General features: G+C 40.6%; 3 protein-coding genes across 4 annotated transcripts; 2 read left to right on the forward strand and 1 right to left on the reverse strand.

Moving 5' to 3' along the window:
* The first annotated feature begins 7,408 nt into the window (after nt 1-7,408).
* On the forward strand, nt 7,409-23,202 carry PDIA6 (protein disulfide isomerase family A member 6). Its single transcript, XM_051778327.1, has 13 exons — nt 7,409-7,514; nt 10,349-10,490; nt 11,629-11,686; nt 12,376-12,502; nt 13,001-13,107; nt 14,471-14,604; nt 15,013-15,127; nt 16,084-16,224; nt 17,403-17,487; nt 17,577-17,649; nt 18,679-18,837; nt 20,768-20,864; nt 21,607-23,202. The coding sequence occupies exons 1-13, from the start codon at nt 7,481-7,483 to the stop codon at nt 21,673-21,675; spliced, it is 1,341 nt and encodes a 446-aa protein (XP_051634287.1). The 5' UTR covers nt 7,409-7,480; the 3' UTR covers nt 21,676-23,202.
* ATP6V1C2 (ATPase H+ transporting V1 subunit C2) lies at nt 23,195-41,221 on the reverse strand. 2 transcript variants are annotated; one of them, XM_051778340.1, is made up of 13 exons: nt 41,107-41,221; nt 40,126-40,343; nt 38,476-38,543; nt 34,643-34,728; nt 30,370-30,464; nt 29,580-29,671; nt 27,816-27,914; nt 26,703-26,771; nt 25,736-25,828; nt 25,227-25,320; nt 24,819-24,916; nt 24,264-24,393; nt 23,195-23,500 (listed from the first exon to the last, which is right to left on the reverse strand). In XM_051778340.1, exons 2-13 carry the CDS (start codon nt 40,252-40,254, stop codon nt 23,405-23,407), a joined length of 1,149 nt encoding a protein of 382 aa, XP_051634300.1. In that variant the 5' UTR covers nt 40,255-40,343; nt 41,107-41,221; the 3' UTR covers nt 23,195-23,404. The 2 variants fall into 2 exon arrangements, with proteins under 2 accessions (XP_051634300.1, XP_051634299.1); XM_051778339.1 differs by lacking the exon at nt 41,107-41,221 and adding an exon at nt 40,448-40,967.
* A 5,536-nt stretch (nt 41,222-46,757) lies between these two features.
* On the forward strand, nt 46,758-97,706 carry NOL10 (nucleolar protein 10). The gene is made up of 21 exons (XM_051778312.1): nt 46,758-46,858; nt 47,285-47,330; nt 48,062-48,160; nt 48,963-49,040; nt 50,798-50,835; nt 53,137-53,273; nt 54,009-54,074; nt 55,715-55,775; nt 56,286-56,371; nt 56,725-56,803; nt 57,965-58,114; nt 60,423-60,489; nt 65,829-65,881; nt 82,119-82,245; nt 83,255-83,334; nt 83,511-83,609; nt 84,249-84,338; nt 86,052-86,225; nt 86,600-86,847; nt 91,934-92,036; nt 95,306-97,706. The coding sequence occupies exons 1-21, from the start codon at nt 46,793-46,795 to the stop codon at nt 95,423-95,425; spliced, it is 2,067 nt and encodes a 688-aa protein (XP_051634272.1). The 5' UTR covers nt 46,758-46,792; the 3' UTR covers nt 95,426-97,706.
* Nucleotides 97,707-144,179: the final 46,473 nt, after the last annotated feature.

Genomic DNA, 144,179 nt, shown 5'->3' on the forward strand with positions numbered 1-144,179 from the left:
GAGCATGTGGCCAATAAGACTAAGAGCAAAATGGAATGCACAGGAGAAAGTTACAAGACTCTTTACATGAGAAAAGCAATTTTTTAATCTGTTTTCCACTGTTAAATATATACATATGTTTTTCTTGATACTCATTACCTTGATAATGAGTAACCTGCACTATTGGTTCTGGGGTTTGGGTTTTGGTTTGGTTTTAGGGGGGATTGTTGTTTTGTTTTTTTTTTTTGGGGGGGGGGTTGGTTTGTTTGGTTTTGGGATTTTTTTGATTAGTTGGGGGTATTTTATTCTATTTTGCAAGTTCAACAAGTTTTGCAAATTCTCTGGAACTCAATATACCTGTGCATTCCCACACAAGTCTATTACAATTTTTTTTGTCAGAGATCCACCAGCTAAAGTGAATTAGAGATGCTGATTTCATCCCTGTATCTACATGTTTTTTGGCTAGTTGCTCAGCCTAGTGTTGGGTGCTGAGAGACAGACACATCCCAGAGCTGCAGCTGGGGTGGAACTGGAAAGGGGCTCAAAGCTGGAAACTGGAAAGCTCAAAGCTGCAGAAAGATCTATCCCATGGTGAGTGTTTAGCTGGAGGAAAGGCTTGGGTACGTTGACTAAGGTCCTGCCAAAGATTACAGTTCAGTTCAGAGCCAAGAGATAAACTCAAAGCTACAGCTGCTAGAGGCTGGAAAGTGTCTTTCCAAGTAAAATTAGGGCTGATGCCAGAAGCCACTTTGGAAGAGTGCCGTCAGCCCTGCTCCTGAAGCTTTGGGCTTTCTCTCAACCCAACACTGAGGTAAATGACTGGCATTACTAGAACTCCTATCAGAGGAATACCTAGTCCCTGACTGAGCAGGTTCTCTGGTCTATGGCTTGGCTTATTGCTAGGGTCAGGATTAGATCTGAGAGCAAGAGAAGACCACAGCAAGAGCAGGGCTGGAATACGACAGAGAAGGCTGCAAAAAGTATCTTCCCTTGGACATGGTGTAACAGGGAGAAGGTTTGGGAAACCCTGTCCAAGGAACACTCTAGAATCAGGATTAGGTTTAGGGTCAGGTTAAGAGAAAAAGTCAGCACAAAACTACAGCTGTAGGAGAACAGGAAAGTATAAAGCAAACTAAAGGCTAATGCCCTAAATCTTCTCTTAAGGAATATTTAGTCCACAGGAAGCTCTTAGCTTAGGGGTAGTGTGGTTTAATCTCACCAGAACTTTCTAAACCTCACTAAAATCTTTTGATTTAATAATCAATTTTGATTTAATAATTTTGATTAAAGAGGTTGCGTACATCAGCAGCAGTAACAAATGTGGAGGTAATGTCACAAAGGAGGCAAGATGAAACAATGTTGATTAGGTGACAATTTGTTACAACAGTGTCATCTGTAGAGTGCATTACGTTGTAGTGCTGTCAGAAGTCTCTGTTGGGTGATAAGCACACAAAGACACCCACACACACCTACAAATGTTCTGCTGAAATCTCCATCAGCTAAAAGCATCAGAGCTGCCACTGAAAGGAACATACTCTGCTCTGGTCTGTGAAGGGTATGTAATCTTACACAGAGAAATGACACAGTGGCATCTAGTGGATATCATTGCATTAGCAGAAGGTCTGCCGTTCTGCCCTCGTCTCCACCGCAGAGAAAACCCCTGTGGCATCAGGGGACAATCCCCAGGCTTGGCCATTCTCAGCAGCTCTTCCAAAAAACAGCTTTCATGAAATTGTCTTTAATTTCTTCACACTGATTCTTTCATCTGCTTCCACACATTCTGCAAAAAAACCTTCCTTGGTCACCTGGATATTTGTACTACACATATATTTGTCATCTATTTTCATTACCTCGGATATAGATCGTTCCAGTTATTTCTCACCTCGATACCCTTCTCTAAAACAATTTCAGTTTATTGTTGGGATTTTTTTTAGGAAAGCAGTTCCAATTTTTTGTCATGGTGCAAATAAAGGCAGGCTTATATATTTATTGAGCTAATGAGGGGATTTATGTTGCCCATTAGCAAATCAGTCTAAGAAATTACAGAAGAGCAAATCGCTTGGTAGTAACTGCCCTACACAAATTTTTCCAACCCCATCCCCAAAATAATCAAATGCTTAATGAAAGATAGATAAGTATTTGAAAAAATAAAACAACTATATGAAAGCAGGCCAGAGAATCACCCAGCACTGTACCTTGAAAGAAAACAGTAACAGCAAAAAGCAGATACCTTTCTCCAGCACAGTCTCAGCAGTCTTAGTCCCCACCCTTTTGTGGTTAGAGGACTTTCTAAGACAGGGTGACTTTGTCCAGTCACTTTCTTAATTAATTTAAATTTTTAACCATTTAAAAAATACTGCAGTAGCAGTTCAATAGTTTAATTACCCACAGGAAAAGTATGAATATTTTTGGTTTTGAGCCAATCACCTATTTTTTTATATTTGTTGCTTCTTAATTACTAACTCTAGTTCTTGCATTACACAATAAGCAGCTGTTCCCTGTCCACTGTCTCCACACCACTCACAAATTAACTCCTTCACTTTTACTGTAAGTTAAAACAAATCTTCACAAGATGACACAGAACAGCTTCCTACCACCTGTTAGTCTACAATGTATCAGTGTGTTGCCCTGTTAATCTACAATGTATCAGTGTGTTGCCCTGTTAATCTACAATGCATCAGTGTGTTGCCCTGTTAATCTACAATGTATCAGTGTGTTGCTAGTAAGGCAGAAAATTACAATTTTTAATCACTTATTCTTCATCTGAATCATGCCTCTCCTGGAGTTATGTGGGAGCAGAAACTAGCTCAGCTTTTCTAATCCATATGATATCTTTACTTTTGCTTTATGTTTGCTGCTAGCCAGAAATAACTGAACAAAGATTCCTCCTCTGTTGAAGCCATGGAAAGCTTGCCATGGTTTGTAGTGGTTTCAGGATTATACGCAGATGTATTTCTAGGCTCTGATGGCTCAGAAAGCCAGAGGTCTGAGCCAGTCTCCCAGGCAGACTGGCTTACAGTTCCCGAGACTGAATCTCATTGACCTTCCTTATCATTCCCATAAGTCTTTGATCTACTTCTTCATACTCAGCAACTTCTTTCAGAATAATACTGGCTGTGGATCTCACTGATGAACCTTATTCCCTGAGTTCCTGATCCTGGTTCCAACAATGTATGTTTCCATTCTATTGTGACTTTGTCTGTACTTTCTACAACGTGATGGCCAATATTCAGGCTGTGCTTTGAAAAAGATGTCTCACTTAGTTTAGACCTGTACCATTTTTTTGAGTCTGAGTTTCCCTTCACTGTCTTTTATCAGTTTTCATAGTGACCTATACATATTCCTGACTGTGCAATATTTGAGTCACATGGAAAAGTCTGTGCCTTAAGAACAAGACGAGGCAGAGCAATCACAGTGGACATGCAGCCTGCTGAGCAACCAAAAAATACAACCTCCCATTGTGCAGAAATACTCTGGTGCAGTGTACTGCCATCCTGGACTGACCAAGCTGAAAGGAGAGGAGCAGGACAGGGTTGCAGCAGCCTATTCCATCAGCCAGCACCCCCAGTGACACAGATAATGCTAGAGCTGGCTGGGTGTCCAGGTTCCCCTTTCCAGCCAGACTGGTTTCCACCAACCTGACACAAAGAAACTAGTAGAGACCTACATCTATAAAACCTATTAAATACCCTCCTTCACAGTCACACTTGGTATTTTCCCCCTCTTCTTACAGTTTCCCTTGGTGTACATACAGTGCTGTATTTTTCAACTCCCTCAATATCTGCTTTCTCTTAGTCTTTTTCCACCGCTCTTCTCAAATATCCTTTAAAATCAACACTTTCAAAAGCTCCGCTATAACACAGGCAAAGCCAGCCTGGTATTATGTGATGTGTTTATCAGGGTTTAAGACAAACTCTCCAGTTCTGGAGTAAAAAAGAACCAGTATAGCCCAGAAGAGCAAAAGAAAGAAGGTTTCTATATTCAATGACTTGTTAAAGCAAGACACCAAGAGGGGAAGCTGGGGTAGACTCATGAGCTGTATGCGAGATTTCTGCAGAAATACATATTTGTAACAAGACTTATACAGCTTCAGCCTTCCAGGGACAACTAGAAGTCACTTCATTGTTTTTAAACTTATTTACATTCCCTCTTATACAATCTGACAGGACTTTTAAGTCAGGTCTGTGGCACTGGCTCTTAGTTTTTCAATGGGCTGATGCTTTGTCTTTCTGGAGTGGAGATGTGGCCATAGAGACACTGCATACACATGCAGTGCTTGTCTAGCAGAGTTACAGTGATTAGCTGTGTCTAGAACTAAACACAGCTATTAAGCAAAACCTCTTGCATGGTAAGAGCTGACTCATTGGAAAGCCTTGCACAGAAACAGTTTGTCATGCAAAAAAAAAAGAGCTTTAACCATGTTAGTAATGCTGTGTTCACTGCACAGGGCAGATGGCAGGGATGGGCCTTCTGAGAGTTAGTTAAGACACCGCAGGTGATCTTCACAATCGAAGTTAAGTCTGGGTGCTCAGGGTCATATTTAGCTGAGTTCCAATACCTTCAGGGATGAAGATTTCAAAATCTCTGTGCTCCAGTGCTCAGTCACTCTCAAAATGAAAAATGTTTTCGCATTACCTAACCAGAATTTCCCTTGCTGCAATTTTCCTTGGTTGAAACATTTTTCCTGGTTCTTTCTCAGGACAGGCATAGTGGGAATTCAAGCTGCAGGACTGAGATTCTCCTCACCAAGAAGAACAAGCTGTGCTCATGGGAATTCACAGTGAGCTCAAAGGCCGTTATATACAGCAGCTCAACTTGTATGTCATACACTCAGATCAAGCCTATTTTTCTCAATGAAAGACAGCTATGGTTACTTTATTACAACAGGTTTTTCTCCTTGCCACAGTGGTGAAATAAAACAAGCCAGTCATTGAAAAATTAAAAGAAGCTTACTGGGCTTCCATAACATTAGGTATATCCATTACACTTGTCTTTTCTTGACAATCCCAAGGCAACTTGCAAAGTAACAGACAGTTTGGCCTGCCATACAACTCTGAACAACCTAGTCAGCCCTGAGATTCATGAACAGACTGTACTTTTATGTTTAGCACAACAGTGAGGTCCAGCTGCAGTAATGTTAATTACCTGGAGGTATTCCTAAAGGATTCCGTGGTCTGGGGTATGGTCTCCTCCCCACTAAGCATCATGTCACTTCCTGAAAATCTTACTAGTTTAGTTGAGATGGTTTTATGTAATTTTTTTTCTTTTAACACAGAATGTTCTAATATATCTGTCAGAAGATGCTAAGCATTTTATTTAGCTGCTGAAAATGCTGTTTCTGTGCTGCCAAGCCTTGTTAGATACTTCATGCTAGAAGGTTTAAGAGATTGTCAAGAAAAGACAAGTGTAATGGATATACCTAATGTATCTTTCCATTATTCCCTCTTGTATGTAGCCATGAGTCACGTGAGATTATTTGCCAGTAATATCACAGAATTTCATGCTGCTCTGTTGAGACTCCATCACTGTCTTCAGTGAGATAGTACAGCCTCATGCAAACTCATTACAACCCTTCATGCGTTTTGTCTGAAGGCAGCCCATTTATCACAGAGCCTGTATCATTTCCCTGTTTCCATTGTTATTTATCACTCTACTAATATTTGTCTTGGTTCAGGTTTTATCAACACTATCTTATGTGTATTTCCAGAACACACATAAAAATGTTGAATTGCTTCTGATGTAGAACTGTAGAAACTCACTAGGAATTTAACGAGTCACTAAAGATCTGTCTTAAAAGCTCCTTATTCTGCAATAACTGCTTTAACACATGCTTCCTGATGCTACAGAAACGTTAGATGCAGCCGTCCAACCTACTGTTCACACTCGTGAAAAAGAAAACACACTGTCCATATGCAGCTCTTTCTATTAGCCATTCTCCCTCTCCAAATTATCAATTTTCTCTGCTAATTTACACACCATTAAACTATTATTTAATGATTTCTGTTTTGAGAATTTTATCCAGAGCTAATGTCATGCTAATTGCTCAACAGTGCCCTGACCTGTCATGTTTACTTTTTTCATCGTACCAGTGGAACATAGGAGACAGTTTAGAGAAATGCTAATTGATGGTCTGCAAAGCAGCTCCTATTTGCTGTAGGAGTCAGTAAAATAAGAGACATGTTTTATCTTAAGGTTGAGGAAGTGCCACAAACCTGAACCTACCTGCTCAGGCTTCTCATTTACTGATGGAAATGCCAAGATGTCTGTATTTTGTAAGCATTCTGATTAAAATTTTTATTCCATGAGCCCCTGTTCCTCAGCCTCTGAAACGACTTGAGGATGAATATGGCTGCCTGTTCTCACTGCCGTGTTAACAATTCCATGCTCTGAAAAAGCAGGACTTGAATGGTACTGAAAAGTGCTGTTTTGAGCATGAACCAATGGGGGTGTGAATGGGGGTAAAATTTTTGACCACTACAGATCCAACTGCTGAAAAATTCTAGTTCAATGATATATGAAGTCCAGCTACTACTGCTACACTAAAAAATTCACAGCTCACCTAATCGTGTACTCCCAGCTCTGCAAAAGCCTGTCCGGATCTTTGCCCACCAAGCTGTAGTGCCCACCTTCAGTGTGCAACCATTGCGGGTGAGAGGGGTGGATGTACTACCAGCTTTTTGAGGCAGCTATTTTCAGAGCTTTTGAACCGGGATGCTGGTTTTTCATACACAATAGCCATATACATGCTGTGCTGATGGACCCAAACTTTTCAAGCCTCTGTCGGATGCAAGCAGGTTACTTAGGGTTTCAGGATGCAAGCAGGTTGCGTATATCAGGATGCACTAGCCGTTCCCTCCCCCTGTTTGCATTTCCTCAGTCTGCAGCAGACCCAGCTGAGCTAATTTTTTTTACAGGTGAGCTTGCAAGTGGAATTTTTTTTTTCAAATCTAGATGCCTGCCTTGATTTTCGCAGTGAGACCATTTAGACCACCCTTGAGGCTTATGTTTGCACTCAGAGGCAGTAGCAAAGCTCGGGTACCGAACAGGACAAATTCCTGGCCTGCCTTCTTTCTCCCCGAAGGCCTGTGCAGGCTTCGGCCCAGGCCCGGTCACCCCTCAGCGCTGAGACGTAGGGGCTGGGGCGCTCTGGCCAGGGAGAGACTCTAGGAAACTGCTACAAACACATCGAGACTTTTTTCCTCGGGGCACCAACGCTCCCCCCTCACACCTCAGGCAGTCCCCCACACTCTGCAGCTCCCAAAACCCGGCTTAGCTCCAACCCCGCCCAGCCCTGACCCCACCGCCCTCCTCCTCCGCCCCTCAGAGCCTCTCGCGGCCCCCGCGTGCCGCAGCGGCTGACGCGGACGCCCTCCATTGGCCGCGGCTCTGCGCGAGCGGCGGCGTGGCCAATGGGCGGCGGACACGGCGGGGCGCGTGGCGGAGGTGGGGCGGGCGCGCGGGCCTCGGCGGCGGCAGCAGCAGCTGAGAGTGCGGGGCAGCCATGGGGGCGCGCGGCGCGGGCCGGCTGTGGTGGGGTAAGAGCCGTGAGGGGCCGGGGAACGGCCTGAGGGGGCGGCGGGACACGCAGAAGCACGGCGGGATGTGGCTTCTTTCTCCCCAGCTTTGCGGCCTCCGTCGCGGTGGGGGGAGCGGGGCCCGGGGCCGTGCGGGTCACGGGCGGAACGGGGAGCCTCCTTGTAGCCAAGGGGGGATCGGCCTGCCCTCCCAGGCAACGAGCGGCAGGACAAGAGGACACAGTTTTAAGCTGTGCTAGGGGAGGTTTAGATTGGCAATTAGGAAGAAATTCTTCACAGAAGGGCTGATTTGATGTTGGAACGGGCTGCCCAGTGAGGTGGGGGAGTCACCCTCCCTGGAGATGCTTAAGGAAAGACTGGACGTGGCACTCAGTGCCATGGTCTAATTGACATGGTGGCCTCTGTGCCGAGGGGGTGGGGGTTGCTCGGTGCCTTATCGGAGCGCAGACTGGGAGATACTAAACATCCTAAAGGCCTAAAGATCCCAGCAACAAAAAAAATATAAATAAAGCGGTGGTTATTTCTCATCCTAATAGATAAAAAACCCGCTTTGATTTGAGTAAGCGGCGGTGTTGTGCCTGCCTGGCTACCCTGCCCTGGGGTCTGGTGCTGAAAGGGGCAGCGAGAGAGCGGTGACCGAAGGCAAACGGAGCTGCCTGTGAGGATCTGGTGTTCCCCTTCCCCTCCCCCTGCTGCCGCATCTTGTGTGCCGGCGGAATCGGTAAACGATTCCCACTCGGGCCCCTCGATGGAAACGCGGAAGGTGCCGGGAGCGCTGCCCAAGGCTGTGTCTCGCCGGGCGCACGTGTACAGGGATTTGGGAGCTCCGGCACGCCGAGCGCTGCTGGAGGAGGAGGTAGTTGAAGGAGGAAGTTCACAGAATAATCACCATCATCCCGTGACAAAAGCTTTTTGCCACGGATCTTCAGAGCTGGAACTTTGATGTTCAGTGAAGACGAGTAATAGCAGCATGGAGCTGCCTTAGTTGGTTTAATAACGCTCATGTCTGTGTGATTTGCCAGCATTAGAAAACAACATTTGAAATCAGATTATCTGTTTCTTTTTGCCTTAATAACAAGGACAGACTTGAATTTTTCTGGCTTAAGTGCTTGTAGGAAAATGATCTTTTTGTTTGCTAAAGATGAATCAAACCTTGAACTGGTGGCATAACTTTCCTTTCTATAGTGAAACATTCATGAGTCACAGTTTAAAAACAATACAGCGATAGGTGACTAGGTGCATTTCACCATGTGCTTTCTTTTGTGAGTTCTCTTTAGCAACTGTTTTCGCATAAGCTAGAACTTCTCTGTTTGAAGGGACAGTAATGGCTGAGCGATTCAGTCTTCTGAATGTACTGTGTCAGGGATTACCTAAAAGGCGATACCAAAATACACTGATTTCAATTTAATGATCTCATTCCATCTAGAGAAGGTTTTTGCTCTCGAGAGTGACTGTAATATTCAGGGAGCTTGTTTTCTTACTCTGTCCCAGCAGCAGCTGCTACTGTAGGTCACCGTACCATGCTGTGACAGCCACTGATCGCCTTGGAAGTCAGTTGATCAGTGCTGATGAAGTGCTGTTTGTGTATGGGCATACTGAAGGAACAGAGCCAAGCTACATGTAAATCTAGTGCTGGAAACCAATAATGATCACCCCAAAAGAAAAGGGTTGGGTCCTTGTACTAGAAGAAACCATAAGGAAAGGATAGTGGTGCAGTGGGTTATAGTGTGGTAATTCAGTCCTGATCTCTGCTTGAGTAACCTGGAAGATATTTTTGTCAGCTTCTCTCAGCTGCAGAATAGAGGTGATGGAACTGGCTCTTCTTGAGTGGGACTAATAAACTGTGGGTGATGCTGTACAGTCTGTGTACCATGTGCTGTAGAGTTTCTGCATCACTGAGCAGTGTCTTCCTCTCACATTCAGTCTTAAGAGATAATATGTAGCTTCCCATACAAGTTATTAACCAGTTGCAACAAAGCTATTTTTTGTCTGGTTCTAACTTGGGTGTCTGGGGTCTTACTCCCCCCAGTCTTTAGTGGACTAAGAGAAGTCTTTTGCTGAGTGGATTTTGTTGCAGAGAAGCTTATCATTCCTCATCAAATCATCTCTCAATCTCTCTGACTTGGTAGAAGGAAGGATTACAAGGTTTTATGTACAAGGTCTCAAGCAATAATAAGTTCCAAAAATGATCAGAAGTACAAAGTCATAAGAGAAAGCAATTTCCATGTATCTTTTCATGTTGTATTTTAGTATTCTCAGAGTGCTTGAGTTGTTAACCAGAGAGATTCACCTGTCATACAACAGAGAGAAGTCCATGGTAGACTAAGGTCCTCATGAGCAAGAATGAAGGAACTCATTACGCTACCAGTCCATCAAGTGCTGGTCCTAAAATCAGTGTAACTGTGCCAAGCCCAGCTATGACAGTCCTGCATTATGTGATCCTGTAAAAAAAGTGCTTGATTGCTGCTGTGCAAGAGGTGTGAACAATTGGCTTAGGAATTTTTATGTGGGAAACCCTGCGGAAGTTCTGGTGGTCTGGTACCAGTAGGAGGTAGGGTAGGAGCTCTGACGAAAGGTGCTCTGGAGAGCCATAGCAGGAGTGGCCTAACTCCAGCTAGATTTAGGCACAGAGCTTATACATGGTCCTGTGGAATCATGTTTGAAGTGAGGAGGGAAAGCATATATCTTGGCTTAACTTCCTTTTTTATGTGGTCAGACTGGAATCCCTTCCCACCCCTGCTGATTTGCAGGGCGTGGGGAGATGATTTAGCCATGGCAACAGGAGAATCATAAATGTTGAACAGGAATGCTGATTGCTTTGCTTTTTGTTGTAGGCACCGTGAGCTGCACTTTGTTCCTGGCAGTTAATGGTTTGTATTCGGCCAGTGATGATGTGATAGAGCTCACACCAACTAACTTCAACAAGGAGGTCATTCAGAGTGAGAGCCTGTGGCTAGTGGAGTTCTACGCCCCATGGTAAGAATTACAGCTGTGTACTTGCTTGCTCTTACACAGAGGAGCAGCATAGGAATTTTCTGCTGATCAACCCAAGGTTTCTTTCACTTGTTGGCAGCACAGTTGCCGGTTTGGTGGCTTTATAACTAGCAAAATAGCTGTACTTGGGATTCTTGTTTTAAATATCCTCATGAGGAAAGAAGGCAGGAATTTGTTTCAAGTTGGCAAACAGGGTCTGATAACAAAATCACTTTACTACTTCAGTTTTTCTGATGAAATTAGTATTAAAAATGACTGATTACAGTGCAATAGCTAAGTGAAAAGGCCCCTCCCTTGCATGGTTCTGAATGTAATTCTAATGTGAAAGCACAAATCTGAATTCACACTTAGAATTTACACTTTCCATTGAAAACTACTGGCTTTGTGCATCTTAATTTAGCATCTCTCTTAGTCTCCTGTCCTGCTCATGTCCAAAGCATGGAGTCTCTTCCATTTAAATTCTGGTGATATATATTCCATCTTTGTACAAATCCTCTGTGATACTGCCATCCCAAAGCTCCACATTCTGGAGAAAGTGACCTTTCATTGCAACAGCCTGACTGTGTCTGGACGGAGAGGTTTAGGGGAAGGCTTGCTGTGCCTCTTCTAGTGTTGCAGTTTATGGGCAATGAGAAGCTTTATTGAACAGTAGCATTGAAGTGTAGAACAGGAAATTGGCAGTTCCTCTCCTTGCAGACTTGTGATGATGTGATTATATGCTGTTGGTTTTCTCCCTCAGACACCTCCAGGAATTGTGCCACAAACTCTTGCTAGTTAAGAAGTTACCTCTAGAATAATTTTTTTAGGCCTTATCACAGGTCCATTTTAGCTTTCCATGAGCAGACTAGTGTGCAAATCTGTATTTTCATGCTCACGTTTGCCTCTGTTTTGGGAAAGACAGGTAGCTATTGAGATATTTGCATATACGTGTGTGTGTGCACGCACTTATGTAGTGTGGAGGTTTTTGAAGACTAAGTGATGATGTGATGTTGTGACATAGCCTCTTCTCCTCTTTATGAGTAAATCTTCATTGTCCCACAGTTTGCAGTGAGTGACTGTGGAATAGTTGTCAGATCTGAATGACAATTACTGTTTTTGTTTGTTTGTTTTTTTCTAAAAGGTGTGGTCATTGTCAAAGACTAACCCCGGAGTGGAAGAAAGCAGCAACAGCTTTAAAAGTAAGTTTAGCCTTTCAAATGTGCTTATGGCAGTGGATTTAAGAGAGTTTGGCTGTTTGCCATCTGGCTTGGGAACATGGAGGTGGGGTTTGGTCCTTAAAACCGTTATCACTCTAACCATACTTGTCCAGCCAGAGAAGTAGTCATTCAGGCACTTAAAAAGTCAGGATTTTTGTTTGGTTGGTTTGGGGTTTTTCCTTTATAAAAGAAGACATTAAACTGTGGAGGAAGCAAGTCAGATGTGTCTGTGTGAATTCCCATTACTGTTTTCCAGAACTGAAAACAGCTTTGTAAGTTGTTGGGAATGAGTATTTCTCTAATTACAAAAAACTTGGTCATGTAGTGATTTGCTGAATTCTTGTCTTTGTAAAATATATATTCCCCTTCTAAAAAAAAAACCCAAAGAGACAAATCTCCAAACAAAAAAACCCCAACTAAATAAAAACCAAAACAATTTAAAATTTAGTTAGTCAGGCTGAATTAAAAAATGGACATATATTACATGTTCTGTAATTTAATGCTTTTGGGGGGAAGTACTTCTCCTCTGGTGACTGTTCTCTTACAGTCCTATTAACTGTCCCTCCCTCTTCACGTCCTCCCCCTCTTCTGTGCCCCCAGCAGAGTGTGAAATGTGTTAAATCACTTTAGAAGTCTTCTCTTAGGTGTTGTTTCTTGTTTTGTTTCTGCAGGGTGTAGTGAAAGTGGGTGCAGTAGATGCAGATAAACATCAGTCCTTGGGTGGACAGTATGGAGTCAGAGGGTTTCCAACTATCAAGATATTTGGAGCCAACAAACATAAAGCAGAGGACTATCAGGGTAAATGTGATGCTGTAATACATGTTACATGCCTAAAAGCTTCCCTGAATACAGCAATTATGGTAGCTGTTGTGTATGGTATGTCTTGTGTGGCATTTCCTCCTTGTCTAGTGCTTATAGTAACTCAGAGACAGATGGGTGGGACTGGTTTAACCAAACTGTGTATGTCTTAGCATGGACTAACAGTCCCACCTGCAGTTTGTATTTTTTGGAGGTTGATAGACAGTTCCAAAGAATTATTCCTTTCTTCCTATTTATTTGGAGCTTGCCACAGTCACCCCTCATCAGATAAGCTGGGTTGCTAAAAAGTGTAGTGAAGTCAGTCCTGCTTCTTGTGCTGAAGTCAGATGTCCCACCACTAGGACTGTATCACTCATAGCCCAGTCCTGCTTTTCCTGAAAAATCATTAGGATGAGGGAGTACTGTTTGTAACTAAGTTAGAAGCTGACCTTAAACTGGCCTTTTGGTGGTTTAATCACTTACTTTGCTGCATTGCAGGTGGCAGGACAAGTGATGCTATTGTTGAAGCTGCTCTAAGTGCTCTTCGGTCCCTGGTGAAAGAACGTCTTAGTGGCAGAAGTGGAGGATACAGCTCTGGGAAACAGGTATTTCAGGGAATGTGTGTTTGTTTTTCAACTGGAGACTGTCCTGTACAGGAGGTCAGAGCTTGTGCCCCTAATTCCACCACAGAATAGTTGAAGTTAAAAGGGACTTTTGCAGGTTTTTTACTCCTGCCCAGTGCCGGGTCAGCTAAGCAGATTGCTCAGGGCTGTGTCCCATCAAGTTGTGAGTATCTCCTAGATCTGACACTCCATGCAGACTGCAGCCTCTGGGCAACCTGTTCCAGTGTTTGATCACCCTCACAGTAGAAATCTTTCTCTTGTATTTAAGTTAATAGAATCATAGAATGTTATTTCTTCTATTTCAACTTATGCCCTTTTGTCTCTTGCTTTTGCAGAGAAGAGTCTGTCGTTTTCTTTACTTTCCTTCACCCTCTCATCACACACCCTTAATCAGCTTTGGCTGAACTTGTTCCAGCGTGTGCATTCCTCTTCTGCTGAGGAGCCCAGAACTGGACCCAGTACTCCACCTGTTTCACACTGTGCTGAGCAAAGGGAAAGATTGCCTCCTCAGACCTACTGGCAACTCTCTGCCTAGTGCAGCTCAGAGGCTCTTGGCCACCTTTACCATAGGAGTGCAGTTCTGGCTCGTATTCATCTTGTCCACCAGGACCTTGAGGCTTCTCTTGCTGCCCTTCAGCTAGTCAGTCCCCAACATGTACTGGTGTATGGGGCTGTTATTCCCCAGGTGCATCTCCTTTTGAACTTTGAGGTCCCTGTTAGCCCCATTATCCAAGTGGTTCAGGTATCATTTGCCTAGTCCTAGTCTAAACTGGATGGATAGGTTTTTTTAATATGGTAGTGTTTTTCTGAAGTTGGCTTGCTGGATTTCCTCCCTGAAGGTAAATTGAAAAGCTTCTGGCTCCTACTGCTGTCTCTAAATCATGGTGCAAGTACACTGTGGCATCCTCAGGTTGGCCAGGTAGAAGACCTGGGTGGAATGTACCCTGTAGTGTATATTGCACTCCCACATGTTTGTTTTGCCTGGAACCCGGGACACAGTTCCAGATGGAGGTAGTGGTTGGAGAGCACTTTGTTCTTGGACAGATCAGAGCATGAAGAACTGGGAAAGTGCTCCCACATCTTCTCAGTAGTCAGTTTGACCTGATTTCTCTTTTTCTTTTTTTTTTTTCAAGAGAAGGTTCACTTGCTGTTTCTTGAAAGTGCTGTGGGAGTAGGCTGTGTGTATTGACACTTTTAAAATGGGAAAGTTGTATGACCTAACACTGCCCGTTGTTTATCTTACTCAAATAAAGACCATTTGGTACAACACGACACACAGGAGGTGGCTTATGTGGGAAACCAGCTTTGGTTACCTCTTACAGGAGGGTCTGTTTGTTTCTTACAGAGCCGGGAGAGTGGAGGTGGAGACAAGAGGGATGTGATTGAGCTGACTGATGACACCTTCGATAAGAACGTCATCAATAGTGACGATGTGTGGATGGTGGAGTTTTATGCCCCGTGGTGTGGGCACTGCAAAAAGTAAATGAGGCTTTTCTTGGACAATTCAGTTCCCATTAGTGCTTGGTTTTGTTTGATACCCTTAGTCCCCCTAAAAGAGACCTTCCATCTCTGGTACACCAGAAGTGGGGTTTTCTGTAAGGTGTTTTAATAAAAATGTGTGGGCTTTTGCTCGGGGCCCCTTGGTGCTGCTTTGGCTGCACTCTTCCTTAGCAGTAAAATTCTCAGTTATCAGTAGAAATAAGATCCAGGAGTTATACAACGCTTTTATTTCCTTAATGCAGGACCTTAGTCTCCTTTGGAATAACTCTCTTGTCATTCTCTGCAGAGACTTTATTTCCTTGAGTGGAATGCACTATGTAATGTTGAAGTGTGGTATACTTTTGCTAACTCTCAAAGAGCTTAGAGCACTTGTACTGTGTTTTTCAGCCTGGAGCCAGAATGGGCAGCTGCTGCCACCGAGGTGAAGGAACAAACAAAAGGAAAAGTAAAGCTGGCTGCAGTAGATGCAACAGTCAATCAGATGCTGGCAGGGCGATATGGGGTGAGTGTGCTCTGCAGTGGTTACAATTTTCTTTCCCTCTCTATTAAGTCAGATTTCTTTTGAATGCTTACTGAACTGTTCCTTAATCTGGTACTACTTAAAGGTTCTGTGCTAAAAATAAGTGATGCATACAATTTTTTTCCACAAATAATTAATTCCTGAATGTCAGTAACAGTAAAAATAAATGGGGAGAGAGGAAAAGAATAAATTTCGATGTTGCTGATGAAAAAGGTCATCTATTTCCGTAACATCTTGTATGCCTTTATCATCTAAAGTGAGAGGTCTCTCTTTTCAGACTGTTTGTATGCTGGCTGGGCACCTCCAGAGCCCACACATGTATCCATACACCTTGGAACCAGTTAGCAGGGATCACTCCGAAAATATTGGCTGCACAGATCAGATGTGTTGCTCGCCCAAAATAAACTGATACTCTTTAATTTTTAGTACAGTCCACAGAGCTTACAGTGTGCTGCTTAGTTTCCCTGTAAGTGCACATGGCTGACAAAGAGGAACATTGAGCAAGTTTTACTGGAAGTGTAGCAGAGGGAGTTTAACGTCCACTTGTTGCCATGTAGTCACAGTGCTGTCCCCACACAGACAAATTGGGACACTAATGTCTAATAAATATGAAGAGTAAAGATAGCCCTCATGATACTTAAACCTGTCGAGCTTGATGCATCTAAACTGAGATTAAGCCATTGCTGGTTCATCAGCCAAACACTGAAGCAGTGTTTCAATGTATGTTAACCTTGTTTTGAATTGTTGCACAGGTAGAAAGCTACAAAAGTCTTCAAGTTAAGTCAAGAACATGCTGTGAGACTTGATACATGTAAATCTTAAATCTCTTCCCTTGCTCTTAACCTAGAACACGTTGGACAAGCAGATAATTTCTACCGTATTCAGTTCCACCATCAATTCGTGTTTATTTGAGCTGATGGCTTAAATTTGTCTTGCAGATTCGTGGATTTCCCACCATTAAAATCTTCCAAAAAGGTGAAGATCCTGTTGATTATGATGGTGGGAGAACTAGATCTGATATCATTGCTCGTGCTCTGGATCTGTTTTCTGATAATGCACCACCACCTGAGCTCCTGGAGGTACCTCTACATTATTTTCTCAAATTGCCTTTCCATCATATTCTTGCCAACAATTTTAAGAGGACTATACTAACTGTAAATAAAACTGCCTAAGTGTGGTGCTTGTGCACTGTTTTGCCCCAGAAAGTAAAGGGTGACAAGTCTTAAATAACAGAAAGCTAAATGTTTATTTCTACTATGAATTTGTTGCTGACTGGAAGATGATCAGAACTGATGCAGTGAAGGCACAGACAGGATGGTGCCAGGGTGTGTGAGTCTGCTCTTCAGTGAGTGAAGAGGCTGGGCTCTGTGCCCCATCTGTTTCTCACAAAAAGAGGGCAGGGCTTTGTCATTTGTAAGCTGTCCATTGGGAGGTGCATGGTAAGCAATTTTGCTTGCCCAAGAAACCCCATCCCCTGTATGGCAACTTCTGGTTTCCACTTTCTGTTGGAATGGTGCTTAGTTGTCTCCAAAGTGAGGTGCACACAAGAAAATCCATTGGGATGCAGGAAGGAAAAAACCTAAAACATTTGTAGGATTAATAAAGATATTTTTAAATGGTGCTTAGTTCATATTTCTCATCCTTCTAAAATGTCTATTATGCTTTAAATGTTAATATACTAGTACATATTTATTTATGTGTATATGTATATAATTGATTTACAGATACTAGGGCTGCATGCTTAAAAATTTTTTTACTGGTGGGGTGCACAATCAAAGGTTGGAGACCACTGGTGCAGGTCACTGGATCAATTCCTTTTGAGGCAGATCCCACAAACCCAGTATTGCTGTTACTGTTGATTGAACAATCTCACATGCAGCAAAAGCTGCTCACTGCTGGCTCTCCTTGTGCCAGCAGGCATTGCACAGTCCTGGGGGTGCTCTTCCCAGCCCAGGGCAAGGACAGTGATTTTGAGCAACAAGTGACATCTTACTGTGCTTTCTGTAAGCCTTATTTGGTACCACTTACTCTACTGTTGCTGCAAGTCTCTACAGAAGATTTTGTGAATTGTAAATTTACTTTGTAAATTACTCTTGGGCTGCGGGACCATTGAAGTAGGGGAGACTCATCAACGTCTGTGTCAAGTTGTTTCAGTGCTTATTACCTTGTAGGATGGAGTTATTGTAAGGCTGTTGGAGGGAAATGCAGTCACAACTGAATAACCAAGTCTCATTGACTTTCTGCTGCTTTCTTCTAGATAATTAGTGAGGATGTTCTGAAGACTACCTGTGATGCTCATCAGCTGTGCATAATTTCTGTCTTGCCTCATATTCTTGACACAGGTACACATACAAGCAAGCAGACTTCTGTATGAATTTGTCACTTAGAGCATGTAGTTGTGGTTTTTAACTCGTCCAATTCTGTCTAACAGGAGCCTCAGGGAGAAATTCTTACCTGGATGTCATGTTAAAAATGGCTGAAAAATACAAAAAGAAAATGTGGGGGTAAGTGTCATTGTAGATTGGTTATCTTGGAAAAGATGTGAGCATTTCTGGAGGTAATGGGATAAAATTTGTATAATAGCAGTTTAACTACAGATCAGAGTTGTTCCTTGTTCAGGGTAGCATACTGTGGTATTTCACTAATTACCAGGGGAGGGAATGCTGTGACTTTAGAATAACCTGCTATTTTTTTTCTTTTCATCCACCTCCAATTCTGCATTTACAAGATATTGAAGCATTAATGAGATAAAGCAACTTTTACTCTTGTCCTGAATACTAAAATATTTTAGGGCAGTTTCTTTTAGTCTTTTGCTGGTGGGAGAGTCTGCCAGTATGAATGTTGAATTCTCAGAGGAAAAAAAAGGTAAATTACAGTTTATTAACAAGTTTCATGCTGTCAAAGAAGCAGGCCATCAGGCTTTGCCATCTCCTCTCAAGTGCAGGTGAGGATCTCTGGAACTTAATTGGAAAGTGAGTGCTGTTCTGTCACACAGACTGCTGGGAAAGGGGGCAGAATGGCATGAAAGCCTGGGGGAAAAGGCTGAGATTAGCTGATTCCAGAGGTTACTCAGGGGACTTGCTAAGCATTACAGGAACTGAGACCTGACCAGTGAGAAACAAATACTGAGTGTCCTTAGGTAAAAGTTCTTTATAGTGATATTTAGGCAGGACTTTGTCATGTTTGGATCTGTGACTTGAGTAATTTTAAACCTTGCTTAATACAGGCAAAAGTGTAGCAATTTGTTCACTTTAGTAACATAGTTCTTTCTCTGCAATGGCTGTTCTGATCCAGCTTTCAGTGGCTGTGAGGATGGGACGGGCCTAGAGGTGCTGCTGAGGAGGGGCTTTCTTCTGGTGCAAGGTTCAAGATCGGGACCCTGCTATTCCCTGCTGATATCAGTAACAGTTGCCAGTGTCAAAGGCAGTTCAGAGCCCCGCTTGAACTCTGCAGGGTTGCAGAATTTATGTGACTTGAAAATTATTGTAGTGCCTATCTTCATTGTTAATATTCTGTTTTGTCTTTTCCTCAAGGTGGCTGTGGACAGAAGCAGGTGCTCAGTCAGATCTTGAGAGCTCTCTGGGGATTGGAGGCTTTGGGTATCCAGCAATGGCTGCTGTTAATGCTCGCAAGATGAAATTTGCCCTTCTGAAAGGATCATTCAGTGAGCAAGGGATTAATGAGTTTCTCAGGTATGAAATCTTTAAGTGACTTGAATCTTTCTGTAACTGGGGCTGTGACTCTTTAGGCCAAAATCAGACTCTTGAGGATCAGACAAAACTTGCACAGTTAAGAGAATTATGATTAGAATTCACTGGAGTAAGGAATGATTTCAGTGAGGATTGCAATAAAGCAGTCACTACCTTTTTGTGGTGTGCAAAATTAAGTTGGCCGTTTAGACTTAAATGGTAGTTTGGGCACAACTTTTGACAGAAGTGGGCTTTGATGTTGAAAAATTCTTCTCTGTAACTCAGGAAATAACTTGGTAATCAATTCTATTTAATTCAAATGATGCATTCTGATTAGTCATAAGTAATTGGGAAGTTCCCAGTTTGGGTATCTAAATGGGTGCTGTTGAGGTTCTGTATGTTACTGTTCATATTCCTTGTTCAGACTAATCCTGTCTTCCCCCTCCTACCTCCCATTCTCCTGCCACCTGATAAACTGATTTGGGTTGCTGAAGCAATCCATCCAAAAATTCAATAGCTCAGTGCTTGGCACAAGTTCCCTGAAACTGCCTCTTGTATAGCTTGGGCAAGAACCAGTGCTGAGAAGAATGGAATGGGGAAGGGAAATGGCGAGGACAACAGAAGCTGACAGCAGCACTGATACAGAGCAGCTAAACTTAAACTTTTACTTGGGTGTGGTCAAAGTGAGGTGGGAACTCTGCTTCCAGGTAAAGCACTGGCTGCCATAACGTATGCAAGAGCCTTTGAGAGCTTACATTAGCAGTGTTATTTCCATGTCTTTGCTTGGAGAATGGCATAGGACAGACAGAATTGCAAAAGCAAATGCAACAGCCTCTCCACACCTTGCCGTAAGAAGCACATTAACTGAATGCTGTTCCTGCTGGATTAATGGAATCAATGCTATATTCTCTTACCTGTTGATCAGACAGGTAAGATCTTACCAAGTAATCAGACTTTCTTCTTAATGCCAAAAAACAAACATTCTTAGGGCATCAAGTAAAATTCAGGATTCAGATGCAAGAAGAGAAAAATACCAGACAGTTTGTACTAATTAATTCACATTAGAGAAGCATCTGCCTTTCTCAGACATGGCAAATTCTCTTAGTCTATAAAATCCATCTTCGTGAAGCCTCTCCTGGGGAGGGTGGATGGTGCTTCCAGAACACAACAGCCAATTTAACAGCTTATATTGTTGGGTAATTGGTTTGGTATTGTCTTTCCACACTTCAGCTCAGCTGTGCTGCCTAGAGAAAGTATAATCACAGTTGGTGTGGCTGGCTGTTAACTCTGTAATCTAATAGGCAGTCTCAGCAGTGTTGACTACAAGTAAGGAAACTGGCACTGTGAAGAGCACAAAAATTGTGGAATCCACCTAGGGAGGAATGCTAATTCAGTCTTATTTGCCACTGAAAGAATGCAAAGGGATTAACTCCTCAGGGTTTTAATGCTGGGCTTTTTGAGCAAGCCTAACTAGCAAGGGCAGGAAGGAGTGCCTCAGAGGCTGGTTACCTTGTATCCGTTGGAACCCATGGAGGCTTAGTCTTCACTAAAAAAGATCTGTGGTAATTTTGAGTAACAGTTGCAGGTGACTTCCACAAATGGAATTGTAGACTCTCCTTGGAGTTGCCTTAAGTGATAAACAACACATTGTTAAACATCTGTACTTATCCATGATTGTTACACCGCTGAAATATGAAATAGTATAGGTCGCAGATGTCTTTGGATCCAACTGTAAATTTTCAATGCTGCTTTAAGGGCTCTGTCATTTTCTACTTCTCAATTTGAAAAGCTTTTGCTTCCAAAAGACAGTTCAGATTTGCTTGAAGAGACGAAATCTTAAAGTTGACTTCCTTTTATCTGAAGCAGGCACTGTTCCAGGTGTAGGAAGGCTGGAGAAGTTTCTGAACTTTAACTTTTATATGTTTTTTCTCAGGGAACTCTCTGTTGGTCGTGGCTCTACAGCACCAGTGGGTGGTGGAGCTTTCCCCAAAATTCATTCAGTTGAACCTTGGGATGGCAAAGATGGTGAGGTAAGAGATACTCCATTTCTAAAAGTGCTGATGAACTGCTGGGTTCAGAAGTGACAGAATAGAGTAACTAGGAACTGTCAATGTGAAAATTCTTGTTCTTACAAGATTGTGGCAAGTTTTGTTGATGGTTTTGCATTATCTAAATCTGCCAGCAGACCAAATGCCAAATTGATTGTCTGACATTGTGGACCAGATGCTCCTGCCTAGCTGATAGGATGTGATCTGAAGGTTGAATCCCTTGAGGCAGAAGTGTATTAGCAGTGCTGAGTAAGGGAGGTGGTAGTGCATGCATTCAAGACCCCAGTGTTGTGGAGACTTTGGTTCTGTGGTATGCTGACCTTGACATCAAGGTCTTACTGTCAGAAAGTTTGTCGGGTAAACTGTGTAATAAATAACACAGTGACTCAGTGGACATTCTTAAGGTTCAGCATTGCTGTAAAAAAAAAAGTTACTGCAGTCCTTTGATCTACTTCAGACAAATAAAAGCACGGAATATGGTAGTAGTTTTGTTACAGAGCTTACTTGTATTGCCTTCATCTGGAGTATTTTTATTAGTAGAAAACAAGCCTCAGTCCAAGCTCTGATCACTTGTCCTGTGCTTAATGCACTTTTAGTTTTATGAACGAAAGAGATGACGGGAGGGAGCTTCACTCTCAGGATGAAGTAAGAATATTTCTAAGTCAGGGATCTCCTGGCATTAAGTACTTCTAAATACATGCTCAAAACCTTCCCTTTTTCACAGCTTCCAGTTGAAGATGACATTGATCTCAGTGATGTGGATCTGGATGACTGGGATAAAGATGAGCTGTGAGATCTTCAGGAAACTTTTTTTCTTGGGAGAGTTTGCGCAGCAGTTTGCAGCCTGGATCACAATCAGACGGATATTCCAGTGGCCTTTATGTGGAGAATAGCACATGACAAACTGTGCTGTTGGATGCACTGCAGCAGTGGACTGTACGCATCTCAAGAAAACATTGCAGAAATTCTATGAATTGTCATAACCAGTAAACTTGATTGTATTCTGTGTTACAAATATTTTGAGGACAACATGGATATTTCTTTGGAACATCTTGGTTTTTATTTTGTGGATAGTGTGCTGTTTGAGTGTTACTGGAGGCTGTTAGTGTAACCAATGTTAAATGTAATTTTTTTTTTCATGGAGGTGGAACCTGGTCAGCTTCTGTTTCAATTAAAGAATAAAATATTTTTTGACACACAGTGTTAGTCTTGTATAGAGTAAGAAAGGTGCACATGATACAAGCTGTCCTGTTCTGGATGACTCTTGAAAAATGAACTGTAGAATAGAGAGGCTTGTGCAGACGGGAGTCCTAAGCCACCTCCTTGCTGTGAGATCTTGACAGTTTGGCCTAAAGCCTGATTAGATGGACAATCTTAGTTTAAATGCTCTTTAGTCTTCCTTTTCTTATTGCTTCTCAGGGGCTTTCTCTTTCTTTGTGCCAGACTTCATAAAATCATTAATACAATGGAAGTGCGGTTGCTGCTGCAATGGGAGATGCTGGGAGTTGTTGGTCTTTCCCCTGGATTAGTGGTGAAGCTAATCCCCATTTTAGGGCATGAGGATTTCCAGGTGCTATTAGAAAACCACCCTGGTGCTGTCTCCAGCAAATTGGGTAATGTTTCTTCACTTCCCATCTGACATTGTTTTGATCTGAAATTGCTATTTCCTTGGAAGGGGAACTGGGAATAGGGATGTTTACTGCTGCTTTTTTAATAAAAATACTATTATTTTATTGCTCTCCATGTCTTGTATATTGGTGTCTAGTGAAGTGACCCTCATGTGATGAGCTTGTTTGTAAGTGAGGAATGAAAGAGCTGAAAGTTTCCCCTTCTTTCAAGGAAATAACCTAATATGGATATTTGTCATTTGGTGTCTGTAAGAGATTGCCCGTAGCTCATCCCTGTGAAAGGCAGTGTCAGAACCAGTAGCAACTTTGCTGATTTGGTGCAAGAGATGTGTCTGACTCTTAAGTCATCCCAGCAGATGAGATCTAATGGAACTGTTTTAACTGAATTATCTTTGCAAAAACTAAACTCACGAGTACTTGGGACTATAAGTCATACTACAATAAACTCCTCAGCATTTTTGAGGATCTGTCCTCTTAAACTTTTGGCATTTTTTTTTTTAAATTAAAAGAACTTTGGACTTTGCTCTGATGCTTTCTACTTTTTCTGTTAGGGTATTTTTTTGTTAGAAAAACAGGACTGTATATACTTAGTAGACCCATTAGCCACCATATTTTTTAAATTGTTTTATTTCAAGTCCTGTAGATACTCCATCTTTGTAATTTACCAAAAAAAAATAAATACTACCATAGTACCTCCTGCCTCTGAAATATTTTTTTGTAAAACTATGAATAAGGAATATTTATGTTGAAGTCACTGTAAAAATTATTGGAAGTGGTAGGAAGATCATCCTGCTACAGCATCTGCATTTTAATTTGACTTTCAGCAGCTAAAGATCATTTTACTATAACATTAGAGTCTTGAAAATTAATAGATGAAGCTTGAGCAATTTTTCTTTAACTGCAGTCAAGAAGACTGAGGTCAATCTTGAAATAGACATAAGGATAGTATTCTTGGTTACTCAGTTGTAAGCCAGGGATGTCCATGCCAGGCTGGAAAAGGAAATAATATGACTTTAGTGGCAGTTCAAAGCTACAGGGGATTGCTTTTGTGCTCCTCTCCTACATTCACCACTGAGAATCTGGTCTTTGCTTGTTTCAGGCTGTCTAACATAACTAGCATTGAGAATTCGGGCTTCATTGTCGTGAACTTGTAGCAATTTTGTGTGCGTCAGCTCTAGAGCGACTCATCTCTTTGTCCTCCCTTAGCGTAGTGGGAATCATGTTTGCTGGTTTTAGGCTGTTTTGAAGGCCTGCTAGTTTATTTATTACTTTAGCCTAAAATGTTTGTGCACTCAAGATCTGGGGAAGGTGAAAGCAAGTACTGCTTGCTTAAGGCCTAGGTTATTTATGAATGACAGCCTTTTACAAGGGACAGAGGTGTCACAGTCCTAGCGTTTAGCTCCAAATTCATTTTTCTTGCTGGTGTTGATCTGAAGGTTTATAAAGGACTTTAAGCCTTTTATGCAGAGGAACTGCCATAATTGAGCAGACCTATTTTGTTCTGGTAGCTGTGAACATCAGATGCTGCAACAGAAAATACAAGCAATCTCTATACATCTGCTTTATAATCTGAGCCTAACTGTTACCCTAATCCAGTCTGTAACCACCAGGGATTAGAGCTGCACCCAGGGCTTCTAGCTCCTAGCACTGCAAGATGTGAGGACATGCATGCTGGAGCCCCTGGGCAGTGGAAGTTTCATTTGGCTAAGCTGAGGCAAGCTACAGCATGTGCACTTGCAGTTCGAATACATACGTCCATTATACTTGCTGCTGCAACTTCATCCAGGTGTTTGAAGACCACGTTTAGGACATCTCTCAGGCGTTTTACAGACTTCTTATTTGGCTGCAACAGCATTGCTTGGAAATTTACTGGAAGGCCATACCTTGAAACACATCAACATACATGATCATCTGCTGCAAAGGGACACAGGTTTCTGCTCCTGCCCTTCTCCCTCCTCAGCTTCCAGGCATGTCAGCTGATGGTGTGTTGCAGAAACAAGGCTGCCTCCTGATTGGAAAGCATTTTCTTTTTGAAGCCAAAAGTCAACTAAATAGTATCTTTGTTTTCCACTTCCCTGTGAGTGCCCCCAAAGAACTGTTTTTCATCAAATTTGTGTGTCACCTTTTTTGTGAACATCTGTATTGTCTCCCTTGAGCTCCTGGAATGAAGTGTGCAAGGGACACACCTTGACCAACACAAAACAAGGTGTGTAAGGGTTCCACCCACAAAGGAACTGCACCAGGAAGAGAACTGTACGTTTTGACTTTCACAGCAATCTTTGCCTGCACTGTGTGTTTACTCACTTACCTCAGGACAGATTCAACAAAAACTCTCAAGGCTTTCACATGAATCCAAGCCACAAATGCTTCACTGAAGTTCACTTTCAGCCAGCGCAGTAATGGGCCCTATGAGAACAGACACAACAGTACTGTGATCCCCTCGCTGAGTGAAGCAGCCCTATAGCTAACACACCACTGAGGTCATCATGGGCTGCTGGGACAGTTCCCAGGCACCTGGTAGTGACTCCCAGTTTATCAGAAACTCAAATGACTTTGGGCAAATCATGTTATTTATGCCATGCCTCAGTTTTATGGGCTAAATGGAGCTCACAGGAGACTGTTGGAATCATAAAGCCATTTCTGAGTGAGAGGTACTTAGGCACGCTGGTAGCAAAGGCTGCATTTGTGTAGGCCATCAGCTTGAGGGGCTACTTACATATTGTTGTTTCTTATCAGAAGCTAATTTCATCAGCTCTTCCTTTTCACATTTCAGCTCCTTCTCATCATAATAAAATTCTCGAACCATGAACCTACAATTGAATGACATTTGCTCTCACAAGCTGTAATCCAGGCAAAATGCACACTCATTTCTTTTGCCTCTGGAGAAGCAGGTACAGAAAGTTGTAGCCATTTAACAAGCTAAAGTATGTGAAGGGTGGGAGTTGAAGTCACTCCTAGAAAGCCAGCTTCCTGCTATCAGCGTGAAACCAGGAAGGACAATTCCAGGATCTGTAGTTTGGTGCTTTAGGAACAGGATCATTGATTTTGCTGTCACAGCTCCTTCCCACCCTGCCTTGTCAGTGGCTTTAGGGCCAGCAGCATCCCAAGCAGTCAAGAAGTCGTAAAACTCAGTGATGGATTCAGCATACTGCACACAGAATAAGCTTCACCTTATCTTCATTATATCTCACTAGCCTGCCCTGACTAGCAGTCATTGTCACTTACCTGTTCTCCCTGGCTTTAGCCTTGAAGTCATCCATCACTTTTCTAAATAGGGTCACAGTGAAGAGTCCTCCCTCTGCATCCTCAGCAATCATTCTGTGGGAGGGAAATCCACTGCTGTGATTTGTCATGGCAAATCCCTCACGCCTTTTTTACCTTCCTCACCTTCCTCTTTCGCATTTTCATTTATGATACTGAACAACACCCTGCTTTTTGAAAACTGTTGTGACTGAAACAGGGAACAAAGACTTTACTAGCACCAGCTGCACTATCTCCAATGTAAAACTCAATGAGTTAAGTTCCTGAACCCACTGTAGCACACACATTCTGCCTGCCTGATTTGTCTGTGTTTCCTGGTAGTGTTCCCCCACCTTTCCATGCACTTGTGTTTTTGAGACAGGCAGTAGCAAACAGCTTGCTTCCACTTCTTCCAGTTCAGGTCATAGCACTGTCAGCTTTTGTGCCCTGGATTGAACCTCGTGGTCTGCGTGAGCTGAGCAGTGGAATATTTAAGGTGAAAGGATAAGTTAATATGGCATTTGCTAATGCAAATGATAGTATGCTGAATTATTCTATTGTACAGCAAGAAGCAATTAAAATGCAAATTTAGTGTTTGATCTTCTTGCAAAGTAGTTTCCATAAAGTTGTATGTGATTGCGTATGTTTGAATTATGCCTTGATTATTGTAGCAAATTGTCTGTTTTACACAAAAAAGCAAAGGCAATGGTTGAAAGTAGAAAGAACTAGATTACTTGAAAAAGGAACAACAAGCTAATTGTAATAAAATTATTTTTTCTTTTCTTTCATCTACACTTCCCTTCAACAGAGTAATTTCTAGTTTCAATTGAAAATATGTTAATGTGGAGCCCATGCATTAGATAAGTGATTCCTTCCAGGATCCAGCAATTTGGCTGAAATATAGCAGGGATCTCTGGAACAAACAGGGAGCTTAATTTGGAACTTCACTTACTTGGTGGAGCGAGGCACTACCATATCTGAGAGGGATTCATAGGTCTTCTGCCACTGTGTGTAGCTTGACCTTTGAGCAACACAAAACAAAGCACAGTAAATAAATAGTATATACTGGAAAGCAAATGTGTTGATATATGTAGTTAATCAAGGTAATGGCTTAGGGTAGAAGGGTTGGAGTTCTTTGTGTTGGGTTATGTCATTAAGATACACTAAGCCTCTCCTATCCTTTCCTCTCCTAGTCACCAGCTGAGATGTTTCCCTCAATGCTACACCCTCAGTTTTCACTTGGGTCTTAGCTTGAAGAAGGGTTCACAAGAAGAAGCTGATGGTGGGAAGAACATGGCTTTTGGCACATACTTCCAGGTTGCCACACAGTGTCCCATCCTCCAGGACCCCTACCATGGGTAAGTGTGGTGCATCTGCTGTGTGCAACCCCAGAGCTGATCCAATGCTAGACTGTAATCATGGTGAGTGCCAGCACTGGGAGAAAGGGATCTGGGGGATGCTAAGAGTTTGCAAAGCAAGAAGTCTGTTTCTAGGAGGAATCTGAAAGAATGTGCAGATAATAAACTCAATAAACTTATCTCAGCTTTTTGTAACCTGTGATACATACAGAAAAGTGATGGTGCCTTATGTGTGTGTTGGGACAGGGCTATATGGAAGGGGAAACTTTCGTGTAGGCTTCTGAGGAGGACACTGTATAACTTTCACGACTGATGGCAGTGGCAGTCATCCTGCATGTAGGCACTTGCAGATGCAGTGTATGGCCAGCAGAGGCTGTGAGTTGGACAGGTTATGGCTATGCTCCAGTAACAGTCTGTTTTTCTTTTAGCTCATACTATTCAGGAGGTTGATTGAGAATGCACTCATAACCATTAAAAACCCACATCCCAATTCTGTCCTGCTACAGTTTTGGAGCAGTCTTTGTCTCCTTTTGTGCCAGCACCACTCTTGGCAGAAACCATTCTTTCTTCTTTGCTAACAGCTCCACCCATGTCCCAGCCACAGGGCTGATGAGGTGCCCCAACCTGACTCAGCATCGCCTGGATCCGGTGCTTGGGCCTGAAACTCAACACCACATCAAGCATCTGTGCACACACTATTGCCTTACTTTGGCACCACGACGAGCAGCGTGATAAGATACTCAGAATCCAGAACAAAGTCTTCTTTATGCACTATGTCTGCCAGGGTCCGGGTCAGCAGATTTCCCCTACGGTGAAAAAGGCAAAGTAAAAATAACACAAGCACGAACTCAGCAGCAGCACACTGGAGGTATTGTACTGTGGGTGGAGTTGTTAATAGTGTACTCTGGGGTAGAAGAGGGCCAAGAAGGAGGTGGCTAAAGGACACAGCTACACTTCTGAAATGACTATTTCATTATTTTTACTGCAAGAAAAAGGATCAAAGAACAACTAATACTAATGACAGAATATCAGTGACTAGTTTATGCCCTTTATATGAAACTACACCATTCTGCTGCCTTTGTTTCTACAGTAGGGGTGTAGATGCTCAGGAAGTGCACATCTTCTTCCAGTCATTGCCTCTTCCTGAGGGAGACACCTGCTTTCTCAGGAAGCCTGTTGAACTGCTTGTGTGACCAGGCTTCAGGCAGAGCAAGCTATGTTAGTACAGACCTAGGCCATCAAAGCAACACTGGCATATCTGGACTGCCATGGCCAAGCACACTTAGATACCTCCTGCTGAAGGGCAGTGAGAGCAGCAGTCTCATGCATGGCTGGGTCTTCACAGCCAGGAGAGGTGTGAAGGAGACCTGCAGGAGGTCTTCACAGACTAAGCCCACTTGATCATATTAATTCCTAGGAGATGCAGATGGCCAGGGCTGACTGGGCTGGCTGGAAGGCACCAAGTGTGTATGACAAGAGAGGAATCGTCCTCCCTGTCACTGGGCAAAAGTGAAAAGGACCTAAACCAGTAGTTTCTAAATACTAATTAACTGGCCAGTAACTTACTGGGTGTTTGTTCAACCCAAGCTATCTGGCACAGGTAGACACCAGAGTTGTCAGCATATAAAGGTGAATGAAATGGTGAGAGGAAGATAGGCCTTGACCACAAGGTCTCCGTTCTTTCCCCCTCATCACCTGGCTGGAGGCCTGGCCAGCAGGATGCCAACCTGGCTGGCTGCAGGGTCAGGAGGGCAAGGACCTGTGTCCTGTGCCCAGATCCTGAGTATGAAACAGTGGCATATATGAGCATGTGTTGGGTGAGGGCTTGCACAGCATCAGCTAAGTTGCTTTGAATTTACTACTTACTGGATTTTACCATTCTCCCCAATGATATCCTAGAAAAAACCCCACGTATCAGCACTGACAGAGGTAAAGACCATAAGAAGACGAAGACAGGAGAGAGAACATTTGGGAAGCCCGAACAGTGCATTATCTGAACAAACAGAATGAAACAAAGAAAAGAAAAATATAAGTGGGATGCCGATGAGGTGAGGGAACAAGCAAGACAGAGCTGTTTCCTATGGGGGCTCTGCAAATCCTGTTCAGAACACAGGACACAGCTCTGTCTGGCAAAGGAATCCACCAGCTGACACTGCTCATCTAATTTCTGACTCCCTGAAGTCCCATCAGAACAATACAGTGCATTTAGTTTTGACTCTTTCCAAGACTGCCTGCTCACACTGCCAATAAAATTCCATTAGGAACGGCACTGTCCCTGAGCTGATTTTGAGACATGCTGATTACACCGGCTTTCCTATCACTGACTTTCACTGTGTCTGCAGCTACTCAGCATGCCCCAAAGCCAGAAAAGTGTTCCCACCAGAACACACATGGTCCTCTGCACAGCAATAGGTGTGGGCTCACACTGCCCTCAGTTCAGCCATGCAGCTTCCCCAGTGCAAAATACTTACATAGTTTTTTTCTCCAGGCTTTGCAAATTTCCTTTAATGTTGTTGTACACAGCTGATCGGGTCTTCAGGTCTGTTTCTATTTGAGTCACTTGCTAAAACAAAGTAAAAAAAGGTGACTCAACACAGTGCTGGTGGCCTTGTTCTCACCTCCATCCCACTACCACTGCACCTTAACGCAAGCACACAGCTGTCAGCCCCCCTAAAACCACTTGGATTGTGGCCAAGAGGGAACCGGTGTCAGACCTCCCCCATGGCAAAGGCCTCTGCAGAAAGTAGGATTCAGTCAGCTGTTGCTGTTAGTGTGCCAAAGCTGTACCTAAGGGGCAAGTTCATGGTTTCATTTGTTACCTACATTGAACAACACATCACACCTTTCTGAATGAGCTGACAGTGTAAATAATTCATCCAGCCTGCAGGCATTTGATTTAATGTCAGACCAACAATTTCACAAAAAACCCTCCAAGATGGAGAATAATATGACAGTATATGAAAAAAATAAAGTTTTACAATGGAGGGGATTAAAGTGCACAAAACACATCAATGTACTGTAGTAAATCTGACTAAGTGCCATATACTTACAGATTGGTTAGGTTTCAATGTACGTATCATTATAATTGCAGTAGAAATTAAAATAATATAAACTGCTTCAGTATGAAGTGTGTGCTTCTGAGCTTGTTCCTGGCCAAGCCAAAGGCAAAGCTTCCACTGATTGCAATGAGAGGAGGGATCACAACCTGCCAAAAGACATGCTTCCCCATGACGATATCTGAAAATTTGGATTGCAATTTACCTTTGCTAATGCTTCTGATATATTCTTCAGCGGCTGCTTTATGGGATATTTGGCCATGTCCCACTCAAACCGTGTCAAGTAGCTAATTAGGTCAACTGAAAATGCAAAGAGATGCATGAAAGCAGATAGTGTATCAGACAGCCAAAGTTTGGGTGGTAGTCCCCAGCTATAGCTTAGGCATAACTTCGATTATTTTTAGAGACAGGAGTGAACCAGAACCTCTGAATTCTTACAGAGATTTGATCTAAATCAAATCCACACAGATCACATGCCCAATCTAATCACCTTTCTAAACATGCCCAAACTTAGAAATTGAACCAGAAATCTTTACTGCCTTACACCTAGCAGTATAGAAAAAGTGTAAAATTATCTGTATCAGCAGGACACACAGTTGTAGAGACATTCTTCTTCACAGTAGAAACAGTTTTGTGTAATCTCAATCTTGATTTCTGCAATATGCCTGAATTTAATCCCAGCAAGAGCTATTAGAAAAATACTTCATGCCCAGGACAAGCAGTAATAGTCAGGGTGGTTTAGAGCTTCATCAAGGGTATTAAGAGCATAGCAGATGTCACTTCTCTGTTATTCAATCAAGTGCTCACTAGAAATCAAACAAATTCAGATGTGATGACAAATTTCTCACTGATTTTGTGCACAGAAGTTCCCATCTCACAAAAAGCTATAGAGTATTTATATAAATGGATAAATCCAGTCACAGCATCCAACAACAGAAATTCACAGCAAGGCTCTGTGCATGCAACCCCCAAAACAAGGCACCCTCGGACCATAGGAAGCCATGGCTTCTTCCCAGAATCAAGAGGAGACGACACATACAACATCCAGCTCCTAGAACAGGATCGTCCTGTTTGAAGATCAGGGCTCCTTGATGTTAGAAAACAGTAAGGCTTAGTACATTATGGTACCAACCAAGGAATTCTCCTCCAGCAGCTCATGAAATCAAACAGCTCTTTGCCTGAGTCCTGAGAGCCCTTTGGATGCTGAACACACCACTACACAGTGTTCTTGCACAACTTTATAGGATGAGGTAAAGTCATGCATTCTGCCACAACAAGCAGAGGGGCTGGAACTGCCCCCTAAAGGTTAAGAAGGCGAGGGGAAGGCAGCAGGCATGGTCTCAAGGTCTGGACAAAGAGGCCAGAGGCCCTGTCACCTGAAGGGCTCCTTCCAGACCAGAAGGGTAAATATGGAGAATATCTGGGAAGTTGCACTGAGGCAATAGGGAGCAAAACAAACTCAAGGTGCCAAGTAAAAGGACGTGCATGCTGAGGTCGTTAAGTACTCTTTGCTGCCTTGTCCAGGGAGTGAATTCAGTTCCACAGTGAGGTTTGAGCACAATTTCTTGTGGGCTGGACTTTGAGGGTAAGGGCAAAACTTTATGAACCAAGGTGCATGAGAAGTAATGTGAAAAATTGTGTCATTGCCATATTAGCAGGCTGAGGGTACTACCCTGTTTTGTGTGATACCAAATACCCTTGGCAGGAGAGCACTATCCTTTCCATGGGCTTCTCTCACCCCACAACAGAGTCAGTTTACCCTATTAGATTTCCGAAGCATGGAAAGTCTTATGCTAGGAGGGAACAGGCTTCTTAGCAAGGGATAAACTGCCTAGAAGTTAGAGAGCACTGGCACAGTGGTGTTCTCCCCCTTTTTTAAAACCACATCTGTGTCAATGTCCCCCACATCCAATCAGCAGGAGTCACAAGGCAAAGATCCAATGCTTCCTGCTAATGTCTAATCAGGAATGAGCAAATTCTCCTGCATACAGAGGGTGCAGAAAAGGTGCAGAACTGCAGAAGGCAGGGAGAGCTATGGCACAGCTCTTGTGTGCACAGTTCTCCAGCAGTGCTTGCTCATGTTCTCTGTGGGGAAGGCAGAGAGGTCAAAAATACTTCAGCAACAGAGTTCACACAGCATTTTCAAGCACAGGGTACACAGCACAAGGATTTCACCCTGCTGCCTCTCTTCTAAGCTTGCATGCTTAGGCCTTGCTAAATACAGTGGGGATGAAACCTGCAAAGAGCACGGCATTACCGGGCTGTGCAGAGGAACATTGTATTCACAGGCTCTTTAAAGACAGACACTGACCTATTTATAGCTGATGAGATACAAAAGTTCCCCAAAGAACTTCACATGCCCTTTCTATCCTCACATTCCTTAATTCTCAGCAGAATCCAGATGTTGGACAGTTAAACACAGCATGAGTTCTCAGTCCAGGTTTTCAAGCCCACTCCTGAGCAGTGCTCTGGCACTGGTGCAGGTTAGTTAAGCAGCCTGATCTTGGGATGGCACAAACTACTGTGAACTACACTAGCAGAGCTGAGTGTAAATTGCCAAGCAGTCTTAGAATCCTGATGCTCATGGAATGGCATCCCTCATTTATGGGACCTGTCAAGTAACTTCTAAAAGACTTCACAGAGCTGCCCACCCAGGAGAGATGATTCCTACCAGCTCACAGCTGTCCAGAAACTCCACAGCCTGAATCTCTCATAATCTAATTTACACACTCAGCTCTAAGAGGCAGTGTTAGACACTTTCCCTTCAAAACACTTAATTCTTCAAAATTGTTATGCTTCCCACTTTGCTTTGTTTTGCGTTCACTATAAAGAATGGAGTTATTCTACCACTTATTCAATTTTAAAATTCATTTGGGTTTAACATTACCATAAATGGAAGAGAATTTGGTATGAATCTTTGAAGAAAAGCTTTAATTACATTTCACATTTTTTATTTTGTCATAAACAAGAAAGCTTGCTTATGCTGTTACGATATATTAAAATTTTTTTCTTACCCAAATACACATTTCTCTCTGTAAGAGAGAAATTTCCACACGGTTGCTTTCAACTGTTGCCCACTGAAAAACTCTGTGTGTGTACGCTCACATAACTAAAAGTGCTGTATTTTTTAGTACTTTGCATTTTTCTTCATACAAATCTAACAAAAAATTTAGACACACAGCCACCACCTAACTGCTATCAGAATTATATACAACTGAGCTAAAATCAGTGTAACTTAAAGTTTGAGTTGGGATGGTCTAATAGTCTGAAACCAGACCATGAAGCAAGAAATCAGGTCTTATAATTTTGTTTCTAATTTCACAACCTCAAGGAAGTCCTTGAGTTCACAAACTCAAGGAAGTCCAAAAGGACTTTGGAGTCCTTTTGCTAATCAAAAAGGAAAGGAAGAAGACTTGGTGCAGCAAAGTTGCTGCTGCTTATGAAGACTGACACTGGAAGATAATAGGGGAATCCTCACATACTAAAGCTGACTTCATTTTTTAAGATGCAGTGAATAATCTTGGAAAGGTTAATGTCCTAATTTAATATGATTTGTTTGGATGACCAAAGCCAGACAGAGGAGAGAAATTAGTAACACACAAGTAATTGTCATATCCTTCTAATACCACACATGAAGAGCTGATATGAAAACAAAATGGTGTAAAAAGGGGAAACAAAGGATATTAATGAAACCTGTTGTTTCTCAAGTCATAGGGATATCGTGATCAAGCTACGAGGTTGTTACTTGAGAAATCATCGTAACCTGATCACTGTATCTCTACAACCAGACCAAGACCTGTGTCTAGCACTAATACACACAAATGCATGCATGTGACAACACCACAATCATCAGTCAACATACTTTTGAGACATTTCATTTTATCCTTTAGCCCTGAAACACAGTAAGTGGGATTATTGTATTTTTTAAACAGCTGCACTCATCACATGTCACTTTTATGTCATGCAAGTACATTTCTAAAAGAACTTCCTCCTCATCCTTTACCCATACAGGTCTGAAGTACAACATTGTAGACAGTCAAAGGGTGATGGAGTGTGCACTCCTAAGTTTATTCAAAAGCATCATTCTACAAGTTTGTAATTAGCATGTGTAACACATCCAATTTTGTTGTACTTTTTCAGGATAGCTGGGGAATGCAAATCAGTAACAGATCACTGACAGATGTCACACAGCCATACAGAATGAGATTTAGGTTCCCATAAGAGATCAAGCCCAGGCAGGGCACAGAAATGTGCTAGGTCATTTTAGGGGTGAAGGAGGATGTCTCTTGCTTTCCTCTTCATCCAAAGTTAGCTTCTGCTAACTTTGAGAAAAATGGGAGCAGGCTAAACATGTTCTTATAAAATGTTGCTGTGGCTGTCCTTTCTGAAGTGCGAGAGTTTCGATTCCACATATTCATATTCTAAAACAAACAAAGGGAGCATCAATGCATTAAAAATCCCACATTCACAGCACCTACCTCCATTGGCCAGAAGATTTTCTTGGACTTTATCTTTTGAGTCCTCTATAACTTCTCCTATGTACTGGGCTATTTTCTTTATTACGCTTAGGTGTAACAAGAAAACTATGTTAGTGAAATTGTAACAAAATTGTAACAAAGCAGTTATCACAATGATCTAATAAACACAGAGATGCCCAAACAAAACACCTGAAGCAAGGCAGGTTACTTTGCAATTCAAATGATGATAAAAAAATCTATGATATATTGCAGAACTAAATTTCTTATCTCTTAAATACATTGATCTCTGCAAAAACACAGGTAATGTCATTTATCCAGCACTCTAGACTGATCAAGATTCAGTCTTCTCTACACTCATTATACTCATAGCAGAAACCAGAAGGCAAGAAACCCATGTTTAAAACTCCAAAGGTGATGAAGGAACACAAGGCTACATACAGACAACATTGACTGAAAATTCGTTCCCTAGAATGCCAAAGAAACTCTAAGGGTTGCCGACAGAAGGTTCTTATAAAGTACTCAGAGGTAAATGGCAGTGTTCACTTGTTTGACAGGGAGAACTTCCTTCTTGTTCTTTTTCTTTAGGGGAATCTTTCTCTCTTATCTTTAGCATGATGGACAAGACATTCCTTTAAGGTATAGGAGAACTAGACTGAAATCCTTCTGCCCGATTCAGAGTAGTGATTTGAACAGAGCCCCTCCTGGAGAACACTATCTCCACACAGTTACTTATTCTTTGCTGATTTAAAAAAATGAATTAATTAAGTCCCTCTAGCAGTAGATCCCCCTGTCTCTAGTCAAAGTACCTGTCTCATACAGGCTAAGAGACTTTCTGGTTGTTCAAGTATCCTTCTGCACTCAGAGATATTCACAGAATTTGGCTTTCAGTTCCCTAACTGTTCCAGGTTGACTACACACTGTAAAAAAAAAAAGCAGCAGCTACAAAGCAACTGCCTGATCATGAAATTGGTGGAGACATGAAGTGGACATAATCCTTGGCACAGTGATAGGGAGCGTAATGGCAGGCTTCTTATCCCTTTCTTTCCTTCCTGAGGGGAGACTACTACAGCTGCAGATGAGCTGCAGACTGAAAGGGCACCTACAGTGTTTGGACAATGTATCTTGTGACATCCTGTGGTTTTCAAGAGCTCAGGAATAGGACTTTGGGCCAGGTACAGTCTTTCCTGATATGAGGAAAACATCAGAGAAAAGAATTTTCATTCACGTGCTGCAAGGCAGTTACATCTATCTCTATTCCCGTGAAAAAACTTACAGTCTTGGGAAAGGTTTTCTAGTCCTGTGACAGGGAGGAAAAAGATGAGATTGCTGATGCTGCCAAGAATGCAGTAGTTGGTAAGACCAATAGAAGGAGTCTATAGATCTTATGGAGAAAGCAGTCCATGGGGAAGTGTATAAACCAGAGATTTTCCAAAGTAGCTTTCATTACTGTTTCACTGAGTGAGCAGCTTTCACAGTCAACACTTAAACCTCTGCCTTTAGATGAGATGAATCCCACCTTGAGCAAATATCACGCTCAAATGATGCTTTAAAAAGGAAAGGGTTTCAGCTAAACTGCCTCACGAAGTAGTAGTAAAAACCCATAAAAAGGATAGCTCCATTTAACCTATTGTTACGTCTTGAAAGACTCTCACATTTTGCTTCTGCAAGTGCTGCAATATCATTACCTTCCAATAAAAAAAGTCAAAGTCTTTAAGTGATACTGAAAACAAAAAGGTGCTACCAGCCAGGCCTCCAAAACACTACAGGGAGCAGAAGTCCTGCAATCTGAGGCTGCTGCCAAATGCTCTGCTGATAGAGAACAGGGAGAATCCCCAGTTAACAGTGACCCAGAGGACTGTCAATATGAGAGAGCTCCATGCTACCACAGGGTGACATGGAAAAACACTCTTCCTCCCTGAGTAAATAAATAATAAAAGTATGTGGAAACAATAGCTCCTGTAAGCTCTTGCCCCTTCTCTGCTGTCCTGGCAGGAGGCAGCGCTGACAGGTTTGCACTGCCTGGCTTTACTGGCAGCTGTGTTTATCCAGCAACAGTTCAGCAGGCAGCTCTTTCAGAGGAGCAGGAACATGACTGCTCAGGTCATCTGAACAGGCTTGTAACCCTCTGGATGCCATTTACTTCAATCAAGTGTGAGTGCTTGGCATTTTAACCCCTGAATCACAATTCAGACATAAACCTTAGGCATTTATTTAATGCAAAATGCTTTTGTATGTCCTTGTGGGACTCAATCTGCTAATACATTTGATTTTTCTCTTGTGTTGATGAATCTGTGTTGATTATTATCTGTTACTATTCTAATGCTTTTTTAATTATTTTTCAATGTATCCCTCTTATTTTTAAATGTCGTTGATCCTTCTTGGTTACCTATCTTGATAGGCAAATGGGACAAACAGGAAGAGTCCTTGCCTCAGCAGATAACAGTGGAAGGGCCTCACTGTTGCTTGCCTATCTGCTACCCTGACTAGAGACACCTTCCATGAGAACAGTTAGCAGGTATTGGCACTGTCTCTTCCCAGATTTACCCCCATTCCCATTTCCTTCTCTGCAGTATGAACCAGAGGCCTGAACATGTTTACAAAGAATATGGGGCAGTATTTTCGGCAGGGTCACTATGGAGATGCTTTTCTTGATTAATTAAGTTGCTCTGTCCTGCTAAAAATCCTGAAAAAGCAATATGGTTTAGTTTTAGGTAGTCTTTCAATGCAAGATATGAATCATATTCTATGATCCTAGAAACATCAATGTTGTGTGCAGTCCAGAGTGATCAAATGTAATCATCCTAATACAGACTTCGTGTAGCACCAATAAAATTAAAAGAAAAAAAATTCTATGGAGAAATGTATTGTAGCAGACCTACTTTGACCCAAACTGCCCAGCCTAGATGCCAACAGTTTCTGTCAGGGTTTCTGTATATGTTTGCAATTGCCTGATAAAAACCTATGAAAGGATTGAGCATATTTAGATAAGCAAATCCTTTTCAGTCTGGACTGGGAGAAAAAAAGGCTAAAAGCCCCAGAGCTAACACATGACCAAAACTACATGTGTTCATAGTTGCATGCTTCCAAAGCAAAAAATAGAACAAAGTAGAAAGACCCAGCAGCTTATACTTTCATTGTCTCAAACTCTACTTTGTGCCATGAAGCATCTTACAACCTGGCATTTTCTCAGCTTGCTACAATGTATTATTCTTTGTACATCCAGGTCAGTTTGGTCCAAAAGGCAAACTTGGCAATGATCAGCAAGTCATGGTCAGATCATGCAAGTCTTTGCTTGAGTAGGTTTTATACAATGTGAGTCAATATTCTGGCTTTCAAGGAGTTTAAAAGCCTGAAAGGGAGACGTTTGGATTTTATTTAAAATAACTTAATCCTTAGAACTCCTATATCTGTTTGCAAAGGGACAGAAGGCTCTACAGAAATACTCTGTGAAAACAAGATCAGGAAGGGCTTCATCTTCTCTAAAAGCTGTTTTATTAAGTTTCTGGATGGGGGAGGAAGAATGTTCTTAAACAAACAAACAACTCACCTTTTTAAGCAGTTTCCTTTTGAGAAACAGCTTTCCTAGCACTGCCACTCAAATCACTGTGCAGAGAAAACTATCACAGACTCCATTCAGCTAAATTTTAAGGAATCATCCTCTCCTTATGATGACTTCATGACAATCAACACAAAGGTTAAACAAAGCCTACCCACTTTAGTCCAGCTGTAGTCCAGGCTGAACTGAGTCAGACTGAGGTGAACACAAGGACATACCATCTCATAAAAACAATGTCTGTTTCTCATTTGTAGATAGTAAATAAGATCTATTTTACCTTTCAGCAAAGCTATCAAGTTTTCCCAACTCATCTGACAGACCAACAAGAGCATCCAGTGTCCCCACCTGTGCAAAAGATGAGAATTAGGTGAAAGATGCACAACTCTGCCTAAGGCTTCTGTTGGCAGAGCCTTAAGGGGACTGATTTGTGCTTAACACTCGTGAATTCAATAGTTTGGCTGAACTTTATCTACTTTGTGGAAAATAGTAGCAATTCCTTTACCCAGGACCTAGGACATAAAAAGCCTTTTCCAATAAAGGAAAAAAATACGTGTAGTGTCAAGATCACACATCACTGTCTTCCTGATTTCATTTCATCCTGTATCATTCATTGAGCTGCATAGTCTTTAACCTGATAAAACAATGACTAGAAATGCACAAAAATAATGCACACATACAAACAAGTCAGATGTACTAAGAGAACCAAGAGAAGCAGCACTTAGAGACCCTGAGACAGAGGGTCTCTGTCTGAGTTTTTGCTATTACCAAAGATAAAGTCTCTCACAAAGCCACTTCCAACCAACACCTGCTTTTTGTATGACTCAGTCACCATCCTGTATTTATGGTATTGCAGTATATTGTTAAATTTTTTCTTCTAATGTTGCCCGCTCAACATTATGAAGGGTCAAGCTGAGGGAGAAGAAAAAAATTTTATATAGAACAAATAGCAGAATGTGAATGGGTGTCTTCAGATACTCCAAATGCTTTAGTTCCTTTAGCATAAGCAGACTCACACTACCACCAGTTGGGTAAGGTCCACAGATGGTATAAATAAGGTCCATAGATGGTAAAAATAATATTGATCTCAGGTGTGTATGCAAAAAGCAACATTACCAGTCTGAAACATTCATGTGACAATTCAGTAGGTTATTACTTGAGAACAGGCCATGCTCCCCTGTTACTTGGATCCTTATGTACTTGGAAGAGCTCAAGTTATAACTGTTAACAATCTTTTTGGATTAAAGGCAGATCCTGGGTGCACTAAGTGTAGCATTGTTAAGTGATGGTGATGACAAATCCCCAAGGAATCAAGTTCTACATCTGTGGTAGCTCTATTGACTTTAATGCAGCAGATCTTGATTACCTCATAGCCACTACTGAAATAGAAATAAAAGTGCAGATCTCATAAAATAATTTTTAAAATCATGGATTAATACCCTTTGAATTTATATGATATTATGAAGCTGGATAATGCAGCTGAATAAACACACACATCAATTTCCCAAGGACTAATGTGCATTGTAGCACTGCTTTCTCTGTCAGCAGTGTTACTGCTGTGGTTCTAGCTACTCCCTTTGCATTAGCAATCCATCATGTAAAGTGCTGTATGTCTTTCATGACTAGGAGCAAATTGTTCATGGAATGTAAGAGATTAGTTATTTAACTTATTCATTTTTCCTTCTGATACATGTACCCTTCCAATGTGAAGGTCAGCTTTGAGCACAATGACTTACTTCTCTCTGATCAATTTTCAGTTGACTGAACACAACTCATCCCCCAACCACAGTCTTCTTCTACTCTCTGCATGTTATTCCGAAAGATAAATCCCATGTTTATCCTAAAGGATAAATCCCACAGTTATCCCAAAAGTCTTTAGCCCTAGCTAGTGCTGCTGTATTGCCCATACACAAACCCCTTCTTCACTTACCTTTAAGTCTGGAATATGGAATTTGCTGTTGCTGGACAGGTTGGATTTAGATGTCACAGTGTTCATTCTCTCCCATGCCTGCAGATTTGTTTTATCTCCTGGAGCAGAAATTAGCCAGAACTCTGACATTATCTAGTATTTTTCCTTCACTCCTGCTCACTGCAGAAACTCAAAGCAGGTAAGTGGTTGAAAAAGCACAGCACAAAGCGTGTTCTTCCCTAAGAACAGAAAGAGTTAGAACAGATTACTGATTTTTTTTTTTTTTTCAGAAACACCAGGAGAGTGAGTCAGTCCTATGTCTCAGGCTGAAATGGAACATGACCTTCCCCAGCATGTCACGGAAAGAGTGTGACTGTTCTTTCCTTCTCAGGGTTGATCCATCCAGTTTCGGAATGAAGAAATGAAGCTTCCTCCTCCCCTTTTCCCTCCCGACCTGTTCCATTTGCCTTGCGCTGTACGTCCAGTCACCACTGGGGAGTCTGGGGACTTCACCAAACCACCCAAACGTAATAAAACATTTCTGCTTGATAACCATTCTCAAATTGTTGGATACTTGTAGGAAAAATTGAAAGCAAGACTTCTGCTGAACATAAAGGCTACAAAAGATGCCACTGGCAAGAATGGAATATTGCTTTCCCCTGTGTTTTTTCTTCCCCGGCTGGATAGGAAGGAGCTGGAGGAAGGCAGGTCCTGGAGTACAGAGACGGTACCGTCACACCACCACAGACAGAACAGTCTGTCCCGGAGGGGGGACAGGTACTGTGGCGTGAAGCGAACAGATGAGGGCAGGAGAGCGAACAGCGGGCACCGCACCGCAATCCCCCGTCCTTCTCCAGGGCTCCCCTGGGGCACCCCCGACTCACGCCCTCGCTCTCCGGTGCCCGGGACGGGGCAGGTGTGGCACTGGCCCCTGGGCACCGACCGCTGTCAGCGCGGGTGTGGGGGATGTGGGGGATACCGGGTCTCTTCCCGCTGCCTCACCTGCCCGCGCTGCTCCCTGTGCCCGCCGCTCCCGGCCCGGCGGCTCCCGGCGGCTCCCGGCGGCTCCCGGCGGCTCCCGGCGGCTCCCGGCGCGGACACGCTCGGAGGCGGCCGGGGCAGGGTCGGGGCGGAGCGGAGCGGCCGCCGGATCCGCGAGTGAGTGCGGCGAGGTGAGGGCTCCCTCCCGGGCCACGGTGGGCTGCTGTGCTTGGTGCTCTGTCACAGCTCTGACTCCGACAGCTTTGCATCTTTTTACTGTCTTTTGAAGTGGTACAAATAATGCAGAGGCCATTAGTTTTGTGTTGAACGCTGACTGCGTCTAGCACGCCTGAAGGTTTTGGAGTAACTAAAGAAACTTCTAGGAAAGTCTTGTTTATAGGACTTCCCTGGGTGCTTTATTTAACAAATAAGTGGTGCAGAAGCCCCCAAGGTAGTGATGCTTTCGCTCCTGGAGATGCTTCTTCCTTGGTACATAGCTGTGGTGTTTAGTCCTTACCAAGTCTTGAGCTTGTGTTATGTTGCCTTAAGCTTGCTTAAGACATTGGGAGTGTTTCATAGGTTGGGCGGAGGAATGTTCTTGCGAGCCATCTAATGCAGGTATGTTCTGAAGGAAGCAAGTGTTTAAGCACCTGCCTCTGAAAAGCATCTCTGCAAGTGAGAGTCTAAGCCTCACACAGGTGGTTATCCAGTTCTCGTCTTCCAGTTGAGTGGTCTAATCCCTATGCAGTCATACAGCACTTAGACAATCTCTTCTATTACTAAGGGCTTATTTTCTTCAAAAGACAGTGCATTATTTACTCATGTTTCTGTGTATCAAATGTAAATGAAGCCCCACGAGAAATTAAACAGAAAGATGCTTGTGGTTTTCCACATGACCTGCTGTAAACAGAGAGGGTTTGAGATGCTGGGGCCAGGTAAGTCTGGTCATGCAAAGAAGAGCTCTTGACACTTTCAAGAACCTTAGATGAAGACCTCTAATGAGTTTGAGTATCTTCAGCACTCGGTAGAAGCATCTGATGCAAGGCATCCTGCATCATTCCATGTAAGTTGTGCTTTAGGTAGCTAACACACAGGTCAAGGTCTTAGGCTCTAAATTTATAGACTCTTTAGATTAGCCAACGATTCATCTTCCTTTGCTTCTCTTTAACATTTTTAGTGATTTATAAAAAAGCAATACATGTGTGGAGGAGGAGAGTGTATACTCCAGAAAAAGACATTGAGATTTGTAGCTGAAATAATCAGTCTGTGGAGGCTTTTTTGGTTTATTCTTTTTCCTTTCTAGGCTAATTAAACATTCAGTGCTCATAACTGCTATGATTTTAATTCTTTTCAATCACAGACCGCTAGGGCACAACAAAGGGTTTTCCAGAAAGCCAAAAAATTCCAAAAAATGAACATATGGTGTGTGAGATGGTATTCATAGAAAGTGATTATTGTCTAATCTTCCTTTTTGTTGTTTTTTTTTCTTTAGACTATACATTTTAATAATGAAAACAGAATTAACTGATGCTCAAGCATGTACATCATATATATCTACTCCTAGACTAGTAGTCTGAAAGGTATAGTAAACCTCATCACCTGGATAAGGCAGTTCTTTCCCACCTCAAACCAGTTTTTACTGGATCCTTGCTGCAGTCTCAAGCTGTGGAAATGCTTTGCATGATTAATTTTAGAAATGTTACATTCTCATAAGCTTCTTAAATTTAGAATTGTGTAAGTTGACGCTAGTGTGAAGAGAACAGAAATGTTTCTTGATGCAGTGGTGCTAGATTTTGGGGATGCTTCTGTATGCATGGATGCTACGACTACTAAGGTAAAATCCAAGTTCAAGGGTTGTTGGATTTCTGGATTCTACAATATATGCTATTTCCTTCCTAAACATTCTTTTAGTAGCAATGCAACTTTTTTTATTTTTTCATATTTCACATTTGTTTTGTTACTATTATTAAAGTGAAAATATTACGCTACTTTATTGTTTTCATAGAAAATGATCAATTACACATGATGTTAATACCTAAGCAATGTCCTGCTGAACGTCTTCTATTATCATATTTTCTAGTTTTATTACAACTTTTTAATCTTTATTTTTTTCCCCACTACATATTTTTCAGGCTGGATGAAGCAGCAGTGGAGGTGGAAGGGAAGAAGCAGGCAGCACCGCATCCTGTGGGACAAGGAGAGTGTGCTGCAGTCTGGTGGTAACACAGCTCTGACAGCTCATGACTCCTCAGCCATTTCCCTGGCTGGCCCTGCATGTGGTGCCATGTGATCTCAGAGCTGTCTAATTCCCTCATGATCATCACGTGGTTTTCTGTTTCCTTTGATCCATCAAGGCAATTAACTTTTCTGTGACTCTGCCTCTCTCTGTATTTATGAGTACTTTTTCAGATGTCACACTAAGGAACAAAATTCTGCCTCAAAACAGTCATTAACAGTACTGAAATATCCTACTTGAAGTATCTCCCAAACAACTTTCTCAAACAGATAACCAAAATTAATTACCTAGACAATTATGACACTGATACTAGCGAGAAAGCTTGTTTTAAGCTTGCAAAACAGCAGCCATAGAGCCGTAGTTCTCTATAAAACAAATTATACAGCTATTATGAGCATTACCTATTTAGTTTTCTAATAACATGTGGGGTGTTTTTCCTCTGCTCAAAACCAATCTTTTAAATCCTACTTCCCAACCCTCCATGTTTTACTATTGTTGCAGCAATATATTTAAAATTGTAGTCTAAAACATTTCAGTGAAGAACGTCCTAAATAATTTCATAATTTTCTGTGTACTTTCAATATTAGTATATGAACTACCTATCATAATTTCTTAGCTATGTATCTATTTCTTAATTATGTTAAATAATATTGGAATATTGATTACTCGCTCTCTGTGTATGTGAAGTGCAGCAGAATCTTCTTGATGAACTTTTTTTTATATTGAACATGAAAAGTGAATGTACCTGACAGCTTGTCCTTAACATAATCATATGTATATACCTATTGCAGGGGCACTGTCTAGTTGTCATTAAAACCAGGAAAGGTAACATTCAGTTTGCTTATCACCACTGTTCAGAACACTGCACCACCATGGCCAACACCAGTACTGCACACAGCAAAATCTGACACTAAAAAAAGAAAGAAAAGGCAAGTAACATGATTTGCTCTTTGTTGAAAGCATCCCGTATCTCACATATTTGCAGTCAGTTCATCTACTTGCTCATCTATATTCATTTGAATGGAAAATCTAGAAGTATATCATTACTACATTCAACAAAAATTAATGATATACTTTTTAAATTCTGTAGTCAGTGTAACAGGCAGATTTGGCTGCTCTTAAGTTATCTGGATTGAAATTTTTAATAGCCTACATTCTAGTTCATTTTTCCCCTTTGATTTTCTAAGAAGTCTTAAATGAATGACTGGCCAGGCTTGAATTTATCAACTTTTCACTCAAACTAAATTGACTGAAAAGAATAAAAATATAATTTTAAGACATTTGAAATAAAACACTGTTCCTTGCTGTGCAGTCAGAACCTCTGGGTTCTACTGTTCTTTGTTTGCACTGTAGTCAGCTAAATGCATCTAGGGAATGGACAAGAGGGTCAGGAATCCTTGTGTAGTCTAAGCGAAAGAAAGTCACATAATTCTCCTGACTGCAAGAATCTCCAGTGTTTTATACCTCTAGGAATTCTTTGTAGGTTCAGACCTCCTGACTCTGCTTAATGCCTTTTGAGGTGCCCTGGAGCATCCTGTTGGGCCTTCAGCTGCTGTTCCAGGGTAACATTGGACTTCTGTCACACCAACCAACCCCGTGCAGATGTCTGGGATTCCTTAAGGACATTCTGAATAGTGGACAAGGTAATTCAGCTTTAAATGTCTACTAACAGCTTGTGATGCTCTAATTAGATGGTGGAACCTAGATATGATGGAGCTTACCCCATAGAAGACACTCAGTGGCTGCTGCACCTCCTCACACTTCATTAACTGCATTTACCAGGGATGAGATGCAGCTGCCCCAGCTTCTAGTGCCACCAGAGATGTCCCTGGAGGTCCTCCCTGGCCTCCAGATTATGCTGCAGAGGGCATGGTTTTTCCATAGGTCTTGTGTCAGCCCCATCTAGGTGTCCTGGACACAATACAGCATCTCAAAGGCCACTAGAGAACCTACATTTAAGCAAGTGAAGCCTTAACACTCTGAAACTGGAGCTTAAACACCTAGCACCCACATAGGCACCTATATTTAGGTGTGCTCATTTCCCAGGAATCTCAGCTATAACAGCCTCTAGCACAAACTAGAATAGAGGCCTTTCTAGTCATGATATTGGTATCATCATTGTTGCAATACATCATCCAGGGGACCATGCATAAGAATTACTTGAAACAGCTTCTGTTTGCATCTTGTATCAGAATTACGTATTGTTAAGAATTTAGTTGTGATTTTCACTGTTTCTTGAAGATGTGTGTAGATCAGATATAGATTATTTTAGTCTCTTGTAAATTGGAACAGGAACAATTGGAATTATTTGCATATCTTTTTTTTTTTTTTTTATGGTTGCTGGCAAGGTTCTGATGAGCTAAATCCTGGATTCACTGTTTTCCACGGATATCGGACACAGTTCACCACAGGCTGAGAAAATTAAGCTCCTCCACCAAGGCTGCCAAATAACTCCAGCCTTCCTGATTTCACATGGAGATCATCCAGAATGGGACCACAGCCAGCCTGACAGACACCTCAATGGCATTGATATTTGAGGTTTTTTGCAGTGGAATGTACCATAGAAACTACATATAGCTGAGACAAGTGATTTAAAGGGATTAATCAAGCAAAGTAAAGAACTAATGAAGAAGGGAACTGAGGCAGCCAGCCAAGCAACACCAAGTTACTCTATAATCAGGTGTATTGTCTTAAAGAAGTGCATAAGGCAGTCATTCAGGACTTTGGGGGCTCCAGACATAAGATAACCACCAGAGACTCCTGATGAAGCCCCTCATAGACCTTGTAAAGATGTGTATATATGCTAATAAGTGTTGGGAAATGTCATAAATATGTAACAAGAATGTGGGGAATGAAAAATGAATCATGTAATGCAGACATAAGCTGTAGTGAAGATACCTCTGGGTGCACTTTGGCAAGCTGATTCCATTCCCAGGGCACCGGGCCTGCTGTGATCATGCAGTGCATCATAATAAAGAATGCCTGCTTCCTAAAACTCACAAATTGAGTCTGAGAGGTTTCTTTTAAGAGCCGATTTTAGGCAACAGCAGCACCGTGACTCGCGTGATGGACACCTCACTGGCACCACAGCCTGTTAGATGCACACCCTGATGGCACCACGACCTGCCTGGTGGACACCTCAGTGGCACCATGACCTTCCAGATGGACACCTCAGTGGCACCATGACCCCCGCCTCGCTGACACCCCGATGGCACCACAGCCGGCCTGACGGACAGACCGGGCCCTTCCCGTGGGAAGCCGGAGCAGCGGAGCTGTTTCGCCGTGAGCTGCGGCGCCGGCAGAGCGGGCTGTGCCGCAGGTTTGCTGCGCTTCCCTCGCCTCTCCCCGGTGTGAAGGAGGGGCAGCGCCGCCGACCCCAGGCCGCCCGCCCCGCGGGTCCCGCCCGCCGGCGGAAGCGATCCCGCCTTCCGCTTCCCCTGTGCCCGGGAAGGGGCGGGAGCGGCCGCGGCCATGCAGGTCTCCAGCCTCAACGAGGTGAAGATCTACAGCCTGAGCGCCGGCAGGAGCCTCCCGGAGGTGAGGGCGGCGGGGGGGACGCGGCCGGCCCGCTCCGGGTCCCGCAGCGGGAGCTCGAACCGCGCGGTGCCGGCGCTGGGCTGAACCCCGGCCGGGCCGGCCCGCCTGCCCGGCCCATGTGCGCTCCTGTTGGGCATCCTCACCGAAACACAGCCATAGGTGTTCGTTCAGCTAAAAATGTGGTTTGAGTGCGTTATTGCTCTGAATGTAGGTCTGTTGTTCCACAGACCCTTAAGCAGCACGACTTTGTAAGTTTTCTTGGTGTGCAATCGTTAAACTTATCAGTGGAAATTTGTAAAATAATCAAGAGGAAAAGAATTAGCGCGCTAAATGTCTTATACTTCAAATGCTTGGATAAACTTTAAATGATTCTCAGGTGCCTGAGTGAATAATGAGCTTAACTCTTATGTATGTATTTGTTTGCAGTGGCTTTCAGACAGGAAGAAAAGAGCTTTACAGAAGAAAGATGTGGGTGAGTTTTGCCCTTGCGGGGTCCTCAGCTTTATACATACACAACATTCAGGTCCAGAGCAGATACTTCACTGATATGAGGAAGTTATTTCTAGCTCATATTCTAAAAACTACAAAATTAAAGCTACAAATAGTTACTTTGACTTATATAGCTTTATGGGAACAGAATATTACCAGGGGTGTTTTAAATTTCAGACATTAAAATATTTGAGTTGTGGATTGTACAGAAATGCGATGGATGGATTCCATGTATAGCTTATGATAAAGTCAGACTGCAAACTCCTCTGTGTTACTATGTTAATCTTAGAACACAGATATAATCATTTTAGCCTAAATTTGTCATAGGAAATAAAAATGACTATTTGGAAGTATAGGAAGTGTTGTATAAGAAACTTAACTGAGAGAAAAATGCATTGTTAACAGGAGATGGAATACATTATACAGCATATTAATTGTGTAAAATGTGTGATGAATATTTGCTACTACATTATATAATAATTTGTTACATAGTTACCTCACAATAGTAATTTACTTGGCACAGAGCTAGCCTGCTCCTCAGTGATAACAGACTGTTAATCTGCTTATAATGTGTTAGTTAAAATATTTAAAAGATAAAATATCTTTAAAACATATTCCTTATATTCAGTTAGCTCAACATGCTTCCTTAAGAAACCATTATAGGTTTTTGGACTGATACAATTGTACTAACTTTGCAATTTTTTTTCTTTATAGATATCCGTAGAAGAATTGAACTTATTCAAGACTTTGAAATGCCCACAGTTAGCACAAAGATTAAGGTATCAAGAGATGGACAGTATATTATGGCAGTTGGTGAGTTAACAAAGTGTCTCTCTGTAGCAGAGGCCAAAAGTCCTAGAAAATCTTGACTGCAGAATGACTTAGGGTTTCAGGTAGAATTGATAAGAGTTCATTAAATGTAACATTAAATGTAACACTGAACATAGTGTTGGAAGTTTACTCTTAAGGTGTGATAGAATGGCTGTCTTGGTAGTGGTGCTGTGGAGCAGTTCTGTTTAGAATACAGAATTCTTAGAAACATAAAATGGTTTGAGTTGGAAGGGACCTTTGAAGATTATTTAGTCCAACCCCCCTACCACTGGCATTTATAACACATATAAAAAACAAATCTGTTTATAATACAGTTAAAAACTAAGTTCCGAATTATTCTATATATGTAAATTTGCTTTAAATAACTTATGAATATCACTGTTTGAGTGTTGTTTTATAGGATGGAGGATAATGCTGCATTTTGTAACTGTCAAAGTAGAATCCAAACAGGAGTACTTTAGTAGGCATTAATAGCATAAGGAGCCTTGGTCTTTCAGACTTACTGGAAGGTATTATTAATTCTGTTATGATGTACCTGGTAATCAGAAGAACCTGCATACAAGTAGGGTGCTTGCAAGCACCGAAGACAAAAATCAAGCCATAAGCTTGTGTTCCTAAGAGGCATATTTTTCCAGTCACAGAGGCTTTGGGAAGATCAGAATACTTATGCTAGAAATACAGTAAAGCCTATATATGTAAGATACTGTATGTTTTTTAAAAAATGGTTTAATGTTACTTTTTGTTTAATGTTTCTTTTAAATTAAACATCAAATTGTTCTTTCAGGAACTTACAAGCCAAGGGTCCGTTGTTTTGATACCTATCAGTTATCCCAGAAATTTGAAAGATGCTTAGATTCTGAAGGTTAGTATAAACTATGGCTGTTAACACAAGATATCTTTCATACATAATTCAGGTTGGACTCAAGTACAGATTTCTCTCCCTGTGCTGAGGGGACAGAATGTACTTTAGAGCAACACAAGAATCTGGAGTGAAACATCCCCTAGTCTTTATCTCTCTATTTTTTTCCTTGTCATCCCACTTCAGAGTTCTTTGTCGTCTTGGAACGAGTGGTGTGGGGAATGTAAGATTTACTTTGAGCCAGTAAGTGTGGGGCTCAGAGGGTGAATGTGGCTGAAGTCTGTGTTCTGTTTAGTGAATGTGACATGGGTACAGTGCCTGGGTGGTTGCCAGATCTCCCTTCTTTCCCCTTCTGTGAAGCAGTCAGGTAGGAGAGTGCACTGTTGTTGCTCAGTTTTCTCCCTGGAGCCCAAGCTCAGTAGACAAGTTACAGGATAAAGGGAATTCCCTGAGGGGTAATTTTGTTTGCTTGGTTTGCTTTTTTTTTGTTGTTTTCTTGGAAACAAGGTACTTAGGAATAGATGGTAGCATGGCCAAGACCCTAACAACACCTTGTTTGCTATTAATTTGGAGGGAGAACAACTGTGGTGAGGGAAGCAAGGAGCTACAATGGGAAAGGGAGAATTTTAGAGTGCCTGAGTTTGGGTTGGTTTGTTTGGTTGGTTTTTGTTGGTTGGTTTGTTTTTTTTTAAGACAACCAATGACTGAAAACAAATACAGAGGTGACCAAAAGAATGAGGGGATAAGCATATTCATTACAGAAGAACTGAACTGGTCTAACTCTGATGTGCATGAAAGTGCTGTGAAAAATAAAACTGCTGAATTAGCTCAGGAAAAGGGTAGTAGAGCATGGGGGTGGCTTTTTGCCCTCTGCCTTAGGACTACAAGGAGTGATACAGGGTGAAGGAACAGTGCTACAATGCAGTAACAGGGGAGGTGGTAGGGCAGGGTTTCAGAGAGACTGGGGAGAAAAGGTATGGCAAGAGTGAGACCCACTTTGAAAGATGGAATCATTGTAATACTAAATGCTTGCTGGTAATTAGAGCTTAAATTAGACCTTAATGCTTTTTTTTGAACTGGCATCTTATTAGACTGCAGAAGTATGTTTCATTTGAAGTATAGCGTAGAGTCACTTCAGGTAACTTTAAATGAGTTATCTCATTTATATGGAACCAATTTAGCTGAAGCAGCTGCTCCCTAATGTTCTCAACACAGCTGATTTTAAACTAGGCAAAGTTCAATATGTTACAGTGTTCAGCATGAATAGTAGCTTTCACATTTGTGATTTTTTTGAGACTTAGAACTTTTTTTTGTGGAAGAGTTGACCCCTTAGAAGGACAGCATGTGCCAGTTTATGCGTATGTGTCCAGATTGATGTCACATTTTGTCACCTTTGATGGAGTACCAAAGCTCCATGGACCACACACTCACCAAAAAACATTTGATTAGACCTTCCCTGCACCAATAAAATACATGACTGAGCAATGTGTTGAGGAACATGTCAAGTATACAAGAACGATAAAAAGATTACAAGATGCTTCATATATTTTTAAAGTTTTAGAAACTACTTACTGTTTTGCAAATGAAGCTATATAATTAAAGATCTTATCACAGTGCCTGCTTTGTGCATTGACACCTGTGGGGAATACTTACATGACTAAAGATTAGCATGAGTGTAAATGTTTTCAGGATTTATGCCAATGTTTGCAAATAAATTTGCTTACTTAGTTGACTTAAAATTCTCTTGCTCTCTCCTCCAGTGGTTACATTTGAGATTTTATCAGATGATTACTCAAAGGTATGTCTAATGTTTTCAATGTATAAATGAAAAAATTGTTTAGTATGTATATTAAAATGCATTTTCATATATAGTAAAGGTAGTCAATCAACACAACTTTTGGAACAAAAGTTTTTTTTAAAGAAAGCAAATAGGATAAACATTTTTTGTAGCTTTAAAATGTTGTTTGTTTTCTTTTTCTCTTTGTATTATAATTTGCTTTACCACTTCTAAAGTCTTTTCTGTAGTATAGAAATACTTCAAATAATGATCTACTCTACAAACAAAATAAGGTAAAAAATGGAATTAGCTCTTCTTTGTAGGATAATGTTTAGTCACAATCCTGTGTGATAAGTGGTACATAGATACACCATTTTTGAGATGTGGGATAGCTATAGGTAAGTTAATAACCTGATTTGTCAGTGTTGTTGTAGACATGATTATGAGCATATGAATGAGACAGAAATTGTGGAGAGAAGTAATGTCCTTTTTTAATTTTTTTTTAAAATTTCATTTATTTTTAAATTAAGTGCTGTACCTGAAGGAATCACCTGAGTTCTTAGGACATGAGCCATTTTTCAGGCCTGGTACAGTTAAATATGAAATTTAAGCATATGTAATTTCATTAGGACAAGCCATTTTGTTTTGTTTTGTTAAGTGTTTATCTTACTACTTTTTTTCTGTGAAGAGACATTACCATTTCAGGAACAGGTTTGTTTTAATAAATACTCTGTTTAATCAGAGACAAGAACATCTAGCCTTCTAGCTTTTCAAAATGTTTCCTGTGAGATTTCCAAGGAAGTGCATGAATTTAAGTAGCAGAAGATCACGACTGGTACTGTACTGTACTTGTCTGTGGGAAAATGTTTCTGGTTGTACAGACCAAACAGTTGTTTGTGAGACTGAGACATGCTGTGTTCTCAAATATGTTTCTGACTGGTTATGAACAGAACAGCTCTTGAGTGTTTTTAACTATATTTTGGACTGAAGCCCTGCTTTCTCAACTTAATACAACCTTGTTTTCAATTTTATTTTCCTAAAACTTAACAAATCCTCAGAAAGAAAACTTAATTTCAAGTAGCTGTCATGATGTTGTGGACACGTTAGAAAGAAGGAACAATATTTGAGAACTTATACTTGAAATTCTTAGAATCATGAAATTATTGATTGGAATTGGACCTTCACATGTCATTTACTGCTTGAACAGTTCTGTCAGAATCTGCAAGCATGGTGGTTCCACAAATTTACTGCATAAATTGTTGCCATGCTGCACTACCTTGTCATAAAGAATTTTCAGTTCCTGTCCAACCTGCCCAGGAAAATCTTAAATTTTTAATGTTGTAAAGATGACGGATTTAAAGTAATTTTTGTACCTCACCCTTCCTGAGCTTCTCATCCTTATTTGTATTGCTAACAATGTAGTTCAGCAGTAGAAAAATTGAAATTTTCATTGTCTACTGTTTTTAAAAGATGCATCTACTACATATGCTAAACTTAACTAGCATTTTTCTAATCTAAGGTAAATAGGGATGAGGCTCAGAGTCAAAAGTCAGCCTGTGATTATATGTATCATTCGTGGCATGAGTTTGGGCAAGGTCAGCTCTGCCTCCATCATACAATGCCTGGGCATGGTTTGAAGTACAGCGTGAGTTAACAGGTGGGGTGGGTGATACTGTCTCTGGAGTGGGAAGGATTCCTTCATGTGGATATGTTAACTTGCTGTCAAGACTATAACAGCAGGTTCTGGCCTAGTTTATGTACTGGTACAGATCGAGCCCTCTGATAATGCCTCTCTGTGGGCTTTTTGCAGGACTGAGATGTTTTGTCTAAGTTTCAGAAAGAAACAATGTTCTTCCTCAGTTAGCAAACAACAAAAATGCAGAAAGACCACTGGTGTAATTTATTGGAACACTCTGTGCATCAGGTTGTGTAGTTCATGTACTTAGTACCTGTGAACATGCTGATGTCTGCATAGCATCGTACTGGGCAGAAATTACTAACTAGTATCTTGAAAGCAATACAGATGTTAATTTTGGTGCAGCAGAACACTGAGGTAACTGTACTGCTTCTGATTGGAGAGTCACTTTCAGGGTATCACATATACTCTTATGAATATTCATATAATGTATATTAAAAAAAACTCTTTGCCATGGCTAGTGAAAATGAGGAAGCAGTAGTTGATTCTATCATTTTAATAGAACTTGTTTAGGTTGTGATGAGCCCGTGTGAGCTTGAAAAAAAATCACTGGAGTTTGTGCTGTAAGGCAAGTTGGGGAGATTGCTGTCGTTTCTCTCTTTCAGTGATTTCTGTTTTATTTTCAGATTGTCTTCTTGCAGTGTGGCAGGTTTGTGGAGTTTCATTCACAACATGGCCATTACTACAGGACAAGAATACCAAAATTTGGTAGAGATTTCTCTTATCACTATCCATCTTGTGACCTGTACTTTGTAGGAGCGAGGTAATGAGCGGATTATTTTGTTTCACTTTTGTTAGCAATGTTCTCCAAGAATGAAATAAACATTAAAATGCTAGAAAAGTTAAAAAATGGAAGAAGTGGCAATTCCTTCCAGATTAATAATGGAGACTGTGAAGAATGGAAAATGTAGGAAAAAATTCAGTTTCTTGTGCTGTTCTAAGGCTTTCTTTTCTTTGATTCTTAAACCAGGTACATCATGTATTTGCAAATTTGTATTAAATATTGCAAGTCAGTGTACTGGTCTAAAAAGTGTTTAGCATCTAGGTAAGGAAAATGAAATAATTCTTTCTATTCTGGTTGGTGTTTTGTTGCTGTAAGGTGTGAGTTAAATCACGTAATTGAGTTTGTGAAAAGACATAGTAAAAATAAAATGAGGTCTTTAGGGTTTCAAACAAAATAAGTAGAAATTCAAGATGTAGCTTAAATCATGGGAAGTTAAAAAGTCTTGAGAAATGAGCTAATGTATCCTTTCACTGGAAAAACAGTAATTGGTAGGATATTGAAGTATAATAAATATGCTTGGTGAACATGCACATTTTTCTCTGTATTTTTAACACTGCAGTACAGATTTATCTTGTTGTAGATTGTGAATTTTGAAATTTGTGTATTTGGCAAAATTAGGCTGTGAATAAGAATCTTTACAATGCCTCGGAACTTAGAGCAGTGCTTTTCAGTATTTGTAAGAGGCAGGAGTAATTCTGGATTTTTATTTTGTAGTTCTGAAGTATACAGGCTAAATCTGGAACAAGGAAGATTTCTGAACTCCCTGCAAACTGAAGCTTCGTAAGTTATCTGTAATGCATGACATCTATCTGTCTTCTTTCCACCAGGTGGAAGCAGACTACTAGCATGCTCACCATCAGTACTATCCCTGAACACTGCCCAAACGCATCGCAGAGTTGAAAGGGAACATATGCTGAGTCTGAGTCTCATTTCATTTTATGTTCTGTAATTTTTTTGTTCCATTTTTTATGTTTAATTGAGTTTTCTTTTGTGGATATTTTAAAATTGCTTAATATGAACTTATAATAGGCAGTATATAACTTGATTTTAAGAACATTTCATTAAAACTTTGCCATTACTGCTCAATTTAGCCATCATATAGAGATCTACCCACAGGATATGTACTTTCCTAGACATGTCTTTGTCCTTCTGCTCTTGGAGTAGCCCAGAGATATTTTTTTTATATCTCTAGCATGTGTCTGATTCTTTTGAAAACTGTACCAGAGCAGGAACTGAGCTTCTTTCATGTGGGGAGATGTAGATGAGAAAACCAGACTTGACTAGATAAAGTTGCTAGTTGGTGGGCAACAGCTGGTGTTCAGTGGGTAGGATAGCTTAATGGACAAAGAAGTATTTGGCAAGGCACAATAATGAACTGAGCAACAGGAAAAAAAAGGGGGAAATTCTGGAGTGGGAGGGATAAGGATGTAGTGTAAAATTTGGATTAGAGAGATGAGGCTTGAAGTTGTGAGAAGGTTTTGAGGTGGGAGAGTTGGATGACTTACAGAATTAGAGGTGGTGAGCTTTGAATAGAAGAAGTTGGAAAGCACTGGTGTAAGTGGTATAGAGAGAAATATTTGTACTTTAGAAGAATTGTTGAAACACGGGGCTCTGAGGTGCCCTGTTGAGAAACAGGATACTTGGGTGAGAGAAAGGAGAACAGACCATTCATCAGACAGAATGTGCTGGAGATGTAAGCTTTAGAACATAAGTAATCGGGAAGATCTTTTGACATAATTAAAAACAGAGAATCATTTAGATTGGAAAAGACCTCTAAGACCATCAAGTCCAGCTATTAACCCAACACTGCCAAGTGCACCACTATACCATGTCCCCAAATGCCACATCTACACATCTTTTAAATACCTCCAGTGATGCCCCTTCCCAGGGTAGCCAGTTCCAATGCCTGGCAACCTTTTCAGTGAAGAAATTTTTCCTAATATCCGATCTAAGCCTCCCCTGGCACAACTTGAGGCCACTTCCTCCTGTCTGTTGTGTTGTTTAAGAATATAGTGAGCAGAGCAATATGGCAAGGCTCGGTGGTATGTGGCGGATATGGGCAGAGAAATGTAGAATCATTCAGGCTGGAGAGAACCTCAGAGCCCAGGCTCCTGCTCAGGGCATGGTCACATGGAATTCAGATGAATTTTCCCAGGGGTGTCTAGAAAACTTCAAAGATGGAAATTTCCAACCCTTTATGGTCAACCCATTCCAGTGCTTAAATTATTCTTACAACTTAGAAATCTTATCTCGGCATCCCTTCAAGTATGGGATGCTGCTATTACGTGGCTGTCTGTCCATCCCTCCAACTTTTGCTTTTCCAGGCTGAGCAATAGTGTACATGATTACAGCAATCTTTTTAGCTATTCATGTGTTAAATTATTCTGAGGTCATTAAACTTGCTCTTTTTTCTGTTTTAGAGAGAGTAATGTCTGTGACATAAATCCTGTACACTTTTTGTTTGCTATGGGGACGGCTGAGGTAAATGTTTGCATTTCTTCTATGAAAAGGGCAGTACTGTTTGTTTCATTTTTATATTAGTTTGCATGCAGATAAGAAGAAATCATAAACCTAATTTGTTAATTTGATTTCATTTGCTATGTTAGATATAGATCTGTTAAGATGACTTTTTAGAGTGTAGTGCAGATAAAATATCTGAGTTACTTGGTTGCTTAGATGCTTGAGATTTTGCAGATGGGAGAGAAAATAATGTTATCTTGTTTTGCAGTGTAGCCATCTGTAGAAATTAGCTAGCATGTGTACCCTATTAATCTTAGGAAAATTAGCATTAATTATTTTGATTCAGATCACATTTTAAAAAATAGAAATGAAATGTGTGCAGCATGTACATAATTATTAGAACAACTCTTGTCAACCTAGGAAATTTTGTTAATTATTCATATACTAAATAATTTATAATTTTATTTAAACATTTTTAGAATACCAGGCATCTGTTGTGTATGCTTGAACCATATTTTCTAAACTGTTTAGGGTAGAGTGGAATGCTGGGATCCTAGAACTAGAAATCGAGTTGGGCTGTTGGACTGTGCTTTAAGCAGTGTGACAGCAGACACAGAGTGAGTAAAGTCTACCTTTTCAAAGTGTGCTCTTTTTTTTCAGAAGTTTTGCTTTTAGAAATCAATCCCACTTTGCATTAAAATGACCCACCCATGGTCTTCTCATTCCTAGTGTGAATAAAAGGTTTTCTTAGTCATAAAGCAGTTCTCTTAGTCATTGATCTGAGTAGTACTGGCTATTTTTCTATACAAACACAAATTGTGAATGTAAACAATGCAGCTTTTTGAAGTAGTATTTCTGAGCGATACCTATAAATTATTTTACAGTAATTATCTTAGCTATTTTTAACATTAAAAAAATTATTTGCAGCCTTTATTGAAGAATGCTTAATTATAATCATTGTGCTTTGCAGGATAGATGGTTTGCCATCTATTTCAGCATTGGCATTTGATGGAGCTTTGAATATGGCTGTTGGAACATCTACTGGACAGGTAGATTTAACTTCATCTACAGTGGTTCTTAGGAGATCCTGTCCTTGCATTTCCCAATCCAAGTCACGCATTGAGTGCAGTTATTGTAATGTATCTATTACTGCAAGTATTTATAAGACTATAAATTATGTATACAGAGTAGCAATAGTCATACTTCAGCTGCAATTTAATTTTGTCAAGTGGTCTTTCTTTTCAGAGCACTCTAGGGACCACTTAAAATCATCATAACCTACATACGATATAACTTCAAATTTGCAGTTTTCTTATGACTTGAGTCAAGTATATGGGGAAGTTACTGCTTTTTGAGACTATCAGTACTATCTCAATGCAACATATGTGGTCTTCCTTATATTGATGGTGGCTAAAGAAGCAGAAGTGATTGTCTTCCAGCTGCTGCTTTTACTGTCTTATCTTGATATGAAGAATCATTTCAGTTTATTTATTCATTGTTGCCATCATATTTATAAAGTGAAGTGTGGGGATTATGTGCTGCCTTCATCAGTATTGTCATGGGTTTAGTAAACTAGCTTATTCAAGAGCAGATATGTGTGTAAGAATTGTGTCAGACAAGTTTTATTGGAGATTGTGTTTTTGATTAAACCAACTGCTAATGTTATTTTTCCCCAAAATTATTGGTATTCACACTTTACAGGGGAATGGTTCAGGGTCTTTGTCAAGTCCCATAGGAAATTTTGGAGATAAAAATACAGGTTTCTGGAATATGGGGACTGTACTCTCTACTTTCCTTAACATAAATTTCACTGAGAGAAAGTGATACTGAATCTGGAAGAGAGTCTGAAAATTTAAATTGTGTAAGAATAGCACAAGAATCTGAAAGTGAAATATTAGTAATTTTGAAATACTAAGAGTCTTGAAAATGGTTCATTTTATTCCATAGAAATGAAAAAGTCTTTAGAAAGATGGTGAGGTCTTAAATTTGGTAATTTTTCTAGATTGAAGCATGCTGAGTTTAAAACACATTGCCAGAATAAACTGACCTCACTTAATAAGTTGTTTTCAGAATTTATTTATGTAAATCCTCTCCATATATTTAAGTAACAAAATCTCAAGTTTAGTTAAATATTTAGTGAAGATCTGGTGGTTGTGACTTCTTCATGATCTTACAATATTATAAATTTAATCTATCTCTTATTTTTCAAGGTTTTATTATATGATCTCCGGTCTAGTAATCCATTAATAGTCAAAGATCACCACTATGGCCTGCCTATTAAATCAATTCAGTTTCAGCATCAGTTGGATTTAATTATCTCTGCAGATTCTCGAATCATAAAAATGTGGAATAAAGATACAGTAAGTGGTTTTAGGTTCTTGCATTCAGATTTTTTTATTTTTTACTTTATTTGGGTTTTTTGTTTGTTTGTTGTTTGGGGGTTTTTGTACAGTTTGAATAAGCTGAAGTTCAGTGTAGGAATTTGAGTTTTTAATGTGTCATAATTTACATACCATTTTGTCCTGTCTGACTACATCAACATCTGGGAAGTTATTCAACAGCCTGTCAGGTATAAAGATATGGTCTTAGGGCATTTTTAGCTGTTTGTACATGTCTGGCCAAGAGGCTTTCAGTAGAAGGATTTAAACATAAAAAGTAGTATCTTAGCCATTGCCCTGGTTTGTATATTTCTCCAAGTGTGCTTGAATACATCCAGTTACTGTTTTTCATTACAGAAAACATGTTCATTTCAATTCCCTGCTCAAAAAAGGGTTAATTTCAAAGGTAGATCAGTTAGTTAATGGCCTGTTAGGTGCTGCTTATTTTCACAGAAACCTATTTGGATACTGAAGCAGATACTATGCCTATATCCTAATAACATTAATGTGTCTTATGCTATATTAATGGATTAAGTTGCAGTAGGCAACGTCTTTATCCCTGCCTTTTGCACCTTTTAAGTGAAATTGAAATCTCTAATTTTCATAACACTTACTTTCAGTATATTATGCTGTCATTTTTCTTATCTTTGGGTCAATGGAGCTTGCACAAAATACGTTATCCCAGAGATTCACACTAATACTGTTGTAACGTGGTTCGGTTTGAGGGGCTATATGTAGTCATTGTATTCCTTCTAAAAAACATGCTCCATGTATGCTTTTCTAACTTTATATTGAAGCATACCAAGAGCAGTTGTAGTAGAGGCTTTTTTTCTGGTTCTTTCAGGCAGTCATTTCAGTATTGTGTTGCTTCATGAACTTTCAGCAGCCTCTTATTTTTTCTGTGAGCACAAGCAGTATTTTGTAAGTTCCTCTGCAGTTAATTTTTATTGTTTGAAAGAGCAAATAAATTATTGATTATTATTTAAAACATCTGCAGGGGCTTCTCTCCATTTTTCCTAGGTATATATATTTCTCTCGTTGAGAATGAAACACTGTAAGGTTTGTCAGGTGGCCTCTGGTGGGAAAAGGGAGGGTTTCTTACTGCTGGAAGGCAAAGATAGCTTTGGACTCTTTCCTAGAGTATGTTCCAGCTGGCTCCACCTCTCCTAGATGCTGGTTCCTGACTATCTCTGGCTGGGAACCAACTGCAGAGGCAGACTTTGGGGTGGAGAGCATATGGCTTTGATACCAGAATAGCCCCATGCTGAGACGTGCCTTGGGGTGGGGAGCACGAGGCTTTTGTCTGCTGAGGCCGGGGTGGAGGAGGACTCTTCTTAATCATCAGGGAGAGACCAGAGGTGGGTGGGGTAACAGCGTGTAACTGGGAGGGAAAGGAAGGGCCCAGAAAGGTAGGTGGGATTGCTGCAGGGAAAGAAAAAAGAGGAACAGGATCAAAATTTGCTCTGTTCCTGTCCTTCATTTAGAACCGTGTAGGCATGTACTCTCATGCTTCAGATTATGTGGCCCAGTTCTCAGAGACTCTTCCTTTGCTGGCTTATAAGAGCACCTGTATTTTGTCTGGGTTTTTCAGACTCTGTTCCAGTTTTTATTATTTTGAAAATGTTGTTTCCTGCTTTTACCTCTTTCTTAAATAACCTTTATAGCTTCAGTTCTGATCTAAGCTAGATATCACTGGATGCTGTACTACTTTTATATGAAGACCTCTTTAATGCTGAGTTTATAAATTATAAATAAAGTGCTGAGCTATAATGCATTTCATGTAGACATTAGCAGGGTGGAAGAACTAAACTCCAAATTCAGATTCCACTCCCAATCCGTTGTTTCAGCCAATCATACTTATAAAAGTAAAATGATTTAAAACTACCACATTCACAGCTGAATAAAGTGAGGGTTACACTGACAGTGTGCCAGGAACTTAAAGACTTTAGCCCCCCCTTTTGTATAAAATAAAGTAAATTGGACACGTATATTTTCAACACACAAGTGTGAGCTGAAAAATTAGAAGTGCCACTATACATTGCTGTATCTTCAATAACCAGTAGGCTGTGCTTCCTTGAAGGAGATTGGATCAGAGATAAAATACAATACTGAGTTCCTTGTGTTTTGTTCAGATATCTAATAGCATTTTATTCTTCTGCAAAGTCTGTTCCATCTTCATTTCATCACGTTTCTTAGCTTCTATAATGGCAATTCTTAAATGTTTAGATTTACAGAGTTTAATTATATTGTTTGCAATTCTTTATAATGCATTTTCTTCCTACAATTTCAGGGGAAAATATTTACTTCAATGGAGCCAGAACATGGTATCAATGATGTCTGCCTGTATCCAAATTCAGGTATGTTAAGTATAGTAATGTCTTGTTAAGTTGAAAAGGAAAAACGTGTGTTAAGCCAAGCTGTGATCTTTTTTTCTGTTTAGGTTAGACTTAGGTCTACTTTCCTCCTTATGACAGAGCTAGGAATAAAGGATTACTTGCCTGTTAGTGTCCTTGTTTCCTCTACTTCTGTATTATATCAGAGCCTCTTTGCAGTTAGAAGCTGCTGTGCTGTTAATTGAGTGATTGACCTCTTTTACTCTTTCAAATATCTCAAGTGATTAATTTCATAAGAATAGGAATTTTGGCCTATTGTCTAGACTAAGTCCCAGATGAGTTAGAGCTTGCTTTGTAGAGCTAGGAAAAATCTCTTTACAGCAAGTTTAGAGATTTGATCTTTCCTTGATTTAGATACAGCACTTACTGTGCCCTCCCTTATGTTTAATAACTTGATTTTAAGTGTAGATTGCTAAGTGCATAGATTTGCATTCTTTCTGTGACTGTTTCCAGATTTGTTGCATCTCATAATGTTACGTTTAGAGATCAAAACTGAAGGTCACTTTTAGCCAAGGTTTCCGGGACCTATCTTACAAGTAAAAATATTTTGCAAAGTGGTGGTTGTATGTGCATGTGTGCTTTGGTCGTACTTCAGATTGTAACTGGCCTTAATTTTCTTGCTCAATCTGAGTTGCTTTAGTTCTTAACTACTGTGTGACATGTACTTCCTTTTTAGAAAGCAGAACTGAAAAAGATGAAATAAGTTAGGACCACTAGGATGGCACAGAGCAAAATTCTTGAAACAGAGAATGCCTGTATTGCAAACTCTGCTATTATCCTAATTTTAGAGAGAGGTAGCAGTGAAGACAGAGCGACTTGGACTTTGATTCATACTAGCAGCTCAAATTTAAGATTGTAGATAAGTGAGTTTGAGATTTCTAACAAGTTAAAACTTATCTTTGTCTTTTCTGCCAACTTCAGTTAAGAATGTGTTGGGTGGTTTGTTTTTTTTTGGTTGGTTGGGTTTTTTTGGTTTTGTTTTTTGTTTGTTTGTTTGCATTTTTTATTTTTTTTTTTGGTAAGATGAGCACTTAAATACTGATCCTTGATGAGATGGTGGGAATTTTTGACCTTATGGAGCAGGGTACAAGTTGTGTGACCTGGTTGTATGTATGAGTTCATGTGACTGTATTTGAGAATAACTGTGTGGTAACAGGGTGGACTGTGCAACATGGACATAGACAAACCTGATCCCTCATCCATGGTGGCTACAGAGAGAGGTCATTGCAGGAACTTATCATCATCAGTTCACCCAGGTTTCACCTTCAATGACCTTATTGGTTTGATACAAAAGAGAACCCAGGAGCAAATTATCCATGCAGCATTGATGATGCAGAGCTCATCACAGGGAGTGAAACAGAAATAAGTTATTTGACAATGTAAAATCTTAGTGTAATTTAGGTTGGAAGGTACCTCTGGGAGTTGTGTATTTCCTACTCCAAGTGGAGCCAACTTAAAGTTAGATCCAGCTTTGAAGTCTGTCAGGTTGCTCAGGTCATAACCAGTCAAGTTTGAATATGTCAAGGATGGGCATTACCTCTGTGGTATGTGGACATGCCTCGTGTGCTTTTGCAGAAATGATTTTCGTGAGACTGCAGGAAGAATCTTGTAGTACAAACAGTTGAATGCACATATCTCCCTAATGTAACTATTGGACATTGCTTTTCATGTGTCTGTGATCTAGATCTGGATTGTGCATTTCAGTCCTGTGTCCCACATCTCCTCCTTAACAAAGTTCTGCTTTTCTTACTGTTCCTTCGTCAACCATGTCTGTAGGGGGACTGGTTGATGGCTTTTTGTAAGAACTGTCATGGGATGAAAACTAGGTTGTATTTTATAGTCATATGGAGACAGAGGGAAAAAAACTAGAACATGTTGCAGTGGAAATTGGGAGATTTAAGCTAAGGGGTGGTACTTTGCATGTTTGTCATAAATACTGTTGGACTAGAATTTAAGATGCTTAGAGCCACCTCATACTCATTCAGAATTTAAAGAATAATAATGATTGAACATCTGAAAATGAGGAAATACTTTCAGTAAGATGAGCTTACAGTTGTGGAAAGTTGGAAATATAACATGATTTCAGTGTCAGTATGGCTTTGGCTCAGTGGTCTTATTGGTGCCCCAGCATTCTCAGAGCGCTAGTGAATGCATGGCACAGGAAACCTAGGAAATCTTTGCCTAACTTGTGTTTTAACTCTTCATGTGACACTGCTACTCAGAAAGCCCAAACCCCAGTCTCACCCTTATGACAGTTCTAACACTTCATTGTCACAATTATAAAAAAAAATTAAGAAAAAGTGAAACTACATTGCAACATAAACCATTCTGAATTCTTTCTGAAACAATGAGTACATCAGTGGACAAAGGAACTGTTACAGGTGTTTATCTGGACTTCTGTAAGGCTTTTGACACAGTCCTCCACAGATCGGAAAGACATGGATTTGATGGGCAGACTGTTCAGGGGATGAGGGGTTGGTTGGATACTCTCATCCAGAAGGTGTAGTGGTGAACAGCTCAATGTCCAGATGAGATCAGTGACAAGTGGTGTCCTTTAGGGGTCCGTGTTGGGACCAGTGTTCTGTAATATCTTCATCAGTGACACAGACAGTGGGATCGAGTGCACCCTCAACAGATTTGAGTGCTGCTTTTGACACACCTGAAGGATAGGAGGCCATCCAAGAGGACCTGGACAAGCTCGAGAATTGGGCCTTTGGGAACCTGAGGCAGTTTAATAAGTCCAAGTTTAATGTGCTGCACTTGGGTCGGAGAAACGCCTCGTATCAGTAGAGGCTGGGGGATGAATGGATCAAGAGCAGCCCTGCTGAGAAGGACCTGGGGGTGCTGGTGGATGAGAGGCTGGACATGAGCTGGCAATATGTGCTTGCAGCCCAGATAGCCAAACTTGTCCTGGGCTGCATCAAAAGCAGTGTGGGCAGCAGTGTTTCTGCCCTTCTACTCTGCTGTGGTGAGACCCCACGTAGGGTCCTCAGCACAGGAAGGACATGGACCTGTTGCAGTGAGTTCAGAGGCCACAGAAACAATCAGAGGACCGCAGCACTTCTCCTGTGAAGAAGACAGGCTGAGAGAGTAGAGAGTTGGTGTTGTTCTGCCTGGAGAAGAGAAGGCTCTGTGGAGACTTTATTGTGGCCTTTCAGTATTCAAAAGGGGCTTATAATAAAGATGGGGACAAACTTTTTAGCAGGGCCTGTTACACTATGATAAATGGTTTTAAACTAAAAGGGAGAAGATTTAGACTAGATATAAGGAAGAAATTCTTTATAATGAGGGTGGTGAATCACTGGCAGAGGTTGCCCAGAGAGGTGGTGGATGCCCCATTCCTTGAAACTTTCAAGGTCAGGTTGGATGGCGCTCTGAGCAACCTGATCTAGCTGAAGATGTCCGTGCTTGTTGCAGGGAGGAATTGGACTACATGACCTTTAAAGGTCCTTTCCAAACCAAACTGTTCTATCAAGTATGGTAAACTGTAGATCAGTATACTGTGAATTATTCTTTTTTTGGTGGGAGTTTCGTTGTAGTTGTGTTTTTTTAACTAAACTGTTTTACCAACCAGCTTCCATATTATTACCTTTCCCAGGGAGCAAACCCTTGTGTATATTTGACCAAACTACATGATGACAAACTTTAGTGGATCTTTTAATAGTGTTGAATATCTTTCTCTGATCACACATGCACAGAATGGGGCTAGGGGAAAAAAGATTTACCACTTACTGAGTGGCCTTTAGTCAACTTCATTTAAGTTGCAGAATATAAATAAAATGTGACGGCATCTTCAGTTTGTAGAAGACTGTGCCTCATTTGTTTCAATTCCAAAGTCTGGTTTTGTCCTCCTTTAATTATTGGTGGAAGACTTTCAAAGAGGAGGCTTTCCCTTTACTGTCATCTTTGAAGCACCTGCAGAATTAATTTCTGTCTTTATTTCTAGTGATTCATATTCAGTCATTGGAGTAATGCTTTGTCTCATGAAATAGTAGTGAGCATGCTGTTAAGGGAGCATGTAACCTGTATATATACACTATACTATTGTACTCTGTGTATATGTATTTATATATGCTATAAATTCTTGCCTTTTCCTTAAATTGCCTGCAAACCTTTCCAGATATAGCTTTAGCCTCACTTTGCTGACTAAGCTTTCACAAATATCTTGATTTGCCAGGAAAGCAAGACCCCTTTTTTCTGACATTTTAAGTCCAGCTGCATTGTGTATTTATAATAAAAGGATTAGGTAGGAAGGATTACTCCACCCATGTTAATTGCATTCCTCTAGTTGGGTGTAAATTATATTTCTACCTCTGGGTGTGTAGTAATTGACCCAATTATTCATAGTCTCAGTGGCATATGTTACAGTTCTTTCAGATGAGAATGTTATCTAATTTGATGACTCTTCTTCATATTCAGTCTCTTGTATTACCTGGTGATCAGCTTGGAAAGATCTTCATTGGAAAGACAAAATTGAGATAAACATAAAAGTGTATGCCAAATATACTTATTACACTTTTATGTAGAAGGAAACTGAGGGTATTTCTGATTTGGAATTGACATGAAATCTTGTAGTAATAGGAGATTTTCCACAGATTTTAATATTTCTACAGTAGTTTTTTTTATATTCAAATTTATATTATTTTATATTCAGTACTTAAAACCCTTATTCACGGTGTTTCTTGGGTATATTCAAAGATATTTCAAATTTTACATTTGTCCTAGTTGGCTAATATCAGTAATATTACTGCTTTTGAAGCCACAGTATCCTGTCTCTCATTTTGTGTTGAGAAGGTGCTGTTGCCTTGATTTCCCAAGATGAAATATGAATGAAGGTGTAAACCATGTTGTGATTTATGGTTTTGTTTAGACTGTGGGTGTATGTTTAAAAATAAAACAAAACCCCCAAACCCTCATGTATTAGTAATGCAAGTTTATGCCTAAGGTAGGTTTTAAGTGCAATACTAACTGGGTTTGCTCTAAACATTATTATGGAGTGAACTGTTTAAAATTGTTATGAAAATTGGCAGCCCACATTTGTCAGGGCTTAGTGTTGCTTGAAGTGGTGCTGAACAGTTAAGACAGAGGACGAAGGGGAATGAATATGTTGGAAATGAAGCTTTGTTGGTTATGCTGCTATCAGACATTTCTTTCCATGATGTTTGATGCAACAATTCATTATAGATCTCAACTAATGTTCCATTGCAGGCCAAGAATATGTATTGTATTAGCTTTTTTTTTAAAAAAAAAGTAGTGTTATCCTTTTATGACCAATATTTTTAAATGTGGAAATCTCTTTTTAGGAATGCTAATGACTGCCAATGAAGCCCCTAAAATGAATATCTATTATATACCAGTAAGTAATACAAATTGTTGCTGATATTGCTCTTTAAAGACACAGTTGTTTGGTGCCATTTAGGTATTTTTGTTGAAAAATTACTTCGGCAAATTCACATCTACATTCTCTGACCTGTCACGATAAAATAAATTTAAGTTAACATAATTTATTAATGTAACATATTGATTTGCTTAAAAAGCAGCCTGTAATTTGCCTTTTGCAACCAGTTCCAAAACTGACTAGTGACCACAAAAAATTCTGGTGGAGCTTTACTGGAAAAAGTAGGGGTTTTGATAGCTGATTAGAAAAGAACTCCTAAATAGGAACTATGTTTTCCAAAATAATAATTTTGCTTTTTTGTGAAGTATTTCATTAGTGTCTTTAATATGTGGTATATACTGACACAGTCATAGCAGTAAATATTCTCTCTTCTGACAAAGAAATGCTATTGTGTGGCTTCAAGTATTGCTCTTGGCTGTAGCTTCTGGTCAATGCCCTACTTCATTTGCAGCTTTTCACTGGATAAGCTCTTCACTTGAAAGGCTTAACTGTAGCTTTACCTATATATTATATCTCTGCAGATTGGGTTTAGGGAGACTTAACAGCAAGCCTTCTGGTGTTAGGGGATGGTACAGAAAATTACACCTGTGTTTCCCTCTTGGTTTAGTTTCTACAGTGCATTCTCTAGGGGGTTTTTTGTCCTGGTAGAAGATAAATAATAGCATACCTATATAAATGTTACACAGAGAATAACTGACCAGACTCTAAAAATACGTACACTTCTTCTTAAGTAATTTTTGCATTCTGGACAAACTGTAAAATTTATTAATATTGAAATATACATTTAACTGCATTTTAAATTAGCCAAAAAGTCTTCATTCAGATAATTGGTTTAAAATTAATCTAAATATTATTTTCTTTAGTTCGTGTCTGGTTTGTCCTTTCGCCACCTCCACCATGTATGATCTTTCTTACATTTAAGATGGAGATTCATCAGTTTACACTTCTCCTTGTACAATAAACACTATATACCTGTTGTATATTCATGTCCAAACACAACAGTATACCCCTCTAAACAATTCTACAGTCTGGTTATATTTACTTATATTATTAGATTTTTGCATTTAAAAAAAGGTAAAACTTTATACATGAGTTCAGTGTGTGTCATTTATGTCAGGTTGTCCTTTGGATGTAAATTACCTATTTCTCTAATTCATCTCTAACCAACTTACATATTGTAAACTGTTATCCAAAGGTGTTCCATGCTTTGGATAACAAAGGGGGACAAGAAGTATTTATGACAAAGTATTAGCTGTTGTTAGAAGCTGAACACTTTATTTGCTTGACCCTTTGTAAGATTGAGAGTAGCTCTCCAAGCATTTTTTTAATCTATCGTTACTTTAATTAATGGATTAGGGAAGACAAACTCCCATATTTTCAAAGTCTGAATTTTTAAAACTAGAATGGACTAGTTACTCAGTTTAAGTAATTCAGATGGAAAAAGCATTCCTTCTGTCACTAAAGGTAAGGTTCAACTTCTCTCCGAAAATTGTGCACTGAGGTTTTTTTTAAATGCAGGTGTGAATGATACATGAACTCAACAGCTATAGTACATTAGAGGTACATATCCAACTGCACCAAAAACTTATTTCATTGTCTTGATTGTCACCACTGATGAACGTTTGTTAGAACTTGTTCAAGCTAGTATTATTTTGAGCATTTTTGTACATATTGTAAATCAAAAAGAAAAATACTTATTTTTTGCTCTCAAAAATCTCACTCTCGTAGAATCCTCCATGAATACTGAATTCATGTTTCTGGAGTCAGACAAGTAGTTTTTAGCTAAAAAATAAAAGCATTCCGTGATCTCAGGTCATACTGAGAGACGTTATTGCAAACATGAATACTGACTAATACTATCTAGTATTTTTGCAGCATGCAGGCTATTACAATGAAGATTATCATAAATCTGTCCTTAAACCATCCTCCTTTGTCACCATTCTCTGTTTATTGGTACCTGAGTCTGCCTAAACTTGTTTGGATCATACCTTTTCATCAGTTTTACATTCACAGTGACACATGAGTATACAAATGGACCCAAATGATGAATATTAAAGCATAAATCCAAATAGGAGTTCATTTCTGTAATATTGTTGTGTACGAGAAAATTTAAAATTTCATTCAAAAGCTGCTGTCCAGATTAAATTTCGGTTTTGGATAAGCTAAACTTCTCCAGTTTGTGTCAATGGCTTTGAGTTTGAAGGGTGCTAAAGATATCTTAAATACTGTCATGACTTTCTTAGTTGACAATCTGTAGTTCATTTCAAAATATTTAATACTTATTTTAGAAAATAGAAAAGTTAAATGTAGCGAGAAGGAGTTACTTTGAAATAGAGACAGAAATCTCACACTCTAGTCTGACTTTTTTACCCTGTCTGCATTTTTACAGGCAAGACTGAAGGGGCTGGCATAGACAGTGCTGTATAATTGAAGGGTTTTTTACTGCATTTCCTAAAAATCAAGTATGTAGCTTTCTAAATTTGTTTTTGTTGGCAGTTTTGGGTTTTTTTAATCTTCCTTTTAAATTAAGAAAATATAAAATGGGGCAGTTGTGTCAGCCTTAAACTGCTCCAGGGCATTTGTTATTAAGGAAAGCTCAATGTTATTAACATGTTCATGTTACAGTTTTATTCCTTGATCTTTTGGGCTAGTTATTTGAGCTGAGAGATGCACACCTGTCCTTTCTGTGTCAGTAGATTATTAATACATGGGGTTTTTTCCATCCTTGGAACACTTAGTAATTTCCCTGCACTGCCAAGATGAGTTTAGTTGAATGGGTCTTTGGAGCAAAACTTTAAAGAACCTGATCTCTTTTCATGGTCTCATTTTCTGGCCTTTTCTAAGAACTAGGATTCACATTTTTTTCAACGAGTAACTTAATTTTCTATTTGTTTGTTTATTTTGAGATAGACATGTATACAGTTAAAACTGTGTCCTCTGCCTTTGAGATGGTGACAAGAATTAAGTTATAAGTCTTCTTGAATTCCACAACAGAATAAATACCTGGGGGAAATGTTACTATTGTAAAGGACAGTTGTGTTTCTTGGAAGTACTTCTGTGTAAATAAAATCCATTTAATTGCCCTAACCCCTCATTGCTCTGTAGTGCTAGTAATTATTCTCTTGTTTTAAATCTTCACTGGAACAGCTACAAGGAGTTGCCATGGCTCTATGGTCAAGGAGGATACTTAAAATCACAAATGCGTGGTGATGTGCTCTGTGTAAGAAAAATTCATATGGGTGCAGGCAGACCCAGCATCCTCTGTCCTTGACTGAAGTTGGCCAGACAGTGTAGGACTAATATACCCTGCCTCTCAGCAGGTTTTATTAGTGTGGGCACAGTGCTGTACTAACACAGCTACATGACTGCTGAACTAGAGCTGGCTTGTGTCCTGCCAGCTTGGAGTACGGTCTGACTGAGCTCATGTCTGACTGAATTATATGTGTGCATGTGCCCATTCTCTCCATTGTTAATGCCAAGGCTGCATTTCCATTTCAAAACCAAAAAATTACTCTCTTGAACTTCAGGATTATAAAAGATTTGACAATGGGTATCATAATATTGTCTGTAAGTGAAATCACATCAGCTTTTCCTGAAGAATTTCCATCAAGGTAGATATGACAGTTAAGACTAGGAATGTCTGAGAACACTATGCAATTCTTGTAAAAAATCACTGCAGTTGTTTCTTTTGTGTGCAAAACTTTTAGTAGAGGAAATAGAAGGTAATTTTTTTGTTTACTAGAAAGGACAGTTGCTTTTAAATGGTAAGAAGATACCTTACATAGCTACACAGTGCAGAGAGTGAGCAAAAGCCAAATTGAATCTGACCGTTAAAATGAAATGTTTGTTTTACATAGGTAACATCTTGAGTGGCTTACCTTAGAGACTTTGTTTTGTTTTATATTTTGGGCTTTAATGAGGGCAAGTGCCTCTGACTGGAATTGGGCTGTTTGCCAATAGTTTAATAGCTAACTTGCAGTTTATGCAAACATTTGGAACCTACTTCATGCCAGCTGGCTTCCTGGTACATCACTTTGATGTGTGCCTTGGGAAGGTTGAAATGAAAGTTGTGTGTGCCTTGGGATAGTTTTTAGACTACTGACTCAGAAACATAAGTTGAGTCAATAGTGCAACCTCGTCCTGGCCAAAGAAGTGAAGAGAGGCAGAAGTTCCACTGACATATGGTGGTCCACTGGCCTGGGATCTAAGATGAGTCAGATTCTCTTTAGTTAGGGCTGTCAGCTTCCATGACATATAATGTTCTCTTTTCAGGTTGTACAGAAACCCCCCTACATGTCAGCTCCTGGATGCTCTGGGTGGAAAACAAGGGGCATAGATGTTTCTCTGAGTGTTTACTACTGGTTACATGAACGTGTCTGATCTTAGCACAGACATTGCAAATCAGTTCTGTCTCCTTTATTGGACTTGAAACTTTGGGCTACATTCTGAAACTGAAACTTGCTCTATTCATTAGCCTGTTAAAAGAAGAGAGCAATTAAGCATGTAATTAATTGAGTGTAATATTCTGTGTTCTAGATTTTTTTTGCTTTCCTGCAGTCTTGGCAGAACATTCCCTGTTGAGGCTAGAAGCAATGTACTTTTGGTGGAGCGAAGATATTAAGCTCTTTAAGAAAAAATAAATCCTGGAGCATCTCTGGCTTCTCTTCAGGTGTTTTTGGAAAATCATTTGATACCCCAGCACTCTTATAGTTCAGGGCTGCAGGAGTTATAAACTGGAAATGTTTCAAGAGCAGTATTTCTTGTCTACTCAATGATTGAGTTTCTACAAGAGTATAAGGTGGTATACCATACCCCCTTTGAATATATGGATCTCTTTATGGCTGGAAATATTATTAATTTTGTCCTCTTCAAATTGGGTGTCTTTTCAGTTAAACCAACTATTCCTGGTACTTCTTTCCTTTCATACATGATATTTCAACTAATTTTGTTTTTCTTTTTTTTTTTTAGATACTCTTCTAACCTGATTTAATTACTCTTTATCACCATCTTTGTTTTGAATATGCTTTAAAAATACTTATTCTTAAAAAAATATAGATTTTTCCTTAGATTTAAGAAAAAAAAAGTTTTAGAAAACCTTAGAAAAACTAGTTTTTCCTTAGTAATTAACCCTGAAATAGCATAATCACAGATTAAGGCAACAACTTCTACTAGCTTATATGTTCTCATTTAATGCACTGGATATTTGATGACACAAATCGGTAGAGGGAACTTGTGCTAAAGGAAATGTAAGCAAAGGCAGTTTCTTAGTACCTTAGTTCATCCCCTTTATTTCTTTCTTGATAATAGGTTGGAATAGTTTTGGAATGTAAATTAAGGGTGGACATGCTTTGGTTCAGTTGCGGGAGTCCAAAGTTATCTGCTTCTAACCCTGTTTGTGGCTGAATTGACCAGAGTTGTGTTCAGCTCACTCACAGACAGAAAAAGCATTTACCTGAAATGGATTAGTAGTTTCTGTCATTCTGCTGACAGAATGTTCTCAGTGGTACAAGAGGTTATGACCATCAGATATCGATCTTTACAGTCTTGTCATTTTTCACGTTAAAAGATGTGGGAGGTTTCTCATGTGTTGTACTCTCCACACTTACCTCTATGGTCGTAGCCTTTCAGAATAGTTTTATCACTCTAAGACTTATGTTCTCATCCTTTCATTATTTTAGGATCTACTGATTGTCTTTTTTTCTCTTTTGGGTCCTTATATGATAGGAATAAAAATAGTGAAAAACACCTATCCAAATCTTGTATTTATGCCCTTAAGACAATGTTCTGTGTAGTCAACTACCATTCAGATGGTTTGTGGGTGCTGTTAGAGTTACAGTGAGAGATCTTCTGAACTGACTTTTTGCTTCTGCATGGTAAAAGCTATGAAGGAAATGATGCAATTCTTTTTATATTTGTGTCTGGCATTTTGACACCAATAGAACAGATTTAGACTAGAGATACTAGAGTATGAGATTTTGATTTCTTTTAGGATGTTTTTGTGTCTTCTGAATGGCAGTATTGGGTCATTCTGCATTAGTGCTGCCTCAGATGTCTTGAAGATAGTATGTTGAGGCTCTGTTTTCTAGAAGACAGTTGTCAGAAGGCAGTTGTTCATCTCCTTCAGTACAGCCCTTACCTAAGAAGTTTTAGGTAAAGTGCTAAGCAGCAATGAAACTGGTTTGTGCTAAGAGATCTTTTCTATCCTGAAACAAAATATAGTGTAGAAGAACTTTTCATTCCCTGGGGGGAAAAAATATTGTAAAATAAAAATATGGTAGTTATGACGTAGAATGGAAAATGTTGGTCTTAACCTTAGTTTGCTCATTTTGAGAACTGAAATGACTGGAAAGCAGGGTTGTTATGAAGCAATGTATTACAATTGTGCTTTGGGGCTGCCAAGTGTCAAAATAAGAAACTTCCATTAATAAAGAGACACTTGAGGACATCTTTGGCCTCTGAGCTAATTATGAGTTTTGATATATCTGTCTTGTAGAACTGTGTTTTTCATCCAGAACAGTCTCATCCTTCACACAGAAAATCGTGCAAACAGTATAAAAAGAACGTCTGTTGAATGATACATTACCTATTTCACAGTATTTACAAGCATAGGAAAAAAGTTGTTTATCTTCGCAAGCAGAAATGCGAGCTTCCTTCTTTTAACCTAAACACTTTCAAACTGAAAAATAACATGCTGGACTTATTCCCAACAGAGGATATCCTCCATTTCCCATGTGCTGGCTGAGACACACTTATCACATGTATATAGAAGGAAAACACCAATGTGCAGTAATCCAGAAACAATTTTTGGTCTTCCTGTGAAACTTGTTTTAGATGTTTTTTGGTGCTGATGATATAGTAGTTCAACATCATGTATAGACTGTGAAAGTGTATGAACTCTGTTCAGTGCTGTTGTGGCTGATAGCACTTCTTCATTATTTTTTGAAGAGACACCAGCTGCTGACTGTTAAGTCCATACTTTCTTATAGCTTACATCATACCCTTCACAGAGCACAGAAGAAAACTCTTAAAAGCAGAAGTATGGAATTATATCAGGTTATTGCTCTGACGGTTGATAGAAGACTTACATGTTTTTTAGTGTTGTGATTGTTTCTTGAGCAATTGGTAGTAATGGATCCTCTGTTCTGTTTTAAGAAACAGATTTTGAGGGGGGAGTGCGCTCCTCTTTTTTAAGCCTCAATTATCTGAAAGATACTTTATTTCTTAAGCTGCCCTGTTCTTTCCTGGGGGCCATCTATTTGCTTGATTTCTGAAAATTTAGAGGTGCAGCTGCCTAGCTTCAGTCAGTGAAGAGAGAAGCAGTCACAGATAATGAAAAGATGTAGTTGCTAAAGGAAGTTTTGTACTGTACTATGGTCTATTAGCATGTAATAAAAACTAGTGTCTTTATTAGCTTTCGAATCAGAAAAGGCAAAGCATGTGAGAATTTTCTCTGTGATAATTTCAACTAAGTCTTTATTATATTTGAAAGCAGAGGGTTATCTATATTGTCATCTTCTGTGCTGTACTCAGTAGTGAACCAAATGTGTTATGACTGTTTTATGCAGAAATAGTAAGCTTTATGAAGACTCAAGATTTCTATCACAGAAACCTGAGAGGTAAATAAAACATGTGAAAGCTTTCAAATATTTATTTGAAATATGTTTCCTACTCAAAATTATTTCATAAGCTATATAAAGTTTCTTCTCTCTAGCATTATGCTCTTTAAAGAGGTTGGTTTATGCTGAGCTTATCTTCGTTATCTGTCTGGAGCAGTTGCATGTTCCCAACAGGTAGTTCATTTTCCTTCCTTTTGTGTTTGTCTGGCATTAGTTGTATAAACTCGCAGAGAAGTCTTCCTTCCAGGTTTGCAAAAAGCAATTAAGCTGCAATGGCAGGGAGTTAGTAGAAGCCCACACATTCCTAGATTTCCAGTAGTTTGTCAGTTAGGTAAGGTAGGCATACAGCTGGATTTGCCATTACCATTACATTTGTAGTGTCCCTCAGATTTACCTAAAATATGGGTCATAATGAAGTACAGTACAGTCATTTAAACAAAACTTGAAGATAACTTATGCTGTAACATTCCTTGGCATCTGGCTTATGCTATAAAATCCCTCTTCCCAGCCACTTAAAAACATGAGAGGCAAGATCCCACACAATGTGACAGTGGAGGAATTTTCCTGTCCCAGTGGAGAAATGGAGAAGGAGACTTGCTGAGACTTTACATTTCTGGCTTATTTTTGGTGGTTCTTACTTGTTAATTTAGTTTGCCATCAGAGGCTATTGTATATATACTGAAATTAATGCATGTGTTATTCTCATCTCTGTTAGTAGTGGAAGTTTTATCCATTTATGGCCTCTGCCCTTAATATTGCAAGAAATGCCATTATGGTTTGAGAAACAAATTTCTGAAAGTATTGGAGCAGTTAGAAGCTGTTCTTTCCTTGTTTAAAAGAAAGGCCAAGGCAGTTATAAAGTTTCCCACTTTTCTGTCCCCCCTGCAGTCACAATTGTAAATGCAAGGGGAGAGCTTTGTGAGGAATTTATTCTTTGAAGAGTATCGTGATCAGGTGGGGTGTTTTTGTTAGCACTTAATCAGATGTGGTGGGGAATGGGAGGTGTGGATGGCCAAAGTAAAATGTGGTTCCTGCCTTCTGTTGTCAGCAAGGCCAATCAGCTGATCATACCTGATCTGCACCTTTTCCTTTTTTTTTTCCCATAGATAAAGAAACAGATGGTCAGCAAATGTTCATTGGTAAATAAAACCTGTGATGTGAGTCTCAGCTGAACTTATTTGCACAGTATTTAAGTAATTTACCTAACTGTGTCTATTTTTACAGCAGATATGCTATAGAAGCTGCTGTATTAGAATAAGAACAGACTTTCTGGAACTTTTGATTAATTTCTAGCTGATATTTTTGGGAAAGTGCTTAAAGCAGGTCATGCTTGTAACATGTGCTTTGAGAAGCCACTCTCCTTTTACCTTTTGAACTTCATTTGATTAGTTGACTTCATGTGAAAATAACGGGTTCTTGTACTTCAAGTTTCAATCTGTTTTTCTGACCTCAAATTCTCAACTCCAATTGTCTAAAGATCTAAAATTTGCAGGGAGTCCAATAAATGAAAGATCCTTAGCAATACTGATGAAGTGTTCGGTTTATATATGTCAGAACATGATAGGGACATTGGTGAAAGCATCAGACTTCTTACTCTTAAGGCCACAGCTGGTATGTCACATATGACTTGAGAAGTGTCCCTTTTTTGTCCTGTCTTGTGAGGAAAAGAGCTATTTTGGTAATCTTCTTTACAATTTTAAGGAGTGACTTTATTTGCTGAGAAATTATTTGCTGTTTCTGTCTTGAGGGTGCTTTTTCCCAACATTATTAGAACTGGACCATTGTCTCCTTTGAAAGATGGTTACTTCAGCAAGAACATTCACAGTTAGAGCAGACTTGTGACTGGTTAACTGACTGTGATACCTGTCAGATCAGAGTATGTGAGATTTAAAAAAAAAAAAAACCCCGCCACTATAAAGTTAAACTGCTTGAATTAGAAAAAGAGGTACTTACTATCTGATAACTACGAGGGCAGAAAGATTTAGTATCTCATTCCTAGAAGATGCATGCAAGTTCCTGCAGCAGTTTTTATTTAACACTGGGAAGATCTTAAAAGCAACATTTCCTTTAACATGCTCTCTAAGGAGTAAAACTTCCAAATAGTTGATTTGGCAGCTTCCATAGTGCAGTGAAAGGTAGGAAAACCAACTACTCAACCACTCTGATTAATGAATCTGCCAAAAATGTCTGGATGTGCTGGAGTTAGGATGAGAGAAAGAGCCAATTCATTGTATAGTTCAGTGAAATTTATGAGTATGTGGGCTTAAAACCAACTGCAGTGCTGTTGTCAGCAGTATGCCGAAAAGAATGAATGTGCTCTTTAATCTCCTTTGGTCATACCTGTGAGCTACTTGATGTCTGTAAAAGCACCAAATCTATACCATATGATGTAGGGTGATTGAAAGCATGAAATGATGAAAAATATATGGGAGATTAGTTTGGAGTTTATTCCTCAAACCAATTTAATTTGTAGAATTAAAGAATTTTATTCAGTACATTAAATAGAATTACTCATGAGATTAACAGGGCATAATTGGAGTTGATTGTAGAGCATTCGCAGGAAGAAAGAAGATTACAAAAGAATGGCACAATTCAAAATGACAAATTGTTTGGAGCACATTGGTTGCTAAGATAAATGCTGTATATGGAAACGTAGTGGATAGAAACATAACAAAATAATGTGATCCCAAGGCTCCTTCTAACAAGAACTGATCTCCTGGGCTCCCTGAAGATCTTGGGCTGCGTATGATTGAAGGTCAAAAGCATAGAAACAAGGACAAAGAGCTGCAGCTTTTCATGTCTGCAAAGTAGAAATAATCCATCTGTTTTTGAGAGTTACCAATTGCAATTGATTTAATGTTAACTCTTAATAGGGTGCAACGAGGCATTCTTTGTTCTCTTGACTTTTCAGTGCATCTAGATGGAAACTTTTCAAAGTTACTACCTATTGAGATCTGTCGTAAAATTAGAGAACAAAACATTGAAAACAGTACTCTTAAAATTAATAGTAATTAATAATTCATGTAATTGCATTAATTAAACTTGGCTATACAATTAGGGAGCTAATTATGTTTAAAATGCAATTGTACATTTCAATCACTGCCCACACCCTGGGGATCACTTTTTTTTTACCCCCTCCCTCATTAGACCTTCTGTAATCTCCTTCCCCTGTTAAATGGAGTGTTTGAAGCTGTGAATATGTATGCATAGATGTGCATTTGCTTTCTTCAGCAGACGTGCCCTGTTAAGGCTTTAAAATGCTTTATAATGTGTCGTTTCATAAAAAAAAATAATTTAGATTTTATTATTATTATTTGTCTTGCCAAAGAATTATTTTTGTCTCCTATATGTAAATATGTATGTGAAGTCATCGAGTCATATGTATAAAATATATTTAATTTAAAGAAATGATAGTCTAGGAAATAAGTGCTTTAAGTTTCATTTTTGGTTTAGTTTTTTAGTGGGAACAGAGAAATGTGAGGAGCTTCCTTGTATCATGGAGTCATATCTTATCACAGACAGTCAGACTTTATAATCTTTTCCTTGAATATTTGAGATTTATCTGTAAACTAGTTGTTAGTTGTTTCCCATTATCTCCACTTAAAAGGCTGGTCAAGAGTTGCTTTCCTCTGATGCTTAGCTAACCTCTAATTTACAGTGTCACTGTGATAACTTTGTATGTATTTATTCTTGTGCAGGCGTTACTGTCTCAGAAATCCTTCTTGCAGACCTTCACTGTACTTGCTACACTTCATATTCACGTATACTGGGGTTATACAAAAGGTCTCCACTCAGTCATTAATAATTTTACACAATACGCTGTACCTGTTGAAGGCCTTAAAAATGTGCTATTTTTGTTGTAATTACCATTATTCAAATAGTGTGGCAGTCAATGATTTAATTAGTACATTTTTGCTACCTGGTAATGGTCTTAGTCTAACTTAAAATCTATAGAAGGTACCACAATAAACAGTTGGAAGATTTTTGAAAGAAGGTTTTACATCTAAAATACAAAAGAGCAGTGATATGATGTATTTTCATGTTTTTTTGTTACTAACTGTATAACTATGGTATGGGATGATACGGTGTTAGAGAGTTAATTTTTGTGAAACTGAAGTTTCTGTGAAAGTGTGTGTTGCTGTCTTGTACAGCCATGGCAGATAATACTTCTGCTTTCCGAACCTCTGGAACTGTTTGGTTGAGTGATGTCCACATACATTAAGTTAGTCTTCTAGAGGAAATTGAGACAGTCTAAACTTTTCAAATTCTAGTGAATTATTTTCAAATCTGATTAATGCTGTCTGTGAACATTTTGCATATTTTTGATTGCTAAAATACATCAATGAAGACTGGGAGGGATTTTGGCTGTTTGAGTCTTAATATATTTCAACATCTTGTTTATTGCTGAAGAGTTTGTCATTGCCTTTTGTGAAATCTTCCAGGGACTTACTATTTAACATCCTACAAAATAGAACCTGTCTTTACTCCCTGAGAAGAAAAGAGCAACTGTTCAGTTCAATCCTGTAGAATTGGTCTCAGAAACCTTCAAACAGATACTTAATGATACTCGTTATTTGATTTAAATCTCTTGACATCTGACTGGAAGCTTCTACACATCCTGGGCTTCTTTTAAATTGTTGAGCATGTTTAGTACTGGTTGGGATTAGGGCAGTTTTTCTATGGCTCTAGAAGCTCTGCAGAGCTGGCTGTAAAATTGTCGAGTGGCATTTTAAAGTGTACAAGTGCTGTCTGGCATTCCAGAGTGAAGATAAGGGACATCTGTCATAAGACTGGGAATATAATACCTATGCTGTCATAGAGTTCAATAATTTCAGGGGAATTACAGACCAATGACAAGATGATATTTTCTACAGAAGTGCTCAGGAATTAGGCATGGCCATAAGAACATTACTGTACCATGTTAATATTTGTGGTGCTACAAGATTATAAGGTCAAACATCTTGTAGAATAGAATACAAAGAACTGTGATTTTTGAAGTTATTTTACAATATTTAAAAAATATTTTTCTGTCAACACTTCTCCATTTTTGAACAGTTTGGCCTTGGACTTGTCTCTGCTAGTTGTACACTAGACTAATTGCCTTATTTTGTATTTTCTGTGTCTAAAGTTAAAAAATATTCTAATGTGTACTAAGAAAAAGTAGACATTAGATAGCACAACATTAATAATTATGAAGTCCACATTTTTACTTCTTGTGGCTTAGAATAAGACGAAAGGCCATGGTGAGGTTTGTGTTACTGGTGTGTCGTAGTGGTAAGTTTGTCCTCGCTGTGGGGAGGAGGGGGCCAGCATGACCCAGCTGCCACTGTCTTGTGGTGTGGTGGTGGGACACTGCGGGATAACCGTTCAGTCACCTCATGGGTGCTATTTCCAGCTGGTGAAGAAGGAAGGCACTGGGAGGGGAGCAGAGCCCTTTGCTGCTGGTAGGGCCCAGCCTGCAGGTGAGGCTCCTCTGTTGTTAGGCAAAAATATTTTCAAAGCAATCTTCTTGACTTTGAACAGCAATTGGCAGAAATTGCCTCAAGAAGTGGTTATCCTACAGAAAACGGAGTAATAATGAAGACAGCAAAAATAATGGTTTGATCATTGTTGGTGAGGTGTATTAGGTTTCCATGGCCAGGTTTTCATAACCAGAGGACTACAGGGATGGCATCTGTGAAAAGCTGCCAGAAGCTTCCTCCATGTGCAGCAGAGCCAGTGCCAGTCGGCTGCAAATGGACCCGCCACTGGTAGATTTGTACCTTCCCAGTCCAAATTGGCAAGGATACTAATTGACCTACCCAACCTCCACAGCTTCCCGGCTGTTCTGGTGGTTTTAGCAGGGACTGCACGCCGGGCTGAGATGGTGCCAGTGCTGAGTGACAGGAGCTCCAAGGGGTCCTGAGTGGTCCCACCTGTGCTGCTGCATGCCTGCTGTATGGACACTCATGAACTGGGGGAGGACAGGACAGTTTCACTTAACCCACCGTGTCGTTGGAGGCTCAGTGCAGACCAATTCTCTCAATTGTTGCATTTGTACCTGGGCACAGGAATAATGGAGACTGCCATTTCAGAATGCTCTTAGCATCCTGGGATTGCTGGTGAGTGGAGCATTACACTCTGGATTTAATATGCAGTAGCAGTTAAATTCTGCAAAGAATTACTATTGCAAAAGAAGGGCGTTTATTGTTTATGATTTTGTCAATGTGGCTGGTATTGTTTGCTTTTTCTATTTTTAAATTTCTTCCTAAGCTTTAAAGAACGTTCCATTTTAAACTGCAAAGCAAAGCTCCTAAGATGTCCTAGAATAAGTAGGCAAGTGGTTTTTCACTGGGGTGGGAAAGAGGGAAATAAGGTAATCAAATATACAGACATCTCTGTAGGGTTTTCCTTTGTGTCAGTTTACATGTGAAATTTGAATAATGGTTGGACTTTCTATTTTTTCCTGGTATTCTGCCACTGTTTTTTTCCATTAGTTATCTCATTTCCCCCGCTTTGTTTTCTGTGATCTGTTCATCCAACTTGCTCCACAGATTATAATGATTAATCAGGTTTTTAGATTTATGTGTTTCATGCCACAGATTAGGTCCGATGAAAGGTTTTACTCTCAGTATCAAGTTTTGAGTATATGAATACTTGAGTATATGAGTGGAGCTAAGCTGAAGAGCAGATAAACTGTTTTCCCTCATTAGTGCGACCTTTTGCTTTAGTTACTTGTTCAAAGATTTCCATCAATCAGGATCCCGTTGGGGGATTACCCCGACTGGTTGCATTGGCCTGAGTTCTGATGAGTAACCTGTGCTTTGTAAAGCTCGAGCAGTTGGTGTCGTAGACGTGGAAGCAAAGAAAAGGTTTATTGGAGTGATAGAGGTCTTCACATGATGTGTCAGCAAGATGGAACAAACTTTAATGGGAATGGATGTGAGCTGAGGATTCTCTGATCTCTAATAATCTTCAGCAGAGAAACTTAAATTTTATTACAAGAGAAGTCTTGTTTAGTTAGTAAGCAGTTCAATTTTTTTTTTTTTGTAAGAAGGACAAACGGCTTCATCCAAAACAAAACTATATGTAAACTTAAGAGAAGGTTCTTGAGCGGCGGGAAGCCATGTAATAGTTCTAGACTGCTTTATTACTAATATAAAAGCTTGGCATTTAAAGATGTGGGTTTAAGGGAAATAAAAAATTAAAATCTGGATGGAGACAAGATAGAGACAAAAGCTTCTGTAATGTTGGGCAAGAAATCAATCTGAATGTTATCTATCATTTATTCCTTGAGCAGACATGGGGATTTGGTTAATTAAGTAGGTAAAGTGTTTCCTGTTAGTGACATCTTGGGTATTTTCTTGGAAGCTCTTAGTAATTGAAATGAAATATGCACTGTAAAACAAAGTGCAGTTTTTCATTTGGCTTGTAATGGTTCTCAGCTAGGGCTGAAATCTTAGAAAGATAAATTATATTTAAAACAGAGACAATAGTGGACTAGAATAAAATATTATTGTCTAGAGTGTTACAGGCTAGAATGGGTAGAATGTTATGGTCTAGAACACAGTTTTACAGTTTTCATGTGTAGTTGTCTTCAAGTTAACAGCATGATCTCACACGGTTACCACACAATCATGTTAAAAGAAACTGTATATATTTTATGTATATGAAATCACTTCTAGTTGTTTCCATAATTTAATGGGATCTTAAAATGTTGTTGAATCACAACCATTCCTATGTCATGGGAACTGCAGAGTTTTTAATGTGAATTTTTAGCAAACAAATCAGAAACATCATTAAAAGTCCCACTACAGGAGTTAACTGGTCACTTAATGTTCTAAAATGTCCACTGATTAGCTCTAGAGAGAAAAATGTAGTGTTGGATTTTTCCATTCAGCTAACTCACCTACTGAAATAATAGTGCTGGAACAGTTGAGAGTGGCTGCATGTGTCAGGATAGAGAGGAATTTTAATCAGAACAGCGGGGGGGAAAAGGGAACCGATTTGTTAACTCAGGAAATTGGAGGAAGCTTATGTGGAAAAATACATCGATAGTGCTACAAAATATTCTGCAAATAAGTCCTTTGGCTCATGGTGGAAATATGCAAGTTTTTTCAATATTTCCCATTATCTGTTCATACAGTCTGGGTTTATCCTTGAATAAAAATACATGAAATATTCCTGTGGTGTTTTAATTAAAATGATTAGGGCAGAGTAGGATTTAACATGGTTGCATAGTAAACTAATTGACTTAAAGATCCAACAGGACTTTACAGATTAGTTGCTATCTAGTGCCATTAGTTTGTAATTTTATCTAAAATGTTTGGCTCTGAGCTTTTAATAAATTAATCAGACTAGAACCACTTGAAACAGTTCAACTTGAAACCTCTAGCCTGGTTGGTCTCAAATGACCTAAATTAAAATAACACATAATCTATAGTATTTATTGGTAATGTAAGCAATAGATTTAATTGTGTTCTCTGACTGCTGCTCTTAAGGTCTGCAGTGGGATTAATTTCAGCACAGTAGCCGAGAGCATAACTTTAGGCTTCTTCTGTAATAATACACGATGTTACAACTTTCCATAATATCCACAGGTTTTAGGACCTGCCCCAAAATGGTGCTCCTTCTTGGACAACTTGACTGAAGAACTGGAAGAGAATCCAGAGAGCACAGTTTATGACGATTACAAATTCGTTACCAGAAAAGACCTTGAAAATTTAGGTAAAACAGTTGAATATGCTCTTTAGCTGACTTCTTTGTTCAGTTTTTGATCATTTGCACATGTAAATTTTGTAATTCTGATGTGATGTGTGAGCACTGTTAGAAATTCACTGGCAGTGGTTTCCTTTAGTCTTCTTGGTTATTAATATTCCAGACCAATGGCTCTAAGTTCCTTGGTTCCCAGCGGATGCAAGATAGATACTTGTATTTCCCAGCTTTTTATCCCAAGAAGGTGATTGATATTTGCTGATTTAATATGTCTAGGAATTTGAGGTATGTGGTTTCGGACGCTACATGGAAGGCATAGGAAGAGAAGTTGGTTTGGTTTTCAAAATATTTTTGAGATGCTCAAATACAATGTTGGAACTCACAGCAAAATCTGCCAAAGGCTACCCTGTCTGAATGTAGTAATTTCCAGAAAGTAGAAATCATTCTAGGGCTAATAGAAGCCCTAGTTTCAAGGAACTGGAATGTTGAAAATCACATAGCAGAGAAGGTAAGCAAGCTTCTCCCAAGGTAGTTAGTCCTTTTTCTGTCCATTACATGTTTTGATTGCAATGTTTTGCTCCAGTTTGCTTAATTTACCTCAGACTAGGAGAGTCGGGTTTGACCTAAGGCAAAGCTCTTTAATTAAAAACATCTCTGTATCACACTAAAAAAGAAATTGTCAAACTCTTATGGACTTTAAAAAAAAAATCCTCTGGAATTTTTCTTTGTAAACTCCTATGGAGCATAGTGCATGTGGGCATTTTTTAGAAGTGCTCAGTAATGTATTATGCCAAGAAATATGGATTTCGTTGCTCTGAAGAAGCTTAAATTTCTTTCTGGCCAAAGCGATTTTTTTTGGTGGTTTTACTTAGTCTTGATGTGATGAATGTGACTGATGGATTGATGTGTTGCATTGGCAGTGCTTGTTTGTCTTGAATCAGGCAAGTGAAGTGGCTAGCTTGGAATAAAAATTCTTTATATATGAAAGCTCTTTAAAATACTCTGGTACCTTTTTTTCCAGGCCTTGCTCATCTAATTGGATCAACATTGCTCAGAGCATATATGCATGGCTTTTTCATGGACATAAGACTTTATCACAAGGTAAATAATGTTGATTCATGTCAACTTTTATTCTTAACAGTAAAATATGTGTGGTGGGGTTTTCTTTTTTCTCTTTGTGGTTTTCATTTTGGTTGCGTGTCTTTTTTCCCTACAAATAACAGACTGTGTCCTATACTAATGGTATTTTCTTTTTACTTTCTCCTGCCTGTTCAAAGGCAAAAATGATGGCAAATCCTTTTGCCTATGAAGAATACAGAAGAGAGAAAATAAGACAGAAGATAGAAGAAACACGTGCACAGAGAGTTCAACTAAAGGTAAATCCTATAAACAATTCGTATACTTTTGGGAAAACTACTCATAAAGAGTAATATATTCCTAAGTGTATCTTAGAGACGTGATGACTTAGGATTTGGTTCTGTTTATCATTAGAGACACAAAGTAGTTTATAGAATTTCTGGAATAGAACCATAAAATTCCCATGTCTGATTCCAAAAGACTGATACCAGACTGTAAAAGAGCAGCTCTTATCACATTTGCCACTTGACCAGTTAACCCACTAGTACAACTTGCAGTTTCTACTTCTATCATAATACTAAATGACTTAAAGCATTAAAACATGATACTCTGGAAAGAGATCCATGAAAATCATGTTGTGTTTGTAACTGGTAGCTTTCTAGATGGAATTTGTTCAACACACGAAGAGAAAGAATTGCTGTTAAAGTACTAAAGCTGATGCATTTCAAGTTAAAAATTTTACAGGAATCCTACTTAAATCTTCTCCAAATGCTGTTGCTTTACTAGTATCTAGAAATATTTGGAACCAGTCAAGGAACTTTTCAGCAAGAGTTGTAAGAATGAATAAGAATTCTCTCTTCACCACACTTACAAGTGTAAAGCATGTCAGTTACATGTGTCAAGGGTAATTTATTGATTAATTGCTTTCCTCTTGTTAGAAACTTCCAAAAGTCAATAAGGAACTTGCACTCAAACTGATTGAAGAAGAAGGAGAAGAGCAGCAGATGACTAGAAAAAGGAAACAGAAGGTGAGCTCTTTCTTTGGAGACTTCTCTAACCTAGAGCACAGAAATAGCAATGCTTACAGGTTTGATTTGTTGTTGTTGTTGTTGTTGTTTGGCCAAACAGATTAAAAATTCCATTGTTTCTGTTTTTCATAAATAATTTGTTCTGGTAGGTGGCTTTAAGGTGGACTTCACTGTAGCTGCAGCACAAAAAGACCATGTAGTAACTTAAAGCTAAAAATTATGAAATACTTACTCTGAAGATGATATGGGTTTCATAGGACTCCAGAAGCTGGTTAATGCAGAATCAATACCAAGGCTGTTCAAACAAGACCTGTTGTTTGCATTTGTTGGTATTTTGGTGTGACCACTACAAGGATTGATGTTATCTATGAAACTAAAGACACAGTTGTCTTTATTTGTGTACACAGTTAACTGTATTTTATAGATTAGCCAAAATGGTTTGCTCTTATGCAGTAGCAATTCTTCTTGGTGTTAAAAATAATCCATTTCTATCTTAAGAGAAGTTTAGTGGAAGAAATGGGTTAATGTTTTATACCTAACAGGAGGGCAGGCTTTTTATAGGTAGCACTTCATAGGTGCTCATTCTCACAGGAATGTTGCATTCATGAAAGGCTGCATGTGGTATCTAATGAAATCTTGTGTGTTAGGGTTAGTAGGACGTATGAACTACTGAAAAAGTAGATGGTGGTGAAACTTAAATGCAGACTTAAGCAAATGTAACAATGAAAATGAGAATTCAGTAATTGGGGGCTGATTTGTTTTGGAGTACATAGAGTTTGTGTTATTAAATCGGCTAAAAAGGAGTATACATAAAAATGCATGTTCTGATTATTTTCCTGAAATGGCATTAGAGTCTGACAACAAACAATTTTTTTAGGCTTTGGGATTTAATTTTTGGCTGTGTGGCTGAAAGTCACACATTTGCACCAGTTTTGTGTTTGAAATTTACACTTTTTGTTTTCTGTATTCTTAGTCCCACCCTCCGCTTTCTGAAGTAACACTGAAAATTTAATGCTGGGAGGAGATTAATATGCTGATATAAATTTGGCAGTGTTAAAAGATCAGCTTTTTGTAATAAAAAGCTTTGAATGCAGTGATTTTTAAAATAACAACAATTGGTCTTCATGTAACCTGAATTTGTAGCTTGAACTATTCCTAATTCACCAATAGCAAAATTTACATTGAGTTCATTTTACTTTGACATGAATAAAACTGTCTTCTCCATTTTGTATATGAAGGTAGTGAAAAAGGTGTTATAATATGTATAGAAACACTTCCTCTTAAGTATTTACAGTAAAATAGTACCGTTGCATAAAGACATTTACCCTGATAATTTGTTTTACATGTTGTAGAATCACCCCTGTCAGGCAACGTATTTGCCTTGGAGGTACTGCTGATTAGTCAATAGATAACAGCATATCTCCAGACTAGCTGGCTGAATGTATGAGAAACATTAATTCAAAAATATTAGTAATTGTGTATTTAAGGTGTCTGTAGGGTGCATTAAAAAAGTGTTGCTTACAGGTAGCTTAGAACGAAATTCGTAAAAGTACAATAAGCATATATCTTGATTTTTATTTGACCTGGAAGGATAAAGCAACCGGCATTTCATATGCTGGTTTTGAATTTTGTTTAATTTTAAAAAGTGTTACTTATTTTATTAATGTCTTTTTCAGAATTGTCTAACTTGCTCATGCTTTACTTCTTTTCCAGAATCTGCCCAGCCTTCTCAAAGATGATCGTTTTAAGGTCATGTTTGAGAATCCAGATTTCCAGGTGGATGAGCAGAGTGAAGAATTTAGACTACTTAATCCACTTGTTTCTAAAATAAGTGAGAAAAGAAAGAGGAAGCTGAAGATCTTAGAGGAACTGGAAGCAATAGGAGAGGTAAAATATTTTCCATTTGGATTAAGAAAACTCCATAGATTTTTTTTTTCCTTTGTTTTAAGCATTCAGACTTTTCACTCCAGAAAGACTGAGGCATGCAGGAATGTTTTATCAGCTACAGTAATTAAGTCTAATTTATAATTCTGATCTAGTTTTTAGATGTGAACAATATTGCATCTGCATGAATAATTATTTGAAAAACATAAAATATGTAGATAGTAGCAACTTCTTATTATATTTTCAGCTTCATCTGCTATTACTGCTTTTAGTTCTCTTCAGTTGTATCTAAAAGCTGTCACATACTCTAATTGCAGGAATGGTTTGAAAGGAAAATTAGTTGATGATCTCTTATTTTATACTATTTTTGTCTGCAGGAAGAGGAGGAAGAACCAGAAGGAAAAGCAAGTGATGTAGAAAGTTCTGAGAGTTCAGATGATGAAAAAGGCTGGGTTGAAGAGGTCAGGAAACAGCGCAAGCTTTTACGCCAAGAGGAAAAACTAAAGCGGCGGGAAAGGTCCAAGGAGGATCAGCAAACATTACTGAAACCTCAGTTTTTTGAGATTAAAGAAGGAGAGGAATTCAGAAGCTTCAAAGACTCTGCCAAAAAACAAAAATTAATGAAGTAAGACTAATGTTCCTATTTTAATAGCTGGGGGTGGGCAATTCTTAAGTATTTCCCTGCAGTACAGGCTAGTGATGTTTTGGCTTGGAAGTAAAGCAACATCTGGCAATCCAGGGATATAACCTCAAGTGACATAGTTGTTGAAAGCTTTGGTTTGTAGTTAAATAAATATACTGTTTAAAGTAGGGCAGAGAGGCAACACAGATGAGATGAGTAAGAGATTAATATTTTGAGTCAGATTGGGGGATCCATTATTCAGTGTTGTGAAGTGCTGCTTTCACAGGTAACAGCACTGATTTCTTGTGAGACTGGTTGTGTTTATCCACCAGCGTCAGTATGAGGTTGACAGTCTGGATGTTCCTTATCTGACCTTCTAAAACAATGTAGAATGCTGCATGAATAGTCACTGTTTTAGGGGGTAGGATCAAGATGGTGAAAGAAAAATTGTTTTGTTTAGGTATTTTTATGGCATCCAGAAATTTTCAAAATCTACACTGTCCTCATTGTCAGGACGTACTATTTCTGGTTTTCATTTTGCAATACAAAATACCAGACTAGGAGGGGGTTTGTTCAGGGTTTTTTGTTTGTTGGTTGGTTGGTTTTTTATGCTTTAAATTGATGATCAGACAAAGTAATGGATACTGTATAAAGTGCATGTCAAACTAGAGAAAGAACACATCAATGTAAAGGACTTGGCTTTGAGGTGCTCAATGCCTGCAAATCTCATTGATTTGCTTTTTTCAGAGGTGGGTTGAGCCCTTCAGAAGATAAACTTTCATAGCCTTTTACTGTTTGAAGCACAGCCACTAATATTAAAACCTTTCAAGACTGTAGGTAGCTTCAGAGTTCTTGCAGCACAGTGGATGCAGAGCAGGATTTTGACTAATGTTGGAAATAGGTTGTTGTGCTGGATGGATCTAATAATAATCATTACTTTTTGTATGTAGAATGAAATTATACAGCTACAGAAAAGAAAGTGAAATATGATGGGCCTGTTTCTTTATGTCACTAATGACTGACACTACAACCTAGTTGTTTCATCATGAACTTTTCTGAAGACACGTAAAGAAACACTTGATAAAAAATTCAGCCTGTCCCTTTATAAATTGAGATTTATAGCAATTTTGCAGAACCGATTCCTGTGTTTTCCTTAGCTGTTTTTTATCACATAGGAATTTTATTTTTTTCTTTTTATTGAACATACTCAATTATTCTGGACTCTAACTTTCTTAGATTTAACTTTCTTAGATTTTTCCATTAACTTTCTTCTAATTATTTTTCTTTTTTAGTTTGTTCCAGAAGATAAAGCATCTTTTTAATTTTATCAGTTTTTCTCCTTTGTCAGGAGAAAATCATCTCTGGACATTCTGACGAAGTATTATAGGTTAAGAATATTTTTTTACATTATAATTAGGTTTACAGTTACGTTAGCTTTAACTTGGAATGAGCCTGAGACAGTGGTCAAATGACACTGTATTCTCAGTGCCACTGAAATACTTCATTAAAAGGCTGTATGGCTGCAGCCTACTCACGTGCTGTTCTTTTGCACAAATTTAGCTGCTAAGGTCTAAAGAAAATTCTCAAGGGCGCTCACTTGAAGGACTAAGATTGTATTTTATGCAAAACATACAAGGCTTAAATGTGAACAAGGGTGTGGAAAGTTAAGTAAATAAGCCAAGACAGGTGTAAGGAAGAGAAACATTTAGAAAAAATTAGTACAATGTGACACAGGCAAAGTAAATTCTTTAATGTGGTTTTAAGGGAGAAAGATTATTGCTTCAGCCCAGGGAAAACAAAAGCAAATATCACAGGCCTGTCCAGTAGATGAAGGAATATCAGTGGTAACATAAACCATCAAAAGACTTTTAAAAGACTGCTTTTAAAGAAAAGAGAATCTATCTTAAGATTTGCTGCTAATGGATACTCTCCGTGTGGTAGGCCCATAGGTGGGATATAATGTAAAATGTAAGAAAAAGGAGAAGAATTTGAGAACAGAAGAGAATGACCAAAAAAAATGGGTGGGATAGCATTACATCCTTTGTTTTTTGAGTTGCTGTCATTGAATTGTCTTGCATGGGGTTTTTTTAGTCATTGTCTAAGCAATTAGCTCAACATTCACTGACCCCTTTGTGCTCATCCAAGCATTGTTCTTAGTGTGGAGTTTGGTATTCCTCAAATTAAAAATTAACAGTATCTGTTTCGTATAACATATAACTGATATGATACTGTAATCATAATGATTTACCATGTGTTACGAGCTACCTTGTTTGGTTAATAAGCATTTTTATGTATTAGAATTTTATGAAGAAAATAAATATATTTTCTCCTGGCCTTATTCAGTGATAAGTAGTCAGCATAAAAGTAATTCAAGTAACATACTGAAAATTGGAAAGACTGTAGTGGCATGTACCATCTGGTGAGGCTGGCATGTTTGTCTTTGATTTGATATATCCAAGTTATGGGATGACGGTCTGTGACCAGTATAATTAAGTACCTTAATACCCTCACTATGCATTTAATGGCTAGGTGTTCTTTTTTTTTTCTCTAATCGTATAATGTTCTACCTGAGGAAACAGTTTATGACTTATATAAAACTGGGTGTTTCTTTTGACATGTTCCTGACTCAGCACGGCTCCAAGCCCAACTTCTAAAGCAGTGGTGCGTACTATAAATCTCTTCTTAGACCAACAGTCTACGCATTTCTCTGTGCAGGAAATCTGCAAAATTTACTCATGGTTGTAAAAAACGCCTTGTCTCAAATCTGTCTGTTTAATTTTCCCCTTTTGCACTTGGACAAGAAAACCTGCAAATCTCTGCTTACAGCATAAGTTTCTTACCTAGTGACTTAAAAGGAATGGATAAAAGGAAAGGATTTTTATCAGTGTGCTAAGAGCTTTTTTGATTTACTCGATGTCTCTTTAAAGAGTACATTACTGAAGTTAGAGCATATCAAAACTAAAAACTACAGTAGTCATATTTTATAAAAAGTATGACAGTCCATGTATGTGTCTCCAGAGGTGGCCAAGGAAGCCAACAAAAGGACAGTTGACATTCCTAGGTATTGCTAAAGTAAAACAACAGGAAAAGTCCTGAAAAACTCTCCTCCTAATAAAGACAAAAAAAGAAGTGCATTGGTAATTTTTTTTGTTTGTATTTTACAGTAGAGCAGGGGAATTTGCTTATAATAACACTGTAAATGTATCCCTTAAATTAATTTGTTGAGGAAGATGTAAAAAAAACCCCAAACAAACAACCCAGCTGTTGTGTTTGTGTATCAGTGCGTGCAATTCGCTATCACTTGAGTTCTGCACATTTTCAGATAAACAGACACATACCTGTATTTATGCAGTAAAATTGCAACCCCACATCATTTTGCTAGTATCTCCTCATTTTAACTTTTCTCCTGACTGAAGCAGTATCTAGGCAGTCATGCTAAATAATTGCTGGGTAGTAGCCATATTTCTCCAGTTCATTTTCAAAGGCAAGAAAAATGGGACTTGAACATAGAAATCCCACTACAGTGTTGGTGACTGATCTTCTGCCACAGTTAGCTCTAAGGCTTAGCTTGTCTTTCCGATTCACACAGATGGAACAAGTTTTTACATGTACTCAATGAAAAATATACTACCAAAAAAAATACAATCAAAGTACCTAGTCATGAGAAATAAAGTAATTCTTGACAGTAATTTTTCATGATTAATCTGAAAAGTCTTTGTTACATAAAATGGCTCATTAACCAAAATTCAGTGGAGTTCAGAGACTTAAAGCATAGGACATGAGTCCTTCATCCACAGTAAATGCCGTTGACTTTGGTGGCTGCTAATCGTCTGTGTTTTTATGATGACTTATTTTCCAGTTTCAGACTTGTACAAAAAATGTCTTCTGGTCCTCTTCAGAAAGTGCTAGTGAGGCACTAATAGCATCTCAAATTGCAGAATCAAATTTTGTTTACAGTTAGGAGAATATTTTCTAAGCACATGTAGATTGAGTTTGATCCTATAAGCCACGTTGTATTTTAAGATGGTGTTAGTTACTTGTAGGACCTACATTATAGGAGAAGGACGAGCTATGTAAGGACTCACAGGTGCCTTTAGGGAGGCTGGCTGAAGCCAGCACCATCCCTACATGCCTGCCTGCCTGCCTCACCCCTGAGCTGGAGGCTGTGTGGGAACAAGGTGTATTTCCATGCCTCAGTTTTTCCAGGTTATGACCCAACTTAACTGAAGTCAGTAATCATGATACTGAGTATCAGATTGCAACCTGGAGCAACTGGGGCACTTCCATGTCTCTTGCCTTTGTAGGGACTTTAGCTTCTAGTGGAGAAGAGCTGAAAACAGTATCAGTTTCAGCCACAACAGCTACCTCCTTCACAGAAATGCTGGACTTGGGTGCCTGAGTGAGAGGCTCTTTGCCAGCTTGCTTACAGAAACTCAGTGATAATCACTGTGCTTGAAGTCATGTGCTCCTATGGAGCTCCTCTCTGGGGCCAGGGTCTGTCTTATTTATCACATTCACTTATTTATATTTTTCTTTTATGCAGAAAAAGACTGTTGTGGGCATAATGTCTGAACAGTCATTTGTATTTGGATTAAGTAGTTCGTCTCTGTCAGTGCAGTGATTCATTCTGTGATGAATTTATTCTGATTTATAGTCAAGATTACTTCCTTCCCTCAAAAATGTTTCCAATTCAGAAATTATGAGATTTCAAGAAAATTTTATATATCTAGCCCTACTTTTTTAATTTGTGCATGTATCTATTACCAGAGTTTAATATCCCCAACTTTTTCTGACATTTCGTAGAAAACTATGGCAATAGAAGGATGTAGTTTCTTTCTCAACTAGAGTTATGTTGCTTTTTTAGCAGCAAAACCAATGAAATTTACATAAATTTTAAAAGTGTTTCTACTGAAAGTACTATCTGGAGGAAATTATTTGAATTTGTCTTTTTTATTTCCTGAATGTTTATTTTATTAGTTATGACATTTTAGTTTCAGAGAAATTGAGATTAGTTTTGACTGCGTTATCAACCTTTATTATAGTAAAAAGATGACAGATATAGGGACTAAATGTTCATTTTTCTCTGCAGGAAAACCCTTGAAGATCGTTTAAAGCTTGAAGAAAAACTTGGCACACTCAATGTGTCTGATACCACGGTAGGCAGCAAACAGGCAACATTCAAATTAAAGAAGGTGAGCTATATATATATAATTTTAAAGATAATACACAACTAACTTTAGTTTTTGCATGAAAGAACAGGAACTTTAAAACCGTCAAGCAAATGTCCCTCTTCATTTCTTTATAAGCTGCCAACTCTCCAGGTTCTTGCCAAGAGAATGAAAGCCTCCGGTAGTACTCAGTGTGTTTATCCCTTATAACTCAAGCAACACTCATAAAATCTTATGTTCCGGTGGAAAATAATGGCTTGTGTCTTTTAATAGTTTATTTGCAGACACACCACCAGAAGCTTGTGACCTTGCCTGACTTCTGTGCCAGGACTGATCAGATCTTGGTCTGCAGGTCCAAATGCAGGCAGGATGCTGTAGGTTGCTTGGTCTCAGCATGATAAAAACAGAGCTCCCAACTGCCTTTGTCACTGAACTTGTGTAACAGGCATCACAGGAATGAGTCCTGGTCCTGTTCTAGTTGTCAAATTCCATTTGAAGTATGTGGTTGACTGCTGCCTATCTGCCTTTACCAAGGCTTTTGATTTCCCAGCCTAAAGAGTTTTGTAAACTGCAGACACACTATTACTTTATAGTGTGAAGAGAGTTCAATGCATGTGTGCATCTGCTACTGCTGTGGAACACGTAGGCATTTTTAACTAGAAAATTGCTTCAGAACTGAGGAAAGGACACATTATAAAATCTTAAGACCTATATATTAATATACTTGAGCTGACAAAATTTACGTCAGTTAAAAATGGTTTTCCTCAGGTAAGCCTCTTTGCTATAATACATTTCTCCTTACCAGTTGTCAAATATTATTCTCACTGCCACAAGAATGGCTTCGTAGTTATTTTGTTGTCACATTGGTTATGCCTGAAGAAAAAAAAGATTTATTGACTGTTTCTACCTTACTTATTTTACTTGATTATTATCTGCTTGCAGATGTCCATTTTCATCTGTTTTTGATTCCTGTGTTTCTGGAATTTAAAATGTGTTGACTGTGGAGTCAAGTCACAAATTCCTCTGCAGTGCCAGTGCCATGTAGGGTAACCATTCTGGGGATTTTACCAACTCTGTAACTGATATGTTAATGTCTTGCAACTAATTAAATGGGCTTTGCAGGACTTCGAAAGCACAGTCTTTTTTACAGTAGCTTTAGCTTAGAAAGTGTAAAGCCACAAGGTTTCTTGCAGGCAGTAGTGCACAATGAACTGTCACTGTAACAGTTTTGTGAAGATTTAGGAGTAAGGTGGAAGAAGACAGGCACAGCAGTGGTTCAGAATGCCATTTTTACTTAATTCCATCAGATAAGATATAGCTTTCAGGGTTTTTTTAATTATTGTGCTTCTAACATCTATGGATTTTCTTTTCCTGACTGTTAACTGATACTGCTTTATTGAAATATGTACATTGTAGTCATTTGCATAAAAATACTTTTAAATATCTAATTGAAAGAAAAATAATGCATCTACAGTGGAGATATTTTCTCCTATCAGCAGAACAGCAAAGTAAAACTCACAAGTCTTCTCTCAAAGAAACAGACCCTATGTATATATTCTGAAGTCCCAAGGAATGGAGCAGGTAGAGCTAGGAAGAAGTCATGCTATGCGGTCTTTATGCTCCTTTTCAGAGAATAAAGAGTTGTAGTTGACAAGCCAAAAAAGAGATTTTGGTGTTACTTGAGTCATCAACTTACACTTTGTGATGCCTTTTCCTTAAAGGGCAGATGTATTTATGAGTAGGTGGAAAGATTTAGTCTGGGAGGGAATTGTTCTTCCCTAAGGTTGGTATCACTCAAACTTCTAGTCAGTGGAATTGAGACTGAACTTGGCTGCTGCAGGTGTGATATGTTGTCAGCCTCCCAAATGCCTAGCAACCACTGATAGATCCAATAATGAAATTGTTTGTCATTGATATTTCACAGCTTAGTTTTCAGAGGATTTGAATATGGTTCCTACAGTGTGGCAGCTTACTTTTCAATTTCAGTATGCTTTGTTATAGCAAATAGATCTAACAAAATAGCAGGGTTTCTAAAATACCTAAGTACTTACACTACTTGGAAGGTATGGAAGACAATTAAAAAAAAAAGCAAACAAAAAACCCAAAACCAAACCACAAAGTTTCTGATGCAAATCAAGATCAGTCCACTATCAGTAGCAGTCAACGTGAACTTAAGTGAGATTTTTCTAGGCTGTTTCAGAAGAGCTATAGAGACAGAGAGAAATTACTTATATTTTCAAATAGTGGATTTCTTGTTCTACTTGCAGTGAAAATGGGAATCAGTAAATTTCATCAAAGTCTAAAGACCACTAGCTTTCACTGCCTTCATACTGATATGGGCTTATTGCTACATTTGGTAAATTGGTTCCTACCTCACCTCAGCCAAAAAGCTGTCTATGCAGGCATATCTCTAGCTCAAGTTTAAATGGTCTGAGAATGGAAGATTCAGGGAGCATTTGAATGCTGTTGATTACAGAGCAAGATGCAGTGGGAATGCAGCTGCATACACAGTAGTAGTGATTCTGTCTCACTGTCAATTCAGTTGTTCTGTGCTGATGTTGAAATTGCTGGAATTGCTGGAGTGCTTTTTAGCATGGACAGTTGCCTGAGCTTGGGTAGTGCCAGTTCATGCTAGGTTTAAAGAGAAGCCTTAGTCTTCCAAAGAAAATAGTAGTTTATATGGTACGTAAATTAAACACTTTCAACATGTTTTTGATGAAGGGGAGAAACATTATTAGAACACGTGCCACAGGAGCAGAAATTAAAAATTGTTTTCATGTGGGAAGTGTTTCTAGAATTGCATACAGCATATAAAACACTTTCAAGAACTCCTAAGTCAGAACACATTTTAAAAAAACCGTATGCTTCAGCAAATGTAACTAATTATGCTGTCTTTTTGAAATAAATTTGTGCAAATATTGAACATAGTTAACATATTGAACTAGTTAACCAAAATATATGCTAAGTAGCCTCAAATTGGGATCTGCCTTCTTGAGGGAACTAAATATAAATTCCGGAGTGTATTGTTAAACATTGTTTTTTATCTGAAATACATTACTTTATTCACTGGCTTTTGGTATCTTTGTGTTAAACATTTGCCCTGAAAAACTTGGAATAATAGCGCCTGGGGATACCTGGAACTACCAAGTACGGTATAAGACAAGATAGCATGGGGAAATTTGTGGTGACATTTCCATGTTTTCCTAATGGAATTCTGACATGATATATTGATACTGGAACAATGAGGTGCAAGTTTACAAGAACCTGAGTCTATTTTTGTTTTAATATTCCAGTCAGAGCAGCAAAGGAAACAGCAGGAAGCTGAGAAACGACACCGTCAAGAGAGGAAAACTCTCAGGCGTTCTGCAAGTCATCTCAAGAGCAAACGTGGACGAGGACGACTGTTTCATTGAATTACTTCGTGTTATTTTTCAAGAAACTTCTTTGTCTCATCTTTCATTTGAAAAAGGGGCTTTTTCAATTTTAGACAGAGTACCAACGAATTTGTATTTTGATTCATTGATGAACACAAAACCAGAACTTTCTAAGCCCTGTGTTAATAACTGAAAAGTTTATGAAAGTAAAAGTACTGACCAAAGGACACTGAATATGGTCCAGTGTGAACAGTATTTTTGCAGAAATCACCAGCAACTGGTTATTGTGTAACCCTGGATGTTTTCTCTATAAGAATTTATGTATACTGGGAGGCTGCCTGTCTTTTATTTAACTTAAGAGCTGAAATCTTTATTTGTGACTGCTTAGATAGAAGATCAAGAGTAAATTATTTTGTCTAAAATCTTATCTTTACAGGGGCTCAATAAATTTTTCTGGTTCTTGAAGGATGACACACAATTGTGTTTTTCAAAAACTGGCTTTGGCTTTATGTTACCTTTAGTTTAAAAATGCCTTTTACACGTGATATTTTTATCTTTAAAAACATACATTGCAATCATCACTTCTGTCCTTTTTCTCAACTAAAGGATGAATCTCTCAATACCTAATTTTTTACCTCTAGCTGTCAGATTTCTGCATTGTCCATAACCTTCTCATGCTTTTTATTTAGCACAGAACTACCCAGTATTCCATTGTCAGTCTCACCCATGCTGTAAGCACTATTATTACTTCTCCTTAGGCACTGAGAAAATGTGAATGTAGTTGTGTTTGCTTCAGGGTGTTTTCCTCTTTTTGGAGTCTTGTCTCTTGACATTCAAGCCTTTGAAATCCAAATGCAATGACAAGTTAAAGTTTGTTCTAGTGCAACTTCTTTCCCCTGGAGCATTTTATTATCTCTTAGAAATTATCTGTGTACTGAACATGGAAAGATTAACAGTGGAAACTTGCCTCCACTGTGCTTGATATTGGGAGAGTTGGGGACTGGGTGGACAGAACTGTCACTGTAAGAGCTGGAATTTGGCAGAGTTTGCTCCTTCTTGTGGTAGGTCTGAATTCCACTACATTTGAACAAGAGCTAGAGGTGCATGTATGGTTTAAGGCATCCATATTTCAGCAGTGATTTTGTGGGCTATCAGGAGCAGTAAAAAAAAGATGTGGTTGGTCTGCAGGGTAGTAGTGAATCAGTTTGAAATGGTTAACTTTCAGATTTAAAAAGTGTTTTGAGATTCTTCTGACTGACAGTGGCTTTGGTCAGTGTTTTGCTTTTCAGGCACTTACATTGTGCTGGCAGTGAGGAAAGGCTCCTCAGTGTCCAGTGCTGGAACTCTGGAACATGGTGAGCTGTAGTTGGTGGGCTGTACGAAGCTGCTTGGCACTCAAGCACAAGAGCTTTTTGGTGAAATGGGAATAAGGATTCCTTGCAAGCCTTTCTTTTGAGGCTTTAGGGAGCAGCAAAAGTGGGCAGCTCTTTGGCAAGACAGTCTGGGAGCTCAGGATGATAACGACAAGGGCAGTGACCTCCCTGATGGAGGGCAGTCCTGCAGTCACCTGTAGGGTGACAGCAGTGACATTCAGCCAGCAGAGCAAACAAGTTTGCAAGGACAAGGCAGATCCAAGGTAAAGTGAGCAGATCAGAATCTGTGAGGTCCATGGCACACCTGCAGCATAGCTTGGGTGAGTACTAAGGGCAATGCAGCTCCCAAGCAAAGTCAGGCAGGCCTTTGGCCAGGCTCTTACACAGCTCTTCTCATAGCACTCTGGTCCCCAGATGTTTGGCCATACCATTATCAGAACTGGCTTTCATCTGGAGGAGGATTCAAAGTTTCAGTAGAAGCTGGTATATTAATGCAACATTATTGGAAATGGATTAACTTTATTATGCAACCAAAGCAGGCATTTCTTAAGTGTTGCCCTGGTTGCATTAACCTTTTTTCAGTTAATCTTTTTTCCATACTTCATTTTCCATACTACTGGAATCAGTATTTATCCAGAATTGCCATTCCAAGAAGGTGAGCAGCTGCTGTGATCCTTTGTGACATTTAAGGTTCATACTCTTAAGGTAAGAGTGATCAGATGCTGTAGCCTCACGGAAATCCTGATTGTTTCATACATATGAGAACTTAGTGGTGAGAATCAGTTTAAAATTATCTATAAATAAATGTACAGATAGAGGTTAAATGTGAGTGAAATATGAGATAAAGGAATGACCTGGATCTGAGATGTCACCTGTACTTAAATACTTTTTATATTCCACAAGTAATGTGATTTACTTCAGTTAGGCCATTTGTCATTCAACAAACATTGAACCAAAACTATTTGTGTGATGTTCTTTCAAAAATGCTGTTGCCAAGCCAAGAATCATTGTGTGCTGCTGTGGATGGTATAATTGTCTGAAATAAAGAGCATCCCCCAGTTTAAAAAAACAAGTGAAAGAATTTACTGTACCCCACACTGCTCATTTTCAGTATCTGAACAAAATAATGAAATGTGATTTAAAAATATTCCCCTGCATGCATAGCAGGTGTGCGTAAAATGTATATATACATTTTTATACTCATGGGGTTAATTTATCTGTGGAGCTTAAAGTAGGTATGATTTGATATGGCCAGCATCAGGAAGAGTTGTGAGGGAGGATATAACAGTTTTCACTTTACTGTCTTGTTTTGCAGCAGCCTTTTATATTTGTGTTCTCCATGTTTCCAGGTGTGAAAATGGAGAATTTAATTTAATTCCAGGAAGAAAGGACCAATTTTCAGATGCAGGAGGACAGTGAAGCAGTACAGCCTTACCTGGGGAGGTTGCACAATGTCCATGAAGAGACTTGTGATGTCAGATAAAATATCTGCAGGTATAGATATCCACATACCTGTAAGTGTAGTGGAACCTTACCTGAGGAAGAGGAATGGCTTAATAAACTTCAGAGGACCTCTCCAGCCAGATGACTCTATGAATGTGGTAGGGCATAAGGAAGGAGCATGCATCATTAATTGACTGGATTAATTTCTCCCTTTGTCTCATCCTTCCACTGAATCACTCACTAGCTTTATCTTTTTATCTCTTTCTTAAAGATTAAATACTTCTTTTGGCATTTTTCCATAGCTAATATATTTTGTCTGATCTTGGGAAGTATTGGGATTTTAAGCTGAATGAAAGCACATAAATCTATTATTAATAATTTTAGCTCTTGATCATTATCTCTGTGTTTCAAAGCCCATTATACTCAACAACTGACTCTTTGTGATGGACACGAAGCAGTCTTGTCACTGAAATGAACAATTTACAATAAAGCCTGCTGAAAATAATCAGATTTAGCAGAGCTTGTAGTTTACGCAACCAGAAGAAAACGAGTTCCTGCATTTTAAAGACTCTCTAGATCATAAAATCATAGAATGGTTTGGGTTGGAAGGGACCTTAAAGATTGTCTAGTTCCAATACCCATGCCACGGGCAGGGAACCTTCTGCTATACTAGACCAGGTAGCAAAACACTCATGGCCCCATCCAGCCTGGGCAGCGAAGATAGTGAAGGGCCTTGAGGGGAAGCTGTATGAGGAGCACCTGAGGGCACTTGGTCTGTTCAGCCTGGAGGAGACAGAGGGGAGACCTAATTGCAGTTACAACTTCCTCATGAGGGGAAGAGGAGGGGCAGGCACTGATCTCTTCTCTGTGGTGACCAGTGACGGGACCCAAGGGAATGGCCTGAACTTGTGTCAGGGGAGGGTTAGGTTGGATATTAGAAAAAGGTTCTTCACCCAGAGGGTGGTTGGGCACTGGAACAGGCTCCCCTGGGAAGTGGTCACTGACAGAGTTCAAGAAGCATTTGGACAATATTCTCAGGCACATGGTGTGACTTTTGGGGATGGTCCTATGCAGGGCCAGAAGTTGGACTCAATGATCTTTGTGGGTCCCTTCCAACTCAGCATATTCTGTGATTCTGTGATTGAACACTTCCAGGAATAGGGAGTCCACAACCTCTCTGGGCAATCTGTTCCAGTGCTTCACCACCCTCACAGTGAAGAATTCCTTAATATCTAATCTAAACCTCTACCCCCTTTCAGTTTAATGCCATTCCCCATTGTTCTTATCACTGCACTCCATGCCTGCGTGGAAAGTCCCTCTCCAGCACTTGTTGGCCCCCTTTATGTTCTGGGAGGTGCTCTAAGGTCACCCTGAAGCCTTTTTTGCTCCAGGCTGAACAACACCAACTCGCAGCCTGTCTTCACAGGAGGGGTGGTCCAACCCTGGTATCAACTTAGTGGCTCTCCTCTGAACTTGTTCCAAAAGGTCCACATCTTTCTTATATCGGGGACCCAGACCTGGATGCAGTGTTCAGATGGGGTCTCACAAGAGCAGAGCAGAGGGGCACAATCACTTCCTCAATCTGCTGGCTATTCCTCTTTTGATGCAGCCCAGAATCATGTTCGGCCTTCTGGGCAGTGGGCGTTGCTCAATCATAATTGAGCTTTTTGTCCATGAACAGCCCCAAATCTTTCTCTCCAGGACTAGTCTCTGTCCATTCTCCTCCCAGCCTGTATTTGTGCTTGGGATTGCCCCAAACCAGGTGGAGGGCCTTGTACTTGGCCTTGTTGAACTTCATGAGGTTCACATGGACCTACCTTTCAAGCCTGTCAAGGTACCCCTGGATGGCATCCCTTCCCTCCAAAGTGTCAGCTACACCACACAGCTTGGTGGTGTTGGCAAACTTCCTGAGGGTGAACTCAATCCCATTGTCCATGTCACTGACAAAGGTGTTAAAAAGTTGCCCTTCTCTTGTCCACCACTGCTGTAACCCCATCAGAAGACCACCAGATTTGTCAGGCATGCTTTACCCTTATTGAAGCCACATTGGTTGTAACCAATCACCTCATTGTTTTCCACATACCTTAGCATAGTTTCTGGGCGGATCTGCTCCATGACCTTGCCAGGCTAGATGGATAACTGTGAACCTTGCTAAGGGATTCATGTCATTCTGTCTATAAAACTGGGTATTGCTAATTTCCACAGCCATTCTCCCACCTATAATTTAGGCGTTTTTCCTCTGCCCCATTCCTCCCTGTGATGACTCTTCTTGTGTTAACTGCATTTTAGTATCAGTTCCTGCCTCCTTTGTTTTTTAATTTGACCCAGATTCTTAATTCACATGGGGCCTAATGGCAAATTTTTACTAATAGAGCGAAAAGCTACCATGTATTTGCCCTGTAAGTGGCATTTCCATATGAAATATGTGTACATCCCCTGGTACAGATCAGTTTGCACTCATGTATCAACAGAGCTAAGGTGAGCGGATTTCTGTTCGACTGAATGAAAACCACAATGACTAAATCATCTATACCAGTGTTAATTCAGAAACGTATCTGTCTGTTGCTGACTGTTTTTCAGGATCTCCATCTTCTGTTCTTTGCTTAGTGTTTTAGACTGTGGCACATGTGCAAGGAGTGAAGACCCACCCAGAGCATGTTCAGAAAGGAGTAATTTTTCTCTTACCATTTGAAAGAATTAAGTGCTGTATTTCCTTTGACAATTATATTCAGTTGGAGTTTAAGTACAATAATTTTTACAGCAAGATCAGGTATGAGTTGAAAACACTGTAGTTCCCAGTGGGGTCATGCTGACATTCAGGTCAGCTTCTTTGTGAAGGCAGGTCCTTGTTCCCATTTAATTCTTCATTGAGTGAGGGCAAAAGTAAAAATCCTATTTCCTCATTAAAGAGAAAACCAGGCAGTTGAAGTGGGAAATACCAGCCCAGCCCTAATCAGAATTTATACTCCCAATTCCTGGAACCACCCTTCCCTTCCCTACAGCGGTTTCTGCCAAAGCTACTCTGTCTCTCCTACTTATCTTGTTTGAACATCTTGTGGGATGCCTATTTCTACACTCCACTTTTTTTGTATTAATATCAGGATCTCTAGTACGAATTTGTACAGATACAGCGCAGATTTCAGAATGAACACTAAAATGGCAATAGTGGACTCGTTATTATAGGCACATATTGAACAGAATGAATCTGTATGAGCTTGGAGATGTGGAGAGCTGTGACACCAGAGTGCAGGGTGGGGATCCAGAGAGCTGGCACACTCTCTTGTGCACGTTGGTGGCAGCAGGCAATGTTGCTTTAACCTCCCAAAAATCCCCTTCTGCTCTTTGTGCATCTGTACTGCTGTGCTGGCACTCCTTCAGTAAGGTCTGGGTGTTTTGGGTGGGATTGTTTTATAATTTTTTCAAGATTTTTACCTACTGCATTAGTATAATTGCAATGGACAGTTATATACGTGCGGTTACATTATGTACAATTACACAAAAGGTTTAGCATTCAAAAGCTTTCAAATGATGTATCGTCTAACTTTAGTAATGAATATTATATCCTTTACCAACGTTTCTTCTGTAAATGCACTTCCTTTTGTATTTTAACCTTTGTGCATACAACAGGGGTCATGAAAGACCACATGCTTACCTGTAAGGATTTAATTGTCATATGCAAATGACAGTGCTGTGAAAAGTAATTATCTTGTCTATTGGGGTTTTGCTGATACTCTTGTAAACTGAGTCAAACGGAAGTTTGCAACACTTTCATGATAGCTGCTGTGTTTTTCTCCTTTCACAGATGTAAATGGAGATTGCCTAACAGAACTATGACACTGTTGCACTTAAAATGAGGCAATATTTTAAACGGGTCTCCACAGCAAATAAATATCCCCTATCTGAGATATTTTAGACAGGTTACAACAAATCACTTTTGCACAATGCCATGGTAACTGCCTTGCTGCAATTTAAGTATTACTAGAAGAAGAGTGTAGATGATCATTCTCCAGTGCTTAGGACAGAGCCTGACGTTGTTCAGTTTACAAGTATAGACAGAGCCAGGAACATCGTGTGTAATATCTCATATATGCCTGTAGCTGGGGACTGGTATCACTGAACTGCAACTTAGCCAGTAAGGGAGGACAGAAGTATTGGTAACTTTAGAGAAAATTATTCTAGGAGAATTTGAAAGTGATGATCCTTTATTTCCATGATCAGCCTCTCAAACCGTGAAAGGTTCCAGTAAAAACTGGAAGATGGAAATTTCTCCCGAGCAGAGATGAGGCATGAGGCTGTGTCAGGTATTCAAGAAATGCTCATTGTCCCTGGAGTGGTGGGAACAAAAGCTGATTTCAGTGATGGCATTTTGGATAGATGTGAAGGCAGGGCTGCTAGTATGTGGTGGATATGTAATGTGACCAAAGCAAGAGGGATTTTATGCCTGAGTGGAGAGAACAGTGTGCCTCAGGGTGCTGCAGAATGAAATAACCAGTCAAGGCAGGTAACTCCTTCCCTCCACTGTTTTTCTGAAGAATCTCTCATAACTTTCCCTTCTTATATGATGTGTACATGATGTCTACTGAAATGATTTCTATAAAGTAATGCCCAATGGTGGATGTCTGTCGTGGTCTCTAGTGATGCTTACATGCTTCCTCTTAGCCACAGAGAAGTAATTGACCTTTCGTGCTAATTAAGTTGTACTCTTTTCCCTTGGCTCTGAAGATCTGGGGAATCAGAGCTCTTTGCTTCAAAGAGGCCACCACTCCCCATGAAACTGAAGGAATTTCTCATAGAAAAAATAACTTGGAAAAAGTCACTGTTTAGTAAAGCAGTCAGTAAAGCAGCTGGTAAGAAAGGGAGAGAGGAGGGGTGGAAAATCATTCAAGATCTGGTCAAATGTTTCTCTTAAAACACTTTCCAGTTAGAAAAAAAAAAAAGAAGAGCTTATCAATGTAAATGTCAAATTTTCAAGAGCTGAAACTAATCTGTTCTGGTGTAGGCTTTTCAGTAAAAACTTCTAGTATTTAATTTTATTACCACTTTCTCCTAGAAGGTGCAGTCCTGTCCTGACTTGCTATGGTTTCTTGCACTTCAGGGTCTTTTAAAAACTGGATTCCTACAGCCAGCATGATAAGGTTGCTACAGCTGGTTAGGTAGAAAAGGTAATGTAGACTCTTTCAAACTTTTTTTCTGATTCTACATACCCCTGCAACATCTGGAGTTATTAGGGTTTAGATATTTGGGCACAGTCTAATCACAAGGCCTCAAGTGCTGGGCTGTCTGAACCCTTACCATCTTCCCTTTCTTCTGGGTAGGCATCTTTTTGGCACCTTTTGTTATATTTTCTCTCTTCTGCCCAGCTGAGGAGGGCAGTGATAGAGCAGCTTTGGAGGCACCTGACATCGAGACAGACAACCTCTTACTTTCTTCAGTCATTTTAGCTGGTTAGTTTTAACAGCAAATCAGTTTCTGCACTAAGTAGGAACAGTGGGAATGAAGATTATTATCAATGCTGATTTTTTTTCCTAGTGTAGTTGGGATTTGGTGAAACTAACTGATAGGAGCTAAGTGGAAATGATTTCTTAGGAAGCCTTGGAGCTTCTGACTTTGGCAAAACTCTGCTTCTGGCTTCACACATCACTTCATCTGTCTCACCGTACTGAGTAATGCATCATTTTAGGGCATCTATATTAATAACATCAAGATACAAACCAGGCTGAAGAACCAGATGGGCTTAAGGATCTATTATTGTGTAAGGTACTTGTACAGGCAGCCAAATTCTGCTGTATGAGGTTGCGTGATTCCTACTGGTCAAAATTTCTGCCTCTTGGGTAAGGCAAGAATTCAGAGTTCAAGTGTGCTTGAACCTCAGAACACAGCTCAGAAACCCCCAACACAAGAGCTTGGCAGCAGCCGTACCTTCAGCCATCCCTCTACTGTGCATTCTGAGCAATCTTCCTGCTCTTTCTTGAAAGCCTTCTGTATGTGAGTGCATTTTAAAGCTGATGTATCTAGAAATATCTTTGGTGTTTCGGCAAGGCACTACAGGCTCCCTGTGGAGCCTGGGCAATGTTCTTCACCACCAAGCTGAAAGCAATAAAACCAAAACTGTCCATATTAGATTTTACTTTCTTCCATAAATACTAAAGGTCTATGAAAGTAAAGTTGGCCACTGGGTTCAGAGAAAGGATTAAGCCCTAAGGCAGAAGGACATAAATAAACAAGGAACAGTAGCTATTCTGAGGCACTTCAGAGTCAGTCTAAAGCAGCTGATCCAAATGCCTCGAAATAAAGCAGGAAATTTGAAAGGTATTCATTTTTTTTGAACACCATTTTGTATGTAGATTTCAAGCATTGAAAGAGGGAAAATCTGTTATATCAATGGGATCTCATGTTTTAACCAGAGAAGCAGTGACAGCATGCAAGTGAGCTGCAGTGCCATGCTACAAATCCCTCAGCAACATACCTGTAGCTTGCGTGAACTAGACCAGCATATGATCATTAAGAAAGACTTATTTTTCTCTCAATTAAAAGTTCTTACTTGGATACAAAACTACCCAAAGGCAGAGAGTTAATCTGAACTACTAGTGATTTGTATTGGCTCTCATGGATGCTGCTTACGTTAATTACGGAGAACCCATTGCACAGGATGAACTATTACTGAATCATTTCTTAGAATTATTAAGCATAAGATAGCTTTCATCCCACATGCAGGGCTTTGAACTGTTACTGAATAATTTTTCAACTCATTTTCTTTGGGCTTTTGTTCCACTTGCAGATCTTGTCTTTTTCACCTACACAGCCTCCAAAACAACAGGGTCAGTCTTGCTGCTTTGGAGCAAGACACGCTCTCATGGGCATCAAAGGAGCTTTACCTGTGTTGAAATTATATATTTACTGTGACAACTGCAAGGTAGTTTCTGGCTTACTGGTGGACTGCTAGTTTGAGTTGTTCTGGTGGGTGCTGTTGAGGGGAAGGAGTGTGTTGTGTTGGGGTAAGGGAAAATGACTGCTGAGGTGTGGTGAGCTCCCTGGCTCCAACAGCTGCTGCCCTGACCCCTGATGATGGCTGTCCAGAGCAGCCCATGATTGTTGCTGTGCAGAGGAGGTCTAAGGTGAGTCTTGCTCTCCTTGGGAAATTGGATCTGCTGTGTGCTTTTTGCAGACCCAGTTCCTGGTTGCCAAATAATTTCCCAAAGTGGACTGAAGATGTGGGAGAACACTGAAAGCTCTGCAAGATTTCTGCTGTTCTATTGCTTCACACCCATTCCCAATGTATGTGCTGTGGTGGGCCCCAAATTCAGAAGGGATAAGATGAGGACCATGTCTCAGAAGAGCAAGATGGGAGTGATGGGGAAAAATGGGGACAAATTTTTAGGAGGGTCTGTGGAAATAGGACAAGGGGTAATGGTTTTAAACAGAAGGAGGGTTGTTTTATATTAGATATAAGGAAGAAGTTGATTACAATGAGTGTGGTAAAACACTGGCAGGTTGCCCAGAGAGGTGGTAGATGCCCCATCTCTGGAAACTTGCAAGGTCAGATAGAATAGGGCTCGAAACAACCTGATCTAGTTGAAGATGTCCCTTGGGGGGGTTGGAGTAGATGACCTTTCAACCCAAACTATTCCATGTTTCTATGATTTTGTAAGATTTTAAAAGGTGAAAGTTTCCAGTTCTGCTGAGTGTTTCTGTCAGAGCACGGTCTTAACTGGCATGGGAAGGAGCTGAAGTTTTGGTCTGCTCTGATGGACAAAACTCTTTATGTCTTTGCTTTGATTTACTGACAGTATGGCACATCATACACCAGGAAGGTGGTTCAATGCAATTAAGTTCTGCCTTAAACAGAAGTCGGGGGAAAAAAAGGTGCATTCCCTGCTCTGATATTGGTGATGTAATTAGAGACAGTATTTGTCAAAACATCCCTGTTCCCATTTGCTGTTGCTAATGATTTAAACCAAAGACACCCTTTTCTCTGGAAGATACAGTTAGTGAGGAATAAAAGAGAATCTTTAAAAAATATTTAGAAAGGATCAGAACAATACACTGTTGGTTTTGTTTCTTCTATTTTGCTTCTGAGGAGCTTAAGAGGACCAGCAAAATCTGCTTTTGTGTGGTTTGTGCCCTTGAAACTGTGGATCCTGCTCACAGAGATGTCTGGAGCCACAATCAGGAGCACTTTAGATCTTAACTACAAGTTTTGGTTGGGCTTTATATGTAGAAGGCTTTGTAGTTTCCTCCAGAGAACAGCTTCAGCATCTGTAGGTGACTGCATAGGTTTCTTCCATGGTTGTGGGATTAGACAAGGGCAATGGGATTGCAAACAGCCAGAGTACCTGGGGAGAGACAAAAACTATGAACATATACAGCTTCAGATGAGTTGGTTCTTCTTTCATGAGACTTTTCTTTGAGCAGTGCATAATTATGGTGTAGCCCATGTTGACTTGGAGATGTGGCATTTGTTCCTGCAGCAGCAGCTTCTACCTATTAGTCACCCAGCTACCAACACTATTTAGGTTGGGAACAATCTTAGCTGGATGTGGTTTCTGTGTACTTTTCCAGCTTCTCCTTCAAGCCTGCAGATTTTCACATCCACAACGTCTACTGCCACTGCGTGATGAGACACTTCCTACTGCTAGTGCTGCTCCTGGCTCCATGGGTTCACTTGAGCTTCATTCCAGCTCTTGGCTTTGAGGAAACAGTGAGAAAGCTGTTCCCTTTTCATCCTCTTTGAGACAATGCTCTTGATGCTGCAGACTTCTTTCATGACCCTTTTCAGTTGTCACTTTTCCAGACTAAAGTCCTGAACTATTCAGTCATTCCTTGTACAGAAGCTGTCCCATGTTTGGGATATCCATAAACATGCCAACAATTCAGAGCACTTGGCTTTCTGAAAGGCTATTAATAATATATCTTGCCTTTTGTTTGGAAACTAGGCTTGGTTTCTGTCAGTTGTCACAGAGTAATAGGAGAGGTCCTCCTATGGGTTCATAAGTTGTTATAGATGGGAAAGAAAGGGTGTCAGTCAATGGGCAGTTTCTCTGACAGGACAAGGGTAACCTTGGGTGTTTCCAGGGATTCTGTGATCTTCCGTGTATTTGTAAGTGATGTGAAAAGATAAATCATCACCAAGGAAAGTAAAAAATAAAGAAGACTGCACAGAGCAGTAGGAAAATTCTGTAAATCTGGGTAGAAAACAAAGTGACAGCTGTCTGTGACATGCTGTGTCATGGCAATGGCACATCAGCTGTGTGAAGTAATAAGGAAATCCAGGAAATACCAATCAGCTGCAGGGTCATAACAGTGAGCTCTCAGCTTGTTACTAGTATTTGGGAAAGATCTTGGACAAAGTTCTCCAAAAACATTGATTCAGGGTTCAGCAATAGTCAAAAGTTATTGGAAATGAGAGGAAGGGAAAAAAAATAATAAGTGTCTGCACTATACATAAGCCTCAAGAGCTCCTGTACCATCGATGTTTAGTTCTGGTCACCTTACTTTAAGAAAGGTTGTGGTATAAATATGCACAGAAAAGAAACAGCAATTTTTTATAAGACACCAGAAGAGCTTCCTCGCAAATAAAGATTCAATAGTCTGGAACACTTGAGCGTGGAAATAGAGACAGCTGGGCAGCCATATCGTAGAAGTCTTTAAAATAGTTGGAATGGTGTGTAGAGGAAGGTTGCAAAACTACTATTAAGTATTCTTCATGATGTAAGATCCAGATACCATCAAATGAAATTATCAGGTAGCAGGTTTGAGACAAATTTGTAAAGTACTTAGCATGTATGATGAATATGTACATTGTGAGTCTAGTTATCTTAGGCTGTTTTGGAGGCCAGATGTAGGTATTAGTCCTAGACAGGGTGAGATATGCTTACAGAGATTTACTGTACCTGAGAATCTGGATGCCATCTCCAGCTCAAGAAACCCTTAAATCAGCGATTGCCTGAAGCTGGAAGCATGTATTGAGAAAAGATCACTCTGTACTTGACCTGTTCTTTATGCCTTTCCTCAGAGATCTGCAATGGAGCAGGTAACTTTGCTCTGCCTATAGTTGTCTGTTGCTGTGAGCATGCTGAAGGCTGTGAGATTTCCATCACAGGAGCTTAAGAGCGGATTAGCTAAACCTCTCTGATGCAGGATAGGTAGAGCTTACCCTCCTTCAGAAGGGAAGCGAGAGACCTCCCAACCTCACTTTGATCCCATTTCCCGAAATTCTATGGAAACAGTGAATGAAAGTGCCAGCTTCTCCCCTTTCTACCTCTGGGCTCACTTCAGGACATGGCAGAAAGGGGGCCTAGGTGCTAAAGGACAAGAAAGGCTGAAACAAGGACAGAGTCTGCAACAGGTGTGCAATCTTCTCACCACTGAAATCACGGTGGAGGCTGAGGTTAAGTTGCACCTCTGAAATACACCAGCACAGACACGCCAGGATGTGACTCAAAGGCCAGGCTCAGCCATAAGCCATGGCTGTGGGTGCTGGAGCCAACACTGTGTCAGTTTGTTGTATTACTGGCAGCCTGCCTATGGAGGAGTGCAGGGGGCAGAACGAAGTTGTTCCAAGACCCGGGAGAAAGGAGTTGCAACCACTGAGCCTGTAGGTATGAACTGCTGTTATAACATCACAGCAGAAGTGATGAAGATCCAGATGAAACATCTAAGGAGCAGCTTCACGAGACATCTGACCCCTGAGCTTTCCATGGGAAAAAGGACAGAACACAAATGAGGTTGCAGGACAGTTAGCAGTCTCATCCCTACATACTGATCTTAGTTTCTCCTTTTGGTATGATTGTGTTTTTGAACTCTAAGCCAACCTGCAGGGCCCTGTTGCCACATACAGGGTGCTGTTGATGTACAAAGCGCAGCCTCAGCAGATGCACATTCTTCGAGGCAATGCCTTGGGGAAGTTACCACTGACCGAGTCTCCCTCCTGCTTTCTCCTTGTAGATAGCACTGAAAATGGACAGCAAGGGGGTTGAACTGACTATGCTGTGAAGAAAACATGAAAAAAAATAATCGAGAATTATATAATTGCAGTTACAGAGATGAACTGAACTCCTAAGGAATTCAAAGAACATGGCAAGAACTGGCATTTGCAAATCACAGCATGCAAGGAAATACCTATAAGCAAACAGTTGAATTAGTGCATATTCCCCTATGTGTTCTTTAAAAATGTCTGAAGATTTATGTGATATGTAGGCTTTTTTTCCAGGGACTTACTTTGAGGTCCTCTGTTATTAATAATCAAGTTAGTATTTCCAGGAAGAACTGCTGAACCTCTGACTTTCAATCCCACTCATCGGCCTTCAGTCCAGGAGACTGCAGCTGCATTTAGCCACAGATACAAAAGCCTGGAAATCCCTCCTCAGAGGCAAAACATCTCCCAGGCTCTGACTAGGTACTGTGAAAAAAACCTGATGTTTTCCATGGTCTTATCATGCATGTTATGAAGCTGAGCAGTCAGAAGTGTTTAATGGCTCCTGCCCAAGTTGACCTCATGGTGTCTACCACATATGAATAACACCCAGTCTGTGAACCACAAGTAAACCACTTTAGTGTAGTTCCATTAAGGTATGTTCTACAAATAATAATTGAGAACAGGTCCCTACAGTCCATAAATGCCTTCCACTTCCACAAGTCCTCTCCTTTTCCTATTAGGCAAAATCTTTCCCTAATGTTTTTGAAACCAGAGCAACAAATGAAAATATTTCCAGTTTGTTTTTACCTGTTGCTGACAACATCTGAAGTGTTAATTGTAGAATGTGTTTCTTTCGTTCATTTTTTTTATTTATTTATATTCATTAAATGGATGGGGCTTTAAGCAACCTGGTCTAGTGGAAGGTGTTCCTACCTCTAGCAGAGGAGTTGGAACTAGATGATCTTTAAGAACTCTTCTAACTCAAACCAGTCTATAATTCTATGAAATGCAGGCATAGCTAAAAAAAATAGACCATAAGGGTTTTGTGTAATAAAATTTGGTTGGAAGAATGCCAGTCTAACTGCTAGTAGTCTTGAAGGTGGTATTTCTGAAATTCTGCTGGAAAATAGAGCCTGACAGGACACAATCTCTGCTATTCCAAAAGTACTTCTGTATTTAACATGCAGAGACCAAAGGAATCACATTTATTCTAGTTAGGCATGTCCTGGAACCATCACATGACAGTTGCAGGAGGGAGATGATGTGGCCTGTTATTATTTGTGTGTCCTTATTAGCTCCCACCATTAGGGAAATTGAACATTGCAACATCCTAAACAGGATCCCCATGAGTCTATATATGGAGCAATTTTTTTTTTTTTTTTGTTAAGGAGTGTAGTTTTGGCCTGTTTAAACTCTGATCTGAATTCCCCAGATTTTTCAGGCAGGACTCTTGAGGAATTTAGGCACCACTCACAACAGGGGCAAGAAAACTGGTGTCTCTTGCACAAGCTGACTAGAGAAGTCTTCAGCTCTTCACCCCTGAGGAACAAGGCATTTTGGGAGTAGGGCTTACCTTGCTCAGCAAGCAGGACAAGTGTCCTTTACACAAAATTTTAGCTTGGACTGCAGAAGGAAACAAATACTCTATAGCCTATGGTTAAAATATCCTACTATGACGTGTTACTCTTTTGTGCCCATACACACAGCAGAGGAGATTTCCAAAACCAATTCTGTGTTGTGACTCTTTCTTCCTCTCTGTCCTAGCTATGGAAAACCTTCTGGATAGGTCTGCCACCTGTGAACCAGCTTTTTGGCTTTTGCTGCAGGCAGAGCAGGCAGAAACTGAGTTTTCCATTTTCTTGAAATCAATTAAAATAGAGCATTTTCAGTTTCTAGCCCATCTACAATAACTTGTGTTCATTTTTCTGTTCAGCACTGCAAATCCCCTCTGTCTTCCCTCTCCCAGTAAAATTTGCATGTTCCTAATCCTTGGATTTACTCAAGCAACTACAGAGGATCCTGAAATGGCTTCTCCTCCAACTGCTTTGTCTCCATCTGGAGACAATTACCAATTTGTCCAATTCTCACCACATATATTATTAAGATCAAAGGCAGATCTCAAAACATTAGTAACTAATTTCAGTGTTATAGTTCTAATAAAATAAAAGCAGGCCACTATTAGGCAACATCTATTTTGTATGTGGTAACTTCTTCATTGAATTCTGAGGTTTTCTTCCTTCTCGGATAGAATTAATCATAGTTGCAAGGATCTATGGATTACTGCTGCTTTTAAATTTGAAGCAGGGTGGCTGATGGGAGTAATTTGGGTATGTTCCCAACAGGAGCATTGAGAGAAGCAAAATAGTATTAATAATTTTTTCTTATTCTAATAAAATCTACATACAGTGATAGAAACTCTTATTGCAAGAGTCTCTTTTTATCACAAAGCTTGCCCGGTAAGGTTGATCTGTTCTATATCAGTGCAAGCAAGAGGAAAAGAAAGTACCACAGTTCAGTCATCTGGAGAAAAGATTTGGACAAGCTCAAGGAAGAACTGACAGGCTTCAGAAATGAGGAGTGCTAAACATGGAAGGGAGTAAAGAATTAAGAGGATAGGGAATAACGCATCTCATTTATATAGGAGACAAAGGCAATCATTTGCCCTCACCGAAATAGAAGATAGGAATAACTACTTTCTTTTAAAGTATTTCTATGTAGGCTCTGCTTCCCAGAGAAAACATCCAACTTTTCAGCTCCTAGCTCTGGCAAAGAAACTCAGTGGCCTTTGAATCCAGACTGAGAAATCATCTATATGGCACAATGCTGTGCTGTGAGCAGCCCTGAGGCCTCTATCCTGACCCTCTGGTACCTCAAGCTCTCTGATGAAATGAAGGTCTGAAGCAGAGCCTGCCAGCCCAGCCCTGCCTCAACCCACCCTGGGAGCCCAACTAGGGCAGGGGCATGGGGAATTGACAGCATGTGGCTGATGGATCCCGGGTGCTACCAGCCTGTCATGGAACACTCCACCTTCTGCTCATACCCCTTGTAACTGTAAACAAACATGAAAGGAGGTAGAAGCTGGACTTACTGTGATGTTCTGCTACCCAGAAGTACAAAGCACAGGCTGCTGAAAGGGTCTGGAGAGGGAAAGGTGAGCACTGATTCCCTTTACAGTGCAAGTCATCTAAGCTTGAGATTTGCCACCAGTTAGCACAAGCAGACAGGTAGATCAATGATGGTGAGAGGATTATATCTGAAACCTTTTGCTTGTGTCCCAGTGCTCAGAACAAGGCTGAAGTAGGACCACTCTTGCCAGTAAGATTCATAGGCTAAGAGCAGCTTGTTCCTAGGGACTGTTGGATAGGGATACCCAGGAGTGAGAGGCATTAAAGATAAGAGACACAGGTGTGAGAGCAAGATCTAGAAACTGTGAGAACCTAGGATTCATCTTTCCATCTCTCCTGAGGTATGAACTAGCCTCTGAAATGCTGCACAGAAGATGCTCACTGACATTTCCTCTGGATTCCTCTTTCATAATGAGCATGGCTGCTGCTTCTTGGGCTGCCAGTGACCTCTGTTGTGGGTAACCCCTCCCCGGTGTGACGTTCCAGGAGCTGTGGGTACTGACAACACCATGTTGCCATACCTCAAACAGCAAGTGGCTTGACTTGGGTGATTTTTTTTCCCTCAATCATTTTGCAGAACCATCCTTCCCATTGCCATCCCCTAAATAGTCATGTTGGCTCAGACAATGGATGAGGTGAGATTTTTTGATGGCAGAGTACATGGGTGCCTTTAGCTGTCCTCGATGCCTGTGTGGTGGTCAGGCTAATCCCTGAGGATGGGTAGCTGGGGACAGTTGTGAGCCCCATCTGTCTGGATGTGCTGCAAGATAAAGGGGATGTCTTAAACCACTGTGGCAAAATTTGTTAGAGCTGCTCTGCCAGAGCCCAGAGTTAAAAGAGGTCTTTTCCCATGTAGCAATGCCAGAAGAGATGATCACAAACAACTGGCTGCCATGAATCTGCTCTGAAGTCTCAGTTTTTGCAACACCCCAATTTAAGCAGTTCCATCCCCCAGTGACTCCAACGGTACTGATCAACTGGGAAAGTGTCCTCCTCCCAGGGAAAGCTTTGCAGGGAGGCCTTACCTCTCAGAGCTGCAGCTGCTCTGCCAGGGCAGCACGGATCAAGGCAGCCACTGCTAGAGACTCTGTCTCGGCTCCCTGCGTCTGCATCACCTGGGGTGGCCCTTATGAAGCTTTGGGGTCATCTGTGGAGCAAATTGATCTCTTGAGATTTTTACTTGGAGATGAGTTTGACATCACCTCTGTTTGACCTTTAATCTTCAAACAACCCTTTTGTTTTGTTTTTTTAAAGCCAAAATAATACATGGACTAATAGTGCTGTAAAAAGGTGTGGGTCTGGATTATCCCCCTTTTTCATGTTTGCAGCATCATAGATTTGCTATGACCTACCACAACCGTGCTGTGTGCATGGCATCATGCGTCATTTTAGCTCCACAGGGCTGCTCAAAGGCTAATCTGAAAACTGATTTGTGGCGACCCACTTCAACACATAAGAACCATTAGCTCACTTCTGACTCTTTGCTAGGTTTCCTGACTTTCTGACTGGTTTATTTTAGAAGCAGAAGGGGAAGATGGGATTTTTGCTGAATATACATTAGCTCTTCAGCCAGTCACAGGAGCTTTGACAGTTATTGCCAGATGGGGATTGGGCACTGGCTTTGTCAGAAGTATTACCTAGCCAAGATTTAGTGGCATCTGGCTAGACATTCTCTGCTTTCTAAGCGATTTTCTGTTACTCATCCCAAATACTTTGGTTGTCGATCTGGTGCTATCTGACTACAGCTTTTCCTCTAGTTACTTGCAGTGAGGCATTTATGTACACACAATCACAGCAGATAAATCTCTTAAAAAGAGATAATCATAATCTCTTTAATCACCACATTGTAGTAATCCCCGTAAACAGTCTGGCTCCAGAAAACCTTTTACTAGGTCAGTGTCCTCACTGATCTTTTCCCTCTTCAGTTTTGTCTTGTGTCAGCCGTGTCGCAGAAGATGTTTCAGAAAGATCAGGAAATTAAAGGACTGTGTGTACATATAAGAGCCGATAATATGCACCTTGCATGCATATGCTGTTTGATGATAACAAATTAGAGAATAGCAATCAAAGATATGTAGGCAGAATGTAAATACATCTTCACTGTGATTTAACACATGGCCAATTCCAGTGACTCCTATCTTGGGGCATTCCCTGCTTAACCAACATTTTGCAGTGTGCTTTTGTTTGTTCATGGATGATGCTGCTGACACTGCAAAAGTTACAGTTATGTTTCTGCTCACACATGATGCACACACATTACTGCAAATGTAGTTGTGGGAATGAGTTATTGAAATAGCAGGGAACATGAATTACACACCTGATTCCAGCAAACTCTCCTTGTCTGTGTTCATTCAGTTAGCTGTAGGATGAGTAAAAACATTTCTAAAGGAAAAGTGATTCATCCAAGGAGCTCTGATAAGAGGTCAGCTCTGTTCAGATCCAATTCAGAAAATGGAGGTCAATACCTGAACAGAGGAAAGTCAGTGATGTTGCTTGTCTGCAGCCCCTGCTCTGGCCCTTCTCACCATACTGGTGTTAACACTTTTGCATGCATTTTTTAAAGGAGATTTTTTCTAAGTACATGCTAGGGGTTTAGCATGCTGACTACTGCATTGGAGGGACTTCAAGTAAAGCAAGGAGACCAAGCAGGGTTTGGGAAATTGGTGGGCCTCATCTAAATTGTCAGATGATATTCTCATTTCAGGCAAGGGCACTGTAACCCCAAGTTTGTGGCTGCCTGGAGAAACCAAGGAAGTACCATGGGAAAGAGGAGTGCCTCAGGCATCCCGGGATTTGCCTTAGAAGAGAGGACAGTGTAACCGTTAATGTTTGTGTTCTTTCCCAATTTATAGGTCAGCTTTAGCAGGCCTGCACACACTTGAAAATAAATGACAAGCTGCGTCCAGTCCCGTGGGTCTTACTCATGGGACTTGTCCTTACTCATCAGATCGGCCCCCACAAGGCCGATGAGACTGCTTGTATGATTGAGCCTTTTGGCAGAAAGGCCTGTTCATTTCAATAGGGATCTGTTTGTTCTGCACACTGTAAAAATGCAGACATCGCTGGAAGGCAACAAGAATTTTACTTGTGTGAGCTCAAATGCACAAAGGGTCACAAGCCCACCTGGGACACTCCTGGGAGGCCAGGGCAATCCTGGCACCCCAGTGAAGGTCTTCAAGTAGACACCCTGAATGTGCATCTAGGCACAGGATTTTTTCCTGTTTTTGCTTCTCATCCTGGCATCCCCAGAGTGTCCCTCTTCACAGGGCTGTGGCAGTAGATAGGGCTTTTGTATTTTAATTATGGTAAGATGCATGTCATTTAAGTCAAATGAGGAAGGTGAGAATGGAGGCAAAGGGTTCCCATTCATGTGATGTGTTGCAAAAGACATTTCTCTGTGTCCCTGTTTTACCTCACACAAGCAATAATGTTGCCACACTCAACTACAGAGCAGCCAGGATCCAGGAAAGGGAGCAAGCTCTGATGTGGGCAACTGAAAACCGCAGAACTCTGCGTTGGAATCATTCCAGGTGCAGAGACCCCCAGCCCTGATAATCACAAACATCCTGGACATCCATTTCAACAGGGCATCCCATCAGCAGTGTCCTGGGCTCTGGCTGCTGATACTGGCATTGCCCAGCGCAGAATAACAATGATGCTTCCTGCCCTGCAGAGCAGACAGAGGTGGGAGACAGAAGCAGTGGAAACCTCTTCGTTTTCTCAGCTTCCTGTTAAAGCAGGGTGTCTGGAAGGAAGGATGGTCTTACAGTAAGAACACTGGACTAGTAGGGACTACAAGGACTGAATCGTAGTTGTAGTTTCTACCTGAACTTTCCTGTGTGATTTTGAAGGTCACTTAAACTCTGCTTCATTTTGTTGCATTTTAGGAACAGGAGCAATTCCCTATTTCAAAGGACAAAAAGTCATGAATTGTTGCTTAATTGTGGAGAACATGTTTATGAGAATATAACAAGTAACAAATGTGAGAGAGGAGAAAAAGCTGGTAGGCCATGACACTTGGGGATCCTGTTTGATGGTGGTAAAGCTGTCGCAGTAACAGAAGTCCTCCAAGTTTGATGGGGGGTCTTGTTTTTCCTGAGATGTCTCCTACAGACACCTGAAGTTCAGCTCTTTGTAGTTAGGGTGATTTTTGGAGCATTCAGCCTAAAAACAAGGAGAGATTTTACCCTGCTATGTATAACTTTCAGTAATCTGTGCATAGGCAAATTTGCCCATGAAGAAAAATTCCTTCTCATTGTTAGCACAAGGTTGCCATGACAGTATGGTCCTGCAATATGGCCATCACTGGCAGACAGACCCAGCATTTGGCAATTTGTTTAAAAGGACCTATTTGGGGTTAAATTTCTCTCAGGAACAGACATCCAGAGTACCATGTGATCAGCCTGGAGACCAGTTGGCTAGTTTGTCTCCACTGTCTTTGTTGTTTCACCGCTGAGGATGTGGAGAGAAGGTGAGGACACACCTCAGAGAATTGCCTGGTAGCCTCAGATGGTGTGGAATTTCATGGTTAGTGATTTGATTAGGATTTTCTCATCCACGTTTTTAAGCAGCGACCTCTGTTCCATACAATAAAACAGTGCTGTTCCCCACAGGGGTGGGGAAAGGCTTTGCTGCAGAGACAAAGTCTCTGGGGCAAAGAGCAGAAGGGAAGGCGCATAAGTGACTTTGGCTGAGGGATCACAAGACTCTTGGGACCAGCAGTGGACTGCTACAAAGCCATGTTCTCAGCCAAAACTGCTGATGCTCTTTTCAAGTCAGCTGTTCTGCAGAGAGCAAGTGTCTCTCTCTGTCTAAGGAAAGGGAGGCAGCAGCTTAAAAACTTGACTTACTTCTGAAACTTGCTAGGAATTGATTAAATAAGTTAAGAGGGCTCCATAAGTGTAAGCATTGTAGCTAATGAATTAGATTTGGCCCTTCCATTTGAATGAACTGGTGAAAATATTTCAATGAGTCTTGACTGAGACTTCCAAGGTGCTTTTGCTCCGCAGTCATCAGCCCCATCCAGCATTATGCATTACATCCCTTAGCTGCTGGAGCAGCCTCTGCTGTGCTTTGAGGAACACAAATGTGCTGAATTTGCCAAAGCAGTTACTGCCTGGGCAGTAACCTCTAGCAGAGAGGTGACCATCTGCGAGAGGCAGTCACTTCTGAAACTGCTCCTCTTCTTTTCAAGGGGAACTGTTTTGTAGTTAATAGTTAAAACTAGGGAGCTGCTCTGTTTTAGGTGTTGACAGTTGTGCTTTGTCTTTGCATAAAACCATGCTTTCAAGGGCTTTTCTACATGCACACATGACAGAGTCCTGCTGATAAACCAAGGAAGTTTTTTATAGGAGCTATGAAGCATCTTCCACAGGCAGTTTAGCACTGATTTAACTACTACAGTTTAAAGCTTGTTAATTAACGTTGTCAAATTGATCAGGTTGTTGAATCAATTTGAATATGGTTTTGCTAAAGCCATTTTCTAAACTGGTTTTCAAAGCATGCCACTACATTGGTGCAGAAATTTGAGCATAGGCATGTTTTTTTTTTATTTCTTTGCACTGTGTAAACCAACTTTTACTTGTACAACTGTTGTAGTTCATATCAGAAGACAAAATACTTCTTTAACGCTTTGAAAGAGAACTTGGTAAAATCTCAGATCTTGTCCTTTCTGTTTAAGAATGTGCCAGATAATTTGGGGAAGATGAGCTTTAAGAAAGACAGGAAGTCAAATCAAAAATTATCCACCTTTCTTTGTATGCTGTAAAGCAACAGAAAGACGTCATAACTTAAAGATACTTTCACAACATCATTAAATCTATTTATCTTTTCAAGGTCCAGTGTTTCCTTTTTGTCAGTGCACTTTGGTTATGCTTCTTTATGATCTGTTTTTCACTGCCAGCCCACAAGACTAAACATGCTTTCTATTTTTCATGGTACATTTTCCTACTTCCTGTTCTTGCCTCCTTACATTCACCCCCAGAGATCTGGAATGGTCTGAAGGCAAGACAGAGCTCCTGCTGTGTTTAAAGATAGATTCTGGTCTGGATGGGTAATGTGACATGGAGCCTTTCACTGTCTGGGTTGCTAATTTGGCTATGAATCGGATTGGTCATGACTTGAAAAGGCTGTTCTTCAGTAGCTTTCTAGTGGTCTGTTTGATGTGGTTTATTCATGTTCATATCAATCCAATCCCATTTGTCACAAATCACCACCACAATTGAGCTTAACCTGCTCTCAACCTGATCCCCACCAAGATGGTGTGAGTCCTTAGATACATCTGTCCTACCTGGATTTACTCCTTGTGGTGTTGTTGCCTGTGCTGTAGCTGCAACAGTTCTTTTTACAGAAAAATTTACTCTTTTCATCAACTGGAAATGACAAGTCAGTGCCCAGCAGTAAGAGCACAAGCAAACCACCCCAGCTATGTCATTTGAAGATTTTATTGCCTCTTCAGAGTGCAGGTGACTATCAGTTTGCTGGCACTGACCATCTCCAAAGCTCTGCTGCTTGAAAAGACCATACAAACAACCTCTTCAGTCAGCCATAAGGGTTCAAAGAGTCAGCACTGCTGTGTTGTAATCTCATTGATTTTGGCAACAGCAGGCTGGGGAATCCTGGTGTAGAGGGTTCCTGCTGTTGAGGGATCACTGGAGTGGTCGATGTGAGCATGAAGGTGCTGTTGTGCAAGACCCAGGCAAAGAAAATGCCTTTTCTGGCAGAGATAACCCTAAAAGTCAGTTCACAGCCTGTGTGTGCACTCAGAGCTGGACTGGACACCCTCTCCACTGATGAAGGAGGTTTGCTGCTGCGGTTCATGTGGTGTCTGTGGAGTCCTGTTGACCTGCTACTGTGCCTAGCATGTTTTGGACCTGAATCAGCTTGGACCTTCAGGAAATATTCAGCCCATGCCTTGAGGACCATCTCGGACTCAGTCTCACTAAGTAGCTCAGATGTTACCACCCTGCTGCAAAAAGATAAGTTGGACAGATGTTGTCTGTACCTCGGGATCAGAGAATGGGTGTGGGCCCATTTTATTTGCTGGTGGTACTGCCCCCTTTGTGCCTCACTGTATGTCCAGTGTCTGCACCCAGTTTTTCTAAATCCTAAAGATGTCCTTGTAATGCAAAGACATGATCTGAAATAAGATTGGTCATTTAATACCCAGGGAGACTTTTCTTAGGGTTTTCTGCACCCCAAAAGTTACCCTGTCATTCCAGTGCTCTCAAGGGATGCAGGAGATGGACTTGATTAGACAGGCAGGACTGGAACAATGTGGTCTTCAGTCATATTTACTAATGGCTTCACTGAAGTCCCTGCTCTTGGTGCACCAAGAAGTAGTAAGACCAAAAGAGGAAAACGCGGGAAACAATGAATAGGAGCTGAAAGCTTGAAGCTCTTTTCTGGCATGATAGATATGCTCTGTGGCTTTTGCCAAATTTCTCTAAGCTTTAATCTCTTGGCAATGAAAATGGAGAAAATGCTTCACTCCCATGATGTAAAACCAAACTGCAAAACTTATTGAGGAGCCATTAGCAGAGTTCATTAGATCAGCAGATGGGAGCATTTGTGTGGCATTCATTATTTGCATCACAGACCTCCCTTTTTGTCCGATCAGGAAGTTTTTTTGCCAGGGTGTCTTGTAACTGCCACTGGCATCCTAGTTCTGGGCATGCACTGCACATTTTGCCTGCTCTCTGAACATTGATCAAAGCTTCTGGGAGTAGAAGCCAGCAACATACTAAATACCTTTCAGTTCAGCTGCTTTCACGTGCAGAGCTTTGCTTAGCCTGCTAAAGCTCATTGTCTCCAAGCCAAGTAATTGAAGGAGTCAAGGCCCTGTTTAACCTTTCGGGAAGAGCTGATGCTTTGACATCCACAAAGAGCTGCTTTGTTTGAGGAGCTAAAGGTTCTTTGCAAGATTAGGCTCAGGTATTACAACCCAGCATGTGCTCATCAGCTATAATGAGTATGGTAGGTGGTTGGGGCTGGGATGTGGGAGTCCTAGGGCTCAGCTGACTTCTCTGCCCAAGGGAATCCAAGACTGAACATCCCCCCAGGCGAGGACATTGCCCTTGCCATCAGGTGTGAAGTAGCGAACTCCTGAAGGAGCTGGAGAAAGCACTCTGTCCCTCATGTTGGATCTTTTGCTTTTCATAAAATAACTTAAACAATGATTAATCTGCAGGATAAAACCCGATCTTCTAGCCCTTGAACAACTAATTTCAGGCACTCATTCCTGCTCCTGTAAACAGGAGGGACTACAGGTTACCCACACCAGGGAACTTTAGAGTTTGTTTTGTTACGGCAGACCCTCACTTTAAAGACTTGTGCTGAATGAGGCAGTGATTTGAACCAGGAATGTCCTAAACTCCTGCATTAAAAAGATAGCAGTGATGTCTCTCAGTTTTTGAGTCTCGGCGGTCTGGCAAATGGGGTGAAAAATTTGGGGTAGAACAAACCAACTTTTTCCAGGAAATATTCTCCCTGAGATCCCAGTCTCCATCCTACAGGCAGTCTGCCTGTGTAAAGTGTGCTCCTTCATAGGAGTCAAGAATATATGAATTTTACCTCACAACTGTCCAGCATTCAGTACAGCTATTGATTTATATGTCATGTTGCATTCTGTTACAAAAATGTTTGTTATGAACAAACCTGTAATGTCTTTCTTCATTATACAGGCTATATTCATACAGTAGTTATTTTATCTGTTGTTTTTCTTTTCCCCTCAGTTGTCACTGTTTTCTATGCTTCTGCCTGTGTTGGAAGTGACTTTGGACCAACAGAATAAAGAGATGTCATTTCTTATCTACTAGCAATCATATTCAACAACTCTGTATTAAAGTGATGTAGTTAATGGGAGGAAAAATTAATTTCATCACCTTTATTTAACTCTATTTCCTTTGTCCCCTTTGGGGTTGTTACCTTGACAACTCAAGTCACCCTCTAACATCATTCCACAACTTGGAAAACAATGGATCTGCTTGATGAAACAGGTACCACGTGAGGCATTTCTCCAGTGTCATGCCTGGTATTAGCAAGGTACTCCACAAGCTTCTTTGGCATCTTCACCTCTATAAATCTGTCCAGTATAATAAGGATCATGGGTTATTTTAGGTGGAGGGCTGTCAGCTACAGTGCTAAAGACCATCCACATCCTTGTGTAAGCAATTCTTCATGTTTGCTGTCCATATGGACACTTCAAGAGCATTTATGCTATATCAGAAACCCATTTGACTTGCTAAATTCTTCAATAATCACATTTTTTATTTAATTTAAAATAAACAACAGCATCATCCAGGTCCCACAGAGTGTAAAGAATACATTGATTGTAGGTAATTAATAACACTCCTTTTTATTCCAGAACACAACCAGAAAGCCAAGTATATCATTAGCACCTACTGAGGGAGTAATATTTGATCGTGTTACTATTTATGTCCACAAGAAAGCCAATAACTCTTTGGTGTGTTTGAGCTGTGAAGAGGCACCAATATGTATCCTCATACTATTTCAACTTATTTCTGTTGCACACAGAGGGGTGATTCTTGCTGTCCAAGCCCTGGCATAAGCCATACAAATCTACAAAGAGCTGGGTCAGTGCTTTGCAATTACACTTAACTCATCCCCTGTTGATGCCTTGGCAATGAGCCAGGTATAATATGAGGCACTGCCTTGTGACCCTGAACCCATAGACAAAGAATCCCTAAAGGGCTCAGGACCGCAACTGTAGAAATGTTTTTCAAGAACAGGCTTCCTTAAATACCATTTACTAGAAGATAAATGATTCGATGAGCTGAAATGACTGCAGGATGGATGCTGCTGCATTCCTGCATTTCTTGAGACAGGTCCCTGCTCCCCTCTGCCTCCTGTTCTGTCTGTGGCTGGTGCAATGTTACCAGCATGCAGGAAGCTCAGGACACACTGTGACGGACAAGGTAGGCAGACTTCAAGGCACCTGGGCCTGACTCACCTGTTTTCCAGCAGGTTTTTGAAGCTGGACATGGAGCCATTTGCAATTTTTTTTTGCAGGCTTTAAGTCTGTTTCATATCTGCTCTGTTCCGAAAGGTCTTATGAAGTTAAAAAACCCAGGTGCTTCTGCCTAGTGAGTGGCACACAACCAGTCTGGAGTGTACTTATGCACTGAGACACGGGACAGAGGTTCTCATGCCCCATTCTGGGATTAGACACACAAATGTTGCTTCTTGGTGAACACCTGTATTCTGGCTGCATGGTGGATGTACACACAACTGCATGAAGAAGATGGAGCTAGAAAGCTGCCTTTTTTTTTTTTTTTTTGTCTTCACAAGCAGTTACAGAAACCTTCTTCAAAAAAAAAATTGAGTCTATGAGAAAAACAAAAAAACCCATCTCCTACCTCCTCCAAAAAGGTACTGGAATGTGAGGCAAAAGCATACTTTTGCCTTTTAGGTACTAAGCAGAACTTTGTGGTTGACCACTGCCAATTGCTGATGCACAAAGCTAGGACTTTTGAGGCTTGAAAGCAGTGTGGTGCTGGGAAATCTCTGCCCCACCAACCACCTACTGTTTGGCCTTGGGGCAGTCATGTCATCTGTCTGCATCTCTCCTTCCTTCTCAGAATATGCCTTGTCTGTGTACACTGGGTTCTTTGGGGTAAGGACCAGCCCATGACATTTATTAATATAGTGCTTGGCATGCTGGAGCATGACTCCACTGAAGTTTCCAGTTGCTACCGAACTGCAAAATAATTAAAAGAGTATGTTAAGGCTTCTTTTATATAATGCTGTCATCTAGACAGTTGATGCTTATTGGCTTCGAGGTTGAATTTGATTTAGACCTCAAAATTGTGTGCCTTGCTTATAAGATTATTTGCTTACTTGTGTGCTATGCTGTCACCGTTACAACCACAGGAGAACCCCTCTGCATGTGGAAGCTTAGCTGAGCATTTTTCCTGCAGGGCCTTTAGACTTGGACTTGGCCCTGCTTACCCCAAAAGAGCACTCAGCAGGAAATTCCCTTGCAAGCATTTTAGAAAGTGGTCTCCGATTTTGTGAAATCACAAAGAGATGCCTTTGTCTCAGAGGTCTGAACAGCCACAAACTAAAGTGCTTGGCAGATCAGAAAACCCTCCACTAGGCACATGATCCTGGCTCTCTGAGGATCTGAGTCCAAAGGAATATCAGTCTTTTGTGGATTGGTGTGCATTGGAGAAGTTCTACTGTCACCAGCCAAGCCAGCTCCTAACGAGAAGCCAAGACACTGCAGTCACAGTGTTTTTGAGCTTTCTGCTGCTGCATAGCCCTGGGTGCACCTGGCTTGCTTTGGCTCTGCTCAGAGCAGGAACAAAAGTCACTTGAGTGTGGTGTGAAAGGCTGTATGGGAATACTTCACATATTGTTTGATCTAACACCAGGTCAGCAGCACTGACAACAGGAGAGCCCAGAAACACATGCCCTTCTTAAAAAGGCCAAATTAAATAGCCATTTCCCAAATGGGAGCACTCCGTTTGAGACTACTGAGCAGATCATTGACAAGTGCTGGGACACTTACTAAGAGCAAGCATTTAGCTCTTATGCTGCATTATTCCCAGACCTTTTGCCCTCTTCAGCAAGCTGCAGTCGTGGTGCTGTTAGATGTGAGGACCCCAGGTGTCAGCCAGAAGAGGGAATGCAGGACCACTGTGGCTCCAAACAGCCCTAAATGTGCAGACCATCAGTAAACTTGACTTTGAACTTCCAAGTTGCCTCTTTGATGCAGATGGTATAGCCCTGAAAAACATGCTCTGTCACATCACACATGTGAACAAGTAGTGCAAAATGTGGCAATGAGATGATAATTCCCTGGGAAGGAGCACAAATTAGAGAGGAATTGCTCATTTTCAATAAATGGCTTTCAAATAAAACAACCATGACGAGACAGCTTAGAAAGCCTTTTAATTAGTCCATTTTACTTCTGCTGCTTAGAGCCTTATGACTGCTAAGCTTTTTATTGCTTTGCATTTTTCCCAGTTTGTATGGTAACCCAGAAGCCTACATCAGGCTCCAGTAGCAGCAAATTCTGTTGTACCAGAAGCAGCTGACAGCTTCTTGAAAGTCACCTTAGGTTTTACAAAACAAAAGTGCAGTAACTTCTGACAAAGGGATGGTCAGGTACAGTGTCATTTCTTTTCTTGTACTTCAGTTTTACCTGACATAGCAAGAGGTAAGATTCATTTGAGGAGGATAATGCTGGAAGAATGTCATACCAAAGCCCAGTCCTTCACAGCTGCTGGCATCACCTCAGACACCTGTCAGAAATGCAATGAATTAGGAAGATTTGTGCCCTAGGTTGGGTATTGGGATAATAGGCAACGCAAATCACTTCAGGGTGGGATATTGTGTTGGAGATCACATATCCATCTGGAAACAAGAGTTTCCTGAGACCAGGTAAATCAATGAAGAAAGGGTTGATGGTAACTTTACTGACAAATTATTCCGCTGAGCTGATCCTATGTTGCTAATGGGAACAGCCAATTTGTTCTGCACTATGCAAGCTGAGGAGAGATCACTTCCCATGCTGTGCTATGCTTTGTGACTCCCAGGGCTGCTGTACAGTGGTTGATGCTGCTGTGGCTGAGAGCCTGCCTTGGCTCTGCACATTTCAGAGAGGTGAGGTAAGCTGCTCACAGCTACTCCTGATGAGCATTTTTTGCTTGGATTATTTCCTCCTGACACTGGAAAACTGGAGCAAATCCAAAAGAGGGGTGATATGGATCAGGCAGGTGTCTGGATCATGTTCCTCTGCTGACACAGCCTTGCCATGATGCTACATGGTGCATATATCCAGCCCCACACATGGTCCACAATGGGAGAAAGTACAGCTGGACAGAGATGCTGAAAGCCCCTAGGCTGTGCTGGAGGCTTTCCAAAGCCAGCCAAAATAAAATGCTGGGTATGGGGCTGTCTGAGCTGCTGCCTCTCTCCTGAGAATGGGCATATACCCAAGTTCTGCTGCCTGGGACTATGTGCTAACGCTTCATCTCCTGGTGTTGCTGGAATACAGGCCTGGAAAAGCTCTTTTAGGTTGATGAGTCTGGGGACCTTGTGTTTGGATTCACTGTGCTGGATTTTTCTTCTCTACTCTTTCCCCTATTCTAAGGAGGCTGCGAGAAAATGTTTTTCTTCATTAACTTTAGCACTGGGACTAGACACTGGATTTCCTACTCACTACAACCACTTCTAGAAAAGGGCCCAGCTGCCTCAAGCTAGTGAAAGCTCCAGCCCTGGGTTTGGATTTCACATATTCAGAGATGTGTGAAAAACACGTAACAAGCATCGTGAAGACTGCAGACAGACATTCAGTATATACTGAGATATCACGAAAAATGCATACTTACACAGGATACACACACACATAAATATATATATATATATGGGTGTATGTATATGTATGTCCATGTGTGGTTCCATGTTCAGTTTCCCCTTGGGTATTCAGTGAGCTAAGGGCAGTGTTCCCGGCTCATGGAATCTTTCATATGGGAGAAACTGCAGTGATGTGGCTGAATCTCTGCTATTATGTTGTGCCCTTTCCCTTCTATTAGGTCTGGAGTCTCCTTCTCAGGTCTCCCAGAGTTGCTTGGGAGCTACAGTTTTCTAGAAGCAGAACTAATCCTGCTGCTTTATTCTTTGGTGTTGGAATTGCTTGCCAGCCCCCATCCTTCTGTAGTACCATCAGGAAAATAAAACACTTGATCTACTATGTGGGTATGTTTCAGTCCAAAGTAAAACATGGGCTTTAACTTGCAAAGGTCATCTTTGGTTTGGGAGACATAGTTGACATCCATTGGCAGTGCCATGGATGCTAAGCCACTGCAATTTGATCTGATCAGCCTGAGCTCATGAGCTGTGCAAAGAAAGGTCCCTTGGGTAATCACAGGGAGCCCATCAGGTCATAACTTAGAATATTGGACTCATTTATAGCTACCCCTCACAGATATATATATATGCTGCTGCTTTGTCCAAAGCCCATTTTCAGTTCAGTAGCCTCTCATAAAAATGTTACAGTAGACAAAATATTCTGGACAGAAATCTGCTGAGCAGAAGAAATCCTTAGTTGGAAAGTACCCTTTCTGCAGTCTCACCCAACCCAAAACACTGGCTTACAAGTTTGAAATTGTATCACTTTTTAATTAAGTCCTGACTGATGTTACCTTTAGAATCATGGGCTGGAGACACACGGTGCTAACGACTAAATAGCTTGATCCCTATCCCATAATCCTAATGTTTTACCAGTTGTCTATTAAAGCACGTCCAGAGCAGAGCAAGCACTTGGCAACTTCACAGCCTTCAGTGATCTAAGGAAAACCCCAAATGACTTCTAACTTATGTTCCTATTTTAATCTATAAGCAGTGCCTACAGCTGCTGAAGAAATCTGTTCAGCATTTCCTGGGTTTCAGAAGCTTTGAGGAATAGTCAGGATGAACTCTTTCTCCTAACTACGAAGAGTTTGGTAGTTTAATAACAAGCTTTGGACAGGAAGACCAAATGTTTCTACAGGGAGTGACAGTAGGCTTCACTCCAATAAAAAGACCTTAGTCATGGTCGTGCATGCGCAGCTGCAAAGGCACACTCATGGCTGCATCCCTCCTGTGGAGGAGTTGGTCTGGTGAACACAACTGGAAAATCCTTTGCCATGATCCATCTCCTTCAATGAAAGGCTTATGATTTTGTCCTGAACTGTGTCAAATTTCTTGAGCTTGTGTGCTTGTGTGGTATTTGAACCCCTTCAGGTCTGGATGGAGGGCTCTCCAGCAGTCAGTAAATGACCAAAGGAGTTCTTCCTCTGACAGACAAATTGTAATGGTATCACATTCAGCAAAATGAAAGGGGTAGGTAGTCCTTCCTAGCAGGAGCTCACCCATCTGTGGCCAGACATGCCGGGAGCTGGGGCAAACTGGAGACGGAAATCTGTCTGCAGGAGTGGCTTTGGCTTTTGTGCTGAACATTTTTGTAACTTTTACAGAAATGGATAACCCCTCCATTTGCTTCAGTGGTTGCTGTTCCTACCCCTTTCTTTCCCTTGGCTTGGTTTAAGGAGGCTCAAAACTGGTGATGCAGCTATTCTCATTATTTGGTTTGGTTTAGCCACAGATTACTGACTCTAACTGTTGCTCTTATCGATGTCTTGCTTGGCAGGAAAGACAGTAAGCCAGCCAAAATCTCAAAAAAATTGTCAATTGCCTGAATTTAGCTCACTTTTCCAGCACATGTGGACCCAGGTGTTTCTGGAAAGAGCTGCTGCTCCAACAGCTCATCTCTGTTGCAAGATGTGCCCTGATCCCCTGTTACAGGCACACTGTACTGTATATTTGTTTCATTCATATCCACCTTATGTATCTCTCTGCAGGTATTTCCTCCTGTAAGTTTCTGAGCTGAGGGCAAAGTCAAAGTGTGAGATTTTTCTACTGTGACAGTTTCCATTTGGTGATTTTTAGAGTGACTTTCCTGCATGATACCTCTCATCCTTTCCTTGCTCTGGTTTTCAAGGCTCTTTGGGCTCTCCCTACATCTCTTGGGAGGGTAGGTAAAGTCAAATAACAGTGAGAAGTGTAACTCAATGATTTTCACCATGTTGAAAAATGTAAACTGTTTCATGCTGAAAAAAAACCTGTGGAAAAAAAGTTTCCTGCACAACTTCATTGCACTAATTTTCCAAAAATAAAAAAATGGTGAGAAAATACCCATTTGACCTTAGAGCTCCAAGTGTCTTATTGCTGTTAGCACACTGAGGCTGGCGCTGGGAATCACCCCCCAGCTGTTAATAAGGTATTTAAGGGTACTTAACATGCATTTCATTACTAAACCAACATTTCTGCTGTAGTTGCTCTGGTGTTTCCCAGACACCATTATCTGATCTTCTAATTATCGCAATTTTATTCTTGTGTGGGTAATTAACAGGATGTAGCAGGGTTCTCTGTGTGAACTGCTGTGTTCAGTTTTTAACTTCAGAGCTGGTTTAAGACCCCTTCAACAGGGGCCTGCAGCAGTGATCACAAATCCCAGTTTTGGTGATGGCTGAGGAAGTGACAGACATTATCTGTGGGGTACTCAGTTGGGCATTGGCCAGAGGTCACCATCCCAAACCACTTTTTCTGGAACAGGGATTGATGCAAGCTTAAATTTAAAGTACCTAGCTGCAAATTCTGTCAACTGAAGAGTCAGTGGGCTTCAGCCAGAGTGGGAAGGCATGGCAACATCTGCTAGGAAACAGTAAATAGCAGAAATTTTTTATATCAGTCCATCATGAATTTATCTATACGATATAGATATATATTCTACGTTTTGTTTAACCCAGCTCAGTGTCAGAACCCAGTAAGCCAAAATTACCCCCCTGGGAAAGAGTGACCTTCTCCATTCACCTTGGAGAGGGCAATATGAAGCAAAGGAGGCACCCATACACTGTCCAGGCAGAGGGGAGAGAGGACAGCTGGAATAGCAATCTTGGAATTTTTCTCAAATTCAGCAGACCTTTTGGCTGGATTTTTAGGGACAATCCCTCAAGTGGTGTAAAGTTATCACACCACTGCACAGCTTTGTACTAGGAGACAGTATAACTCTGAAGAAGCAGAAAATGCAGCCAAGATATAATATCAGGGAAAGGGCATATGTCTACAACATAAAACAGACTTTGAAGAGGGCATCATGCCAAAGTGAGGCAAATGCAGGGGGGACCAAATGAGATTATATTAATGGACTAAGTTGTAAACCAAAGCAGAAAAACAAGTTCCTGCACAGCTTCTGTTCTGCCTGATATGTGATATGGCATTTAATTGTGGTACTGGGTACAAAGTGCCTCTTGTACAACAGCTGTGGGGAACATCAAGAGCAAGAATCTTCACTCTTCATCACTGTCCTGTAAAGGCACAAGGGTTTTTCTGCCCTCCTTCATTCACTTGATGCCACCTCGAAGGAGTAACCAGTGTAGGATGATGGTTCCAGTGCTGCTTTGTCTACTCTCTGGAAAACAGATATGAGGACCTAAGAAACCATTGCAGAGTGGAAGGCAGGTTGAACCTTTTTCTGCCTGCAGTTTTGGAGTCTCAACACCCACAAGTCATTTAACATCCAGCTCTGCTAACCATCATCACTAATTCATTTTCATGTCCCTTGCGTCTCATTGATTTATGATTCAGATTTGTTCACCTGAGGAAGATGATGACAAGAATAAAGAAGTAATTCCTCAGGAGAGGTAGGATTAATTCTCCTTTGAGAAGATGTAGTCTCATGGGAAAAGCAGGTAAGACCTTTCTGTTCCCAAAAATCAGCCTCTGAAAAGCCTTCACTTGATGGTCCTGTCCCCATTGTCTCCATCCTCCACATCATAGATATTGTCTCCGTGCACTTCTTGTAAGTCCCTGCATGCATTCATTCCACACTCTGTTACATTCATTTCTATGGGAAAAATTACATCAATGTCCATTGCATCACTATCTTGCTGTTTTCCAGCAACCTGAGTGGTGAGCTGGTCATGACACTTATTTTTCCCCTCCATACTTTTGACATGCTCTTTGCCATTTGCAGCCCTGGCTTTGCTGTTACTGATCCCAGTCACTGCATCCCATCTTCTCCCTTCTGGTCTCCACACAGTTCCCCTCCCGTGCTTTGTCTTTGTGCCTCAGGTGTTCCATGGCAGAGAGGTGCAAAGCCTTTTCCAAACACAGCTCTGGGCCACAGCAATACCTTGTGAGCAGGAGGAAGCTACTGAACATGTCTACATCAGAGGTCATCCAGAGGAGTATTGCAGGCCTAAATCCCCAACTGCATGGGATGGAAAGTGAGATAAGGAAGGGGAGAGCTTGCCTGCCCTGCTCGCACAGCATGAGCTCAACATGGAGCTGTGGTCCATCCAGCCTATCTCAGGCTATGTCACTCCTCCTCTGAATGCTTCCCCATGCGGGCTGTGGCCAGTGGTGACATTGGAAAGCAGATCTTTCTTTCCTGAAAAAACGGTAGCTGAATCCTGGATTGTGTTTACATTCCCAGCACATATGCAATGCGGAAATGTCTTGAAATAGGAAATAGTGTCCTGGCTGAACAAGTAAAAGGCACAAGATTAAAAAAAAATCACTATCATCATTTCCTGAGAGACTTGCCAAATTCCTTCTTTCTGTGCTTGATTTGCACATCCTGCAGATGTGTCTGCTCAAGTTTCCCTTCTGGTATTTTCCTCTTACACGGATGCACATTCACCTGAATGAAGAGCTGGTATCATTAATGATAAGTGAAATACCACCTGTCAGCAAGGGAGTGTGAGGAAGGGGATGTGACACACACACCCACAGACTGCATGGCAGTGGATGAGTATCATCACATGTTGCTCTTACTTTTCTAGGTGACTACAAATGGATCACTGCTGGGGAGAGCTAAGGTTCTGAAACTGAGAAATAGAAGATATCAGCTGCACTTTTAATTGCAAATACTGTTGGGAAACATTGCAAGGGAACTGAGGTAGGATAGGAAAGCAAGGGGTTTGCATAAATGCAGACTGGTTTTAAGACTATGGTTCTGATTATTACTTTTCTCTAATAACCTAGGCTCAGAAGACCTGGTCCATGATAGTGGATAGAGCCTCCATGATAGTATGTTTTATAAAACACAACTTCTACCTCCCACCAGATCAGTCTCTGACTCCAGCCAGATGCTGACTCCCACTTGCTGTCTCCTCTGGTTTATCCATGTTGAGGTCAGAGAAGGGGAGAGCTAAGTGGTCACCTGGAGTGATACCTCTAACAGGACCCTGACCTCACTGTGATACAGTCAGAGTCATCTGCTCAAGCAAATGTGACAAGACAACAAGCTTGGGAGCAAAGGACCTTGAGCTAAGGCAGCCGAATACCATCTTCTCCTTGCAGGAATTTCCCCCAGTCAGGTAGGGGAAAACAGAAGATCAGTGCTTACAAAACACTGTTTCTGAACTCCCATTTCTTACAGGGTCTATCCTTTTCTTCTTCTTTTTTTTTTTTTTTCACCCTGTTCTGTGTTTTATTTGGAGGGGCAGTAGTGCTGCGAGGAGCTGCAGAGGTGAAGGTTGGGTTGGAGTGGGAGCTCACTGGCTTGCAGGGGACAGCGAGGATCTGGATGGAGTGAGCAATTGTAAGGAAAAGGGAGAAACTAAAACAGTCCTTGCTTGGTGTGGCACAATATCATGTGCACAAGCAGTTGTGGTTGTTTTATCATGGAGGACAGAGCTGCCTGGTGCAGCAGATCCCTGTGGGAGCCATGCAGATGTTCTCAGCAGCGAGCAGGCAGTGCTGGGTAGGTGGTGCAGCAGCAGTGACGCTGTAACAGACCTGGTTATGGGGTGGGAATCCCCATATTTCTCTAAAAATGGGATTGCAAGGGCTGTCAAAGGCAGGAGATGCAATCTGACAGACCAGTGGTGTGATGTGGTATACCAAACCTCATCATGCCTGCTACAGCAGGGAGGACTTTGTCAAAAGTGGTTGTCATGACAAAGAAATCACCAAGGAACACGGGGGAGATAGTATCAAGGGAAGGAGATAAATTAAGGAGCTGCATTTCAAATGTTTAATGGGCTGGAAACGTTGGAACAAATATTACCTGAGGGAGCTGGAGTGCAAGTCCAATGCCAGCCACAAGTGGAAATGAATTCACAAGGTAGCTCCCTGCTCATCCCCAGGAAGCTGAGCACCTCTCTACGGTGAATGCTGTGGGCTTCCAAGAGGCCCAGGCCAGGAAGAACAATAGCAAGAACAGATTAAATGGAGAGATTAAGGTCTTGTCTACACAAGTAAAGTTGTATCAGTTCATTTAGATGGATTTGAAGTGATGTAGTTAAACTGGAGAAACCCCCAAGTGTAGGGGCACTTCATCAGTGCAGCACAGCCTCACTACCTTTGAAGATCGGGGCCAGATGCCTATCTGAACGTCTGAACGCTCCTGAAAATGCCTTCCCCTCAGTGTTATGAAGTGGGGCAATACCCTGCAGAGGTGGGGTGAGGACAGATGCATGGGAGGCTATGAGACACCGAGGTGCTGTGGATGCAGGTGCTGAGGACCAGGACCCCTGGGATGCTCCAGGACATCTCCCTGTCCTCCCATCCAGACACAAGGACTATAGGGCAGGTGGTGAAACTTGGCATGGGCAGCTGTGATGGTGCATGGGGAATTTCCACGGCAAGTGCTTTCATGCCATCTATCCCAGGTGCCAGAGGGTTTTTTCTCCCATGTCTGCAGAAGAAAATGCCATCAGAGCAGTAGAGGATCAGGACTTTCCTGGGATGCAGTCTGGGCTGACATTGCCCTGTTCAGTGAAGTTTCCTCACATTTGTACAGGCTTTTTTTCTCACCCTGTGTGCTAATCCACTGACGGGGATTGGGATTTTATTTTGCTTTTCAGGCTGCCTAATTAATGAGTTATCCTCCCAAAGTCTGCCAAAAAAGGCAGTAATTTTTCCTTTAAAAATCGTGCACCAGCTATTCATCTCCAGCAGCTGAGCCCTGACATGCTGTTACAACTATGTTATCTGAATGCAGTGTGAAACCCGCAGCAGAAAAATGGGACAGCACAAATCACCAAGGCCTCACCTCAACCTGTTACAAAAAAAAAAAAAAAAGAAAAGAAAGGACTAGTTTTGTTAGGTTTGATCCTGTCAGATGCTGCACACACATTTGCATGCATGGTGCTGAGTGCCCACAACTCTACTGACATTAGTATGAAACTAATATCAATGAGAACGTAGGTTTGTTGGTAAATCACTGAGTGGCACTTGGCTCTGTGCTGTGGCCAGCACTCTCTCTACTTGCATGCACATACAGAGCTTGCATAACTCCACTGTGAAAGCAAATGCTATTATTAGTTTATAAAGCAAGTTTTGTTGAATTTGGCAGACAACGTGCATGTGTAAATTCCCCCAAATTAATTAAAACATTTAGAGCGATGGTGGAGATAGCAGCACTGCTCATCTAATAGGTAGTTTTAACAGGTTCACAAATGCTTTTATGTAATTAATTAATGCTTGGCTACCTCAGGTGAAATAATCTGGGCATGCATGCTTCCTTAAATCAGAGCAAAGGTAGAGGGGCAAATTCATGTTCTGTTTAAGCAGCTTCCATCAAATTTGGTCTGAAGCCCATTGTGGGCTTTAATTTATCTCTGGAAGACAAAAGTGATCTGAACTGACTGTATGAGCAGAAGATAGAAAACACATGAAATAATAAATAAAGCCACAGTGCTTGCCAGCACTGTGTGCCAGAATTTTTCTTGCCTGGTTTAGCTCCTCTTCTTTTGTAGTCACAGAGTGAAATCAGGCTCAGGCCCAGCCAATGGTGTCCTGTGCCAACCCCATCACTGGCACAGTGGCATTTTGGTGGCATTGTGAGACATGAGCTGCTTGTTGTTGTTCACTTCCTGCAAGAGAAACCCTGGGGTGTTTTGATGCATGAGCCACCACCATCAGTTTGGTGAATGAGCTGTCTGAATTTAATGGGATATGTCAAAAGTGCTCCAGCTAAACAAGGACAGCTAATGACATTAATATGAAAGTGCTAGGAACATTGTAAAAAGAAGATGGCTTGTTATAGATGCTGTAGCTCAAACACAGCTTCTTTGCCTCCTACCCAAATTCCCAGGCTCGGGACTTTGGATCAGCCCTCCATCTCTCTTGTGCATGGGGGCACAGGCACTTGTAAAGCTTGAAACACTACAAGGAGATGAACAAAGACCTCTTAGAAAGGAAAACCTACAGCTTAATCTTGAGAAGATTTTCTGAAATTACTGTATAATTCTAGTGTGCCTGGGAATATGGCTGAGGAAAATAACCTTTTTTTCACCAGATCCTATATATGTTGAGAGTGCTGACTGCTCATCACTGTACCATATCAGTATACACTTACTTTTTTAAATACTCACCATACTGTACTGTCCCTACTCTAATAGGTAGAAAGATGAATTTTAGTTCTTTACTGCATCATCCAAATACAGTTGTCTCTTTTCCCTGGGCAAAATCAGGTAGAATTAATGACCATAGAAAAAAACAACCAATCTGACTTCAGATGAAGGTGAGTGGAGAATCTTCCCCTCATTTACTTCTACAAGGAGGACATATGTGACTTGAGTCACTAAGGGAATCAACTCAGAGACCTACCATCCCATTTTCCCCTCTTTGCTCTTCAGAACCACATCACACTTAAAAAATCTTCTTTATATAAAGTGCATCCAGTTACCTGAAATACAAAGCTATGCTGCTTCCAGACAAGAGGGAGGTGCCCAGCTGACTCAGACTCATATCTGTCCTGCAAACCTGCATGGAGACCAGCTGGGCACAGCTCAGAAACAGATCCAGCTTTCTATCAAATGTTTCCCAATTCAGTGTATCTGGGTATAGCCCAGTCTAGTTCAATCCTCTGATGATGAGGCTGCTTCTCACTTGTTCATCTTCTGACCTTATGAGACTTGCAGTCCAGGCTGCGTGTGGCCCAGCTTTAACATATAAATATAAATAAATACATATATCTCTTTCCTGTCCCCTGAATGCCAGGAATATGGTATAGCCTCATGGACAGGATACTGTCCTCTATGTGAAGAAGAGAGTTCATACCCATGGAGGCTGGTAATACTGGAAGTCAAGTCTCCCTGGAAGTAGGGGGTCTGTTCTAGGCATGGGGATGTTTCCCAGAAGCAGATAAAGCAGGTTAAGATGTGCTCCGGGCTGATTTTAATGCTCTTGATATGGGTAGGTTTCCCTTGAGCACACTGCCGAATCAGACCCATTAGAAGTTTCAGGTACTTCTAATGCTAAACCTGAATCCATATCCAAAGTCTTTTGCATTTCTGTCCAGATCAGGAGCTTTTTGAGCATCATCTTAGGAAATTGAAAGTTACCAGGCACAGTCTTAATGAATGATCTCCGAGACTGAGTGCTGCTGCAAAGCAACTTCACGTGGTCTGCGTTTTATCCTGAGTAGGTCACTACAAAACTTAAGCGGACCACTGCAGTGAGGCTGATGGCACTTTCCCTGGCTCAAAATAGATAGAACTCATCTCCTTTTCATGCAAGTAATCACCTAGGGATATCTCATCCAATTGACTGTGGTATTGAATGGATGCTAAATGAGAAAGCCAGCAATGTTGCTTCCTGCATCACGTTCGGTATTTTCTTTTCCATGACTGTGATGCCTAACGGACAAGCTCCCACCCTGGAAAAATGGCTTGTGAACTAGATATCCTGCACAGCTGTATATGAGAGTATTTCCTATTTATTGTTTAAAGAAAATCTCTGGAGTAAATCGTGGAAGAAAAACAGAGTTGTAAATGTAGATTAGGTTACTCCCTTGTAAAAGACACAACGCTTCAAAGACCATGAAGCAAAATGCTCACGTTCTTCCTTTGTTTTTACTTTGATTCCTTTGACCAAATCCTTTTCTGGGATTACTTAAATCCTCATGCATTGCACAGAAGATTTTATCTCTGCTTGCACAGGTACAATGCTGAAGTAACTCCACTGACTGCAGCAAAGGTGCTCCAGATCTAGGGTTGTGCAAATCAGAGCAGTCAAGTACCCATTTTCAGATCTATATCTGAATCAGGGCCTTGTAGTGTTCAACATTGCCCCCTCTATTCCTTTTTCTGATGGAAGAAGAATTCCCTTTCTGATGGAAGGCCAAGCGGGATGTATGATGTAACTCAGATTTACAACTTCAATTACTTTATGGATTTCTTGCTGTATCTTACCATTCTTTGTTTTGCCTCTTTCTTGATTTTCCACATGTTGTTTTCCATCTTTTATTCTCTCTCTCTTTATCCAGACAAGCATATTTGTACATTCATGTCTATATGCACAAGTGTAGGTGCACTCTTTCTGACCTCTCATGTCTTATGAATTAATCTCATTCTAACCAAATATATATGCACATATTTGTATGTATATTCATAATAAACATATAAATACTTTCATGGCACCCTTCTTGCAATGGAAACTGGATTTCTGAAGTGTTCTGGCCTTGCTTGACTTACATGTTAAAACTTCAATCAAGAAACAAGTAAACACCATCTCATTGTGTATAAACTGAATTCAGCCTTTTATTTGTCTGATCATGCTTATAAGTGTCCATCTGTGCTCGTTCTACAGGGTTGTTCATGAACAGGTACAAACCCTGCCAGTGGCCTTCTCTTCAGTGGAGTCCAGCACCCCATTCAGGAGGGTTTCGTTTCCTTCCTAAGGAGAATGGATCTCCATAGCACAGCCAAGAAGTTCAGTATGATGGAGCAGTTTGGAGGAACGGAGGTCTGACTAGTAGGCTCAAGGACCATATACAGTTAATAAGCCATGATGACCCTCGTACAGCTACAGAGTAGGATTACTGATTTTTGATGTTTGGGAATCACTTGCACCATAGTTACAGTTCGTATGGTAACGGCCAGGCCTGATGGGCCTGCTACTCAAACCCCACCGGTTTGACTGTGTGGGGAGGGACGCAAATCACACCATCTTTTTATAGATGGACATCAGCATTAAGCACACTTTTTAAAAAATATATGCTCCTCAACCAAGTTTTGACCTTAAAGTTTGACAATGAAAAAAATCCCACTCAGAACAGCCTGTGCTTCCTGAATGGATTAAGAAGAGAGTTTGTGCTGCTTTCAGATTCTCTTCTCTGTGGCAGCAATTGAATTTGGCCCGAAATTATGGTAGTCTGCAATTAGTGGAGGAAGCAGATCTTCAGATTTCTTTTTCTTGGCTTTATAAATGGGCTTGAACAATGTCATTCAGATAGCAAAACCATGGGCTATCCTAATGACATGGAGGAGTCTGTGCAAAAGGGTAAGGGGAAGTCTGTACAAAAAGCTGTGTTTTAACTTTATGGGGGAAACCAAGGCAGTCCTAAATGCAGGGTAGCAGCCATTTCACTCTCTTTCACTTCTGAAATGCTTCCAGAAGAGAGACAAACTGTGTCCGTGTCCTGGAGGAAGACCTTAGTTTTGTTCTTTCTTGTTGTGTTTCTTCATATAAACATATCCAAGACTGAAAGTATTTGGCTGTTCTTCCTGTCTGGAAACATAACGGGAGTCATGATGATTAGGTAAGTTAGCTGTGGGGGTGATGCATCCTACTCTGTCTTAACCACCTGGAAATTAGGCACCTTGGCTTCATGAGTTCTCTTGGCTCCAAGAGCCAGGGAGGAAAAACTTGCACTTTTGCTGGGCAATTCAGCCCCTGCCTTAAGCACCTGTCTTAGGACAGGATGACTTACCCTCTGGAGGTGTTTGCCTCTCTGCCTTACCTACAGAGGGAATGAATACAACCAGTTCACATTGAATGTATAATTTTTAGAAGGATGAAGTTATCTGTCCCTGTATGTCTAACTTCCTAATCTGTGCTGTCCTGTTGCTGTGATTGCTGCAGCTTCACAACCAAATTCAAGCTGTCACAGCCATAATTTCTCTGTCCAAGAGACTGTTGAAATGAAATGTCCAATCTAACAGGGATACATTTTGCAGGCAAGTTTTCCATACCCCCTATTTTGCACAGACTAGTACATCTCTCTCTTTTTTTTAGCATGGGTACTTTATACAAGGAGTCTAAAAACCTATCAAACAGGGGTGAGGATTCACCCTGAGCTGTGTCCCAGCAGCTCCGTGTCAAAACATCCCCATATGTAGTTTTATCAGCTGTTTTAAGGCTGTTGGTTTATATCTAACATTGTTATGCTTTGGGACAAAGATACAGTGGCGCCTTCTGGACAAGTATTTTTATGCTATTAAAAACAGAACTCCTTTTTTCCTTTCCTAAAAACCAGCTCCAGTAGAAGTATTTTAAAAAAATAGATAGTTTGCTGTCTACTTCTGGTTAATGCTTGATTTACATTGTTGTTACTGGGCCTTGTAAAAAAGGGCTACTCCTATCACAACATTTCTAGATACAAAAACAGTCAAGACTAGTCATTTGAAAGTCCTCTGCTCTGTAACTCCATATTATTTAGCTTTGGCTTTGATCTTGCACCTGGAAAAAGTCTTTTCCTTGAAACACTGAAAGTTTTCACAATTCTAATAATGCATCAAAGCTGATACAGTGTGTAGTTCGGCCAATCTCCAGCATTAGTTCACTTCATGAACCCAACTAAATATCTTTTCCCCTTCTTTCAACTTTAATTCCATGTTTTCTTTGCAGTGATTCTGGGGAGCAGTGTGTTGCTGGTGCTTGGGGAAGTGAGAGGGTGAGAGCGCTGGGTAACACAAGGCATGGCACAGCCAGATGCTTCCTCCCAGAGGACTGCCAATGCCCTGAGCACCTCTAGACGTCTCATGAGCACAGACTGCTGCTCCTGCCAAATCGCATGGTGGTTTTGGGGATGGAGGCAAATATCCATCGAGTATTTACTTGATGCTATCAAACTCATTTGTCTCATAACCAGAGTCCCTAGAGGTGAAATTCAGTGCATCAATCCAATGCTCCATCTCTGAAAGGAACATCATTAACATGCCTTACACATGAACAAATGTGGCTTTGTTCCATGTTACTTCATTAATGTATTATTTAGGGTGATAGATTTGAAAGCCAGAAGGCACCTTTATGATGACCTAGTCTGATCTCATGAGTACCACAAACTAGTAATCTAGGCAGTAACCTGTGGTTGATCTGTATCATGTATTTTAGAAAAATAGCCAGTTTCCCATGGCAGTTTGGACTGATCTCCCTAGATGTGCTGATTTCCAGTGAGTGGTTTGCCAAAGGGAGAGCAGAGAACACAATAGCAAAGCTGGTGTTTGCTGTGCAAATCTGGAAGAAGAGTTTCACCCTAGGAAGCCAGACAGGCCAAATACAAACAAAGGTGGAAACAGCACCATTCTGTAGATCTGAATTTAAATCTAACCTTTGGCTGAGAGCCTATTTCGCCTTTTAAGTCAAAATGGAAAGCAGTCTACTAAAGGAAGAGAATTCACTAGTTGAATACCATGGGTGAGGTCTGAAAAAATACAGTCTTTTGGACTTCATATGGAGAGAAAGATTTTTTTGTTCTGGAGGAGAAGAAATACCCTGAGAAGTGTTTGTAATTTTATGTTCTTTTCAATTGAGAAGTCTGTTCTTGGTTTTGAGTCTGCAGTCAAAAAAGAATGACCTATGGAAATGCATTTTTTTCAGAGAGAGACTGATGAAACATGCTGAAGTTCATGAACCTACCTTTTTGTCAGCATGCTTTGTGAGCTGCTGGGAATACAGGATTTTTTGAAGAAGACTAGGGGAGGCTGAAGGAGCCAGTGTTCATCCCTGGAAACAGCCTCTAGGAGGTGGCTGCTCCTGCAAGGCTCTGTAGGCTCTCCCCACATGATGTAACAAAAGATCTGATAAGCAGCATGTCACCACTGGAGCTGGACATAAGTGCACACCTGGGCCCAGCCCTGGCTCTGCCAGCCTGCCAGCGGGAAGAAAGAGATGAGGCAACTGCAACACAAGTGGACTTTGCCATGTTAAATGGCTGGGTTAGAGACTGAGCAGAACCATCCCAGGAGGGATGCTCTGTTTAATCTATATCTGAGAGCAATGCAGTAATCATGTATTTCACTGAAATTCCAGGCAAGCTGTTGCTGAAGTGCTGCAGAAAACTAAGTGCTGGAACAAAAGGCAGAGGCAGTAAGAGGGGGCTGTGATGTTGAAGTTCTGGGAAAATTATTGATTTATTGAATGAAGGTCAAAACTACTCAGCAAAAAGACAGGAAATCTTAGCACAAATAGATTCAATGTGGAAACGAGGAACTTTAACACTGAGCAGGAAAAAACAGTGCATACAACTGTAAATGAAGCATTTAGAAAAGCTAAATAAGGAAGGTCAAGGCTTTCCATGACACACATCAGCTGGTACAGTGCATCAACAAGCAAACACATCTCAACAGGTGTGATTGGCATTGTTGGCCCTTGCGTGATGGAGGACAGGCAAAAACGGAATGACACGTGATGAATTAGCTCAATTGCCAAAGGAGGCTAGAGTTCCTGGGCTAAATCTACTCAAGGAATAATTTCTTTGGGCAAGGTCTGACCTCTACCCTTGGAGCTGAATGGCACTACCATACCACAACCTCCCTGCTAAGCTCTCTTAGCTTCCAAACCACAGTGGCCACATCCTAACTACCTGTGGGGAATGATCTCTCCTGCTTGCAAACTCCCAGACTGTGCCTAGGTAGAACTTGGGAAAGCACTACCTGGCCTGGGCCAAAATCCTGCCAGGGATTACGTTAATGGTTCTGATGAGTTATTAGTGTGGACATAAGGGACAGAGAAATCCAGTGCAAGCCCTCTGCCTGCAGCATGCTCATTTGAGGTATCACCAAAGCCTCTTCTCTTCTGTGCAATCCATGAAGTTTTTTTCATTACCCAGTGTGACTATGTCATTTGTAAACCAGGAGGAACCCATGCAACCATACAAAATCCAGCCAAGAGAACACCAGTGGATTCCCTCAATGTTTCAAAATGGAAGAAATTCCAGGTGCCAAAATCCTCTAATAGTGTCTTTTCTGCCACTCTTTGGGTCTCAGTTTTCCAAGTTGTGGCTTTCCCGAAGTGGAGGGGTGGGACAGCTGGCTCAAGAGGGTGGTGTGGAAGGGCAGCCCCATTGGGCTGGGGTTATGCAGGACTAAACAGATTCTTGCAGTGTTTTGGCACATGGCTCCTCACTTATTTCTTCCCTGTTCTCGGAAGGAGAGAGAGACAGTGTTAAAACCTCTTTGGCTGTTCCCCCCAGCAGTTCTTGAGACAGGAGCTCAAGGCTCCTACTGTCTGCCTGGGGTGTGCAGGTTTCTGCCTTGGCATACCCTGCCTTCCTCTTGGCTGTCTGGTTATGAGTATGGCTTACCTGGCCACAAACCTGTCTGTGTATATGCAATCATTCATTTGTTTTTGGTTTTGTGCTTTCATGAAAAGGCAACACAGAAACCAGTGCTGGCACATGTGGTTCATGCTGGCTTTGGAGAAAAGCTGCATGCATTTGTTTGCTTGTGTTTTTCATTAAGCAACCAAAGCTGTACTGGTGAGGCTGAGTTAAGTGTGGAGCAGTTTGCTTGAAGATTCCCATTGCAAGACAGAAGGAACAAAGCTCCAGAGAAAAATTTCCTTGCACTGCTTTTTGCTAGAGCTAGTAAAGCATTTGTTAAAATGCTGTTTTATTGAGAACTAAATGCCTCATAGGAGTGTAAGAACTGCTTTTGGCTATCAAAACTGAGAGCCACCCAATCACAAGTGAAAGCTCAGGGGAAGAGTTTAGAGTACACAGCACATGCATGGGACATCTCGGTTAGAAGCACTCAGTGCTTTCAAAGTCTCACTCTTGTGAAGCTTGAGACAATTGACCCATTAGGATGGGTGGATCTGTCCTCCATGAATTTGTTTCTCAGTCACTTAGGAACTGCAAATTTTAAAACTTTCCATTGAACCTAGCTTTGAACTCTATAGAAGCCTGTGGTAATGAATTCCACAATGCAATTAGTCAATGGGTAATATGTTTTGTTTGGTCAGAACCAGGTGCGCAATGATTTCTTCAGTTGGCACTTAGTTCTCACCTTATGAAAATACTTGCTCTTAATTTCCTCTTAATCCATCCCCTTCACAGGACCATTCTTCTAGAAATTTCACTCTGTTTTCCAGTACCATTTAGTCTTTCCTCATGGTGAAGCTCTTCCATACTTGTGTTCATGTTTGTTATCTGTTTGGGAAAGCTTCATGGATCTACACAACCTTTTCACCACTGATGACAATAACTGCATGTATATCACACACCAATTAACATTTCAGAGAGCCATGACTCCAAGTTCTGTTTTCTTCTTGGTACAGCAGAGCCTCTTGCTGCTTGTATATACTTAGAGCTGATCAGTTCCTATATGTGCCACTTTCCAACAGTTGACAGAGAATTTTGCTGGACAAGATGTTCTCTGGCCTCTTGACACTGTGGAGTGCTTCAGCTTTTCTTCATCAGGAGTTTTAGGTTGAGCAGCCTCAGTTGTTCCCTCTTCCGATGTTATCACTACACTGTACAAAATACTGCATTCAAATTATCATGGTTTTGATGATTTTTCACTAAATCTCAAGCCAGTGCTTGAGGAGAAACTGCCTGGGAGTTCTTAGTGTTGGTCCAGATCTTGGGCAGGTGGGAGCACCAGGGTCCCTGGTACCAGTGGGAGCCTGTTCATAACCAGAGATGCTGCAGCTTCCTCAGAGAAGTTGTCCTTGTTGGTGCTAGTCCAGGGAGAATGAGCTTCACATCATGGAGGTGCTCTCCATTGTGAAGCTGTTTGGAGAATGAAGTAGGGCATCCCCAGCATCTGTGGTTCTGAGTATCAGCCTCTGATCTCCCCACAGTAGCAGCACACCTAACTTGACTGCTTAGCAGGACACGAACCAAGCTGGTGATGTACATCTCATGGGTGAGGACACAAAGAGAAAATGGCTGTGGAAGTGCTCTGCTGAAAAGTAAAATATGAGCCTGGTTAAGAGGGGAGAGGGCCAGGAGCCAAGTGTGTGATTGTCCCTCAGCATGAGCAGTGTGACTAGCCTGTTTACTCCTCTAGCTCTGGATGGTTGTCCATACCTGGGCTTGCCTTCTAATTTTTAAGGTTTTTCTAATGTTCCTGTGTGGATAGCAGTGCTGGAAAAGTACAGAAAGAACCACAGGACTGATCAAAGGTGAGAAATGGCTCTTGTCCAGGGGGTGAAATACATTGGGAGGAGAGAGGGCTGAAGAAAGATATGATATAAATCCACAAAATCATGAGTAGTAGAAAGAAAGCACCTAGAGGATCACTGCATCTTCCAGTAATAGAATTGGGGAATGCCAAATGAAACTCCCAGATTGCAAGGTCAGTGCAAAAGAAAAGAGGCAGTTGTGCTCCCAGGGAAGAGGTGAAGGTGTGGGACCCAGTGCTGCCAGGGATGGTAGATGCTCAATGTTTACATGATCTCAAATTCATGGGAGAATTATCCATTGATAGTTATTAAATACAAAACCGCAACCTCTGCTCCGGGATATCCATGGAGGGTGGAAGAACATCCTGGAGCAGCAGTATTATAAGCCTGTCCTTTTATACTCTTCCCGGGCATCTCTTTTTTGCCAGGAAGGGAAAAGATCCTGAGATAGATGGATCCTTGATCTGGCACACAAGGGCATTCTTAGGAATGCAGGTGTGTTTTTCACATGAAGGCATAGGAGGATTTTTTCAGCATTTGGACAATTTGATCCCACTAATCTTACAAACTCATTGAAACAAGGTTATGGTTAAGACAACTCCATAGGACACCGGTGCCCAAATCCTTTTGCTGATCTTGGCCCGAAATGGCTGTTGACTTACCCACGTATAACTCATATCCAGCAAAGAGGAGTAACATTTCTGTCTGAAGGAAAGACAGTGCAGACAGAAAAACAAGTAAAGTTTGTTTAAAATAGCCAGGGTGTTGGTGTCCCCTGTAGAGTTCAGGCTGATCTAGCCATATGAGGTCATTGAACTTGGCAAATCACAGAGTGTCGAGTTGTGTGAGTAGTCAAATCATAGCCTTATACTGCAAAATCTGTTTCCAAATATGTGTATATGAGAGGTGCAGCAACAGAGCAGAGCTGTGTGCTCAGTGATACTGGGTGTAGCAGCACTTTCTTCGTAATGGAGTTTTGTTTGGAAAGAAATGCTGTATGAGATGACATAGTTTTTAAGACTGCTGAGATACTTCATGTATTTGAAACCAAGTGGATGCAGTCTGTGCAAGAATCAAGGTCACCCAGAGATTTAGGCCACCCAGCCTGAGAGCTTGGCTCAGCCACACAAGAGTCATTTCCCCAGCCTGCCAAAGCATGAACCAGGGGTTAGCCTATGCTCGTGTATGTCATGGTGTTAATCTGATAACACTGCCTGATGATTAATCTCTACAATTAATTGCACATTAGTATAGTTCACTGCAGCATATTGAAATGGCAACGGAGATTC

This window comes from Manacus candei, unplaced genomic scaffold (assembly GCF_025592945.1).
Source record: "Manacus candei isolate 608988 ecotype Guabito, Panama unplaced genomic scaffold, ASM2559294v1 h1tg000011l, whole genome shotgun sequence".
Classification (NCBI taxonomy): domain Eukaryota; kingdom Metazoa; phylum Chordata; class Aves; order Passeriformes; family Pipridae; genus Manacus; species Manacus candei.

Excerpts from the sequence above, each read along its gene's own strand:
- PDIA6 (XM_051778327.1), top strand. The coding sequence starts at position 7,481 with ATGGGGGCGCGCGGCGCGGGCCGGCTGTGGTGGG. Across the intron at positions 16,225-17,402 it reads CACCACCTGAGCTCCTGGAG|ATAATTAGTGAGGATGTTCT; the intron begins GTACCTCTACAT and ends GCTTTCTTCTAG. Across the intron at positions 18,838-20,767 it reads GGGATTAATGAGTTTCTCAG|GGAACTCTCTGTTGGTCGTG; the intron begins GTATGAAATCTT and ends GTTTTTTCTCAG.
- ATP6V1C2 (XM_051778340.1), bottom strand. The coding sequence starts at position 40,254 with ATGTCAGAGTTCTGGCTAATTTCTGCTCCAGGAGATAAAACAAATCTG. Across the intron at positions 26,772-27,815 it reads CTGCTCGTCGTGGTGCCAAA|GTCAAGCTACACACAGTGGC; the intron begins GTAAGGCAATAG and ends TGTTGCTCAAAG. Across the intron at positions 23,501-24,263 it reads CAGCAGCAAGTATAATGGAC|CCTGGCATGGACATCCCTGG; the intron begins GTATGTATTCGA and ends TTCCTTTTCCAG.
- NOL10 (XM_051778312.1), top strand. The coding sequence starts at position 46,793 with ATGCAGGTCTCCAGCCTCAACGAGGTGAAGATCTACAGCCTGAGCGCC. Across the intron at positions 56,372-56,724 it reads AGTGTGACAGCAGACACAGA|GATAGATGGTTTGCCATCTA; the intron begins GTGAGTAAAGTC and ends TGTGCTTTGCAG. Across the intron at positions 56,804-57,964 it reads TTGGAACATCTACTGGACAG|GTTTTATTATATGATCTCCG; the intron begins GTAGATTTAACT and ends TTATTTTTCAAG.